Consider the following 144,179-nt stretch of genomic DNA (forward strand, 5'->3'; position numbering starts at 1 on the left):
GGCTGCAGACAATTCCCTCTTTGGAATTTTCTAGTCCCATATTTTGCTGACAAACCCTAAGTGGAATCAGCACCAGGTCAGCACTGTTCCAACTTAGCCTGAATCCTAACACACCTCCAGCAACACATTAAAAAATGAAGTTTAAAGCCAGTGCTAGCATAAATACCTGTTGCTCACGGTGCCCGATGCGATCTTCCTGTTCTTCCCTTCTCCTGGAGCTCCACATAAGACAGTGGTCCCTCAGTTTACCCCACCATTTTCAGGTCCATGTTCATGGTGCCAATCTGTAACTGTAAGCTGCCCACAGCTTATATGAACCAGGTACTCCTGAAAGGCAGGCTGGGGCTGAAAGAGACTAGACGGTGAGAAAAGAATGAGGCCAAGACAAATTTTTTCTCTGATCAAGGCCTGCGAGTTTACTAAAAGACTGTGCTTATAAAGGGGGGAAGCCCATCCCTCGCCAATCCATTCTTGGTGCCTGGAGCCAGCCTGTAGGCAGCAAGCAGGATAGGACTTGTCTCCGGAATGCCTCAAGGGTCTCTCAGCAGGTATCAGAGTCTCGGAAAAGAGTAGTGGTAGTTGACATAACAATATACCCATCTAATTCGGAAGGCTACACCCCAGGTGATCTCATATTCGGTGGCAGCAGAGTCCGAATCAGCCTGCTTCGAGGCTGGGGGAGGCTACATTAGTAATTGTAACTACACTGAAAAAACAGAAAATAACTCAGGTGATAAGTTGTGTCATAGCAACATGGTGACAAGGTACTGTTTAAGTTTCAAATGTTAAAGCACGTAGTATAATCTGATCCTAAATTAATTACAGTCAATATAAAATGAATTAGTATTGATGGTATACATAAGTATACTTCTTATTGTTTAAAAGCACATTCTGGTTACCCTAGTTTATTTTCTGTTAGAAGTTTTAGAGTCAAAGCCTGGGTTCACACAATCATAAGAACATTGCATGGGACAAACTTATAATAAGGAAGGATATGAATTGTTTATCTGAAAGTACATTCAAATTGGTATCATCAGTTTTGTTGCTGTTACTTTTTATTCCCTTTTTCTAAGCCTAATAATACTGTTTAATGGAGAGAGATATTTCTTGAACTGGCTGAAGCTTAACCTCTGGGGATAGACACTGTAAGATAGACCCTTTTAAGTAAAGGATTCAGCACCCATAGGAATGAAAAATGATTTGCTCCAACAAGGTACAAGTGTCAGAATCTCATCATTCTGGCTTCAGTGATACACAGGTTTTTAATTACAAGGGAGAATGGAATATTGGAGATTGAGTGGACGATTCTAAAATTAATCTGACTACTCTAAATCTGACTTTCATTGGAAAGACAAAAAAGATGAGTGGGGAATGACTAACAGTTTGAACAAGAATGAGCAAGGTACATTTGACAGAGACAAATATCCTTTACACATATTTCTAGTGTAGTCCAAAAGAAAAAGAAGATAATGGATCAGTAGAATAAGGAATAATTACAGCTATATATGAACTACTATTATAAGGCTATGTGTACTCAGCCACTGGTATTTGTTCAAGATCTTCCTTGTTTGTTCCTCATGTTCCCTCTCTTACCTTCCTGAGGCTTATCATGTCCTCAGGTTGTCCTGGATTCTAGACTCTTCACTCTGTAGCTTTATCTACCTTACCAAGCTATTGCTTTATGCCTCTGAAGTGATATTCCTTCTTCTTTTAAATATCAGATAGGTTGAAATTCAGTATTACCTGACATGAACTTTGCTATTGAGGATGAGATGCAATGATAACGAAGCTATTATATTAAAATGTGGTACCCTCTCAATTGCCACTTAGAATAAATAACCTAGTAAATATGCAGGAGGTTCCTGTTTATGACACAGATGAAGAATGAGCATATCCATTATATAAATTATCATTTTTAAGTATTCTAAATTTGGGGGACTAATGACTAACAGATTAGTTTGCTGGTTAAGATCATAATAAAGATTCTGGCTGCTGATAACATTTAACAGGTTTTATCTTTCAGAATCCTCTGCATTATGAATTCATTAACATGAATGAGTGAATTTGTTTAATTCAGGTGAATAAAATACATAATTAAAGCAGACCCAGTTTCAAGACAATATGGAGAATTTCAAGAGGAATATGCATGTTGCCTCAGCACTCATCACACAGCCAGATGAAAACTGCATTCCATGAAATAGGGGCAGGGAGAAGAATGGACACAATGCCATGTTCCTCTGGCTCACAAGAGGAGTTTCCATAACCACAGAGTTAGATGACAATTCCAGAAATCATAGAAAAGAATGGGTAATGTTCTCTACCCTTTTTGGTATTAGGACCCAGAAATTTAATGAGACTCTTCAAAGCTTCTGCTTTGAACATATTAGGGGTCCTGGACCACATGTTAGACCCACTAACTCACAGAAATTAAAAAAAAATGCCTGTATTTACTGAAGAAAAAAAGCAGTGTGAAAAAACAATCCTGACAAAAATTTTCCTGTTCAATCTCTGACTGCAATCTCACACCCTGAGGTTCACTTTTATTTCCTCAAATGAAGTGATGAGATGATAGCCAAACCCAGAGAGCTGTACTCATTCCTTGTTCTTTGGTTCTTGGGCTTTGTGCAAACCCAGAGCACTTCGATATCCATTTAAACTATCTCGAGGCCTAGGCCTGAACACTTCTCACCTCCATACAATCTAATATTCCAAGGTGAATGATTCAACCTGGCTTTTCTTGGCTTCTGACTGAATTGTTCTGCCTCATACTAACTTAGGGAATATGTTCTAATCTTCTAGAGTCTTCTCATTCTCTCTCTATTTCTGTCTTCACCTTCACCTAGCTTGTTTTCTCTGTAACCTGGCTCTGTCAAACTGACCCAGTAAAACTGCCATCTGCACCCACCACCCACTTCCCACCATGCCCCACATACCAACTACCACCTACTACATACTTTTTAAATTCTCTCTCACTAGTCTTAAGCAGCCTCTCTTCCTCTGCATATTCCACTGAGTTGTGTGTTTCCTATCTCTGACTCTCTGTCAAATCTTTCTCTGAATCATCGCTTTGTCTGCCCCTCAATTAAACATTATTTTTAATCATGATTCTATCCTTCTATAACCTAAGCTTACCTTTAATGTTAAGGATTAAAGGTGTGAACTAAGGGCATGTCTGTATTCCAGCCAGATCATAGTATAATTGGAAATGTGTCTGCATTCTAGCTAGAAAATATCTTTACATATAACTCCTTATGAGAACAGCCATGTTGTTGAACTAAAATTCCTCTATACCCTGATTTTTCTACAACTTTCAAACTCACCCGAGGCTTGTTTGGTCAGTTTTTGTGACTACCCCAAAAATTCTTCAGATCAACAATGTTGTCTGTATATTTTGCTCAAGATGTTGCTTAGACCTGCTCCATGACATTCTGTAAAAGTTCTGAAACCCAATTCAAGTCAAAAATCCAAGCTCCTACTCCTTAGACCAGCCTAGGGAATTGAAACATGTTTATCATAATGAGGATCTCTGGAACTTAGAGAGATGGTCAGTGAAGCATTCTACCCTAAAATTTATAAAGCAAAACAATTCTGCTTTTGCACATACCTAACTCTGCATCCAAGGCAATTCTATTTGAAAAGTAAGTTTTTACATATGTCATATGCTACAAAGCATGTGCTTTTTTGTTGTTGTTGTTCTAAATAAAAGATACCTTGTGACAAACAGAATGTCATTTTCTAATTAACCCAGATCATCTTTCTTATGATTGTACATGAACAATAAACTAGTGACTAACAGTGCTTTGTAATTCTGAATAAGGCATCTTTCCTTGAACTTGGAGTCCTGAGACTGACTTGGAATCTCAAAGGTTCCAATGCAATGACCTGATATGGAAAAATTATTGCTGTGGAGGCTAATTTTGATTAGCTTGCAAGTATTAAGAAAGAAGATGCTATGCTTAATCAGAAGTATTTCTGCTCTGTGGGATCACTGTCATAATTTTAGCTAATCATAACAGGTAGTTATTACATTTAAGATTAAATTTTTATTAATTTCTATTTTTAAATCAAACCATAATGAAGTCTCTGAAAATTGACAGATGAGAATGGAAAGGGTATCCAACAGTATTTCTTTGGTTTCTTTTCTTTTCTTTTCTTTTCTTTTCTTTTGTTCTCTCTCTCTCTCTCTCTTTCCTTTGTTTTTGTTTGTTTTTGGTTTTTTGGTTTTTTGGTGTTTTTTTTTTTTTTTTTTTTTTTTTGAGACAGGGTTTCTCTGTGTAGCCCTGGCTGTCCTGGAACTCACTCTGTAGACCAGGCTGGCCTCAAACTCAGAAATCTACCTGCCTCTGCCTCCCAAGTGCTGGGATTAAAGATGTGCACCCCACTGCCTGGCTTCAACAGTATTTCTAAAAGAGGGGCCAAAAAGCCTTTAGTTTTACCTCTACACTAAAATTTCCAAAACAACAAGAATAGTCACAAAAGACTCTTGTCTCACCTACTTTTTTGAAGAATTTCTAAAACAGGAAGGAAAACATGAATATAATTGCTGGGTAGCTTAGGGGCACCTGAAGTTTCCTAAGAACATGGTCTTAATTATAGAATCAGCACAACTTTCATTACACCAGGGACAAGCATCTAGAAATGGGCACACCATGATTAATCTCAATTATCAACTTGACTAGATTAAAAAGTACACAAGTCATTAAAACATACCTCTAATTTGCCAGAGTTACCTTTTTAAAGAGAATTACATCATGATCACTCTTACCCAAGGAATGTCAGGGGTAGTATAACAGGAGACTTATAGCCAAGCACTACTAATAACAGCCTAGGGACTTGCCTTCCTCATTTAGATACCCAATCAGAAAAAGCTAAATCTTTGACTTTTCTCCAAAATGAAATTTCAAGATGAACTAATATAATATATATATGGAAGTTAACAGAAATGGAGTTGCTCAGAGAAAGAAGACATACCAAATATCTTACGTCTAAATAGAGTTGGACTGTTTTTTATAATACTCACATATGGAATATTTGCTAACATCACAGGCCAAATGGTGGCTAAGGAATTTGAATGAGATTTTAGGAGATCTCCTGGTGTGCATTAGATGAGATTTCTGTTGAAAGAGTAAAATCCTAGGTCACAAGGGAAGGTAGAATAAATATAGTGGCTAGACACATGGCTTGGTAATTAGAACTGGGGTTCATCCAAAGGATCTAATATGATTCCCAGCACCCACATGGTGGACTAAAACTTTCTGCAACTCCAGTCTCAGTAAATCTGATGTCCTCTCCCAGTCTCTTGGGTATGAGGCATACACATGATGTACAGACATGCAGACAGGCAAAAATACCCAAACACGTAAAACAAAACTAGAAAGTAAAAATAACACATTTTAAAATTATAAATGGAGGTTTTATGTTGTTCGTAAGATCCCCTGAAAATATCCAGAAGATTCACAAAGTCATGCTTAAAGGTCATATGCATTTAGTCCTTAACCATATTACACTGGTATTTTAACACCCTGGCTTGAAAATATTTTTATAAAATTATCTCTGGGATAATTAATTGCTCTCATTTGCCCATGTCATAGGAGTTCTCAGTTTTAAAGCTGAAAAATTAGGGGAAGTTAAGAAGAAATGATTATCTACTTATTCTACTAGAATAAAGTGGGAGCACTGCTTGCTATATACTATGTGTAAGGCAAATACATGACAATGAAAACAACAAATAGCTGAGTGCTATAGAGGAAGAAGTGACAGGTCACATCAGACTCTTATTCCTGGGACAAGTATTATTTTATAGACTGAACAGGTTATGTATAAGTATAAATAATATCCATATATTTATATAATGTTATATGTGTATGCACATACACATATAACAGCAGCTAATAAATAAAGAGGACATAAATTTGAATAAAAGCAAGGAGGGTATATGATGTTATTATCTCAATAAAATAAAATATCTTATTATCTCAAAAAGAAAATTTTTTTTAAATCTTAAAGAACTAATTTTTGTAGTGCTTTCTAGATAGTGAATGGGTTGTGTGGTAGGTTGAAGCTAAATATCTTTTTAGCCACCTCCTATCAGAAACCTATTGAAATAGAAAACAAACACAAGCTTCATACTTTCTTTGAGAAGCCCATGGTCACAGAAGTAACTGTTGATGCTCTGGGTGGGGCATGGAAGTTTTATATGTTACAGATTTGTGGTGGGAATGCAAAATATGCTTTTTTTTTTCAAGAATCAAGGTATGGTGATTGACCTGTGGCAGAGTACACCTAATTTTGAGTATGGGGTGTTCTTAATACAGATCAAGAACAGTAGAAAGGACATGCAATTCTAATTGTGGATGTACTGTGGATGCCAACTTGAGTGTTCTTAACTTGGTTTGTGGATTGATAGATTAGGTAGGTAGGTAGATAGATAGGTAGGTAGATAGATAGATGATAGATAGATAGATAGATAGATAGATAGATAGATAGATAGATAGATGGATGGATGGATGGATGGATGGATGGATAGATAGATAGATAGATAGATAGATAGATAGATAGATAGATAGATAGATAGATAGATAGATACATAGATAGATAGATAGATAGATAGATAGATAGATAGATAGATAGATAGATAGATAGATAGATAGATAGATTTTAAAAAAGGATATTCCTACATTTGGGGCCCAAAAGAGTCTTCAGAATCTAAAAGTTTTCAATTTCTCTAAAGAAAATGACGTCATAAAATTTTTTCAGGAAACTCCTAAACAAAGAAAAGAGTCCAGGACCAAAGCATCCAAGATTTGGGTTCTTGTTATTGGACATGTCCAACAACACAAATGCTGATGTATTATTACACTGAAGTATCAATGCACTGAGAAAATATAAACTTTGGCCATGAGAATGAAATAAACCAAAGAAATATGGCAGGAGCGGGTTGCCAAAAAGTGATGGCTCTACTCACTGACAGGTCCGGAAAGTCTAGTAAATAAATAGATAGATAGATAGATAGATAGATAGATAAATAAGGCTATCAAATAAGTAATCAGATCTCGAAAAAAACCTGAAAGAAAAATTGTGATTAAATGCTTACAACTATAGTCATGTTTTTGCTGTTTTATTTATTTACCTGTTTTACAACCCAATGTGAGTCCTTCCACTTCTTCCAGGACCCTAATCACATAAGTCTTCACCCTTTTTCCTTTAGAAGGGGAAGCCCTTGTCTGTGTGTCAACACCCCACCCCTCACACACACACACACACACACACACACACACACACACACACACACACTCACTTCTAGTCCTACCTCTCCACCCCCTAACTCTATCCCTGTCACCCCACACATCCAGTTGCTGCAGTACTAGGCACATCCTTTCCCATGGAGACTAGTCAAGGGGGTTTAGGATCCATAGGCAGTTCCTGCTGAGATAGTACAAAGGCTATTTACTTAATCCTTTGCTGTTTTAGGAAGAGGTACTAAGTGCCAAAAACTGCAGTTTCTGGCCTCAGAGGATCACAGCAGGCAGGTCAGCTACAGAAGCAAAAGTAACTTAGCCTTTGTTAAGTAAATATTTTATTATTATACAGCAATCTGAAATATATCGTTAAGACAAAGTGTTACCATCCACTGACACTCTTCCCCTCCTCTGCCTGAAGAAGAACTGACAGGGAAGAAGACCCCACTGGGGCAAATTAGCCTATTTATTCTCCCCTACTTAAGAATTTTGCCTTTACCTTCTGGTAGAGGAGCACTGACCTCTCTGTGTACTGGATGTTTAATTGCTGGAAAAGACTAAAAATCAGAAAAAAAAAAGAATATGGAAGCAATATTGGCAATTTTTCTTAGTATGTTATACTTATTATGCTTGTTATACATATCCAATCCAATTTCTTCTTCAATTTCCAACTCAGAAGGGAGCTTTCCAGTCAAAACACTAGGATGACCCTGTATTTGCTTTGCATGAAATAGAAGATTATAAAACCGCCTGTTTGAAAAGGATTACGTCTGTTTTCAGCTTGTTTTTCCATCTTTATTTGAGTAATCTGCTGCAATGATGTTCACGATGTCACAGTTGTGGCACCATCCACATAGTCTGCACAGGAGTAAATCATATGGGGTCTCAGCTATGACAGGGGAAGTAAACAAAAGTGTTCATTCCTAACTCAGAAGTTGTCTCCAACTGATAACCACCCACAAAAGAAAAATTAGTTTTCTCCAATGAAATCTCACCAGGTGTAATAACCACACTGAAGGGCAAACCCATGCCAATCATTAGATGACAACACAAAACAAACTCAATGGCAATTTTAGAGCTTATTTGGCTCATACTGGGCTTTTTTTTTCTTACAGGTTTTTCTGCTTACATATTATGAATTATGGTTGTTACAAAATTTTGTATATGCAAATATGTTTATCTCTATTTCAATATGTATTTCTTGTGGGTTTTTTGTCATTTCTTTTTTCTGTTTACTGTTTTGTCCCACTCTGGTTTTGTTTTATTTTATGTTATTTTTATTGTTGTTGTTGTTATTGTTTATTATTATTTTAAATATATGTTTTCTAATGAAAGAGTGAGGCAGGGAGGATCTGAGAGCAGTTGGGAGAATGGGAAGTGTAATCAGTGTATACACTGTATAGAAAAAATATTTTCAAAGTATTTTCTTTAGTACAAGAAAAAGAAGTCACGGTTGTGAACATTGAAGATAAGTATAAGGAACATTCTTCCTAACAACCAGAAAACACTACAAAAAAAAACACAACCAATCTTATTGCACAATTGTAGAGGCCTGTCCCAATGAATATATCCTCAAAACACTCTTTTACCTAAAGCTCAAGGAACATTTCAGAAAAATTATAGATTATTTCAGAACATTTCAGAAAGTTTTAAAAAGGGGCAAAAAGTATAACAGCCAGATGATCAGGGAATTAGTTGTCAGATTGTATCTCCTAGTAATGTCAGAAGCCATACACATAAAGGATCATCAACATGAATAACCAAACAAGTTCTGAGTGTGAATGGCATCAATGGACATGCCAAAGTGGATGGAAAATATTCATGAGACCTCAACTCAATAGGCAACTAAGGAATTTTTGGAGTGGGAGAGATGATTTTCCCTAGGAAAAAAATACATGCAATTGGCTGTCCAGTGTAAAATGATCAATTCTGAAAACATGCATAGAAGTAACATTTTACAGACTGAGCAGGTTATATTTAGAAATATATGTGTATACATATGTACAATAACAATTAATGAATGAAGAGGTTCCAAATTTTAAGGAGAGTGGGGCAGAGAATATGGGAGGATTTGGAGAGAAGAAAGCCAAGGAAGAAATATAATTATATTATAATCTCAAAAAGAAAAATAAATAAAAAGAAAAAACAATAGAAAATAAACATTAGAGAAAAAAGTCACTGTCTATCCCCAGACATTGGTCTGCCAAAGTATGAGGCCTCCTATCCAATGTTTTCAACTCATATGTGCACATTTGAAATAATCAAGTTCTTCACAACTCAATGTGATTTATTCCTGGTTTTCCATTTCCTTTATCTTTAGCACTTGGGATAGTCTTAACATACTGACTCCCATCCTCAGCTCTTGTTCAACTGGGGCCAGTTCATTGTATATGAATAGTCACATGAGATAGAAAGATAAACTATGGACAATTAAGTAATCTAAAATTTTGTTTTTGCAGTTGCTTTCTATTGTGTAGAAAGGACTCCTTATAAAAATCCTTTTTAAAAAAATGTATTGTTTCTTTGATTTATTATTATTATTTATTATTATTATTTTGCAACAGGTTTCTTTTTGTATCTCTGGAACTCACTTGGAAGAACAGGCTGGGCTCAGACTCACAAATGATGACCTAACTCTGCCACCTAAGTACTGGGATTAGAGGTGTGCACAACCACTGCCAAACAAAATCCTTTTCCAAGTCAGTCTAGCTATATTTATGCATCCTTTAAACCTTTCCATCAAATAAAAGATAGACATATAGTTACTTAAGATTTTATTTTATGTGGGGCATTGAGAAACTTATCAAGACAGATAAACTTTGTCTTCAAGGGATAGAAATTAATCATAAAAAGAAAAATTTAAGAGTCTATGGAATTTAAAGAACAAAAAATCGTTTCTATAAGTATAGAATAGGGTTTGGGAACTGCATATGAGATGGACCCCCAGGTGTGACAGTCACTGGATGGTCTTTCCTTTAGTTTCTGTTCCACATTTTGTTTCTGTATCTCCTCCTATTGGTATTTTGATCCCCCTTCGAAGAAGGACCAACAACACTGTGGTCTTCCATCTTCTTGAGTTTCATGTGGTCTGTGAACTATATAGTGGGTATTCTGAAACTCTGGGCTAATGTCCACTTATCAGTGAGTGCATACCATGTGTGTTCTTTTGTGATTGGGTTACCTCACTCAGGATGATGTTTTCTAGTTCCATCCATTTGCCAAAGAGCCTGAAATAGCTCTTTCCTGAGAGTCTCTGCCAGTGCCTGACAATTACAGAAGTGGATGTTCACAGCCATCCATTGTACTGAGCACAGGGTCCCCAATGGAGGATTTAGAAAAAAAGACCCAAGGAGCTGAAGGGGTTTGCAGCCTCATAGGAGGAACAACACTACGAACCAACCAATACCCTCAGAGCTCCCAGGGACTAAACCACCAACCAAAGAGTACACATGGAGGAACTCAAAGCTCCAGTTGCATATGCAGCAGAGGATGGCCTTGTGAGACATCAATGAGACAAAAGACCCTTGGTCTTGTGAAGGCTTGATGACCCAGTGTAGAGAAATGCCAGGACAGGAAAATGAGAGTGGGTGGGTTAGTGAGCAGGGTGAGGGGGGATACGATGGGGGGATTTGGAGGGGAAATGAGGAAAGGGGACAAAATTTGAAGTGAAAATAAAGAAACTAATAAAAAATAAAGTAAAACAAAAATAAGTAGAGAATTAAATCATGGTTGCACATGTTCCAAATGCTAGTGCTTTTGTAAAAGAAACATGATAGCATTAAAAATTCTGCCTTGGCAGATGATAAACTGGATTGTTTTTTGGTAGGAAACATCCTTTCATAATCCTTAAATCAAATGATCAAAAAATAATCGGAAACATTTTTTTAAAAGACCAAATGATAAGGATTTTAATTAATTAAGAATACACATTTGGTTTGTAAATGAAGATAATAGATAAGTAAAAATAACATGTAGGATGTGGGTGTGGGTGAGTGTGTGTGTGTGTGTGGGGAGAGAGAGAGAGAGAGAGAGAGAGAGAGAGAGAGAGAGAGAGAGAGAGAGAGATTTGCTTCATGGAATACGAATGGCGTCTTAATGTGCTTAGACAAACAGAACTAGGAAATATGTATTGCATGTATTTTCTGTCTTCTAAAATTGCAACTGTAGTCCCTTACACTAGAAAAACATCTTTAAATTAATTATTAAACTGTAATTATATATTCATCTCTCACAAATGTAATATACCCCAGTAAAATAAATTTTTAGTAATATTATTATAAAATATTCTAGATAATTGTTTTATGCTTTATACTAGATCATTTGATACAGAGAAATCATAATTTTTAAATTCACTTATGTTTTTCTCTGGAAATCATTTATTTTAATGAAAACTTACAAAGCTTATTTCTCTTGATAGAATAAAACACCATAAAAATATCTCCTGTCATTTGTATAATGCAATTCAAGAAAGGAAACATTGGAATAATCACAATATAGGTTCTCAAAATTACAGGGGAAAAGCAACTAACAAAATACCTTGAGAGAAATGGTCATTTTATGTCCAATTACCAGTGTTTAGTACGGTTGATTTAAAGGATTCTAAAGGAAAAAATAGATTCAAATGATATTCATTGCATTTCTTACTGAATTCACAAATAACATCTCTTATCCTTATAAAACTTATTACCCCATACGTTTTGTTATAATGACTAGAATTATAATATTATTTTAATGATTTTTAAATATACACAGGTTGATTTGAATGAGTAAAGTTCTTGCCATGGTAAAAGATTTAAATAACCCTCTATTTTAGTGTTTAAACCGTTGTACTTTACATGATTTATCTCAAGGAATCATTACAATATCCCCAAGAGTGACAACACATCAGCATTAATACAGAAGAAGAAATTGGTCATTTTAGCCAATACCACACTACTGATAAACAAATAAACGGCAGCTCAGACCATCAGACCTCCTTGGCTCTGAGTACCTTAAATCCATTCAATTCTCCAAGAACCCTCTACAAATCATAATTTTATGTTTTGTTATCATTATTGGTTCATCCAGGAAAAAGGAAAGTGAGTAGAGCAAAATAGTAGACAGGAAATATACATGGCTGTCTAACCAAACCATCATCTTACCTAGAATTTCTGCATCCCTTTTCCTTTAATCTCTTTGATTTGAATATCAAACATCCTCTTAAACAAAATGCTCATGCTATCAATTGTGTTCCTAAAATATAGTACGCTGAAAACTATACCACAGTGCCTACATATATACCAAATACAACCTTATTTAGAGATCTGCAACCCTGTAGGTGCAACAACATTATGAACTAACCAGTACCCCGGAGCTCTTGTCTCTAGCTGCATATGTATCAAAAGATGACCTAGTCGGCCATCACTGGAAAGAGAGGCCCACTGGACACGCAAACTTTGTATGCCCCAGTACAGGGGAACGCCAGGGCCAAAAAGTGGGAATGGGTGGGTAAAGGAATGGGGGGGAGGGTATGGGGGACATTTGGGATAGCATTGGAAATGTAATTGAGGAAAATACGTAATAAAAAATATTTAAATTAAAAAAAAAAGAAATAAGATCTTTGCAGATAGGTTCAGGTACACCCAAGATCTTAGAGCAGTGACTAACTGCTCTAGCAAGACTGGTGGCATTATTATTATTATTTTTATTATTATTATTATTGTTGTTGTTGTTGTTGTTGTTGTTGTTGTTGTTGTTGTTGTTATATTTTGCATGACAAGTTTTCTCTGTGTAGCCTGCACTATGCTGAAACTCAGTTTGTAGACTAGGTTGGCCTTGAACTCATAGACATTTGCCTGACTCTATCGCACAAGTTGCTGGTATTAAAGATGTGAACCACCACCACCCAATGATTGGTGGTTTTCTAAGAAGAGGGAAATTTACACGAAGACACACCAAATCCTGGATGAAAACCTAGAGAAACTATTATATGAAGATGAAGACAGGGATTATTTCATTCTAAGGAATGTGTGAGACCCTTGACAATAGCATAAGCAAAAATTAAAGAAACTTCCCTAAAGAATTTAGATATTTGTTCTTTTGCTTTGGGAAATTTAGCAGCCAGAACTGTGAGAAATTTTCTGTTTTATTAAACTACTAAGCACATAATCAGTTGCAACTGTAGGAAACTTAGATAATTTCTGAGAAATGCTGTAGCATCTTTCTTTATCTTGTTCCACTTGAGTGTGATTTTCTACTGGTCATTTCCTTCAGCTCTCACGGACCAAGCAAAATCTTCTTTTTATTAAGGCCCTTACCAATGGTTATCTTGTAAAGCACCTTATATAACTATGCCATATATTGCCGGGCAGTGGTGACACATGCCTTTAATCCCAGCACTTGGGAGGCAGAGGCAGGCAGATTTCTGAGTTTGAGGCCAGCCTGGTCTACAAAGTGAGTTCCAGGACAGCCAAGGCTATACAGAGAAACCCTGTCTCGAAAAACAAAAAAACAAAACAAATGTTGAATTGTATCTTACTTAAAAAAAAAAGACATGGTTATCTTGCCACTAGACATCTAACATTATCAAAACACAGTTAATCAAAACATAAAGGTCTCCAAAAATTCCGTTGTTGGGATGAACCTAGTAGAAGCAAACCTAAAGTTAGAATTAACCTTGCAGATATTCACTACATTGTATTATGCCACTGGTACAAATTCTCCAAGCTCTTGGAAGTAGTCAGAGACAATGATAAAGTGTAAGTTCAGTAACTGAGAGAATTCGTGTGGAATGATTTATTTCCATGATAACTTGCGCTTTCTACTTTTTATATTTATACATATTACTTTACTTAGATCCATTGGATAATATTATTTTTCAATTTTATAAGTCGAGAAACTGAGCTACAAAAAGTGGCTTGCTTGGGATAGACACAATGGTTAATTCAACATTTAGTTGAAATTTTTAATACTTCTGAGGCCCAGTGGCACTTGGTTTTTTGATACTGAATATTATGTCCATATCTTTCCTATTTCTTTAATTTGTTAGGGGTTTATTGTTTTATTTTGGTTTTTGTTCTTTTGGTTTTTTGTGGTTAACATACATTCTAACATACTATTTTAGTGAGAAACAAGGAAAGCTGCTTCCTTTGTTTTTCTATCTTTAGGTGTTTTAAACTCACTCTTTCCTTTATCATATTGGCATCATAATGTGGTGATAAGTGAGCTCATTTGTTAAGTTTATGCCCCTTTACTCACCCAGAAAATTGTCTGAGACTAAGGTAGATTACGAGCCTCTTGAAGCCCAGGACTTCTGAGAATGAATGTGCTGGTGTGTAAGTTACAATCAGATCAAGCTTTGCCATATCATGAGTGCTAAAGGTAAGTGAGGGCTTTGTGTCTTTCCTTCTGCATCCCAGCTTCTCATGTCTATTTCCAGCCACATAGGCAAAGAGACTAAAAAGCCAGGTAAGGTGGCACCGTATGTAACCAAGAATGTAGAAATCTGTAAGAGACCCTTTCAAGACACCAAATTAAAAGTTTCTTGAAAATAGCCAACCATCAAATATATATGCTCTGTATTTTTCAATGATATTTCATAACTTCAGTGTAATATGAAATCACCTTAAATCATCTCTTCTCTGCCTACCAAGGCTGAGAAAACCTGAGTTTTTCTCACAAATAATATTTACTTTAAAGTAATTTTGCTTTTTTTATTCCATGAATAATGAATAATTTTTGAAACTAAATCATAAAGCCATTTTATTGAGTTTAGACTTTTCTTTGATGAATATTCATTAGCTTTATAAGAAGTGTCTCTTGACGTGGTAAGGAAGGTCAGAGAAGTCAAAGCAACCATTATGTAGCATAAAATAATCTATAACATCAGTATGTTCCTGTAAACATCTATGAGATCCTTGAATGTAAGAGATGAATAGAAGGAATGGCCTTTAAATTCTGAGCTAAATACACACATATTTATTGATTTTTGAAGTTACTCATGCCAGGATTCATTTTAAATTTTAGCAATATGATCACTAAGATTTGTAGGAAATGTCCAGAAATGAGGATAACTTCTTTTGGTAAAATTTCAGTGTGCTTCTGGAGCACTGAACTGACACATGAGTTCAGTAAGTAGCAAATCTGAAAGCTATGCTCAGATATAAAAAGCTCTTCTAAGCTAGTATTAAACTGTCTCCTCCAGTGGCTGTGAAGAGAATAATAGCACCTCGTTCTAAGGCAAGTGACACATTTAATCCCCCAAATTTGTGCATACCAGTAAACACACTCAAGAATGCTGGGAACTAATTTCTTCCATGACCTGCAGGTAATGCAATAAGAACAAATGTGTAGTATCTAAGGAAGAACCTTCCAAACAGTCCCATAACCCCTAAAGAAGTAGAAGCAGTCATTAAAAGTCTCTCAAGCAAAAAAAGCCCAGGGCCAGATGGTTTTAGTTCTAAGAGTTTTTAATAAAACAAAACAAAACAAGACAAGACAAGACAAAACAAATTAAAAAAAAAACCCAAAAACCAAAACAAAAACAAAAAACCAGTCCTATATGGTTCTACCAGACTTTTGAAGAAAAGTTAATACCAATACTCTATTCAAATTATTTCACAAAATAGAAACAGAACAGTGCCAAACTCATTCAACAAGGCCACAGTCACATAGACTATGTTATGCTACAAGGACTCAACAAAGAAAGAGAACTTCAGACCAATTTTCCTTATCAACATGGATGCAAAAATGCTCAATAAAATATTCCCAAACCAAATCAAAACACATAGAAAAGGTCATACGGGCTTTATCCCAGGGATGCATGGATGGTAAAACTTGAAAATCTATCAATGCAATTCACCATATAAAAAAAACGAAAGAAAATGTAAATACATGGTCATTTCATTAGCTCTGATAAAGGCTTTTGACAAAATCCACACTCCATTATGACAAAAAATATTGGAGACTTCAGAGATACTATCACAAACTTACTGAAAATATTTCTATGCAAAAAGACATGGCCTCAATAATAGTATCCCTTAAATCAAATACTGTTAATTGTATTGCTTTCTTTATTTGCAGGTGACAAGAAGACTCAATGTTAGTAGGTGTCTAGGATTGTAGCTTGGTCTTCTGAAAGAGATATAACTTTCCAGTGAGAATAAAGGATTATTCTTGAAACAGGATTATAAGTATGAACCTGAAACCTTACAGTATTACAATGTGGAGTTACTGCAGTAGGGGGTAATGTCCACATACTTGCTGGGTTTACTAAAAAGGCCCCAAAACCCCCTTATGGCTATCAGTAATGTTAGCATTAGATGGAGAAAATTGCACTGAGGTATACTTACTAATTGAGACTTTGAAGTTATAGAAGACCCAATGACCCAACTGGAGCTTCAAGGCAAGAAATTACTAGGCCAGTAAGCCTAATAACAGTGGGCCTTTCTTATTCTTTTCCCAGTCTCATATACTCAAGAATTTTTGAGTGAATTGGTGGTATTGGCAATATAAAAATTATGTTGTTGTCTAAAGAATACAATCCCTTATTCTTCCATTTCTAGAGGTAGGTGATTATCCTTCAAAGGAACTACAGCAGAGGGCCATTAAATGGAGAAGTTGTAAAAGTTGGGTTTTAGAAATATAGTGAAGAATGCAAGAGAATATATCTGTCATGTGTAAACCTAGAACAGATCTTTTCCATGTGATGAATTAAGAATTTCCGGTTTTACAACTGAAATGAACAATGAGATAGTATGACAACTCTATAGCATTGCAGTCCTACAAGCTTGGATCAAAGAAATCAAAATGCCAAGTTGGACACTGAGGCATAGAAAACTGGGTATCAGTAGTCAACAAAAGAATTACAAAAATATAAGTCTGAGTGATGTAAAAACTCTCTCTGATCTCCAGTAAAGTGGGAGCACAGGACAAATTGAAGTACTCAGGGCAGGAGAAGAGAGATGCAAACAAGAGCAATACCCAGGGGTGCCTTATGGTCTAGCACTGAACATTTGTTCCAAGGGAGACTGCCATCTGAGTTCTTCAAGAGCCTCCTATAAGAAGTCGTATTTGTGGGTTGAATGAGGCAGAAGTTTTAACTAACACCAAGTTTCCTGGAAGAAGAGAACGGGGTCTCTTGTTCACCTCCAGTAACCTAGGCCTTGCATTTTATTATAGCTGTTACAACTCAGATGAGTGGCATGGACTGTCAGTCTAGCTGTTTATGGGACTAATACTAGATCATTTGTAGGAAAGATCCTCCCACACAGAATTTCAAAAGGAGTTAGGCCTTGGTTTTTAGGATTATTTTTAAGTTTAATGAGAACTGAAGTTGTAGCTTAGTCTAAGGGGCTAAATCTCCCAAATAAGCTTTTTGTAGTTGTCTCTTTAGAATTTCTTTAACCTTTCTTTTTTCTACTTAGACTGAGGGTTCCAGGAACAAGGTGAATGAACCTGAATTCTTAATGCCTTAATCATACACTGGCTCATCTCAGTGTGGACTCTAGGCTGATAACTATTGTAAAGACTCCTCGGGCACCAAATACAGTGCAGGTTTCTCCAAGTTCAGCTTAACTAACTCAGAAGCCTTTAATGGAAGTTTCTCTATCTAGCCCTTAAAAGTATCTAACAGGACAAGGACATGTTTATAATAGGTCTCCTGGAAGAGCAATAACCAGTTCTCCCCAAGAGAGGACCCATATCTTTGAATACCTGGGACTGAAGGCACTTGTTTCATGGATGGATATGATAAATCTCATAGCTCTGGACTACCATTGGATGAATGAATACTTTAAGACCTAGGCCTGAGAACAGTCTCTTTTCCAGCGCCATAGTGTTCTCCATTTCCAGAGGATACATCAAATGCTGGCACATTAGAATCTTCCATTGAAGAGGTTTAGGTAACAAGAGTTGACTGTCAGAAGAAAATCCACATCTGAGTATTGCTTCTTTGAGACTAAAGCCAGTTCAAAAAAATGCTATGGTCTCTGAGGAGGAGACCTTCCAAAGAACAATACATGCCTATGTTCTTTATCATTAAGTGTCATCATCTTAGCTTCTGAGTCAACCATTCTTTCTCTTGGCTACAGGGTCATCTGTCTTGCTGTGCCCTGAGCAATGAATTACAGCAGCATAGGTGAGAAGGAGGGCATCATCTAAGAGTTTGAGGTTTTGGCTCTTTTATTATTATTATTATTATTTGATTTGTCAGTTCTGGGTTGTTTTTATTTTATCTTATTTTTCTTTAGATGCTTAATTATATTCTAATGAGAGCAGAAAAAAGGTGTGGGTTGCGGTGGATGGAGAGTTAGGGAGGATCTGAGAGGAACTGGAGGAAGGAGAAACTATCATCAAAACATATGTATGAAAAACTGCGTTCAATTAGATAAAAAAGGAAATGAGGCACACATATGCAGGGTAATTGTATTTGTTTATAAAGAAATTTAATTTTCAGGAAATTGAACACAACTGAAAAACATTATATTAAATGAGGTAACCCAGCCTTAGAAGGACAACATTCTTCACAATATGCAAATTCTAGACTCTATAACTTATGCATGTATATCCAGGTGTGAATGAATATATAAAGGTCTGGATACTAACATCCATAAGATTTCATAGTAAATAAATAAATAAATAAATAAATAAATAAATAAATAGGCTTTAAGCAAAGGAGATTGGGAAAACAGTTGAACACTATGGAAGAAGTACTGGGCCAAGTGTGCAGAGAAAAAAAGGAAGCAAAAAGATGAGTCAGGGGCAAACCTACCGAAAGGAATTATATATGAAAACCCTATGTGGAAACTTACTGTATTTTAAACAAATTTTAAAAAATAGCTTTTAGAGTCGATAAATAAAAAATTATTCTATCCTGAATAACCAAAGTCTTTATCCTTTTATCTATTGATGATTTCATTTGGAGTAGGTACTAACTCATTCAAATACACTTACTGAAAGCCTAGTGTGTCCACAGCACAGGGTTATGTGTCAGAGACCATCCCGTGAGAAAGTGAGCCCTTCACAATCTCCATAACAGGCCAAATGGCCTGGTGCTAAGAGCTGGCTATCACCCCACTTCCTCCCTATTCCCTTCCTGGCACCTAAGGCTGTAAAAGCTGAATTATAGTCCCCTCTTCCCTATCTCTTCCTGAGTTCCCATGACATCCAAGGATATGAGTTATGCCTGAGCCCAGCCTGACACCCAAGGCTGTCAAGGAGGATCGATGTTCCAGAGATATGCAAAGGGCCCGCTGCCTGGCGCCTGACTTCGGCCCCCATGTCAGCAGATGCCCACTTGTTTGTTCTTTGTATAATTCTCTCTCGACCCCTCCCATATTCCCCACGATGTATGCTTTAAAAAGAAGGCACCTCAGCATAATAAACAAGACCTCGATAGGTACCCTTTCCTGGTCTCCTATTTCTCTTTTTCTTCCTCCCATCTCCTTCTAGGTTTGTGGTCTCCCTTGCATCCATGAATAACTGAATCCCGCGGGACGGGATAGTTATGTACTATATATTTTAAATCAAAGTGGTCATTCTCTCAGTGAGCTTACAGACTGGAGTACACAAAATGTCTCAAAATAACATACATTTGAAATAATGTTGAAAAGTTCAGAAGAGATGATCACTGAAGTAAGAGAAGAAAGAAAGTAGTGTTGATTTAGCTACATTTCTGAAGGGCATTAGGAGGAAATGGACTTGAAAGAAGTTGGGACAGACCAGAGAAAATCTTAATATCTGGTTGATTTTATTTAGAAGATAGTCACAAGGCTCTGTAGTTTTATTCAAGGGAATAATGCAATCAAAGATTTGTACTGCATAATGTTCTTAAGATGTTTATGATAATAACAAATACATGGGAGTAGTTAATAGAAACTACTAAGTTCACTGGCCTAATTCAATGAAGTTAAAAATCAAAATCAGAGGAAGACCTGAAGTGTGTTATGACTCCATAAAGCTATATCATCTATAGGCTATATCTATAGAGATAGAAGTAGTCACTGTAGGCAAAGATAGAAGGAAGAAGAATCATGAAGTGCAATGATATTAAAAATAAAAAAGATAATTTACAAATTGAAATCTTAGGATTGGTAAGATGAGTCAGAGAGTAAATACATAGTCTAGAATGTTCATGGTAGAATAAGGACTAAGTCCTGCAAATTGTTCTCTGACATATCCACACATAACTAACAGTAAATAAAATTAATATATGCTTAAAAGTATATTTCAATAATGTTTTCAAGATGAGGTTTTGTTGTGCATCTCTGACAGAGGTAGGATTCAATATGTATTTCAGGTTCTCCTCAAACATGAGGTAATCTTTTAGCCTTGGCTTCCCAAATTCTAGGAAAACAAGCATATATCAACATGCCCAACCTTAAATAATTTTGCATGAGGGAATATAGAATGCAAATCAAACTTATGAAGTTAGAGACAAAATATATAACATTAAATTTTGGAGAATGTGCTAGAAATCAACTTAAATATTAGTATAATGATGAATGGAAATTAATTGCTTAAGTAACACTATAAATATTTTTTTTAAATAGAAGGCAGAAAATAATAAAAAAGACATTCCATCACTTCTACCTACCTTCCTCCTATGCTTAGGAATAACAGTATAAGTCTGGCAGCGGTGGCACATGCCTTTAATCCCAGCACTTGGGAGGCAGAAGCAGGCAGATTTCTGAGTTCGAGGCCAGTCTGGTCTACAAAGTGAGTTCCAGGACAGCCATGGCTACACAGAGAAACCCTGTCTCAAAAAACCCATAAAACAACAAACAACAGAAAAAAAAAGAGAGAGAGAGAGAGAGAGAAGAAGAAGAAAAGAAGAAAAGAGAAGAGAAAGAAGAGAGGAGAGGAGAGGAGAGGAGAGGAGAGGAGAGGAGAGGAGAGGAGAGGAGAGGAGAGGAGAGGAGAGGAGAAGGGGAAGGGGAAGGGGAAGGGGAAGGGGAAGGGGAAGGGGAAGGGGAAGGGGAAGGGGAAGGGAAAGGGAAAGGGAAAGGGAAAGGGAAAGGGAAAGGGAAAGGGAAAGGGAAAGGGAAAGGGAAAGGGAAAGGGAAAGGGAAAGGGAAAGGGAAAGGGAAAGGGAAAGGGAAAGGGAAAGGGAAAGGGAAAGGGAAAGGGAAAGGGAAAGGGAAAGGGAAAGGGAAAGGGAAAGGGAAAGGGATAGGAAAGAAAAGAAAAGAAAAGAAAAGAAAAGAAAAGAAAAGAAAAGAAGTAATAGTTCAGCAATAAATCTCTGGGGTTTCTTGGTAGGAGCATGGGATTTTTTAAAGATATCAATTTCAGTAGGATTTGTGGAGATCAAAGGCATTTGAACTGAACTGCATAATTAAATGTTTTCCTAGCAAGATGGTATTTCGTATGCTTTTTCTTACAACATTAAATTATAACTATACTTTAGAAATGTAGAATACCCACAGAAATAAAAATTTAAAAACTTTAAGACAGTATCAAAATATAAAATGAAATGAAATGAAATTTATATTAGAGTTTTACATATTTTAGGACTTGTAGAAAATATCAAGATTCTCAATTACACTATTTTCTATTTCCTAGATAAGTATGTGCGGGGGTGGGGGGGGGTTGGGAGAAAACAGAGAAAGACTTTCTATCATTAAAATAGACCACTCCATAAGGTATGTGCACTTGAGAATGAAGATGAAGATCATGATTCCAGGAAGCACTGGGAAGGAAAAATAAGGAGTTGCTTAAAACCTCCATTGTAAACAAAACCTACAAAACAGAATGAGCCAAGTTTACTCTGAAAATAAGCAATCAATCAATCAATCAATGAATAAATAGTTAATACAACAATCTAATCACACCAACTAATCCTAAATTTAATATATTTTATTCTAGTTCTTTATTTAAACCTCTCTGTTCCAAGTTCTTTCACTGATTTCTTTATTATTTGCTATGAACATCTAAAATTATATGAATTCTGATATTGAATTTTTTCCAATTCTGCTCCTCTGATTGACTGACATGAGAATCAGCTAACATCATTTCTTCTCCAAGAGTTAATTTTCATACAGATTAAGGGAACACATAGGGAACACTCTAAGACATTATGTCACCCACCCCTGTGCATAGCCAATGACCATTATAGACACTCACTTTTGCTGAGAGAGAGGGAGAGGGAGAAAGAGAGGGAGAGGAAGAGGGACAGGGACAGGGACAGGGACAGGGACAGGGACAGGGACAGGGACAGGGACAGGGACAGGGACAGGGAGTGGATGAGGGAGAGGGACAGGGACAGGGATAGGGACAGGGAGAATGGAGACAAAAAGGAGAGAAAACAATGTAGCAATTTAGAAAAAGAAGAGAGTTAAGAATACCACCAAACATTAGAAAAGCACAAAAAGATAATTTCCACACTTACATTAAGATAGCTCCAAGAAAGTTGTGACGAAAGGATGGGCCATCTAGAGACTGCCATATCCATCCCATAATCAGCTTCCAAACGCTGACACCATTGCACACACTAGCAAGATTTTGCTGAAAGAACCCAGATATAGCTCTCTCTTGTGAGACTATGCTGGGGCCTAGCAAACACAGAAGTGGATGCTCACAGTCAGCTATTGGATGGATCACAGGGCCCCCAAAGGAGGAGCTAGAGAAAGTACCCAAGGAGTTAAAGGGATCTGCAACCCTATAGGTGGAAAAACAATATGAACTAACCAGTACTCCGGAGCTCTTGTCTCTAGCTGCATATGTATCAGAAGATGGCCTAGTCGGCCATCACTGGAAAGAGAGGCCCATTGGACTTGCAAACTTTATATGCCCCAGTAGAGGGGAATGCCAGGGCCAAAAAGTGGGAGTGGATGGGTAGGGGAGTTGGGGGGAGGGTATGGGGGACTTTTGGGGTATCATTGGAAATGTAAATGAAGAAAATACCTAATAAAAATATTTAAAAAAAACAAAAAAACAAAACAACAAAAAAAGAAGCCTCTCTGTCATTTAAAAAAAAAAAAAAGATAGCTCCAAGGAGAAAAAAGTATAAATAGGAAAAGAATAGTTCTATAATCACAGAATGTGAGTTGTTTGATATCTATCTGGTTATTTTAGTGAGGAGGAATCAGATGAGCACACTACAACTGTCCATACCAAAACCCGTGCTTAGAACATGGAGGATTCCTCGGGTACTAATTATAAATGGTAAATCATTTCTACTTCTGCAAATTGTCCTCCAAAGAGCTCCACTTCAGATCAGAGCAAACCAACCAGTTTATTTGCTGATGCCTCCAGGTAGCTAGAATAAAGAAGCAGAAAAGAATATCCTGAAAGTTAAAAATGCAGTCTTCTGAAAATCAAGGGGTCCATAGAAGAAAGAAGAAACAAGAAAAGGAGCTGTATCATAAAGATATACCATGGTCTCTATATATTTATTTCTCTATCTATGTACCTATCTGCCTCTCTATCTAACACCTATCTATCTATTTCACATGTTTGTTTGTTTTTTTGTTTATTTTACATACATGCACACGCACACACATACACACACACACACACACACAAGCCATGATGTGCCAAACTTGAGTCATTAGATCTGGCCATCTTTCCACCCTTGCTGTTTTATTTTCTTTCAATTAGAAAAAGACAAATCTGTTGGGTAGAGAGAATATATTCTGCAATCTTAAAAAATGGCTTAAAGGTCATTGGATGGTTCACCAGGTAAAGACATGTAACCCTAAACCCAACAATGTAAGTTCAGTGCCTAGAACCCAATAGGGATGAAGAAAACAAATGTTCATTATCTTCCGACCTCTACACATGCATATATGCAAACAAACACACACATTTCCACAAGCATTTTGTAATGTAGTAAAAATGACTTAAAATTACAACTGAGTTCAGGTAAATGACATTCTACTCAACAGCATTTTATAATGAATTTTGGATACTTATGAATGGATGGATATGCTGAATCAAACAGCACTCTATTCTGAATACTTGGTGCTAAATCATAAGCTTCAGGTTATAGGGAGTAGAGGAAGCCCTGTGTGAGTGAAATATATGCATATATGCTGTTGGCACAGCATTGTATGGGATTTCAAGGCCCCGAGAGCCTCAGACAGATCTAGCAATGGCAACTCCCTACCCCATGCCAAGCTTCACCCCATGGTGAGGCTCAGAAGAAAATGAGAAAGCCTTCCACTGGTCCATTGACCATCTTTGTAGGAAGTATCTACTACAGCTTTACCATCTGTTTCTAGGTATTTGCAGACTGAACACTGGCCCCCTATAGAGGCTGTTCCTACAAAGTTTATATAAACAGGTCTCTTTGATCCAACTATATACCACAAAATATGCCTTCTTATTTATCTGTATGCCTTATTCAGCTGTATGCAACAATACCACCTCTATTCATTCAGCTGTATATAATAACACACTAAGCTTCCAGGGTGCTTCATCATTTTTTCCATTAGTCAAGCCTGTTCCTCAATTTCTTTCTCCCTCTCTCTCTCTCTCTCTCTCTGTCTCTGTCTCTCTCTCTCTCTCTCTCTCTCTCTCTCTCTCTCTCTCTCTCTCTCTCTCCCTCTCTCTCTCTCCTCTCCTCTCCTTCCCTCCCTCTCTGTCACACATTTCTTCATTCCCCCAGCATCCCTAGTCAACTCTGTCCCTAGAGCCCTGTAGGATGCCATATCAGCTCAGCCAACTTTTGTGTTCTAAAGATAGCTGGTAGCTCTCTGGAATAGTGAGCTTCATGAAGAATTACTAAAGCAAAATGACCAGTGTTATGTCACCAGATTGTGTGTTGTTTTCATATCCACATTATCATCTTAAGAATTTTTAGAATATTCCACTTTTGCATTTGGTGGGAACTGATATTTATAGCATAAAATACATTATCTTCCTGTCACTTGACAAAAAGAATGTAGAAATTAGATTTGTACAACAGCAAAGAAACATTTATAAGAATAAAATCTGCCAACCGAAAAGTACAAGAAAGTAAAACTTGCTTTAGATGGTGTCCTTTTCACTTGTGGCTGAGCTGGATCCTTGGTCTGGATCCTGTTCAAAAGTTATATGGCCTTGCTAAAAATGCCATAGATTGCAAATGCCGTAGACCAAAACTCAAAGTGTGCCTAATAATAAGTACATTTGTTTAATTTGTGCCCCAGAAACTATTTATAAAAGTTTTAGTTCTTCAGTTTATCATTATACAAACCTGAACCTTGGCCAAATCATCAGTATGTTGTTATTTATTAACAACTCATGCATTTTATTTGATAAGCATTTGTGCTACTCCACCTCCAGTAAGGATCTGTGTGACAAAATGGGGAGGCCTCCGGGAACGGGTTGTGGAACTGTTCACCGGAAAAAAAAAAATGTATTGAGCTGTAGTTCTCTTGGTTACTTATGTGTTTTATGTTTTCTATTCCTCTTCCTATGTGTGAGACATTCCTGATAGCCTAAATCAGGATCTTAAGCAAGAATAATGGGTACGAAAACATCCCTTGAGATGGAGTCATTAAACATAACCTTATCTCCGGGAAAACCAGAACTTTATTTTATAAATCACGTATAAGATAGTATTGATAAATATACCTTTCCCAACGATAATATTTTATATGGCTGCATGTGTGTCATCAGAAGTAGGTTTTGGTATCTTGCTTTAGAAAACCTTAAATAGGAAGAATTAAAACAGTTTAAATTTATGCTTTGAAGAGTTACAAAAGAATAGGAACTAGAGGTTAAATAGCAACTGGTTATAAAAAAATTCATTAGCTTGTTTTTAGAAATTTGCCACAAGCCTCACATGATTGTTGTATTTTGATGTATTAAATTATCATAATATTTGTTCTACCTGGCTGCTTTATTGAATATATCTCTTTTTTTACTGTAAAACATTGATCCTTTAATTTTTTAAACAATTTTTATTAGATATTTTCTTCATTTACAATTCAAATGCTATCCCAAAAGTCCCTTATACCCTCCCCCGACTCTGCTCTCCAACCCACCCACTCACACTCCCTGGCCCTGGTATTGCCCTGTATTGAGGCATATAATCTTTGCAAGACCAAGGGCCTCTCCTACCAATGATGACCGATTAGGCCATCTTCTGCTACATATGCAGCTAGAGACACAAGCTCAGGGGTTACTGGTTAGTTCATATTGGTGTTCATCCTATAGGGTTACAGAGCTCTATAGCTCCTTGGGTACTTTCTCTGGCTCCTCCATTGGGAGCCATGTGTTCCACCCAATAGATGACTCTGAGCCTCCACTTCTGTATTTGCCAGACACTGGCAGAGCCGCACTAGAGTCAGCTATATCAGGGTCCTGTCAGCAAAAACTTCCTGGCATATGCAATTGTGTCTGTGTTTGGTGGTTGATTATGGTATGAATCCCCGATGGGACAGTCCTTTCCTTCTGTCTCATCTCACAACTTTGTCTCTGTAAATCCGTACATGGGTATTTTGTTCTAAGGAGGGACGAAGTATCCTCACTTTGGTATTCCTTCTCTTTGAGTTTCATGTACTTTGCAAATTGTATCTTGGGTCTTCTAAGTTTCTGGGCTAATATCCATTTATCATTGAGTGCATATCATGTGAGTTCTTTTGTGATTGGGTTACCTCACTCAGGATGATAGCCTCCAGATCCATCCATTTGCCTAAGAATTTCATAAATTCATTGTTTCTAATAGCTGAGTAGTACTCCATTGTGTAAATGTACCACATTTTCCTTATCCATTCTTCTGTTGAGGGTCAGCTGGGTTCTTTCCAGCTTCTGGCTATTATAAATAAGGCTGCTATGAACATAGTGGAGCATGTTCTTATTATCAGTTGGAACATCTTCTGGATATATGCCCAGGAGAGGTATTGCTGGATCCTCCAGTAGTACTATGTCCAATTTTCTGTGGAACCACCAGACTGATTTCCAGAGTGGTTGTACAAGCTTGCAATCTCACCAGCAATGGAGGAGTGTCCCTCTTTCTCCACATGCTCACCAACATCTACTGTCACCTGAATTTTTGATCTTAGCCATTCTGACTGGTGTGAGGTGGAATCTCAAGGTTGTTTTGATTTGCATTTCCCTGATGATTAAGGATGTTGAACATTTTTTCAGGTGCTCCTCGGTGATTTGGCATTCCTCAGTTGAGAATTCTTTGTTTAGCTCTGTAGCCCATTTTTAATAGGGATATTTGATTTTCTTGAGTTCTTTGTATATATTTGTATATATTAGATACTAGTCCCTATCAGTTTTAGGATTGGTAAAAAATATTTACCCAAACTGTTGGGGTCCTCTTTGTATTATTGACAGTGTCTTTTGCCTTACAGAAGCTTTGGAATTTTATGAGGTCCCATTTGTTGATTCTCAGTCTTACACCACAAGCCATTGGTGTTCTGTTCAGGAATTTTCCCCCGTGCCCATATCTTAGAAGTTTTGCCCCTCTTTCTCCTCTATAAGTTTTAGTGTCTCTGGGTTTATGTGGAATTCCTTGATGCACTTAGACTTGAGCTTAGTACAAGGAGAAAAGAATGTATAAATATGCATTCTTCTACATGATACCTGCCAGTTAAGCCGGCACTTTTTGTTGAAAATGCTGTCTTTTTTTCCACTGGATGGTTTTAGGTCCTTTGTCAAAGATCAAGTGACCATAGGTGTGTGGGTTCATTTCTGGGTCTTCAATTCTATTCCATTGATCTACCTGTCTGTTGCTGTACCAGTACCTTGCAGTTTTTATCGCAATTGCTCTGTAGTACAGCTTGAGGTCTTGCATGGTTATTCCCCCAGAGGTTCTTTTATTGTTGAGAATAGTTTTTGCTACCCTAGGTTTTTTGTTATTCCAGATGAATTTGCAGATTGCTCTTTCTAAATCAGTGAAGAATTGAGATGGAATTTTGATGAGGATTGCATTGAATAAATAGATTGCTTTTGGCAGGATAGCCATTTTAACTATATTAATTCTGCGAATCCATGAGCATGGTAGATCTTTCCATCTTCTGAGATCTTCTTTAATTTCTTTCTTCAGAGACTTGAAGTCCTTGTCATAAAGATCTTTCACTTCCTTAGTTAGAGTCACACCACTGTATTTTATATTATTTGTGACTATTATGAAGGGTGTTGTTTCACTAGTTTCTTTCTCAGCCTGTTTATCCTTTGTGTAGAGAAAGGCCTCTGATTTGTTTGAGTTAATTTTATATCAAGATACTGCATTGAAGCTTTTTATCAGGTTTAGGAGTTCTCTAGATGTGAGGAGCCGCCCTCACAGTCGCCGTTACAAGATGGCGCTGACATCCGTTGCTCGTAGTAAAATGTGCGCAGGCGTCAGGGTATCGTTCCATTACCTGAGCCCTGCCTTTCTCGTGGCGTTAACTGACTGATAGTGGGCAGCCAATCCCAGTGGTGCACATCTCCAACCGTTTTTTCGCAGCCTATAAAAGGGAAGGGTTTTCTGCTCTCTGGGTCTCCTCTCCTGAAGCTGATCATCTATCTCTCGAGATGTATTAAAGCTGTACTGCAGAAGGATCCGAGTGGCCTGCGTGCGTTTTGCTGGCGAGACGGTAGCGTGGGTCATCTGGTTGCCGGAATCCCGGGAATTAACATCGCCGGCGTTGGGGAGAACCCCCGGAGACGGGGCGGATTCAGAACTGCAGGGAAAAGGTGAGTTCGGAGAGATATATCTGATCGTGAACCTCTTATCCCTTTTGATTTCGGTTTTCACCCTAAGAAGGGGCGGTAGAAGCGTTAGTCTTGGTTGCTGTCCATTGAGGCTGGTGCTGAAATTTGTTATCCATCGAGACTGGTGCTGAAAATTGCTATCCATCAAGGCTGGTGCTAAAATTTTCTGTCCATTGAGGCTGGTGCTAAAATTTTCTGTCCATTGAGGCTGGTGCTAAAATTTTCTGTCCATCGAGGCTGGTGCTGAAATTCTTATTTTGTCCATCGAGGCTGGTGTTGAAATTTGAGGTGTGATCAGTCCGACGTAGATAAGCGGCAGCACCGAGGTATCTTGTAAGCTTCCCATAAATAAGGGAGCGGAGCACCGTGTTTACTTTCAGCTTTGCTTAAGGAGTACCATAAGTCGGGCGTAGATCAGCCGCAGGTACTCATTCTATCATGGGCTCTTCACAGTCAGTGATCACTGCATTACAGGCAGTGCTAAAGCAACGCGATCTGCAGGTCACCTCCCGTACGTTGCAGAATTTTGTTAAGGAGGTGGATTGCGTTGCTCCCTGGTATGCCTGTTCGGGGTCTCTAACTGTAGCCTCATGGAATAAGCTAGGAAGGGACCTTGACCGTAAACATGAAGAGGGAGACTTACGCCTAGGCACCAAGGCAATTTGGAAGCTGATAAAAAACTGTTTAGAGGATGAAACCTGCTGACCCGCCATTGTGGAGGGACAGGGAACACTAGAAGAGGTTCAGGACAGTATGTCAGAAACCGAACGAAGCGAGAGAATAAGAGCTCAAAAAAAGACATGTCTAAGAAAAAAAGGACCTCCCCAGGATTCAGAAGGAAGGGGAGAGAAAAAGAAGGGCAGTGAAACTGAGCCCTCTACTAAGAAAAAGCCTTATACTAATTTTTATCCTATCTATGACTTGGAGGCCTTAGAGATTGATAGTTCAGGGTCCGAAGATCTAGACCCCAGTGAGGAGGCTAAATTAGAGGAGGAGGCAGCAAAATATAAAGAACAAAGATATAACCCTGACCGATGGTCGCGATCAAGAAGTAACAAAAAGGGTAGCATATCAGCTACTGTGCCCAAAGCGCCACCACTTTATGAATTGCAGGATAGTGCTAACTCTTTTTTTCCTCAGGAAGAGTTAAAAAAGATACAGATGGCATTTCCAGTCTTTGATACTGGGAAGGCGGGGCGTATGCATGCCCCAGTGGACTATAAACAACTTAAAGAACTTGCTGAATCTGTCCGTAACTATGAGGTCAGTGCCAATTTTACTCTGGTTCAGGTCGAGAGATTCGCTAATATGGCCATGACCCCGTCAGATTGGCAAATGATAGCAAAGGCTACACTCCCTAATATGGGACAATATATGGAATGGAAAGCTCTATGATATGATGTGGCCCAAAATCAGGCCAGGGTCAATACCACAGCAGTTGATGACAACCAAAAACAATGGACCTTTGAATTGTTGACTGGCCAAGGGCAGTATGCCACCAATCAAATTAACTATCCTTGGGGGGCATACGCCCAGATAGGGGCAGCTGCGGTCAAGGCTTGGAAGGCACTAACAAGAAAAGGGGAGGCTGGGGGTCACCTTACAAAGATCGTTCAGGGCCCCCAGGAAGCATTTTCTGATTTTGTGGCAAGAATGACTGAGGCTGCAGCCCGGGTCTTTGGCGACCCCGAGCAAGCCATGCCTCTAATTGAACAGCTCATTTATGAGCAAGCCACCCAAGAGTGCAGGGTGGCCATCACGCCAAGAAAGAAAAAGGGGGTACAAGACTGGCTTAAGATATGTAGGGAGCTAGGAGGCCCTCTCACCAACGCGGGACTAGCCGCGGCTATATTGCAATCTCAGAGGCGCCCTAATTTCAACAAACAAAAGGTGTGTTTCAATTGTGGGAAAGCTAGACATTTGAAAAGAGATTGCCCTGTACTTGAACGTGCAAGAGGAGCTGTTCTCTGCTCCCGCTGCAGAAAGGGCTATCACAAGGCTAGTGAATGCTGCTCTGTCAGAGATATAAAAGGCAGACTCCTGCCCCCGAAAGGTGAAGTTAATCAGTCAAAAAACGGGGTGCTAGGCCCCCGATCCCAGGGCCCTCACAAATATGGGAGCCGTTTTGTCAGAAGCCAGAGCAGGACAGAGGAGATAACACCCGACGAGTTACAGGAGTGGACTTGCACGCCACCTCCAGTTTTTTACTCATGCCCCAAATGAATGTGCAACCAATCCCTGTTAAGTCTCCTGGACCCTTACCCCCTCGGACTATGGGTCTCATTGTTGGGCGAGGATCTCTCACTTTGCAAGGCCTTGTGGTTCATCCTGGAGTAGTGGACCACCAACACCTGCAAGACATTCAAGTCCTTTGCTCCTGCCCCCAAGGTATTTTTTCCATTAGCCCAGGAGATAGAATTGCACAATTAATATTCTTGCCCAGCCTTGATAAGGATGAAGATAACATAAAAGAATTGAGAGGTATGGGTTCTTCTGGCCCCGATTCAGCCTATCTAGTTATGCCTTTGAATGCCAGGCCTACTCTACATCTTTTTATTAATGACAAAGATTTTGAGGGGATTATGGACACTGGGGCAGATAAGAGTATCATTTCATCTTACTGGTGGCCCAAGAGCTGGCCTGTTACAAAATCTTCTCATTCTTTACAAGGCCTGCGTTATCAATCTTGCCCAGCGATTAGTTCATCCACCCTGACATGGCAAACCTCAGAAGGACAGAGGGGCCTATTTACTCCATATGTGCTCCCGCTGCCGATAAACCTATGGGGCAGAGATGTGCTTTCTGAGATGGGAATCACATTAACCAATGAATACTCAGTTCAGACCACTAATATTATGAAGAAGATGGGGTACACAAAGGGAAAGGGAATGGGAAGCAAAGAACAAGGTAGACTTGAGCCTGTCTCCCACAACGGTAACCCAGGTAGACGGGGCTTGGGTTTTTCCTAGGGGCCGTTGGGGTTACAAGACCCATCCCCTGGGTAACAGAGAAACCCGTGTGGGTCTCCCAATGGCCGCTATCCTCTGAAAAATTGGAGGCAGTCAACAAGCTAGTTACAGAACAGGTGCAGCTCGGACATTTGGAACCTTCCACATCCCCGTGGAATACTTCAATTTTTGCCACAAAAAAGAAATCAGGCAAATGGAGGTTACTTCATGACCTTCGAGCAATTAATGCACAAATGAACCTTTTCGGCTCAATCCAGCGGGGTTTACCTCTGTTATCTGCCCTGCCTAAGCAATGGAAAATTGTCATTTTAGACATTAAAGACTGTTTCTTTTCCATCCCTTTGTGTCACCAAGATCGACCAAGATTTGCTTTTACAATTCCAGCCCTTAATCATATGGAGCCTGATAAGAGGTTCCAGTGGAAAGTCCTCCCTCAGGGCATGGCAAATAACCCCACTATGTGCCAACTTTTTGTACAGGCAGCATTAGAACCTGTGAGACAATATTTTCCCTCCTTACTGTTATTACATTATATGGATGATATTCTTCTGTGCCATAAAGATATGATGCTTTTACAAAAATCCTATTCATTTTTGATAAAAATGTTAAACCAATGGGGACTGCAGATAGCTGCAGAAAAGGTTCAGATTTCAGAAGTGGGTTCCTTTCTGGGAACCATTATTTTCCCAGATAAGATACTTCCTCAAAAATTGGAAATTCGCAGAGATCATTTACATACTCTTAATGATTTTCAAAAGTTATTGGGGAGTATAAATTGGCTTAGGCCTTTTTTAAAGATTTCCTCTGCCGAGCTTAAACCTTTATTTGATATTTTAAAGGGGGATTCACATATCTCCTCCCCCAGAGCCCTTACTTCAAGGAATGGGTGGGGGTGGATTTGTTTGGAGTGGCTGTGTGCGGTGGAGTACTGCTCCTACTACGGATGATCTGCAAACTTAAAGCCCAAACAAGGAGGGACAGGATGGTAGTAACCCAGGCGCTTGTTCCTTTGGAGCATGGTGCCTCCCCCAATGTATGATTATTGATACTTAAGCAATAGGTCACTGGCCGCTCAGCTCTTGCACCCCACGAGGCTAGTCTCATTGCACGGGATAGAGTGAGTGTGCTTCAGCAGCCCGGGAGAGTTGTACGGCTAAGCACTGCAGTAGAAAGTCTCTGCGGTATAAAATGAGCCTATTCTAGGGAGACATGTCATCTTGTATGAAGGTTGAGTGTCCAAGTGTCCTTCCCCCAGGAAAAACGACACAGGAGCGGACCAAAACCCCTCCAGGTGACGAGCCTGGGAGGAGGTTTTGTGTAAGGCCCCTATGCTTGCACACTGGGGATTTGACCTCTATCTCCACTCTCAGTACTGGGTGGCCTGTTGCTTCTAAATAAAAGAAAAGGGGGAGATATGAGGAGCCGCCCTCACAGTCGCCGTTACAAGATGGCGCTGACATCCGTTGCTCGTAGTAAAATGTGTGCAGGTGTCAGGGTATCGTTCCATTACCTGAGCCCTGCCTTTCTCGTGGTGTTAACTGACTGATAGTGGGCAGCCAATCCCAGTGGTGCACATCTCCAACCGTTTTTTCGCAGCCTATAAAAGGGAAGGGTTTTCTGCTCTCTGGGTCTCCTCTCCTGAAGCTGATCATCTATCTCTCGAGATGTATTAAAGCTGTACTGCAGAAGGATCCGAGTGGCCTGCGTGCGTTTTGCTGGCGAGACGGTAGCGTGGGTCATCTAGTGAAAATTTTAGGGTCACTTATATATACTATCATATCATCTGCAAATAGTGATATTTTGACTTCCTCCTTTCCAATTTGTATCCCCCTGATCTCCTTTTGTTGTCTGATTGCTCTATCTAGGACTTCAAGTACTATAGTGAATACGTAGGGAGAAAGTAGGCAGCCTTGTCTAGTCCCTGATCTTAGTGGGGTTGCTTCAAGTTTCTCTCCATTTAGTTTGAGATTGGCTACTCGTTTGCTGTAGATTTCTTTAATTATATTTAGGTATGGGCCTTGAATTTCTGATCTTTCCAAGACTTTTATCATGAATGGGTGTTGGATTTTTTCAAATGCTTTCTCAGCATCTAAAAAGATGACCATGTGGTTTTTGTCTTTGAGTTTGTTTATATAGGGGATTACATTGATGGATTACCGTATATTGAACCATCCCTGCATCCCTGGGATAAAGCCTATTGATCATGATGGATGATCTTTTTGATGTGTTATTGGATTCAGTTTGTGAGGATTTTATTGAGTATTTTTGCATCGATATTCGTAAGGGAAATTGGTCTGAAGTTCTCTTTCTTTGTTGGGTCTTTATGTGGTTTAGGTAGAAGAGTAATTGTGCCTTCATAGAATGAATTGGGTAGAGTACCTTCTGTTTCTATTTTGTGGAATAGTTTGAGGAAAATTGGAATTAGGTCTTCTTTGAAGGTCTGATAGAACTCTGCACTAAACCCATCTTGTCCTGGACTTTTTTTGTTTGGGAAAGTACTAATGACTGCTTCTATCTCTTTAGGGGATATGGGACTGTTTAAGTCATTTATCTGATCCTGATTTAGATTTGGTACCTGGTATCTGTCTAGAAAATTGTCCATTTCATCCAGGTTTTCCAGTTTTGTTGAGTATAGCTTTTTGTAGTAGGTTCTGATGATGTTTTCTATTTCCTCAGGTTCTGTTCTTATGTCTCCATTTTGATTTCTGATTTTGTTAATTAGGATACTGTCCCTGTGCCCCCTAGTTAGTCTGACTAAGGGTTTATCTATCTTATTGATTTTCTCAAGAACCAGTTCCTGGTTTGTTTTTTTCTTTGTATAATTCTTTTTGTTTCTACTTGGTTGATTTCAGCCCTGAGTTTGATTATTTCCTGTTGTCTACTCCTCTTCCTTTGCTTCCTTTTGTTTTAGAGCTTTTAGGTGTGCTGTCAAGCTGCTTGTGTATGCTCTCACTAGTTTCTTTTTGGAGGCACTCAGAGCTATGAGTTTTCCTCTTAGGACTGCTTTCATTGTATCCCATAAATTTGTGTATGTTGTGCCTCCATTTTCATTAAACTCTAAAAAGTCTTTAATTTCTTTCTTTATTTCATCCTTGACCAAGTTATTGTTGAGTAGAGTGTTGTTCAGTTTCCAAGTGAATGTTGGCTTTCTATTATTTATGCTGTTATTGAACATCAGCCTTAGTCTGTGGTGATCTGATAGGATGCATGGGATAATTTCAATTTTTTTGTATCTGTTGAAGCCTGTTTTGTGACCAATTATATGGTCAGTTCTCAAGAAGGTACCATGTGGTGCTGAGAAGAAGGAATATCCTTTTGTTTTAGGATAAAATGTTCTGTAGATATCTTTAAATCCTTTTGTTTCATAACTTCTGTTAGTGTCCATGTGTCTTTTTTTAGTTTCTGTTTCCAGGATCTGTCCATTGGTAAGAGTGGGATGTGGAAGTCTCCCAGTATTATTGTGTGAGGTGCAATGTGTGCTTTGAGGTTTATTAAAGTTTCTTTAATGAATGTTGCTGCCCTTGCATTTGGAGCATAAATATTCAGAAGTGAGAGTTCATCTTGGTAGATTTTACTTTTGATGCACATAAAGTGCCCCTCCTTGTCTTTTTTGATAACTTTTGATTGGAATTTGATTGTATTTGATATTAGAATGGCTAGTTCAGCTTCTTTCTTCGGAAAATTTCCTTGGAATATTGTTTTCCAGCCTTTTACTATGAGGTAGTATCTGTCCTTGTCCCTGAGGTGTGTTTCCTGTATGCAGGAAAATATTGCGTCCTGTTTATGTAGCCAGTCTGTTACTCTATGTCTTTTTATTGGGAATTGAGCCCATTGATATTAAGAGATATTAACGAAAAGTAATTATTGCTTCCTGTTATTTTTGTTGTTAGAGTTGGGTTTTTTTCTTGCAGCTGTCTTCTTTTAGGTTTGCTGAAGGATTACTTTCTTGCTTTTTCTAGGGCACGATTTCCATCAATGTGTTGGAGTTTTTCCTTTATTATCCTTCAAAGGGCTGAATCCGCGGAAAGATATTGTGTGAATTTGGTTTTGTCATGGAATACATTGGTTTCTCCATCTATGTTAATTGAGAGTTTTCCTGGGTATAGTAGCCTGGGCTGCCATTTGTGTTCTCTTAGGGTCTGTATAACATCTGTCCAGGATCTTCTGGCTTTCATAATCTCTGGTGAGAAGTCTCGTGTAATTCTAATAGGTCTGCCTTTATATGTTACTTGACTTTTTCCCTTACTGCTTTTAATATTCTATCTTCATTTAGTGCATTTGTTGTTCTGATTATTATGTCTCAGGAGGGATTTCTTTTCTGGTCAAGTCTATTTGGAGTTCTGTAGGCTTCTTGTATGTTCATAGGCATCTCTTTCTTTAGGTTTGGGAAGTTTTCTTCTATATTTTTTTCAAGATATTTACTGTCCCTTTTAGTTGAAAGTCTTCATTCCCATCTATACCCATTATCCTTAGTTTTGGTCTTCTCATTGTGTCCTTGATTTCCTGGATGTTTTGGGTTAGGATATTTTTGAATTTTGCATTTTCTTTGATTGTTGTGTCTATGTTTTCTATAGAATCTTCTGCACCTGAGATTCTTTCTTCCATCTCTTGTATTCTGTTGCTGATGTTCACATCTATGGTTCCTGATGTCTTTCTTAGGATTTCTATCTCCAGAGTTGTCTCCCTTTGGGTTTTCTGTATTGTTTCTACTTCCATTTTTTAGATCTTGGATGGTTTTGTTCAATTCCATTACCTGCTTGGTTGTCTTTTCCTGTAATTCTTTAAGGGATTTTTGTGTTTCTTCTTTAAGGTATTCTACCTGTTTAGCAGTGGTTTCCTGTAATTCTTTAAGGACTTCTATCTGTTTAGCAATGTTCTCCTGTATTTCTTTAAGTGAGTTATCAATGTCCTTCTTAAAATCTTCTACCACCATGAGATATGATTTTAAATCAGAATTTTGCTTTTGGGTGTATTGGGGTATCCAGGACCCTCTGTGTGGGCGTACTTGTTTCTGATGATGCCCAGTGTTCTTGGTTTCTGTTAGTAAATTTCTTATGTTTGCCTTTCACCATCTGGTAATCTCTGGTGTTAATGTTCTAGCTGTCTCTGGCTGGAGCTTGTTCCTCCTGTGATTCTGTTAGCTTCTTTCAGCTCTCCTGGGAGTCCAACTCTCACCTGAGTCCTAGTGGTCAGAGCGCTCTCTGCAGGCAAGCTCTCCTCTTGTAGTGCAGGTGTCCAGGGGTCTGGAACTCTGATCTACTTCCTGAGTCCTGAGTCAGAGCCCTCCCTGTAGGCCGACTCTCCTCTGGCAAGGAAGGTGCTCAAGGGTGTGGGTCTCAGCTCCACCTCCTGGCTGAGGATGAAGACCTGAAGGTACCCTGTCCAAGAAGCTCTGTTTCTTCTATCGCCCACATGCTCTCCAGTGATCACAAGGTCCTGGGTGTGCTAGGGTTCCTGCAGTGTGGAGAGTCCTCTGGGGACCTTGGTGTCCTCTGCTGGGTTCAGGTGGAAAATGTCAGGGCTGGTCCCAAAGGTAAAGAATACCAGCCTCTCATCAGACGGGGTTCCTTTGTCCCTTTTCCTTGCTGGCACAAGATCCTCCGGGATTCTTTGGAGCTGAAGTTGTGTTCCACTCACCCGTGATCCTGAGGACCTGGGTGTGCTACGGGTCCTGCAGCGTGGAGAGTCCTCTGGGGACCTTGATGACTTCTGCCATGTTCAGGCTGCAGATCTGAATATATCTTTTTAAAGCTGTAATACTTAAATGGTTTTATATTTTTCTGTGCCAAATAATTATTACAATGTCTGTTCTATTGTACTGCTTCACTAAACACAGCTTTTCAGTGTTGTAATACCTGTTTTTCTATGCATAAAAACCCTTTCTTGAGAGCTACAAAACACACTCAAATTCAAACTGCCTCTGTGTTTGTTTCTGTTTGTCACCACCAAATCCTCACCACTTGACCTCAAGAACCCACATCACAGGGACCCCCATTCCTAGCTGGGGTGGTCTGTGACACATTTGATGAGTTCATAATGCATGTCATTTATATAATATTAGTCAATATGGACACTGAGATTCTTAGAAGTCTTGGAAATGGAGTTCCTATTTTCCATTTTTTATTGTTTACCTTCTTAGCAGTATGTTGCTTTATTGTATCCAACCAAAAGTAAAACAGTTATGAGCATCTATCTGTCATAGACTATTTTCATAGGCAAAACAACATTATGTGTTTCTGAAGTCTGAATAACATCAAGCCTCATAATCAGTGACAGTATAATGAGACTGCATAAAAGTGGTATCACTCAGCTTTACAATATATAATATGGAATTGAATACATAATCTGCATACAAATGGCACATCCATTCTTACTATATTTAAAATCAAATTCAATTTGGATTGTGATTACACATAAATGGAAGGAAGAGTAATGACACCTCCTGAAACAGTTACATCCCTGTGTGCAACTTCACTTTGGAGAGGCTGTTAGCTGATTTCCTCTGAATGTCTCTCCTCTTAGAAAGTTAATAAATAAAGTAAATCTAAGAAGCAGAAAAACAGTCACCATGAAAAATTGTATTAAGCAGAACTGGCTTATTTTTTGCGTGTTTGATCAGTTTGCACAAGGCAGAAGTTTTAAGAAGTGCTTTTTGTCTTTTTGTTCATTTGCTTTTTATTCTCTAGGAAGTCTTGCTGCATAGCCTAGGATGATGTTAAATGCATAAGTTTTCCATCTTTTCTGTTCACGTCCTTGGATTATAGGCAATCTTTCATGGTTACCAAGGTCAGTGATCTGTGAATAATGAAGGTAAGAAAAGAAAAGGGTAAGAAAAGTGATTGAAAAATTTTTAACACTGACAAACCAGCATTTGTGAACTTGAAGCAGAAAGACACAGCCTGAGATATATGACAACACCCTACCTCAAAAACAGAAATGAAAGAAGGAAAGAAAGACAGTGGGAAGCAAGGGGTTGAAGGAAACACAGGAACAATAGAACCTACAAAACACACAAGAAAGAACAAATACAGGGCTCGAGAGATGGTTCAGTGGTTAAGAGTGCTGGCTTTTCTTTCAGAGGCCTGAGTCCCGTTCCCAGTGCCCACACCTGTCTGACACTCCCTTCAGGCCCCTAAAGGTTCTATATTATATAATTTCTGTGTTTGTGGTGTAGGCAAAACACAAACATTATGTAATATAAAGAAGTGTCTATAAACTTTGGGAGATAAACCAGTCTGTAAGGCAGTTATTGAGAAGGACTGAAAGCCTGAATTTGATCTCCATAACCCACATGAAGTGTAGAAGAGGTAGCCATGCTTTTGAGTCCCTTCCTCAAAAAATAAGGTGAATAGCTCCTAAGTAACAGGACTTAAGTTTGGCTTCTAGTTTCCAGTTGCACATGCAGCTGCACACGTACATACACACACACACACACACACACACACACACACACACACACACACACACACATATACACAAACACACACACCTACACTATAAATTAAAATTAATTAAGTCAATAATACCTTAGGAGGCTATTGAAAGAAAGGGTTATTCAAACTATAGGAAAATTCTGTAGAATAAAAGAAGTTGAGTGAATTGACAAGAAAAATAGTAATTTTCAATTGGAAGGAAAAGAACATCAATGACAACACCTTGGAAAAGTGCCCCCTCTCCCGACACTGGAACTGCCTGGTATGACTCCATTCAATTTCTCTCTCTTCCTCTCTCTCTCCCTCTCTCTCTCTCTCTCTCTCCCTCTCCCTCTCCGTCTCTGTCTCTCTCTCTCTGTCTCTCTCTGTCTCTCTCTCTCTCTCTCTCTCTCTCTCTCTCTCTCTCTCTCTCTCTCTCTCTGTGTGTGTGTGTGAAACTACCATTTTGTTTAAAATTTTTTAATTATACCAATGAATATTAAAAGTTGGTATAACAAATAAATAGGTTTTTTTTAAACTAATCTCAAAGTATTGTGATTGCAATGTTCAGTTTAATCATCATCTTGACACACTCTGGAATCACCAGAAAAGAAAATTTCAATGAGTAATTAATTGTTCATATCGGGTTGGCCTATACTCATGTCTTGATCATATTCACCCATTTTCTGTGGCAGCATCAATCCCTCCTCAGACAAGAGATTCTAGGATGTCTAAGTTTATAGAAAGAATGTGCTGATCTCAAGTAGACATACATACATTTATTTTCTCTCTGCTCTTGGATTTTATGTGATTGGTTGCTTGAGGGACTGACTGCTTTGCAGTGCTGAGTGCAACCTGTATCTGTAGCTTAATTAACCCTCATTAAAGGTGCTATGTCAGAGTCTTATTACAAAAACCAGAAAAGGAACTAGGATATGTTCACTGTGTACAAGCAACTCAAGATTCAGACCCCTTACAAAAAGACTTTGCTGCCTCCTCATTTCTTTTTTTTTATTACGTATTTTCCTCAATGACATTTCCAATGCTATTCCAAAAGTCCCCCATACCCTCCCCCCCACCTCCCTACCCACCCATTCTCATTTTTTTGGCCCTGGCATTCCCCTGTACTGGAGCATATAAAGTTTGTGTGTCCGATGGGCCTCTCTTTCCAGTAATGGCCAACTAGGCCAAATTTTGATACATATGTAGCTAGAGTCAAGAGCTCCGGGGTACTAGTTAGTTCATAATGTTGTTGCACCTACAGGGTTGCAGATCTCTTTCGATCCTTGGATACTTACTCTAGCTACTCCATTGGGGGCCTTGTGAGCCATCCAATAGCTGACTGTGAGCATCCACTTATGTGTTTGCTAGGCCCCTGCCTAGTCTCACAAGAGACAGCTATATCTGGGTCCTTTCAGCAAAATCTTGCTAGTGTATGCAGTGGTGTCAGTGTTTGGAAGCTGATTATGGGGTGGATCCCTAGATAAGGCAGTCTCTAGATGGTCCATCCTTTTGTCACAGCTCTAAACTTTGTCTCTGTAACTCCTTCCATGGGTGTTTTGTTCCCAATTCTAAGAAGGGGCACAGTGTCCACACTTTGGTCTTCATTCTTCTAGAGTTTCATGCATTTGGCAAATTGTATCTTATATCTTGGGTATACTAAGTTTTGAGCTAGTATCCACTTATCAGTGAGTACATATTGTGTGAGTTCCTTTGTGATTGGGTTACCTCACTCAGGATGATGCCCTCCAGTTCCATCCATTTGCCTAGGAATTTCATAAATTCATTCTTTTTAATAGCTAAGTAGTCCTCCATTGAGAAAATGTACCACATTTTCTGTATCCATTCCTCTGTAGAGGGGCATCTGGGTTCTTTCCAGCTTCTGGCTATTATAAATAAGGCTGCTATGAACATAGTGGAGCATGTGTCCTTCTTACCAGTTGGGACATCTTCTGGATATATGCCCAGAAGAGGTATTGCTGGATCCTCCGGTAGTACTATGTCCAATTTTCTAAGGAACTGCCAGACTGATTTCCAGAGTGGTTGTACAAGCTTGCAATCCCACCAACAGTGGAGGAGTGTTCCTCTTTCTCCACATCCTCCCCAGCATCTGCTGTCACCTGAATTTTTGATCTTAGCCATTCTGACTGGTGTGAGGTGGAATCTCAGGGTTGTTTTGATTTGCATTTCCCTGATGATTAAGGATGTTGAACACTTTTCAGGTGCTTCTCTGCCATTTGGTATTCCTCAGGTGAGAATTCTTTGTTCAGCTCTGAGCCTCATTTTTTAAATGGGGTTATTTGGTTTTCTGGAGCCCACCTTCTTCAGTTCTTTATATATATTGCATAATAGTGCCCTATCTGATTTAGGATAGGTAAAGATCCTTTCCCAATCTGTTGGTGGCCTTTTTTTCTTATTGACAGTATCTTTTGCCTTGCAGAAGCTTTGCAGTTTCATGAGGTCCCATTTATCGATTCTTGATCTTACAGCACAAGCCATTGCTGTTCTATTCAGGAATTTTTCCCCTACGCCCATATCTTCGAGGCTTTTCTCTACTTTCTCCTCTATAAGTTTCAGTGTCTCTGGTTTTATGTGAAGTTCCTTGATCCACTTAGATTTGACCTTAGTACAAGGAGATAGGAATGGATCGATTCGCATTCTTCTACATGATAACAACCAGTTGTGCCAGCACCATTTGTTGAACATGCTGTCTTTTTTCCACCGGATGGTTTTAGCTCCCTTGTCGAAGATCAAGTGACCATAGGTGTGTGGGTTCATTTCTGGGTCTACAATTCTATTCCATTGGTCTACTTGTCTGTCACTATACCAGTACCATGCAGTTTTTATCACAATTGCTCTGTAATACAGTTTTAGGTCCGGCATGGTGATTCCACCAGAGGTTCTTTTATCCTTGAGAAAAGTGTTTGCTATCCTAGGTTTTTTTGTTATTCCAGAAGAATTTGTAGATTACTCTTTCTAATTCGTTGAAGAATTGAGTTGGAATTTTGATGGGGATTGCATTGAATCTGTAGATTGCTTTTGGCAAGATAGCCATTTTTACAATGTTGATCCTGCCAATCCATGAGCATGGGAGATCTTTCCATCTTCTGAGATCTTCTTTAATTTCTTTCTTCAGAGACTTTCATACAGATCTTTCACTTCCTTAGTTAGAGTCACGCCAAGGTATTTTATATTATTTGTGACTATTAAGAAGGATGTTGTTTCCCTAATTTCTTTCTTAGCCTGTTTATTCTTTGTGTAGAGAAAGGCCATTGACTTGTTTGAGTTAATTTTATATCCTGCTACTTCACAGAAGCTGTTTATCAGTTTTAGGAGTTCTCTGGTGGAATTTTTAGGGTCACTGATATATACTATCATATCATCTGCAAAAAGTGATATTTTGACTTCCTCTTTTCCAATTTGTTTCCCCTTGATCTCTTTTTGTTGTCGAATTGCTCTGGCTAGGACTACAAGAACAATGTTGAATAAGTATGGAGAGAGTGGACAGCCTTGTCTAGTCCCTGATTTAGTGGGATTGCTTCAAGCTTCTCACCATTTACTTTGATTTTGGCTACTGGTTTTCTGTAGATTGCTTTTATCATGTTTAGGTATGGGCCTTGAATTCCTGATCTTTCCAAGACTTTTATCATGAATGGGTGTTGGATCTTGTCGAATGCTTTTTCCGCATCTAACAAGATGATCATGTGGGTTTTGTCTTTGAGTTTGTTTATATAATGGATTACATTGATGGATTTCCATATATTAAACCATCCCTGCATCCCTGGAATAAAACCTACTTGGTCATGATGGATGATTGCTTTAATGTGTTCCTGAATTCGGTTATTGAGAATTTTATTGAGGATTATTGCATCTATATTCATAAGGGAAATTGGTCTGAAGTTCTCTATATTTGTTGGATCTTTCTGTGGTTTAGGGATCATAGTAATTGTGGCTTCATAGAATGAGTTGGGTAGAGTTCCATCTTCTTCTATTTTGTGGAATAGTTTATGCAGAACTGGAATTAAATCTTCTTTGAAGGTCTGGTAGAACTCTGCACTAAACCCATCTGGTCCTGGGCTTTTTTTGGTTGGGAGACTATTAATGACTGCTTCTATTTCTTTAGGGGATATGGGACTGTTTAGATCGTTAATTTGATCCTGATTTAACTTTGGTACCTGGTATCTGTCTAGAAATTTGTCCATTTCGTCCAGGTTTTCCAGTTTTGTTGAGTATAGCCTTTTTAGAAGGATCTGATGGTGTTTTGGATTTCTCCAGGATCTGTTGTTATGTCTCCCTTTTCATTTCTGATTTTGTTAATTAGGATTTTGTCCCTGTGCCCTCTAGTGAGTCTAGCTAAGGGTTTATCTATCTTGTTGATTTTCTCAAAGAACCAACTCCTCGTTTGGTTAATTCTTTGAATAGTTCTTCTTGTTTCCATTTGGTTGATTTCACCCTGGAGTTTGATTATTTCCTGCCGTCTACTCCTCTTGGGTGAATTTTCTTCCTTTTTTTCTAGAGCTTTTAGATGTGTTGTCAAGCTGCTAGTGTGTGTTCTTTCTAGTTTCTTTTTGGAGGCACTCAGAGCTATGAGTTTCCCTCTTAGAAATGCTTTCATTGTGTCCCATAGGTTTGGGTATGTTGTATCTTCATTTTCATTAAACTCTAAAAAGTCTTTAATTTCTTTCTTTATTCCTTCCTTGACCAAGGTGTCATTGAGAAGAGAGTTGTTCAGTTTCCACGTGAATGTTGGCTTTCCAATATTTACGTTGTTATTGAAGATCAGCCTTAGTCCATGGTGGTCTGATAGGATGCATGGGACGATTTCAATATTTTTGTATCTGTTGAGGCCTGTTTTGTGACCAATTATATGGTCAATTTTGGAGAAAGTCCCGTGAGGTGCTGAGAAGAAGGTAAATCCTTTTGTTTTAGGATAAAATGCTCTGTAAATATCTGTTAAGTCCATTTGTTTCATAACTTCTGTTAGGTTCACTGTGTCCCTGTTTAGTTTCTGTTTCCGTGATCTGTCCATTGATGAAAATGGTGTGTTGAAGTCTCCCACTATTATTGTGTGAGGTGCAATGTGTGTTTTGAGCTTTACTAATGTGTCTTTAATGAATGTGGCTGCCCTTGCATTTGGAGCATAGATATTCAGGATTGAGAGTTCCTCTTGGAGGATTTTACCTTTGATGAATATGAAGTGTCCCTCCTTGTCTTTTTTGATGACTTTGGGTTGGAAGTCGATTTTATTTGATATTAGAATGGCTACTCCAGCTTGTTTCTTCAGACCATTTGCTTGGAAAATTGTTTTCCAGCCTTTCACTCTGAGGTAGTGTCTGTCTTTTTCCCTGAGATGGGTTTCCTGTAAGCAGCAGAATTTTGGGTCCTTTTTGTGTAGCCAGTCTGTTAGTCTATGTCTTTTTATTGGGGAATTGAGTCCATTGATATTAAGATATATTAAGGAAAAGTAAATGTTGCTTCCTTTTATTTTTGTCGTTAGATTTGGCATTCTGTTCTTGTGGCTGTCTTCTTTTTGGTTTGTTGAGGGATCACTTTCTTGCTTTTTCTAGGGCGTGATTTCTGTCCTTTTATTGTTTTTTTTTCTGTTATTATCCTTTGAAGGGCTGGATTCGTGGAAAGATAATGTGTAAATTTTGTTTTGTCGTGGAATACTTTGGTTTCTCCATCTATGATAATTGAGAGTTTGGCCGGGTATAGTAGCCTGGGCTGGCATTTGTGTTCTCTTAGTGTCTGTATAACATCTGTCCAGGCTCTTCTGGCTTTCATAGTCTCTGGTGAAAAGTCTGGTGTAATTCTGATAGGCTTGCCTTTATATGTTACTTGATCTTTCTCCCTTACAGCTTTTAATATTCTATCTTTATTTAGTGCATTTGTTGTTCTGATTATTATGTGTCGGGAGGAATTTCTTTTCTGGTCCAGTCTATTTGGAGTTCTGTAGGCTTCCTGTATGTTCATGGGCATTTCTTTCTTTAGGTTTGGGAAGTTTTCTTCTATAATTTTGTAGAATATATTTGCTGGTCCTTTAAGTTGAAAATCTTCATTCACATCAACTCCTATTATCCGTAGGTTTGGTCTTCTCATTGTGTCCTGTATTTCCTGGATGTTTTTAGTTAGGATCCTTCTGCATTTTGTATTTTCTTTGATTGTTGTGCCAATGTTCTCTATGGAATCTTCTGCACCTGAGATTCTCTCTTCTATCTCTTGTATTCTGTTGCGGATGCTCGCATCTCTGATTCCAGCTTTCTTTCCTAGGGTTTCTATCTCCAGCGTTGCCTCACTTTGGGTTTTCTTTATTGTGCCTACTTCCCTTTTTATGTCTAGTATGGTTTTGTTCATTTCCATCACCTGTTTGGATGTGTTTTCCTGTTTTTCTATAAGGACTTCTACCTGTTTGGTTGTGTTTTCCTGTTTTTCTTTAAGGACTTCTAACTCTTTAGCAGTGTTCTCCTGTATATTTTTAAGTGAGTTATTAAAGTCCTTCTTGATGTCCTCTACCGTCATCATGAGATATGCTTTTAAATCCGGGTCTAGCTTTTCGGTTCTGTTGGGGTGCCCAGGACTAGGTTGGGTGGGAGTGCTGCGTTCTGATGATGGTGAGTGGTCTTGATTTCTGTTAGTAGGATTCTTACGTTTGCCTTTTGCCATCTGGTATTTTCTGGAGCTGTGCAGGATACACTCGGCGGGGTCCTGGAACCAAGATGTCTGTGCAGGGTACACTCGGCAGGGTCCCGGAACTAAGATGTCTGCTGCCAATGCTCAGGCAAAGCGCTCCCGCACAGGGCAGGTCCCTATCCTCTGGCCAGGAAAATGGTCACCTGCCTGTGCAGGATACACTAGGCGGGATCCTGGAACCAAGATGTCTGCTGCAGATGCTCAGGCAAAGCGCTCCCGCTCAGGGCAGGTCCCTATCCTCAGAATTCTTAAGATCACGTGGCTGGTGTTGTGGATATCTGGAGGTAGTCAGCCAACTCTGCGCCCTAGCTACCCTGGTGCTGCTCGGATCGGAAGGGGCTTGTGCCCCTACTCCAACCGGATTTTCTGCTTCCCTGACCAATGCAGTCTCAAGTCCCGCACAATTGGATTGGAGCAGATGCTGTGTTCCACTCACCAGAAGTCTTAAGATTGCTTGGCAAGTGTTGTGGGTAGCTGGAGGTAGTCAGCTGACTCTGCGCCCTAGCTACCCCGGTGCTGCTCGGACTGGAGGGGGTTGTGCCCCTACTCAGACCGGGTTTTCTGCTTTCCTAACTAATGTAATCTTAGGTGCCTCGTGATTGGATTGGAGCAGATGCTGTGTTCCACTCACCAGAAGTCTTAAGATCGCTTGGCAGGTGTTGTGGGTAGCTGGCAGCCGATTCTGAGCCCTAGCTACCCTGATGCTGCTCGGACCGGAAGGGGCTTGTCACTTCCTCATTTCTTAAGCATAATTTTTGAGATTCTTTTTAAAAAATGATACATTTTGGTCAACAGTTATGAAATAGTGGAGTTATAAATCTAGATTTCAAAAAATAATCTTTATCACACAAGACTTGGTGACCTTGACTAATCCCCTTAATATTAACAAATTCTAATTGGGCATAAAAAGGGAATATAACTAGTGACCTCAATCCCATTACTGTTTGAGCATAAAAGATTTTACCAGTTTTTCATGTCTTTTAAAATCTAAACTAGTGATGTATTAGGCATCATTCCAGTTTCACAATATGTGAGATAAACAATTAGCAAAGAGGAAAGTTTAGTTTTGACTGTTTTAGAGCATGCAGCCCTCAGTGAATGGACCCCATAGCTTTCAGGCATTCAGTAAGTCAGTACATCATGGCAGAGAGTATGTACAAGTACAAACTTCCCAACTTCCGGCAGCTAGGAAACAGAGATAGGAAGTCACCAGAATTCTGCAATCTCTTTCAATTTCATGCCCCTGATGAACCTGCCTCTGAAGTGTCTAGCAAGTAAAGTGGTACCAAGGGTACCATAGAGCATGTGAAGTAAATATTTAATGTAGGAACTTCAGCTTCATACTGTAGAATTGGGTGTGTCTCAGATATGATCAAGATTAAATTTGTTTGCTACAGTGTACTAAATGGTACTCTGATCTACCTGCCTCCTTTCCTTTAATGCCCATCTTCTTTGGAATATATAATGAAATACTTTCCAAATAATGTTCCTCTCCATGTTTCAGAACTCCAGCTCTCAAACTAGTAGGAAATCAGTTCCTAGAATCAGAGTGCCTAAGTACAAAGGCCTTAAGGCATTTTAAATGAGCTTTAGAAGAATGAGTTTAGCTCATTCTAGCTTCTATAACAAAACACCATATGCTAAATAGTTCATAAACACTCAGCTTGATCCTCATAGTCTTAGAAGTTGGAATATTTAAGAGCAAATCACTGGCAGGCACAGAATCTGAGGAGGGCCTGTTTCCCCCTTCATATTCCCACCCCCTTCCTACTCCATCATATGGTGAAAGAGCTATCTCGTAAAAGACCATTTCTAAAAGACACCAATTCCATCCACATGGATGCTTTTTATCCACATCCCAATTCTACCATGTAATACAGTCACGTTGGCATCAAGGCTTTTGAGTAAAAAAAAAACAAAAATAAAAACAAAAACAAAAACTTGGAAGATACATATTCAGACCACATGATATTCATTTCTTCTGCATGACCATTCAACACAGCATGCAGATGTCTCTCCTGGAGCTAGTTTAGGCATTCCTCCAACTCTTTACCATCATGTCTTTGACCTTGAACTGTACATAGTGCCATAATTCTCTATTTAACTTAATCATAGCATATTCTCTTTACTATATCTATTTAAACTTATCAAGAAGTAGGAAGCAAACATTTTTGTGTTTCCCTCTCATCCTCCAAATTTCTTTGAACACAGTAGTTTTAGAAGAAACAAGGAAAGGTTCTGGTGTTCAGTTCAGATTATCGTAATGTAATTGGTATTGCTCAGGCTGCTTAGATCAGTACAATGTAGTCTGTTTTCACTGCTCTTTATATAAATCTCTGAGCAATCTTTTGGTTGTTAGCCGGTTCTGAAAAACCCCAGGCTCAAAGGAGTCAATATTTTTTTTCTGTTTCTTCCCACAGTGTATCCACCCCGTCTCCCTCTAAGATGATCTAATTTCACCTCCTGAAATGGCCAAGACCAGGAGACTTATAAAATAGTTAAATGTGTATATTCTATGTGGCCAACAAATTTTAACTTCTAACAGTATTTTTAGAAAAAAGATTTTACAGATAAATTCCTTATGATTTCAAGACAGAAATATAGCTCCATGGCAAAGGGTCATAGACTCAATGTCAGCACTGAAAAAGTAAATCAAAGGGTCTGAAGAGTTATACCCATGACTTTGAATATCATTTTAGCTAGCATATACATCCTCAGTTTTACACAGGTCTCCTCCTCTCCATCAAATGCAGCTTTTTTGTTCATTTATGTCACTGGCATTCACAGCCCCTAACCTATATATTTATATATTCCCAACAGGAATGTCTTCGATGTCGCTGCAGATTCTAGTTCTGAAAAATAAAAACAATTAGAATTCTTACTATTTTCTACATATAGTGTGCTTCCAAAATTCATACATTGACAACAATCCCCAGTGATATGGGGATAGGAGCCTGTGTATGAATGAGATTTCTGACTATTTAGAAGGTATCCCAAAGAACTATCTTGCTCCTGTGATATGAGGACATAGCAGAAAGTAGAATGAGAAAGTTAGCCTCACAACACTGGATGTTTTTGAGCCTTGATCTAAATGTTCCCGCTCCAAGCCTGTGAAAAATAATGTTGATCTATTTATGATAAGCAGCTTACCATTGTTTTATGGCAGCACAAACAGCATAAGAGCATAAGACAATCTTTCTCTGGGACAGAACACTCAGAAACTTGAAATATCGGCTTGTAATATTCCATTATTCTGGATATGGAGATCAGAATGACCTTTCCACTCATTGGCTGATAAATCCTAAGTACCAAATATGTATAATAAAATCCTCAAACTGACTACTGTTTCTGAGCCCCTTGAGGCTCCCTTAACATACACATACATTTTCATGTCCTTCCCTAGTATCAATGTAGTCCCTCCTTTAACAGGCATCGTTATCTGCATGTTGGCTGTCACATTCACAAAGCAACTTTGCCATCCACACAAATGTAAACTTGAGCCTACCTATAACAGTCAGATCCTAGCAGCTGCTACCCAGTTCTAGCAATCACAAAGAGGCCCACTTCTCAAAAACACTGGGGATAAAATTGAACCATTTGTTTAGGCTCTGCCTTTGCCCTTAATTAACATCACCATTGTCTATCCTCATTTCAGTTGTGATAGTCCTTCTGTTCAGATTTTTCAAAATATAATAAATTTTCTGAGAATCCCAGATGGAAGATTGATGCCGAAGAAAAAAATTGTGGAACTTAGACAACTTTTGGGCATAACCCTAAACTCTATCCTTAGAAAGCTGGAAAAGGAAGGTCTGTATTTATCAACTGTGAGTTACTGTTTTAAAAACCTGAAAGGGGTGGGGGTGGGGGATATTGAACTCAAAGTCCTGGGTTGTAAGGGCAAAAGAATAGAACAGAGCTCAAGGAGGTTTATAAGAGATTTTAATCTCTGCTGACTGACATCCACAAAGATAGAAGCCACCACTTCAGATTGTGTTACAATTAAAAAAAAATCAAGTGGGAGTTGTCAAAGCAAGAGCACTTTTCTTATATTATAGAAGAAATTAGTCAATGTCTGTGTATCTCAGAAAAAGAGGGGAGCCCACATCTAACTTGCCTAGAACATCCTCTAAAAGCTAATGACTAAAACATATAGTTATGGAACACACTGTGTAGTAAACATTCATTCCCCTGACTCCCTACTCTGAATGTTCACGATAATCAGATTTTAATTTTAAAAACTATTTCATAAATTTAGACAGAAAGTAGTGTATACTTAAAATCTATAAAAATTTTAGAATTAGGCTTTTAATCACTTTGAGTTTGAATTCCTCTTAAGTTTATATGACTTCTATATTCATGTGAAAAATGCATAAAGATATTGTTGATTTGAGATTTTATTTTCAAATTTTGGAATATTTGCCTCATACATAATGGTACAGTTTTGAGGCTATAACCAAGATTCAACATAAGGCTCATTTATATTTTATACACACCTTCTACATAAAGACTGAATATAATATTTGACAACACATTTTAGTGTCCCACAAGCTTAAATATTGTGTTTTCTGTACAGCCTCATGTGAGTGATCAAAAGGTTTCATAGTTCTGTAAGGATCACATTTAAGGTATTCAGCTGTTTTTCTCTGGAATTTCTTCAGGCTCTTCAAAGGTTTTCTTTTCTTTCTTTCTTTCTTTCTTTCTTTCTTTCTTTCTTTCTTTCTTTCTTCCTTCCTTTCTTTCTTTTTTCCCATAGATTTAATTTCCAACACCCAACAGTGTCTCTTTCTCCAGTAGTTAACATTTCATGACATATTTTTCTACTCAGGAAAAAAAAAATATATATATATATATATATATATATATATATATATGCCTTTAAAAAACTAATTTCTCAAGGATAGAGGTTAAGCTCAAGTTGGAAGGGTGGTTGCCTAGCATTCAGGAATTCCTAGGTTTGATCTCTAACACCAACTAATTTAGGTGAAATGACATAGTCACCCTCGTAGTTCAAGTCCAGTCTCAATCTACTTATAAATCTAGCAAGAAGGGGCTCAACTTACTCTTTCCAACAGCAAGTTCAAGGATGGCCTGAGATACATGAAACCCTTTTACAGCACCCTCTTAAAAAAAAAAAAAAAAAAGCAACAACAACAAAACCAACCATCTTTCCTTTTTATTTTCCCTGAGCATAAGTTTTCATGGAACCAGGCATCTGACCTACCACATATGAGCCAGTCAGAAGAATATACCTGCCTCACTAGTACAATTTGTTCAAATAATACACACACAACATGGACCATTGTTTCAAAGAATGAGTATCCACTTGGTCCTTGACATATGAACAAGAAAGAATATTATCGTAATTCTGTTAGCTGCCATCTTTTAACCATCAAGGGGGAGCATAAGTGAGAAATAAGAGCCCAAAACAAAGACAACCAATCAGCATCAAACCCTAAGTAAACCTCTGCACTTTGTAACAATGTAAAGAAAATCCCTGCATGGTGTAAGATGAACTTATGCAACCTTGAGGGGAGGTGGGGGTACCTGCGAGAAAGTACCAGAGAACTGGGATGTGAGAAACTCTCAGGACTCAAAAGGGTGTACTTAGTTGAAATGCCCAAGAGTGGGGAGAGGGAACTTCTAGTAGAAAGACAAGGCATCAATTGGAGGAATGGATTGGTGGGATTTGCCATCCTACAGTCAAAAATTCTGATCCAAATAGTTCCTATCTAAAAGAACTCCAGGGACAAATCATGGAGAAAAGACTGAGGGAAAGGCAGTCCAGTGACTGGCCAAACTTAGGATCCATCTCAAGGAGAGGTTCTAAGGCCTGACACTATTGCTAAAGCTATGGTGTGCTTACAGACAGGAGCCCAGCATGGCTGTTCTCTGAGAGGCCCAAAAAGCAGCTGACTGAGACAGAAGCATATACTTACACCCAACCATCATACTGAAGTTGGAGTTCCCGGTGGTTGAATTAGGGACAAACTGGAAGAATCTGAGGAGGATGGGGGTATTTAGGAAGACCAGCAGCTTCAACTAACCCGGCCCCTGAGATCACTCAGACACTGAGCCACCAACCCAGGCAGCATACACAGACTCATCTGAGGTCCCTCTCAGACGAGGGACTGCCTCTCCTGGCCTCAGTGGATAAAGATGCACCTAACCCTCAAGAGACTTGAGGCCTCGTGGAATGATGATGCTTGGAGAGATGACAGGATATCCTCTTGAAGACGGGGGCGGGGGTTGGGGGGAGGAGGCAGGGGAAGGAATTGAACTATAGGATGGCTAACTTGAAGGGGGGCAATGACTGGACTGTAAAAGATAAAAGTAATAATAAAAAATAAAGAGAAAGGAAAAGAAACTATAATCAAGAACCAGACCACAAATGATGCCTTAACTGTGTAAATCCAGTGATTTTTAAACTGAAAGATAGGAGAAGTATTGGCTTTAATAAGGTTTAACCCTCATCAAAAGTAGCATGAATAAGGTCATGTCTCCATAAAGAACACTGCCAGTGAGTTTCTGAAGTGTTTTCTCATGCATCAATGACAAGAAGACTTTGCTAATAACTAATTTCTATACAGCATTTGTACATATCAGCATAAAGCTCATTTCTAATTTTTTCTCTTATTATACATCAATACCACCAAGTCAGAAGCTAATTAGCAATTCCCAGTTCTTGAAAAAATTCTCTTAGTTAGCCTATAATTTAGTCAAGAGCTCTACATGGAAAAGAATGACTTTGATTTGATTATGAAGATTGTAGTGAACTCACTCTTGAAATAGAAGCTCCTCAACACCTTATTTGCTCCACTTCCAATTGATGTTTTAAATCTATGCACTTAACATGTTTCCTTGTTATTTCCTTAAGAGTCATAACCATTAATCACACATATTGAATATGCCCTGTCTGTTGCTTCTATTCTTACATACATGAGCAGCCAGAATGAGCACTATACCCTGTATACTATTAGAATCTACTTTCTTATCAATAACGCTGAATTATTGCTTACTACTTCTATGCTTCCTCTGGGCTGATCTTAACTTCAATTGCCCAGCCCTCACAGCCATGTTTTTATGACTCCTAACCATAGCAGCTTTTCTTCCTCTTCTTGCATCATCTTCTCCTCATGGTTCTCCTCTGAATCCAAGCCTGGAAACCTAAACCCTACTGCCCAGCTGTTGGCTGTTGGCATCTTTATTTACCAATCAGAAGTAACTTTGGGGCAGGGTCCATGTAGTCTATGTGCAGACTCCAAGTCTTGGGGGATAACAGCATTACAATAGACAGCAAGACCAAACATCAACATTATATAACCTGAATAGTAGTGAGTGTTCCATCAAATGAATGAATCCTGAGACTTTTAACTTTTAATACTTATTTCATTTTTTAAAAATTTAGGTATTTTGCTTCCATGTATATCTGTGTACTGGGTTCATGCAGTGCCCATAGAGGCCAATAGAGTACATCAAATTCCCATGGAATTATAGTTATAAATAGCCTGTTAGCCACCATATGTGTGCTGGGAATTGAATTCCAGGTCCACTGAAAAAGTAGTCAGTACTAGTAGTCTCTGAGCTATCTTCCAAAAACATACACGTTTTTATAATAGATATTTAGTCATGCTTTCTTGAGTGCTATTTCTATGCTACACTCAAGGTCATATGCTAAGGAAAAATGTACCTCTTAGCTTTCAGTCCAGCAGTATTCACCTCTCTCTGCTTCCTGGTAGCAAATACAAATGTGACCAGCAGCCTTATGCTCCGATCACTATGACACATTATCATAGACCATGTCCTAGAATTGTAATCCTGAAGCGACTTTTATAAGATACTATTGCAAAAATAATGAAAATAGCATACCCCATTAACACTCTGTTCAGAAGTGTGCAGGTTTCATGAACAGCTGCTGAACTCCTGATAAAAGTAAAATGATCATTGTTGACCTATGTAGATCTGACTGTGAGACCTGCGATTTGAAGACCTTAAAGAATAAGGTGGACTACAGACAACTTTACTATAGTTCCAGTATACTTTTATAAATAGATGAATCAAAGAAAGCAATGATCCAAGGGAGTTGTTTGAGTTCAGAAAAACATGATAAAAATAAACACAAATAAGCACATACTAAATATTATCAGAACAGCTCTTTTCTAGAACTTTCTGGGGAAGGAACTGTTTAAACACAATTGACTGGCTTGCACTATAAGACTCTATCTGAGAAAGCCCAAAAGCACAATAGAACAGATTTGGGTACACTGAGGAGAGCATTCAGCATATTCTTCTACTAGATTGGGTTCTATAGCTATGTTCTGACATCTAATAAGAATAAAAAAGTCTTATATGTTGAATGAAAATATTTGTCACAGGAGCACTAAATCATGTCTATGACCAATCCAGAAAACAAAATATTCTTGAGATATAATGCTTTTTGACTTTTATCCTGGATCCTCTTTCACAGTTTCACAAGGCATTTTTCACCATGCACAATTATTTTGGTCATGTTCCAGCAGTCTCTCTCACCCTAATTTAAACAAGAGGATAGATAGGTAGATAGATGGATAGAGAGAGAGAGAGAGAGAGAGAGAGAGAGAGAGAGACTGGGTTTTAATGATTTAAAATGATGTGTTGAAAATTATGTTGAACTTAGTTCATAACTTAATGATTAAACCATGTGTTCAAGGTGTGACTTTATGACACAGGGACAGCAAGAAAATAAAAAGTGCTAAAGCACAGGACAGGAGTGCAGGCACAAAATGCTGTGCAAGTGTAATAGTCTATTGGGATCTCAAGTAAATCTAGGAAGTTCTTTCTAGTACATTCTCATTGCTATGGCAAAAGTCTCTTGGTAACAGAAACTTTAGGGAGAAGGAGTTTATTTTTGCTCATAGTTCAAGGAAGTAAAGCAACAAGAGCTTGAAGGAGTTGCTCAAATTACATCACAGTCAGAAAGCAGGAAGGAATGAATGCATGCAAATGCTAAGCTTGCTTTCTTCATTTTGTACACTCCAAGATTCTAAACCCAGGAAATGTCCTGCATACTGTAGAAATGGTTTCTTCATGTTAATAATTTTAACTGAGATAATTCATCATAAGTCTCCTCAAAGACTAACTTTAATTAGGTGATTTCTGAAGGTCAAATTCATGAGTTCTAGATTCTGTTAAGTTGACAACAATAACAATGAAACACGAGATTTGTTCATAAAATAAGGAATGGTACAAGAATAGCCAAAGCTTTCTTCACCCAGCTTAACCAGAGCATTGAACAACTTATAATCAGATTTGGAGCAATCTCTGGAAAATCCCACCTTCTCCCCACCCTTTAATGTGATTGACTTGTTATTCCCTATTTAAAAAAAAGAATTTGGTGGGGAAAGAAACAATAGGATAATTTAAGTGGTATGTGAGGAGAAGAGTTTAAAGTGTTAAATAATGTGGCCATGTTTTTAACACTATTATTGTTGTTGCTGTTGCTGCTGCTGCTGCTCTTGTTGTTGTTGTTGTTGTTGTTGTTGTTGTTGTTGTTGTTGTTGTTGTTGTTAAATATCTAGCCAGCACTTGGGAGAAGCTTGTAGACAAAGGAACCCATCTTGCTACTAGATGAGTAAATGTTCCTCCTTGATGACACCTTGTGTCATAGAACACAAAGGAAAAGATACTGGTGAGGAAAGAAAGGACTGTTGCTGAAGAATCCTGTTCCCCAGTGAGGCAGTTAACCCTTTGATAGAGTAATGCTGATGTAGGAGACATAGCCACGGGAGAAAGATAGGATTGAAGTCATAGTTTAAAGACCATCTTGATTTTATAACTACAATTAAACTAGTAAAGGCAGACCACTGAAAACAAAAAGAAACAGTGAAGATGCAATTGGGCTCGAGGGGTTGGGGGTGGGGGTGGCCCTAACTTCAGGGCCCTGACTCTGAAATCTCTGCTTGCATCAATATGGTTATATATTTGATATAACAGTACTCATATCTTAATATATTACTGCAATCACATGATAATAACAACATTATCAAAACATAAAGCAACTGGGAAGTTATCAAATGGAATAGTCAAGGATGGGTTTTCTTGAAATCAAAGGTTGACAGTAGATCTGGAGTCAAGCAAGTAAGCCCACATTCAGCCCAGTACATAGAATAAAAGCATTAGTCTTGATTAAGTTGGACAGTATATGATAAATTATACCACAGATGTCTCAATCTTTAATCTACAAACTTTCTACATATGTATGTATGTGTATACGCATACACACACGCGCACGCTTTAATTTTGGAATGAAAAGTACTCGGTGCGGTCTTCTCCTGTTCAGTTTAATTGTTGTTTATAATTATATACATGTATCCTCCCTGTCACACTATTCTATTTGATTAGTATAACAAATGAATTTTTCTTTATGTATTTTTTTAATTTTCTTTCTTTTGCTCACAATTTTTTTATTTATTTATTACGTATTTTCCTCAATTGCATTTCCAATGCTATCCCAAAGTCCCCCGTACCCTCCCGCCCACTTCCCTACCCACCCATTCCCGCTTTTTTGGCCCTGGCATTCCCCTGTACTGGGGCATGTAAAGTTTGCAAGTCCAATGGGCCTCTCTTTCCAGTGATGGCCGACTAGGCCATCTTTAGATACATATGCAGCTAGAGTCAAGAGCTCCGGGGTACTGGTTAGTTCATATTGCTGTTCCACATATAGGGTTGCAGTTCCCTATAGCTCCTTGGGAACTTTCTCTAGCTCCTCCATTGGGGGTCGTGTGACCCAACCAATAGCTGACTGTGAGCATCCACTTCTGTGTTTGCTAGGCCCCGGCATAGTCTCACAAGAGACAGCTATAAATCTTGCTAGTGTATGCAGTGGTGTCAGCGTTTGGAAGCTGATTATGGGATGGATCCCTGGATATGGCAATCACTAGATGGTCCATCCTTTCCTCGCAGCTCCAAATTTTGTCTCTGTAACTCCTTACATGGGTGTTTTGTTCCCATTTCTAGGAAGGGGCAAAGTGTCCACACTTTGGTCTTCATTCTTCTTGAGTTTCATGCGTTTAGCAAATTGTATCTTATATCTTGTGTATCCTAAGTTTCTGGGCTAATATCCACTTATCAATGAGTACATATTATGCGAGTTCCTTTGTGATTGGGTTACCTCACTCAGGATGATGCCCTCCAGGTCCATCCATTTGGCTAGGAACTTCATAAATTCATTCTTTTTAATAGCTGAGTAGTACTCCATTGTGTAGATGTACCACATTTTCTGTATCCATTCCTCTGTTGAAGGGCATCTGGGTTCTTTCCAGCTTCTTGCTATTATAAATAAGGCTGCTATGAACATAGAGGAGCATGTGTCCTTCTTACCAGTTGGGACATTTTCTGGATATATTCCCAGAAGAGGTATTGCAGGATCCTCCGGTAGTACTATGTCCAATTTTCTAAGGAACCGCCAGACTGATTTCCAGAGTGGTTGTACAAGCTTGCAATCCCACAACAATGGAGGAGTGTTCCTCTTTTTCCACATCCTCTCCAGCATCTGCTGTCACCTGAATTTTTCATCTTAGCCATTCTGAATGGTGTGAGGTGGAATCTCAGGGTTGTTTTGATTTGCATTTCCCTGATGATTAAGGATGTTGAACATTTTTTCAGGTGCTTCTCTGCCATTCGGTATTCCTCAGGTGAGAATTCTTTGTTCAGCTCTGAGCCTCATTTTTTAAATGGGGTTATTTGGTTTTCTGGAGGCCACTTTCTTGAGTTCCTTATATATATTGGATATTAGTCCAGTATCTGATTTAGGATAGGTAAAGATCCTTTCCCAATCTGTTGGTGGTCTTTTTGTATTATTGACGGTATCTTTTGCCTTGCAGAAGTTTTGCCACTTTATGAGGTCCCATTTATCGATTCTCAATCTTACAGCACAAGCCATTGTTGTTCTATTCAGGAATTTGACCCCTGTACCCATATCTTCGAGGCTTTTCCCTACTTTCTCCGATATAAGTTTCACTGTCTCTGGTTTTACGTGGAGTTCCTTAATCCACTTAGATTTGACCTTAGTAAAAGGAGATAGGAATGGATAAATTCTCATTCTTCTACATGATAAACGCCAGTTGTGTCAGCACCATTTGTTGAAAATGCTGTCTTTTTTCCACTGGATGGTTTTAGCTCCCTTGTCAAAGATCAAATGACCATAGGTGTGTGGGCTCATCTCTGGGTCTTCAATTCTGTTCCATTGGTCTACTTGTCTGTCACTATACCACTACCATGCAGTTTTTATCACAATTGCTCTGTAGTACAGCTTTAGGTCAGGCATGGTGATTCCACCAGAGATTCTTTTATCCTTGAGACCAGTTTTTGCTATCCTAAGTTTTTTGTTATTCCAGATGAATCTGCCGATTGCCCTTTCTAATTCTTTGAAGAATTGAGTTGGAATTTTGATGGGGATTGCATTGAATCTGTAGATTGCTTTTGGCAAGATAGCCATTTTTACTTTATTGATGCTGCCAATCCATGAGCATGGGAGATCTTTTCATCTTCTGAGATCTTTAATTTCTTTCTTCAGAGACTTGAAGTTCTTATCATACAGATCTTTCACTTCCTTAGTTAGAGTCACACCAAGGTATTTTATACTATTTGTGACTATTGAGAAGGGTGTTGTTTCCCTAATTTCTTTCTCAGCCTGTTTATCCTTTGTGTACAGAAAGGCCATTGACTTGTTTGAGTTAATTTTATATCCAGCTACTTCATTGAAGCTGTTTATCAGGCTTAGGAGTTCTCTGGTGTAATTTTTAGCGTCACTTATGTATACTATCATATCATCTGCAAAAAGTGATATTTTGACTTCTTCCTTTCCAATTTGTATCCCCTTGATCTCCTTTTGTTGTCTAATTGCTCTGGCTAGGACTTCAAGTACAATGTTGAATAGGTATGGAGAGAGTGGACAGCCTTGTCTAGTCCCTGATTTTAGTGGGATTGCTTCCAGCTTCTCTCCATTTACTTTGATGTTGGCTACTGGTTTGCTGTAGATTGCTTTTATCATGTTTAGGTATGGGCCTTGAATTCCTGATCTTTCCAAGACTTTTATCATGAATGGGTGTTGTATTTTGTCAAATTTTTTTTCTGCATCTAACGAGATGATCATGTTGTTTTTGTCTTTGAGTTTGTTTATATACTGGATTACGTTGATGGATTTCCATATATTGAACCATCCCTGCATCCCTGGGATGAAACCTACATGGTCAGGATGGATGATTGTTTTGATGTGTTCTTGGATTCGGTTAGCAAGGATTTTATTGAGGATTTTTGCATCGATATTCATAAGGGAAATTGGTCTGAAGTTCTCTCTCTTTGTTGGATCTTTTTGTGGTTTAGGTATCAGAGTAATTGTGGCTTCATAGAATGAGTTGGGTAGAGTACCTTCTGTTTCTATTTTGTGGAATAGTTTGTGAAGAACTGGGATTAAGTCTTTTTGAAGGTCTGATAGAACTTTGCACTAAACCCATCTGGTCGTGGGCTTTTTTTGTTGGGAGACTATTAATGACTGCTTCTATTACTTTAGGGGATATAGGACTGTTTAGATTATTAACCTGATCTTGATTTTTGTATTGTTTTCTTTGTTTCTATTTGGTTGATTTCAGACCTGAGTTTGACAATTTTCTGCCTTCTACTCTTCTTGGGTGAGTTTGCTTCTTTTTATTCTAGAGGTCTAGGATGTGATGTTAAGTTGTTAGTGTAAGATCTCTCTAGTTTCTTTACCAAGGTGTTACAGTAATTTTCCAATCCAAATATGCCCCGGCAATGAAAACCCAACTCCATTAATATCAATACTATCTGTGTGCCTAGATTGGGCAGATCTACCACTACACTACCATCTTCCCCATCTATGAGACCCCTTATAACTTGCATGTTCTCCAGGCCATGTGCTTTTGTTCTGCTTTCCTTCCACACCTCCTACATAATCCCCTCTCTCTTTTCCACTTCTCCTTCTCCTCCTCCTCCTCCCCCCCCCCCCGTCTCCCTGTCTCTCTGTCTGTCTCTGTCTCTGTCTCTCTCTCCCTCCCTCCCTCTCCCCCTCTCTCTCTACTTTCAACTCCACCTTCCCTTTATCTGCCCAATCACTTGGTCTAGCCTTTATTTTACAAAATAAGGTAGGAAGAAAGTTTACAAGAAATCACCTTAGTGCTGACTCGTTCCTTGTTCACAACCTCTAACAGGATAATGAAATTAGCATCAAATTATAAATAGCCCCAAAGCTATCCACAACACCAGGGCACTTAGTGCTTTGAACTTTCTTCTTAGCACTGCTTTCATTGTGATCCATAAGTTTGGGTAAAATGTGTCAACATTTTCATTAAATTCCAGGAAGTCTTTAATTTCTTTCTTTATTTCTTCCCTGACTCAGTTATCATTGAGTAAAGAGTTGATCAGTTTCCACGTATATGTGGGTTTTCTAATTTTTGCTGTTATTGAAGTCTAGCCTTAGGTGATCTGATAAGATGCATGGTATTATTTAAATGCTCTTGTATTAGTTAAAGGTTATTTTGTGATCAATTATGTGGTTGATTTTGGAGATGGTACCATGAGGTGCTGAAAAGAAGGTGTATTCTTTTGTTTTAGAGTGAAATGTTCTGTAGATATCTGTTAAATCCATTTGGTTCATAACTTCTCTTAGTTTCACTGTGTCTCTGTTTATTTCCTGTTTAAATGACCTGTCCATTGGTGAGAGAGAGGTGTTGAAGTATACCAGTACTGTTGTGTGGGGTTCAATGTGTGTTTTGACCTTTAGTAACATTTCTTTTATGAATATGGGTGCTCTTGAATTTGGGACATAGATGTTCAGAATTGAGACTTTCTCTTGGTCGATATTCCCCCTGATGAATATGAAGAGTCCTTCTTCATCACACTTGATAACTATGGGCTAAATGCTTATTTTATTGGATATTAGGATGGCAACTTCTGCTTTTTTCCTGGAACCATTTGCTTAGAAGACATTTTTCCATCCTTTTACTCTGAGATAGTGCCTGTTTTTGTTATTGAGGTGTGTTTCTTGTATGCAACAAAATGCTAGATATTGTTTGCATATCCAGTCTGTTGGCTTATGTCCTTTAATATTAATGACTTGAGTCCATTAATATTGAGAGATATTGAAAAGAAATGACTGTTGGTTTGTGATATGTTTGTTTTTGTAGGTGGCTTTATGTGCTTATGGTTCTCTCCTTTTGACTTTTTTGTGAGATGCTTAAGGTCTTGTTCTCTTTTTTTGCAGGTATCCTTATTGTGTTGGAGTTTTTCTTCTAGGATCCTCTGTAGGGCTAGATTGGTAGGCAGATACTGTTTGAATTTGGATTTTTCCTGGAATATTTTGATTTCTCCATCTATATTGATTGAGAGTTTTGCTGGATATAGTAGCCTGGACTGTCATTTGTGTTTTCTTAGAGACATCACAACCTCTGACCAGTCTCTCTGGCTTTCATAGTCTCTGTAAGAAATCTGGTGTAATTCTGATAGGTCTACCTTTGTATGTTACTTGGCCCTTTTCTCCTGCAGCTTTTAATATTCTTTCTCCTGTGCGTTTAGTGTTTTGATTATTATGTGACAAGAGGATTTTCTTTTCTTGTCCCATTTATTTGGTGTTCTATAGGGTTTTTTTTTCTTTTTTTACCTTTATGTCCATCTCTTATTTTAGGTTGGGGAAGTTTTTGTCTATGATTTTGTTAAAGACATTTTGAGGTCCTTTGAGCTGGGAATCTTAGTTCTCTATTTCAATTATTCTTGATTCTGTCTTTTCATTGTGTACTGAATTTCCTGGATGTTTTGGATTAGGATTATTTTATGTTTTGAATTTTCTTTAAGAGCTGTGTCCAGATCTTTTATGGTATCTTCTGCATCTGAGATTCTCTCTTCTATCTTTGTATTATGTTGGTGATACTTAAATCTGTAATTCCTGACCTCTTTCCTAGGTTTTCCATTTCCACATCTGCCTCCATTTATGTTTTCTGTATTGTTTCTACTTCCACCTTCAGTTCTTGGATCATTTTATTCAATTCCTTCACCTGTTTATATTTTCCTGTATTTCTTTCAGTGAAGTATTGATATCTTCCTTAAATGACTCTATTATCTTCATGATTAGGACTTTAGGACAGATTCCTGATTTTCAGGCTTGCTGTGGTGGAAGAACTGGGTTCTGATGATGCCCATGTATATTGGCTTCTGTTGCTTATGGTCTTGCACTTGCCTTTCACCGTCTGGATATCCCTGGTGTTTGTTGGTCTGGATGACTATCTGAAGTCTGCCTCTTTTGTTCCTGGGTTGCTTCAGGTCTCCTGTTAGGCTTGCAGCCCTTGCTCTAGCAGACCACCTGTGGGGCCTTCCAACTGGGGCTCTGAACCAGGGCATAAAACCTGCTGATCTGTTGTTGCTCTGGCTGTAGTTGATCTCCTGGGAGGCCTTCAGACAGTTGGGTCTTCAGTAGAGCAATCAAGCTATTGTCCAACTGCTCGAGTACAGATGATCCTCAAGTGCTCTGAGTGTATCAGGTTCTTTAGGATAGGTCAGGATATGGTGTCTTCACTGGAGCATACCAGCAAAGAGTCTGCCCTAGCAGAAAGGACAAGGCAGAAGGGCTGTTCACAATTTTTTTAAGAACATACATTTATGTTTTTTCAACAAAAGTTAAGATACTTGCTTTCCAAACACATACAAGAATTATTCAGTTGTAATTAGTGAGCTTTGTCTGCTTTTATTTACTGTAATTAGTGATATATTCGGACACATTTCTCCTGTCTTAGGTAGTACTTTCTATTCTCAACATAGTTTATGTTTCCTTTTTTGTTTGTTTTTTTGGAATAATAAAAATATTTGATTTTGAAAAAATAAGGTATTTCTGAGTAAAAAGTTTGAGCTGTAGATCAACAAAAATGCAGGACTACTCTCTACGCTTCTCTATTTGGTGACAGCAGGACAGACAGTCACAGACACAGATCTTTTTGCCTAAAAAAAAAAATGGGAAATGAATATGCTCTTAATATGCTCAGCCCTGACCCAAAATCTGAGAACTGACTTATCTCCTGCCTATAGTTTGTTCATGTTTAGAATCCTGGAATACCTTTCTTCTTTGTCCTGTCATTTCTCTAAATTTCTCTTTGTTGACATTATTAGATTTAGTTACCACATTGATTTTTATACCTGTTTCCATCTTCCTTAACTTCAAAATATATTTGGTTTTCATAATTTCCTTCAGTTGGTTTCCCGGTAATAAATATTCTTAGGTTTGTTTGCTTAATTCACTTAGTTGGCATTCAATTAGTGGCAACCCTGTTATCTACTGTTTATCAGCAGTCTTGGTCCTACTATGATCCATTGTTTCATGACCCAGATTCTCTATATTCTTTAAAGAAAACATTAACAGGACAATTATGTGAACAAGAAACATAAGTTCTATATGATGCACTAATTTCACATTGTTTTAAGAGTTAAAAATCTATCAAATGTGAAGTTTAGAATTCTTGCTCCAAAACATGGTCAGACATATAGGGAGTATCCTATTTTTTTCCTTTCTAACAGCCACCGGAATGATATGTTTTTGAAATTAGGTGGAATTTTGGATTTGCAATCACTTAAGTAAAATACAAGTGTAGTTCACAGCCCTGTTGCATTTCTCTGAAAAGTGAGACACTTATAAAAGTTTGGTAGTTCATGATTTTGGACAATATTGATGATTGTCCCTAAACTTCTTGAAACTGATGTATCTCCCATTACAGCATAAAGAACTGCTCCCTTTTGTGAATATAGGGGATAGTTTTGAATAAAAACTCTGTAAAGTTGTAAACTATGTAAGCCTGACATAATGGCCATTCATGCCCAAGGATAATGGTTATTCTTATGCCTAAAACCTACTACACTTCATTTCTCCATTGCATCTAGAGTTAAACCCAAATATACCCCAGAAGGTCAAATACAAAGGAAAGGAATGAAGACACAACTTTGTATTGTGAAGGCTCCACCCAATGACGCATGGACTACATGGCTGGCATCCTCCTAATCCACTACTTGCCCACTATTGAATTTCCCACTATCTCTGTTACTACTGTCTGCCAATCTACTCTCTGGCCACTGTCTCCCACCCACTCTCTACCCACTGTCTGCCTGCTGAGTATCTCTCTGCACTCCACTTCCTTTATTCCATAAATATCTCATCACACCCTAAAACACTTGAGATGCAAGTTTAAGATAGACTATGTGCTCAGTCTGCTTCAATTCCAGCTTTACCTTAAGCTGTTTCCTTGCTCCAGCACCAGAGATGTCACTATAATTGTGAGCATCAAAGACCTCATCTTTCAGAAATAAAACTATATTGATCCATTGATAACAGATCAAAATATTTAACAAAATAATCTCAAGATTATAGTGCTGAGGAAAAATCAAACTGGCTCACATTAGATTTTAAAGACAAGTTTAGTAAAAGAAAGATAAAACTGAACACAGAAACAAAGGTGAATGTGAGGAGCTGCCCTTGCAATCGCCATTACAAGATGGCGCTGATATCCGGTCTTCTAACTGGTAAACAAATAGTCTGCGCATGTGCTAGGGTATTTTTCCATTCCTTGTGCCCTGCCTGTCCCGTGGCGTCATCTGGGCTGATAGTGAGCAGCCAGTCAGGGTGAAATACGTCTCCAACCCCTCTTGTGGTCTATTTAAGGACCGAGTTTCCTGTGTTCTGGGCCTCCTCCCCCAGAAGCTAATCATCTTTCTCTCGAGATGGATTAAAGCTATGCTGCAGAAGAACCCGTGTGTTTCCTGTGTGTGTGTCCTTGCTGGCGAGACTCCATATCACAGACACAGGTGAAAAGATGTTTAAGAAATGGAATAAGTTAATGAAAAAAATGCTGAAGACCAGAGTAATTAATGGGAGACTGATCAAGATGATCAGGATACCTGAGTTGTGAAATGTTACTTTAATCATATGTAGGATATCACCCTTCCACAGAGGAATGATACTTGGGATATCTCTCACAGTGACTGCATTTCTAGGGCACGAGTTCCTGATCTTTAAAAATACATTACTGGATTATAAGGATGGCAGGTGCCTGGAAGAGATTAATACCTCTAAGGAACAGAGCAAGCTTTTGTAATTATATTCTCTTTTTAAGAAAAAAGCATGTGGAACACTCCTCCATTGCTGGTGTGATTGCAAATTGGTACAACCACTATGGAAATCAGTCTGGTGTTTCCTCGGAAAAAAATGGAAATAGTTCTACCTGAGGACATAGCTATATCACTCCTGGGTATATATCCAAAACATATAACAAGGACACATGCTCCACTATGTTCATAGCAGCCTTATATATAATAGCCAGAAACTGGAAATATCCCAGATGTCCCTCAATGGAGGAATAGATACAGAAAATGTGGTACATTTACACAATGGAATACTGCTCAGCTATTTAAAAAATGACTTTATGTAATTTGCAGACAAATGGATGGAACTTGAAAATATCATCCTGAGTGAGGTAACCCAGTCACAAAAGAACACACATATTACATATTCACTGATAAGTGGATATTAACTTAAAAGGTCAGAATAACCATGACACAAGTCCCAGACCATATGAAACCAAAGAAGGAAGACTACACCTAAGTGTGGATGCTGCACTCCTCTTCATAAGGTGGAAAAACTAATCTCAGGAAGTAGAGGGAAAGAGGGATGTCGGGGGGTGGGGGGGAGGAGAGGGAGGGAAAAGGGGGGCAGATCATATAAAGGAGGAGAGGGGGAAGATGTACAGACGGTCAGGAATTTGAAAGGAGGTATATAGCAGTGGGGGATGAGGAACTGGGGGTAGACAATAGAAAGTTCCAGATGCCAGGGACAAAAGAGTTTTCCAGAACCCAACAGGAAGGACTGAGCATGGAGATCCCAATGGAGAAGTTAGGGGAAGAACTGAAGGAGCTGAAGGTGTTTGCAACTCCATAAGAAGAACAATATCAACCAACCAGACCCCTCAAAGCTCCCAGGGACTAAACCATGAACCAAAGAGTACATACAGGGGCACTCATGGCTCCAGCTGTATTTGTAGCAGATGAATACCTTATCTGGCATCAATGGGAGGGGAGCCCCTTGGTCCTGTGGAGGCTCAAAGACCCAGCATAGGGGAATCCTAGAGCGGTAAGATGGGAGTGGATGGGTGGTTGGGGCAGCACCCTCATAGAGGCAGGGGGATTGATGATGGGATATGGGGAGTTGTGGAGGCAAAACTGGAAAGGGGGATAACATTTGAAATATAAATAAATAAAATAATCAATAATAAAAAGATACAAAGAAGATGCATGCTCTAATTTTAGATGAGATGGGTTTGTGAACCCTAAGTCAGAGGAGACTTCTGACAATGGCAGGTAGTAGGGGGAACATCCTCATATTGACGACTCAGGACCTGCTACACCTGACTGAGCTGGAAGCATCTAGAGCAAAGTGGATGGAAGAGGTCACTATAGCTTTTCTATGTTTTTGTAGCAAAACTATGCCCTCACTGGAGTATAATGGTGTTTGTTTGTTTGTTTGTTTGTTTGTTTATTGTCTTGTTTTGTTTTAGAGAAATAACTGCTGACTTAGAACAGATTTTAGTGGAGACAGAATATTTTATTCTAGACTTGAAAGTAAAGAAAAATTCTCAGTTCTTCCTCTTGAGTTCTACACCTATTGACCACAAAGCCCTAAAGCCAGAATTGCACAGAGGCCTGCCACCAGGGAACCAAGCTTAGATAGGACCACTGGCTTTGTTTAATTAAAAATTTAGGGCATATGTGACTTTAGTAGCACATAATTTATTTGTGTTTGACTGTAATGAAATTCTAACCACAGTAATGTCCTTGTGAATAAATTAATTCATTGTGACCACTGAATTGTGAAGAACAAATTAATTATAATAATGAAGTACTTAATAAATGAGTCAAGTTTTCAAAGTTTAATACCTTTAAATAAAACTATCTCAAAAGCTCTACATTAAAAATCATTGTGGGGTGGTGTAATTTTTGATGTTCACACCCAGTTCAGGTCTACCAGACATCCTCAAGTTTTATAAATGGCTTGTCTTCAAAGATTGTCCCACTTGCAATCTCCTTATAGTCTCCTTATAGCTTTGCTTTGTGAAGTCTACATGAATTCATGTGGTGATTTTCTAAAGGAAAACTCTGAAAATATCATTCTTAATATTCTATGTTTCGGGCCTAGCAAACACAGAAGTGGATGCTCACAGTCAGCTAATGGATGGATCACAGGGCTCCCAATGGAGGAGCTAGAGAAAGTACCCAAGGAGCTAAAGGGATCTTCAACCCTATAGGTGGAACAACACTATGAACTAACCAGTACCCCTGAGCTCTTGACTCTAGCTGCATATGTATCAAAAGATGGCCTAGTCGGCCATCACTGGAAAGAGAGGCCCATTGGACATGCAGACTTTGTGTGCCCCGGTACAGGGGAACGCCAGGGCCAAAGGGGGGGAGTGGGTGGGTAGGGGAGTGGGGGTGGGTGGGTAAGGGGGACTTTTGGTATAGCATTGGAAATGTAAATGAGCTAAATACCTAATAAAAAATGGAAAAAAAAAAAAAAAAAAAAAGAAAAAAAAATATTCTATGTTTCTTCTAATAACTGTCTCTAGATGGGTGCTCAATATCTATTGTAAGAATATGTACATACATTGTGACATAGTCTTGATTCATGTTTGGTAATTCATGATTTATGTTTGCCAAATAAAAGCTTAAGATGCCCATATCGTGTTTTTTCATTGACAAGAGATTGAGACATGAAAGCTATGGTCCTTGGCAATGTTTAATCACAGCTTGACAGGGATATAGACAGGTAAACAAACCTATCTACATTTACCACAAAAGGTGGCTAAGAGGATTATAGACATGTACCACATGCACCACATGCAGTTTTAATTCAATTTTGCTCATACTTCAAAAATAAGATGTAAAAAAAAAAAAAAAAAAAAAAAAAAAGATGTCAGAGAAGTGGATCTCAACCAGCATTGTTAATTAAAAAAAAAAAAAAAAAAACCAAAAAAAAAACTCAAAAAAACTGTCAATCAATTCTATCTAGCATATCTGCAAATGTGTGTTTGTATGAACTCCCACAATACACACCAGGAATGTACACTGAACTAATTGAAAGGAAAGAGAAATATGTGCTCCAAAATGTTCCAGATCTTGTGATAATGACCCAATAATACACCCCTATAAAATAAACAAGAATAGAGTTATGTCATTTCAAAAAGTATATGCAATGGTAGATCATATTTTTTAAGTAAATAAGTGGGATTTAAAAAAAAACACATACTATTTTTCTCAAATATAGGACCTAGAAAGTAAAGAAGTAAAGAGACTCTAGGAAGAGGAAGGAGACCAGGGGACAAAGGGTGGGGTGACAAAAAAAAAAAAAAGCCTTCAATAGTGGAGTTGAAAATAAGCAAACTATGAACATGTTATAAGGGTTGGCTGGGTTAAAAGGGTTGAGAGATGGCTCTGTGGTTAATAGAACATGACCTGGATTCAGATTCTAACACATGGTGATTCACAACTGTTTATACTTCTAGTTTTAAAAAAATTTACCTCTTCTGACATCTATGGCCAACAGCAAAACTTATAGGCAAAACAAGCATTCATATCAAGAAATAAATAATAAAACAATTAAAAAGAAATTTTCCTAAAGATACCCATTACCTGATATAATCATATAATTATCTGATATCATATAATGGTTATGAGCATATAGTGCAATAATAATTATATAGTGCATAATAATAATAACAAGCTCAGTTTTCTATCAGTTTCTATCAGTTTGTTCTCTTGCTCTCTCTCATATTTTCTTATTTTTCTGCTTTCCAACATATATCAACACAGCAGAAACACCTGGATTAATTTGTTTGTAAATGTCATCTTCCTGACTCTTGTTCTAACACTTTTCCTGGGGAAGCAAAATATTTATTTGTACTTACTCCAGACATTGAACAGACAAACATGATTTTATTAAAGTACAACTTGCTGAACCAATAGAATTTCATTGGAATTACTAACAGGAATTTATGCGGAGTTACTTTCAAGAGCAAGGATATCTCCAATGCATCCACACAACCTTTCAAAGGTCCAGTCCATCATGGCTGATGTTCACAAAAGCTACAACCATAACACTATATCTACATGACTTGGAGATAGCTCAGCAACTGTGAGAATCTCCTCTCAGCAGCTTATCTTGTCAGTCTTACTTTAGCACCAAATGCTTCCTATCTTTGGGAACCTATCTTAGTGAGTCTTTAAGTTTCAGCTCCCAGATATGTGACTCTTGTTGACTTCCTGACTCCCAAGAGCCAGCTTCATCCATTTTGGAAGGAAAATTTCAATTCATCAGAAATTGATACTCTCAGTTGATTACCTCACTAGAATTTCAGACCCATGTAGGAAGGTATCATGTGTGCTTTATGAATGGTTTCATCTTCAAACAATGTTGGAACAGTGTAAACTGCCGATTATAGTTGAATGAGTGAACACTTTCACAGAAGTGATACTCACAGGTACATCAGGAAAGAATATAATTTGAATAGGAAAAGACTGTGCTATCCCTCCAAAGCCGACTCCTTTCACCTGACCACCTAACTCTTCTTGTTCTAGAAACACAATTCTCATGCACAATTCTCACTAACACACACATACACACCAAAGAGAATCCCTACACCATTACTTCACTGATATTATTCAATCAAGGTGATCCTGAAACAGCATATTTGGTTTATTTGCATTATGGCATTGTACTCCTTGCAAACTACATCATGGATTTTCAAAGTGCTAACACCTTATTGCTAAACATGACTTCAGCGGTGTGTCCTGTGGATCTTCATGACATGAAACTTTGTGTGTGTGTGTGTGTGTGTGTGTGTGTCTGTGTGTGTCTGTGTGTGTCTGTGTGTGCGTGGGTGTGTGTGTTTGTCACACTCATATGTGAGAGTATGAGTGCAACAAACCCTGGTATTTATGGTGATGTCAAATGACAAAATCAGGCATCAGTTCTGAGCTTTCCCTTTATTTTGAGGTGTGGTCTCCCTTTTGTTGATCACTGTTTCATATGTCATGCAGCAAAAAATTAAAGAGAAATGTCATCACAGTGCAGGACTTCAAAACTTAAAAATTAAATTCTTTTGCAGAATTTACTAGTATATGAAGGGTACTCTCATTAGTGATTTTTTTTTTTTTTTTGGAAAAGGTTAAAAAGACACCAAGATCCTTTTAAATCAACCATGTAACACAACAAATGCCCTTTTATGTAGGAGTATCAATTTTTCAGAAGTCATGGGTCACACAAGGTGAAGTGTATATTAGTTGTGATATGAAATGTATGCCAAAGCATATACATGAAAGCTGATCTCAAGTGTGTCATCATGAGAGTGGAGTCTTCAGGTAGGGCTTACTGGAGGGCATTTGCATGGTTGGATTGTGTCCTTCTCCTTGATCCTTTCCTGTCTTGTTTTGCTTTGGGCTACCATGTAGTCTCACCACAGTGTCCTTCCACAGATCAAACAGGCTTTGATCTGTTGGAAATCTACTTGAAAGGATCCCAAGCATCCAAGAGAAGATGATGGCAGAAATAACCTGGCAGTATGGGTAACTTTTGCACAGTATTATCTGAATAACTTGCTTCTACAGTATTAGCAAAAAACAGTTGAAGCTATATTATAAAAAAGACTTCTTTAGCTGCTGGGAAATACCTTTAATATTGAATCTAGTCTCTTGTTTAGGTGGTTTTGACTTGAATAAAGTTTCACATAACTGAACAGTGCTTTGACTAATCTACGAATAATCTAAAACAAATCAAAACAAACAAAAATCTGCCTGTACCTTATTTTGCTTCTTAAATATTTGTTTAGAAGAGTAAAAAGAAATCTAAGAGTTCTCTAAATATAGTCTAAGCTTGCTAAGTTCTGTTAATATTATTTCTTTCCTATGGGTTTACAAAGAACACATAAATTTTTCAAAACTATTTCCAAACATTGCTGAGGTTTCTAGATTATTCAAACAGTTTACCTTCTTAGTCATATGAAAGTATCTGAAAATCGGGGTCTCAGTATGCAAAGTCTGGCAGTTTGACAAGGAGGTAAAATAAATCTGAAACCAACAACATCTAACTTCAAACTACATTAACAATAGAATTCAATTTTACAGTTTTTTATTAGAACACTTTTATTAGATGACAATGTCCATGAAACATTTGCAAGGCTCCTTGACTTTAGCTATAGTCTTCCTAGTAAAATGAAGGCAAATAGAAGTAAAAATACTATTAAATTCTATTGTTTTTAAGGCCTATAGAAAGTTCTAGTCTCTGTTATTAGGGTTTAATATCTTTTCTCCCTGACAAATGTGTTTCCATCATAAGTCTAAAAAGAGTTCTGCCTTTGGGAATTAAATATACCTGAACTTGAGTTCTATTTTTATTCCTTAATTATGTATCAAATATGAACAAGCACTCCCTCAAATGAGTGTCAGAGACTTTATGAAATTAGCCATTATATGCTCCTCTTCTGAGATATCACTTGAGCTATTCACATGGCCAAGTTTGAAAGGCTCACCATACTACACCCAACATTGTAAGCAGAAAAGAAAATATGAGAAGAAATGGTTCTTCTACAGCACAATTTTCATTTTTAGATGAAAAATGTTCAGGCTGCTGGAAGATTATTAAGGGTTGAGGTACACTCAGACAGGGTTCTCTGATAGATTGTTCTGTGGTGATGTACCAGCCCATAGCCAGAAAGCATCGACTCAGAGGGGTAGATGCTGACTATAAAAAGGTGTCATTGACAAGACCTCTGAAGGCCCAGTCATTAAAGCTTAATAATGCTACTTAATATACCAAGAATGCCTAAACTTGTTTAATTTAGAACATCAATTGCTTTAATTTTAATTTTGGTGTCAATTTTTGTTTTGGTTTGCTTTGCTTTAGAGAGGGGGCCATAGCTGTGTTACTCAAGCTAGTGTGGAATTGGAATGCCTGGGCTCAAGCACTCCTCTTGAGTCCCTGGGGAAATACAGGTATGCACCATTGCACCTGCCTTTTTAGTACTCCTTTAATGTCCTTTCCTTATTTGTTAATAGATGCAGATAGAATTTAAAGTTTCACTTTAGTGATTAAATTAGATTTACCATAGATTATACTTTCCCATAAGAAAGGTTTCTTAGTAATATCCATGAATGAATCTTTAAGGGATCCATAAAAATCTCTATCAAGCTGTTATTTCGTTGAATCTCTGTTTATGTCTTATTTTGTGGGGGACTCATAGATTCCCCTTCTTGTAAGTACACAAAAGAATATTAAGCAGAGAATGTTCAAAGTCTTTATCTCCCAATTCTAATATTATTTAATATCATTGCTCCAAATTGTAAAATATGTCTTAGTAATATGTAGAACATGATTAATAATCAAATAATTAATTAGTAAAGCATGTACATGCTAGCTTCATTCTTTTTCTTTCAGTTTCCCTTTTCTGATACAAAGATCAAGTCAACAAGAATCATTCTCAGGCGGCCACCTTCCGGACCGGAGGACAGGTGCCCGCCCGGCTGCGGAGGCGACCTAAGCCACAGCAGCAGCGGTCGCCATCTTGGTCCGGGACCCGCCGAACTTAGGAAATTAGTCTGAACAGGTGAGAGGGTGCGCCAGAGAACCTGACAGCTTCTGGAACGGGCAGAAGCACAGAGGCGCTGAGGCAGCACCCTGTGTGGGCCGGGGACAGCCGGCCACCTTCCGGACCAGAGGACAGGTGCCCGCCCGGCTGGAGAGGCGACCTAAGCCACAGCAGCAGCGGTCGCCATCTTGGTCCGGGACCCGCCGAACTTAGGGAATTAGTCTGAACAGGTGAGAGGGTGCGCCAGAGAACCTGACAGCTTCTGGAACAGGCGGAAGCACAGAGGCGCTGAGGCAGCACCCTTTGTGGGCCGGGGACAGCCAGCCACCGTCCGGACCGGAGGACAGGTGCCCACCCGGCAGGGGAGGCGGCCTAAGCCACAGCAGCAGCGGTCGCCATCTTGGTCCCGGGACTCCAAGGAACTTAGGAATTTAGTCTGCTTAGGTGAGAGTCTGTACCACCTGGGAACTGCCAAAGCAACACAGTGTCTGAGAAAGGTCCTGTTTTGGGCCTTCTTCTTCGGCCAGGAGGAGGTCCAAATACAAGATATCTGCGCACCTTCCCTGTAAGAGAGCTTGCCAGCAGAGAGTGCTCTGAGCACTGAAACTCAGAGGAGAGAATCTGTCTCCCAGGTCTGCTGATAGACGGTAACAGAATCACCAGAAGAACAATCTCTAAACAGAGTCAACTATAACTACTAACTCCAGAGATTACCAGATGGCGAAAGGTAAACGGAGGAATCTTACTAACAAGAACCAAGACCACTCACCATCACCAGAACCCAGCACACCCACTTCGCCCAGTCCAGGGAACCCCAACACACCTGAGAACCTAGACCTAGATTTAAAAGCATATCTCATGATGATGGTAGAGGACATCAAGAAGGACTTTAATAAATCACTTAAAGAAATACAGGAGAACACTGCTAAAGAGTTACAAGTCCTTAAAGAAAAACAGGAAAACACAATCAAACAGGTAGAAGTCCTTACAGAAAAAGAGGAAAAAACATACAAACAGGTGATGGAAATGAACAAAACCATACTAGACCTAAAAAGGGAAGTAGACACAATAAAGAAAACTCAAAGCGAGGCAACACTAGAGATAGAAACCCTAGGAAAGAAATCTGGAACCATAGATTTGAGCATCAGCAACAGAATACAAGAGATGGAAGAGAGAATCTCAGGTGCAGAAGATTCCATAGAGAACATCGGCACAACAATCAAAGAAAATGGAAAATGCAAAAAGATCCTAACTCAAAATATACAGGAAATCCAGGACACAATAAGAAGACCAAACGTACGGATAATAGGAGTGGATGAGAATGAAGATTTTCAACTCAAAGGTCCAGCAAACATCTTCAACAAAATTATTGAAGAAAACTTCCCAAATCTAAAGAATGAGATGCATATGAACATACAAGAAGCCTACAGAACTCCAAATAGACTGGACCAGAAAAGAAATTCCTCCCGACACATAATAATCAGAACATCAAATGCACTAAATAAAGATAGAATACTAAAAGCAGTAAGGGAAAAAGGTCAAGTAACATATAAAGGCAAGCCTATCAGAATTACACCAGATTTTTCACCAGAGACTATGAAAGCCAGAAGAGCCTGGACAGATGTTATACAGACACTAAGAGAACACAAACTGCAGCCCAGGCTACTATACCCAGCCAAACTCTCAATTATCATAGAGGGAGAAACCAAAGTATTCCACGACAAAACCAAATTCACGCATTATCTCTCCACGAATCCAGCCCTTCAAAGGATAATAACAGAAAAAAACCAATACAAGAACGGGAACAACGCCCTAGAAAAAACAAGAAGGTAATCCCTCAACAAACCTAAAAGAAGACAGCCACAAGAACAGAATGCCACCTTTAACAACTAAAATAACAGGAAGCAACAATTACTTTTCCTTAATATCTCTTAACATCAATGGTCTCAACTCGCCAATAAAAAGACATAGACTAACAAACTGGCTACACAAACAAGACCCAACATTTTGCTGCTTACAGGAAACTCATCTCAGAGAAAAAGATAGACACTACCTCAGAATGAAAGGCTGGAAAACAATTTTCCAAGCAAATGGTATGAAGAAACAAGCAGGAGTAGCCATCCTAATATCTGATAAGATTGACTTCCAACCCAAAGTCATCAAAAAAGACAAGGAGGGACACTTCATTCTCATCAAAGGTAAAATCCTCCAAGAGGAACTCTCAATTCTGAATATCTATGCTCCAAATACAAGAGCAGCCACATTCACTAAAGAAACTTTAGTAAAGCTCAAAGCACACATTGCGCCTCACACAATAATAGTGGGAGACTTCAACACACCACTTTCACCAATGGACAGATCATGGAAACAGAAACTAAACAGGGACACACTGAAACTAACAGAAGTGATGAAACAAATGGATCTGACAGATATCTACAGAACATTTTACCCTAAAACAAAAGGATATACCTTCTTCTCAGCACCTCATGGTACCTTCTCCAAAATTGACCACATAATAGGTCACAAATCAGGCCTCAACAGATTCAAAAATATTGAAATTGTCCCATGTATCCTATCAGATCACCATGCACTAAGGCTGATCTTCAATAACAAAATAAATAACAGAAAGCCAACATTCACATGGAAACTGAACAACACTCTTCTCAATGATACCTTGGTCAAGGAAGGAATAAAGAAAGAAATTAAAGACTTTTTAGAGTTTAATGAAAATGAAGCTACAACGTACCCAAACCTTTGGGACACAATGAAAGCATTTCTAAGAGGGAAACTCATAGCTATGAGTGCCTTCAAGAAAAAACGGGAGAGAGCACATACTAGCAGCTTGACAACACATCTAAAAGCTCTAGAAAAAAAGGAAGCAAATTCACCCAAGAGGAGTAGACGGCAGGAAATAATCAAACTCAGGGGTGAAATCAACCAAGTGGAAACAAGAAGAACTATTCAAAGAATTAACCAAACGAGGAGTTGGTTCTTTGAGAAAATCAACAAGATAGATAAACCCTTAGCTAGACTCACTAAAGGGCACAGGGACAAAATCCTAATTAACAAAATCAGAAATGAAAAGGGAGACATAACAACAGATCCTGAAGAAATCCAAAACACCATCAGATCCTTCTACAAAAGGCTATACTCAACAAAACTGGAAAACCTGGACGAAATGGACAAATTTCTGGACAGATACCAGGTACCAAAGTTGAATCAGGATCAAGTTGACCTTCTAAACAGTCCCATATCCCCTAAAGAAATAGAAGCAGTTATTAATAGTCTCCCAGCGAAAAAAAGCCCAGGACCAGACGGGTTTAGTGCAGAGTTCTATCAGACCTTCAAAGAAGATCTAACTCCAGTTCTGCACAAACTTTTTCACAAGATAGAAGTAGAAGGTATTCTACCCAACTCATTTTATGAAGCCACTATTACTCTGATACCTAAACCACAGAAAGATCCAACAAAGATAGAGAACTTCAGACCAATTTCTCTTATGAACATCGATGCAAAAATCCTTAATAAAATCCTCGCTAACCGAATCCAAGAACACATTAAAGCAATCATCCATCCTGACCAAGTAGGTTTTATTCCAGGGATGCAGGGATGGTTTAATATACGAAAATCCATCAATGTAATCCATTATATAAACAAACTCAAAGACAAAAACCACATGATCATCTCGTTAGATGCAGAAAAAGCATTTGACAAGATCCAACACCCATTCATGATAAAAGTTCTGGAAAGATCAGGAATTCAAGGCCAATACCTAAACATGATAAAAGCAATCTACAGCAAACCAGTAGCCAACATCAAAGTAAATGGAGAGAAGCTGGAAGCAATCCCACTAAAATCAGGGACTAGACAAGGCTGCCCACTTTCTCCCTACCTTTTCAACATAGTACTTGAAGTATTAGCCAGAGCAATTCGACAACAAAAGGAGATCAAGGGGATACAAATTGGAAAAGAGGAAGTCAAAATATCACTTTTTGCAGATGATATGATAGTATATATAAGTGACCCTAAAAATTCCAACAGAGAACTCCTAAACCTGATAAACAGCTTCGGTGAAGTAGCTGGATATAAAATTAACTCAAACAAGTCAATGGCCTTTCTCTACACAAAGAATAAACAGGCTGAGAAAGAAATTAGGGAAACAACACCCTTCTCAATAGCCACAAATAATATAAAATATCTCGGCGTGACTCTAACGAAGGAAGTGAAAGATCTGTATGATAAAAACTTCAAGTCCCTGAAGAAAGAAATTAAAGAAGATCTCAGAAGATGGAAAGATCTCCCATGCTCATGGATTGGCAGGACCAACATTGTAAAAATGGCTATCTTGCCAAAAGCAATCTACAGATTCAATGCAATCCCCATTAAAATTCCAACTCAATTCTTCAACGAATTAGAAGGAGCAATTTGCAAATTCATCTGGAATAACAAAAAACCGAGGATAGCAAAAACTCTTCTCAAGGATAAAAGAACCTCTGGTGGAATCACCATGCCTGACCTAAAGCTTTACTACAGAGCAATTGTGATAAAAACTGCATGGTACTGGTATAGAGACAGACAAGTGGACCAATGGAATAGAATTGAAGACCCAGAAATGAACCCACACACCTATGGTCACTTGATCTTCGACAAGGGAGCCAAAACCATCCAGTGGAAGAAAGACAGCATTTTCAACAATTGGTGCTGGCACAACTGGTTGTTATCATGTAGAAGAATGCGAATCGATCCATACTTATCTCCTTGTACTAAGGTCAAATCTAAGTGGATCAAGGAACTTCACATAAAACCAGAGACACTGAAACTTATAGAGGAGAAAGTGGGGAAAAGCCTTGAAGATATGGGCACAGGGGAAAAATTCCTGAACAGAACAGCAATGGCTTGTGCTGTAAGATCGAGAATTGACAAATGGGACCTAATGAAACTCCAAAGTTTCTGCAAGGCAAAAGACACTGTCTATAAGACAAAAAGACCACCAACAGACTGGGAAAGGATCTTTACCTATCCTAAATCAGATAGGGGACTAATATCCAACATATATAAAGAACTCAAGAAGGTGGACCTCAGAAAATCAAATAACCCCCTTAAAAAATGGGGCTCAGAACTGAACAAAGAATTCTCACCTGAGGAATACCGAATGGCAGAGAAGCACCTGAAAAAATGTTCAACATCCTTAATCATCAGGGAAATGCAAATCAAAACAACCCTGAGATTCCACCTCACACCAGTGAGAATGGCTAAGATCAAAAATTCAGGTGACAGCAGATGCTGGCGAGGATGTGGAGAAAGAGGAACACTCCTCCATTGTTGGTGGGATTGCAGGCTTGTACAACCACTCTGGAAATCAGTCTGGCGGTTCCTCAGAAAATTGGACATAGTACTACCGGAGGATCCAGCAATACCTCTCCTGGGCATATATCCAGAAGAAGCCCCAACTGGTAAGAAGGACACATGCTCCACTATGTTCATAGCAGCCTTATTTATAATAGCCAGAAACTGGAAAGAACCCAGATGCCCCTCAACAGAGGAATGGATACAGAAAATGTGGTACATCTACACAATGGAGTACTACTCAGCTATTAAAAAGAATGAATTTATGAAATTCCTAGCCAAATGGATGGACCTGGAGAGCATCATCCTGAGTGAGGTAACACAATCACAAAGGAACTCACACAATATGTACTCACTGATAAGTGGATACTAGCCCAAAACCTAGGATACCCACGATATAAGATACAATTTCCTAAACACATGAAACTCAAGAAAAATGAAGACTGAAGTGTGGACACTATGCCCCTCCTTAGAAGTGGGAACAAAACACCCATGGAAGGAGTTACAGAAACAAAGTTTGGAGCTGAGATGAAAGGATGGACCATGTAGAGACTGCCATATCCAGGGATCCACCCCATAATCAGCATCCAAACGCTGACACCATTGCATATACTAGCAAGATTTTATCGAAAGGACCCAGATGTAGCTGTCTCTTGTGAGACTATCCCGGGGCCTAGCAAACACAGAAGTGGATGCTCACAGTCAGCTAATGGATGGATCACAGGGCTCCCAATGGAGGAGCTAGAGAAAGTATCCAAGGAGCTAAAGGGATCTTCAACCCTATAGGTGGAAAAACATTATGAACTAACCAGTACCCCTGAGCTCTTGACTCTAGCTGCATATGTATCAAAAGATGGCCTAGTCGGCCATCACTGGAAAGAGAGGCCCATTGGACACGCAGACTTTGTGTGCCCCGGTACAGGGGAACGCCAGGGCCAAAGGGGGGGAGTGGGTGGGTAGGGGAGTGGGGGTGGGTGGGTAAGGGGGACTTTTGGTATAGCATTGGAAATGTAAATGAGCTAAATACCTAATAAAAAATGGAAAAAAAAATAAAAAAATAAAAAAAAAAAAAAAAAAAAAAAAAAAAAAAAAAAAAAAAAAAAGAATCATTCTCAGGATAAGTTTATGTGGCAATTACTTCAAGAAAAATATTTATGCTTTTTCTAAAGCCATGATGTTGCAAATATAAGTGCAATGAATTCATTTTGGTATCCTTTTCCACAAATTTAATACAGAAACACATATATTTATTTGAATGAAATGGCTGTGTGATTATTATTACAATTCAAACAGTAATTATGATGCAAACACTTAAATTAAAATCTTCAACAAAAATAAAAGCAAGTAACATTTTGTCAGGAGCCATATGGGACAAGCTAATAACTAGCAGGTGATCATCCTGAAGTGGCCTGCCTCAGATTACTATATAATCTGCGACAGGTGAGCCCTCATTAAGTAGGGCTGTGAGGGACTCAATTTAGGAAAGATTCCTGCTATTAATATGCCTTTCCTGTTATTATTAAACATATATAACAACCACTAAGTAGGAGCACACCCCTCTGGAGCAGATCTCTGCAGATCCACAAAGATGTACTATCTTGTAGTGATGACTGAAATCTTAATGATGATGCTATAAGAATTCCTAAAATTATATCTGTGAATATTAAGTTCTTTTATTAACAGGACTGCTATTAGGTCCTTTTCTGATAGTCAAAGCTTCAATGAGAACTCGGACAGTCTCTCAAGTGTCACCAGTTAATTTCTCTTAGATGATAACCTACCAAGAGCACATTCCAAACAGTTGTAAAAAAAATAACCAAAGGTCATTAAAAGGGAACTAATGATTTATTGTAGGTGTTAGGACAGAAGATAAAATAATGACTGGGTTTATCTATACAAAACTTCACTAATAACTTAGTTATGGTGTTAAAGCGTCAGTGAACCTGTGGGTCTCAGACAGGTGATGGATGTTTAGCAAGATAATTACTCCTAATGGATACGCATGTAAACATTCGCTGTTGTAAACTTCTATTTCAAGCTATGATTTAATTTTTTGTTTGAACTTTGTAACATGTGATCATGTATTCTGAAAGATGTATAAGTACTGAGGACAAAAAGATAAAGAGATAGCAAAGAGAATCAATAGAGGAGACTTTTTTGCCTTTCCCCACTTAGACTAGAATCTTTTCCCTTTCCCCACTTAGAGAATTTTTCCCTTTACCCACTTAGGATCTTTCTGCTCTCCCCCTTAGATTTCATAGGAAACTTTTTACAACTTAGTAATAAACTTCTCTAAGTGTCTTTTCTTCTTGAGACTTCCAACTAGCAGGCTGAAAGTTAGAGCCCAGCAGTTCCTGCTGAGATAGAACAAAGGCTGCATTGCTTAATCCTCCTCTGTTAGGCTACAGGTGTTAATGGCCTAAACCTTTTACTCTCAGAAAGAGCAAGACAGTTTTTAGGACTTTTTAGAAGTCATCATCAGCATTTCAATTAATTAGAGAGCCAGAAAGCCCTCAGACTTTAAAGCCATCACCAAAGTGTGATGTGACTCCACTGCTACCCTGGCACAGCCAGGAGACTCCCAGCAACATTTGATTTGCTTTACAAAGTGCAGACTTTTTTTAGAGAAAATGTCTTTCGTTTCACTAATTCATCAGTTAATATATTCAATTAATATTAAAGGTTAAGAGTTTACCATATCTAGTGTCTAGGCATGGCCCCCAGCCGAGGGATGGGGCTACCACCCATTTCAAAAATAATAACCCAGAATTGCTCCTGTCTAAAGGAAATGCAGGAACAGAGTGGAGCAGAGACTGAAGGAAAGGCCATCCAGAGACTGCCCCATCTGCAGGTACCAGATCCAAACACTACTGCTGATGCCAAGAAGCACTTGCTGACAACCTGGTATAGCTGTTCCCTGAGAGGCTTTGCCAGAGCCCGACCAATACAGATACAGAGATGCTCACAGCCAACCATTGGGCTGAGCACAGGGACCCCAATGAAGGAGTTAGGGGAAAGACTGAAGGATTTGGAGGTGTTTGCAACCCCATAGGAAGAACAATAGCAACCAACCAGACCCCCCAAAGCTCCCAGGGACTAAAACACAAACCAAAGAGTACACATGTATGTGTACATGTACATGTACGTGTACGTGTTTTGTGTGTGTGTGTCTCTGTGTGTGTGTGTGTGTGTGTGTGTGTGTGTGTATTTGTTTCAGGCAGTTGTCAGTAAGTTAGCACATACTGAGTCTGGGTTGAAGGGCAGTCCAGTGAGTGCACTTCAGATGAGTTCAGTTTAATGCAGCTGAGTTCAATTAAGAGAATTCCATTCAGTTAGGAGGATACAGTTCAATTCAGGTCACGTAATTGGAGCAGTTCAGTTCATAGAATTCAGAGGCAATTCAGTCAAAAGTTGAGAGAAGCCATATTGAATCAGTTGGCTTGGAAAACAGTTTGAGTCAGAACAGTTGAGTTGAACCAGCCACAGAGAGTTGAAAATGAGCTAGAAGGAGTGACTTTATTCAGCCGTAAATGTGGGAGGCTGAAACATTCTAGACCTAGGTTAGCAAATGTTGGCTGAAAACTGAAGCCTTAAAGATCTTTTTGTAGAAGATTATATTGTATGGAGGATGGAAGATTCAAAGCCTAGGCCTAGGGGTGTTAGATAGAAATGCTCTGAGCTCATCCCAAGCCATATATTCACACAGAATAAGTATAGCAAGCATTTCAACACTTCATCTGAAAAATAAAAGTGATATTTACATTTACAAGTATGCATTGCTGTTGCAGTATCTCAGGCTTTGTGTGGGAGGAAGTTAGGAGAGGAGAGTTATTTAAGACATTGAAAATTCCTTTGCAGCAAAGTGTGAAAAATCAGAACAACAAAGAAATTATTGCATTTGATCTAGAGAGCCCACATTGTCATTCAGAGTATAGGAGACTTGCTGCTCAAAATAAAATGGAGGGTGGACATATTTTTGAAATTGTTATCATACTTTTGAATCTGTTTCATACAGAGACCAGAGCAAAAGAATGGGATCCTTGTGAAGAATGGACTCACCAAAAACAAATCTTTTACCTTTTTCCAAAAGATCAAAATACCTTAAGATTCAACATAGAATCACTTACACCAGTGGTAGGCATATAGTGACATATTTCTTTTTCATATCTCATTTAAGACACAGAATAAGTCCATGCCCTGTTTCTGTGGTTTTAAAGTAGAACTTTCACGAGAAATCTTAGGACTCTACCCACACCCAGAGATAGCTTGACTCCCAGGAGTTTTGACACACTTAGGCTCACAGGTGAGTGTCCCACGCCCACCTTAAAACTTGGCCTAACTCAGACCCCTGTGGCCCAGAGGATGCAGGACCTTCTGCGTCCTTAGTTCAGCCTGTTGATTAGTGGTGTGAGTAGGAAGGGTATGTGCCTCCACCACCTCGGTATCTGACACTGTGGCATAGTCAGCTTCTCTGATCCTTCATATAGAAAGGAGCTTGAGGCAATATGTTTTCCTGTATGTGTGGTGGAAGAGGTAATAGTTCTCCTTAAGTTTCAGTGCAGGAGTGAGATAGGGAGCGGTGCCACGAGCTCTGGTCGAATTAGCTTGACAAGCCGAGAGGTTTGGAAGCTACTCATGAGGCAGAAGAGTTTCACGGAAACTCACTCCTGGAGTCTGGCATGCTTTCTAACCCATACATTAATTTTCCATTCCCGCGTTAGTCTAGTGTATGGATCCACGTGCTCTCTTTTAGTATTATCCTATTATAAGTGCCTTTTAAGATTGAATTCTGACATAGCTAAAGCCTTAATGTTCCAATAGTCCTAGAACGTCCTTGAGCAAGACCATGGGCTTGAAATTCAGTAAGAATGTAAAAGCTAAGTCACTCCCTTACACAGGAATTTACCATCACTAAGGAAGAAGGAAGTTTCAGTCAGAACGAAGGAGAAAACAGAATAGATACTTAGAACTATAGGGGAGTTACACCCATACACACACGTATTTACAATGGCCTAAGGGGAAGGTGGACTATACAATAGACTAAAATAGGAACTATGGCAAGGGCACGAAGCCCTTGACCCTATCTTCTAAGATTAAGTGAATCTTAGGTGGAGCCCTTGTTGATCCCAGTTGTTAACAATGAATTCTATCCCAGGTGGTTCCTGTTAGACCTTCTGTGTTTGCATTCCTCTGTTTTATGTAAGAATCCACTAACCTCTTTGTACTTTGTGAGTGTGTCACCCAACTTCCTTATGTCTTCTGTATAAAAGGTCTGATGCTCAATTTGACAAAACATTCAGATCCTACACAACCTCTCCTGTGTGCATCTATCTGTCAATTCATCCGACGCTTTGCCCACCCACAACTAGAGACCCGTTCCACGCATACAAAGGGGCCCAGAGGGTCTGCAGCAGAGTGGATGGTATCAGGTTGAGGAAGAAGATTGGAAATATTAAGAGGTGGGCATGATTGGAAGGTGAGTCTGGAGTCATCTATTAGTGCTACCTGAGGAGAAAGAAGGCTGCAGGGAGGTAGAGTCTGTAAGCCTTTGTAAGTTAGGAGCTGTGACAGGTTATGTGAAGAGAAGACAGTTATAGGAGACCCCAAGTTTAGTTGTTTTCTTTGTTGTTGTTGTTGTTTTTTTTTGTTTGTTTTTTGTTTTTTACTCTCGAATAAGGAGATCAGTGGCTGCTAAGGTACAAACATAAGGTGTCCATCCATGGATGGTTAGATTTAGTTTTTTTGACAAGTATTCTACAGGTACAACAGAAGGTCCCAGTTGGTGACCTAAGACTCCAAGGGCAAAACCCACCTTTTCAGTTACATAGAGGGAAAAAGGATGAGTGAGGTCAGGAAGATGTAAGGCCTTAAGGAGAGCCTGTTGGAGCTTCTCAAAGGTCTTGGTAACAGGTTTGAGAAGAGGTTTGTGGGTGGGGCCTAACAATGCTTCATATAAGGAGTGAGAAAGGAGGGAAAAGGAAGGAACCCAGGAACATAAAAAGCTAGCTATTCCTAGGAATGATAAAATCTCTTCCTTTGTAGAAGGAACAGTAAGAGACTGAATCAGATTCTTTCCTCTCCTCTCCTCTCACTCTCTAACTCTCTCTTTTTCTCTAGCCTTTCTTCTCTCTCTCTCTTTTACCTTCTCTCTTTCCCCCTATGTTTCTGTAATAAAGCTCTAAAAACATAAACAGCCTCTACTCATTAAGGCTGCACTCACTCTCACATGCGTTTAAACCTCTCTTCCCTCAGCCCTCTCTCCCATAACCCCGGGCTACAGGTTTTGGGGGCTGCTTCTTGTCCACCCCCACCCCCCCATCAAGTGGGCTTGGATGCCCACCCAGGACTGAGTGGAAAGCATCTGGAATCCCTCCCACATCTGCCTGTCCAGAGCATAGGTTGAACTCTGGTGGGACATGGCTATTCTCCCTTCTCCCTCCTTCCCCAGGCCCCCTTTTTAGTTCCCACAAAAGAGTTCACCAGTTTAAGAACCAAGCACGGAAGCTAAAATCCTGTAGAATAAGTTGTATATTTGAGGATCAACTTGCAGTTGTTCGTGTTCTTACCCAGTTTTCAGGGGTAGCATTAAGGGACAGTCCATAGACTAAAGACTAAAGAGGGTACAATCTTCACTAATAGATCAAACTTCTACATTTTTTTCATAGATAATTTATTCCATTGTATGTATTTTTTCATAAAAAAGGTTTCAAAGCATATAAGAAGAAAGCAATTAAAAAAAACTGCTGTCTTAAAAAAAAAACAAGGGCAAGTGAGGTGGCTCAGTATATAACGGTATTTACTACTATGCCTGACCCTGACCTCAATGTGATTCCTAGGACCCATATAATAGGAAAGAATAGATTCCTGCAAGTTTTCCTCTGACCTTCATGTGTGTGCCATGGTATTCATACATACACAAACATACAGAATTATATATGTGTGTGTATGTGTGTGTCATATATGTTATGTTAAATACATATATAATTATATATAACTTAATTTTATAAATTAAAAATAAGATAAAACAAAATTTGGGTACCCATACACCCCTTCATTCTTGGGAAGCTAAGTAATAACTCTTAATGGCTGTATGGGGATGTGTTATTTTCTCTAAGGTAGACAACTATGGGACTAGGTGGGAACAAGAAGGGTTCAGAATTTGTGGAAGAGGATGCCAGAGATAAAAAGAATTAATGTAATTTCAATATATTGTATGTATGCATGAAACTGTCAATTATAAGTGGGAAATATCTTATAATACATTTTGATAAATGTCTTTAAAAAATGTAAAAGCTAAAGGAGAGAATTTTGTTTAGTGAGCATTCATAAGCCATGCAGTGGTGACACATGTCTTTTATCACAGCACTTGGGAAGCAGAGGCAGGAATATCTTTTAGGTTAAGGTCAGCCTGATCTACAGAGTGAGTTCCAAGACAGCCAGGATTACAAAGAGGAACTTTGTCCCCAACCGCACCCATGCCCTGCACACACACACATACTAAGCAAGACAGCTGGTCTGGTAAATAGCTTCACAGAAGAGAAGAAATGGCTCAGAAGCTCATCTAAACTGTGTAAACACAGTGCATTGTAGAGGCAGTATTTGAAAGCTTAGTAATCAGCCCATCAGTGTGACTGGTAGAGTCAGGGAGTTAGAGAAGCAATGGATTATTCCATCTCACATATGCTACATCACCTCTCTCTCCCTCAATTTCTCTCTCTCTCTCTCTCTCTCTCTCTCTCTCACACACACACACACACACACACACACACACACACACACGGAGGGGGGAGGATAGAGGTAGGAAGTAGAAATAGATTGGGGCAAAATCTGGGATATATAGTAAGTTACAGACTACCCTTAGTTCCTAATAAAGCCATGTGGTATAAATATAAAACAGTTATAATATTTCATCATTCTGATACAGAAAGAACTCTTTCAGTAAAAAAAAAAAAAACTAGCAATTTTCTATTGAGAAAATGGATATAGATAATGATTTGCAATTTACTTAGCAGTTATTTGTTATGATTTAAAAAAAATTTAGATATTTTCTTCATTTACATTTCAAATGCTATCCCAAAGGTCCCCTATACCCTCCCCCTGCCCTGCTCCACTACACACCCACTCCCACTTCTTGGCGCTGGCGTTCCCCAAAATATAAAGTTTGCAAGACCAAGAGGCCTCTCTTCCCAATGATGACCAACTAAGCCGTCTTCTGCTACATATGCAGCTAGAGACACGAGCTCTGGGGGTACTGATTAGTTCATATTGTTGTTCCACCTATATGGTTTCAGACCCCTTCGGCTCCTTGGGTACGTTCTCTAGCTCCTCCTTTGGGGGGACCTGAGTTCCAACCTATATATGACTGTGAGCATTCACTTCTTTATTTGCCAGGCACAGGAATAGCCCCACAAGAGACAGCTATATCAGGGTCCTCTCAGCAAAATGTTGCTGGCAAATGCAATAGTGTTTGCGTTTGGTGGCTGATTATGAGATGGACCCCCAGGTGGGACAGTCTCTGGATGGTCCTTCCTTTCATCTTAGCGCCAAACATTGTCTCTGTAACTCCTTCCATGGGTATTTTGTTCCTTATTCTAGGGAGGAATGAAATATCCAGGCATTGGACTTCCTTCTTCTTGATTTTCTAGTGTTTTGCAAATTGTATCTTGGGTATACTAGGTTTCTGGGCTAATATCCACTTATCAGTGAGTGCATATCAAGTGACTTTTTTGTGATTGGGTTACCTCACTCAGCATGTTATCCCCCAGATGCATCCATTTGCCTAAGAATTTCATGAATCCATTGTTTTTAATAGCTAAGTAGTACTCCATTGTGTAAATGTACCACATTTTCTCTATCCATTAATCTGTTGAGGAACATCTGGGTTCTTTCCAGCTTCTGGATATTATAAATAAGGCTGCTATGGACATAGTGGAGCATGTGTCCTTATTACCAGTTGGAACACCTTCTGGGTATATGCCAGGGAGAGGAATTGCTGGATATTCCAGTAGTACTATGTCCAATTTTTTGAGGAACCACCAGACTGATTTCCAGAGTGGTAGTACAAGCTTGCAATCCCACCAGCAATGGAGAAGTGTTCCTCTTTCTCCACATCTTTGCCAGCATCTGCTGTCACATGAATCTTTGATCCTAGCCATTCTGACTGATGTGAGGTGGAATATCAGGGTTGTTTTGATTTGCATGTCCCTGATGATTAAGAATGTTGAACATTTTTTAAGTGCTCCTCCGCCCTTCAGTATTCCTTAGTTGAGAATTCTCTTTTTTTTTTTCAGCTCTGTACCCCATTTTTTATGGGGTTATTTGATTTTCTGCAGTTCAGCTTTTTGAGCTCTTTGTATATATTGGATTTTTGTCCCCTATCAGATCTAGGATTGGTTAAAAATCCTTTCCAAATCTGTTGGTGGCCTTTTTGTCTTTATTGATAATATATTTTGCCTTACAGAAGCTTTATAATTTTATGAGGTCCCGTTTGTCTATTCTTGATCTTGCAGCACAAACCATTGCTGTTCTGTTTAGGAATTTTTCCCCTATGCCCATATCTTCGAGGCTTTTCCCTACTTTCTCCTATATAAGTTTTAGTGTCTCTGGTTTTATGTGGAGTTTCATGATCCATTTAGACTTGAGCTTTGTACAAGGAGATAAGAATGGATCAAGTCTAATTCTTCTACAAGATAACTGCCAGATGTGCCAACACCATTTGTTGAAAATAAATGCTGTCTATTTCCACACGATGGTTTTAGCTCCCTTGTCAAAAATCAAGTAACCATAGGTGTGTGGGTTCACTTCTGAGTCTTCAATTCTATTCCAATTTTCTACCTGTCTGTCACTGTACCAGTACCATGTAATTTTTATCACAATTGCTCTGTAGTACAGTTTGAGGTTAGGCATGGTGATTCAAACAGAAGTTCTTTTATTGTTGAGAATCGTTTTTGCTTTCCTAGGTTTTTTGTTATTCAAGACAGATTTGCAAATTTCCTTTCTAACTCAGTGAAGAATTGAGTTGGAATTTTGATAGAGACTGCATTGAATCTGTTGATTGCTCACAGCAGGATAGCCATTTTGACTATAATAATCCTGCCAATCCATGAGCATGGGAGATATTTCCATCTTCTGAGATCTTCAATTTCCTTTTTCAGAGACTTAAAGTTCTTGTCATAAAGATCTTTCACTTCCTTATTTAGTCACACCAAGGTATTCCTCAGTTGAGAATTCTTTGTATAGCTCTGGGCTCCATTTTTTTTTAAATTTTTTTATTAGGTATTTTCCTCGTTTACATTTTCAATGCTATCCCAAAGGTCCCCCATATCCACACCCCCAATCCCCTATGCACCCACTCCCCCTTTTTGGCCCTGGCATTCCCCTGTACTGGGGCATCTAAAGTTGGCAAGTCCAATGGGCCTCTCTTTCCAGTGATGGCCGACTAGGCCATCTTTTGATGCATATGCAGCTAGAGACAAGAGCTCCAGGGTACTGGTTAGTTCATATTGTTGTTCCACCTATAGGGTTGCAGTTCCCTTTAGCTCCTTGGGTATTATCTCTAGCTCCTGCATTGGGGGCCATGTGACCCATCCAATAGCTGACTGTGATCATCCACTTCTCTATTTGCTAGGCCCCGGCATAGTCTCACAAGAGAGAGCTATATCTGGGTCCTTTCAGCAAAATTTTGCTAGTGTGTGCAATGGTGTCAGCTTTTGGAAGCTGATTATTGGATGGATCCCTGCATATGGCAATCACTAGATGGTCCACCTTTTTGTCACAGCTCCAAATTTTGTCTCTGTAACTCCTTCCATGGGTGTTTTGTTCCCATTTCTAGGAAGGGGTAAAGTGTCCACACTTTGGTCTTCCTTCTTCTTGAATTTCATGCGTTTAGCAAGTTGTATCTTGTATCTTAACTTATCCTAAGTTTCTGGGCTAATATCCACTTATCAGTGAGTACATATTGTGTGAGTTCCTTTGTGATTGGGTTACCTCACTCAGGATGATGACCTCCAGGTCCATCCATTTGCCTAGGAATTTCATAAATTCATTTTTTAATAGCTGAGTAGTATTCCATGGTGTAAATGTATCACATTTTCTGTATCCATTCCTCTGTTGAGGGGCATCTGGGTTCTTTCCAGCTTCTGGCTATTATAAATAAGGCTGCTATGAACACAGTGGAGCATGTGTCCTTCTTACCGGTTGTCATCTCGCTAGATGCTGAGAAAGCATTTGACAAAATCCAACACCCATTCATGATAAAAGTCTGGAAAGATCAGGAATTCAAGGCCCATACCTGAACATGATAAAAACAATCTACAGCAAACCAGTAGCCAACATCAATGTAAATGGTGAGAAGCTGGAAGCAATCCCACTAAAATCAGGGACTAGACAAGGCTGTCCACTCTCGCCCTACCTATTCAACATTGTACTTTAAGTCCTAGCCAGAGCAATTCGACAACAAAAGGAGATCAAGGGGATACAAATTGGAAAGGAAGAAGTCAAAATATCACTTTTTGCAGATGATATGATAGTATATATAAGTGAACCTAAAAATTCCACCAGAGAACTCCTAAGCCTGATAAACAGCTTCAGTGAAGTAGCCAGATATAAAATTAACTCAAACAAGTCAATGGCCTTTCTGTACACAAAGGATAGACAGGCTGAGAAAGAAATTAGGCAAACAACACCCTTCTCAATTGTCACAAATAATATAAAATACCTTGGCGTGACTCTAAATAAGGAAGTGAAAGATCTGTATGATAAGAACTTCAAGTCTCTGAAGAAAGAAATTAAAGAAAATCTCAGAAGAGGGAAAGACCTCCCATGCTCATGGATTGGCAGGATCAACATTGTAAAAATGGCTATCTTGCCAAAAGCAATCTACAGATTCAATGCAATCCCCATCAAAATTCCAACTCAATTCTTCAACGAATTAGAAGGGCAATCGGCAGATTCATCTGAAATAACAAAAAAACTAGGTTAGCAAAAACTCTTCTCAAGGATAAAAGAACCTCTGGTGGAATCACCATGCCGGACCTAAAACTGTACTACAGAGCAATTGTGATAAAAACTGCATGGTACTGGTATAGTGACAGACAAGTAGACCAATGGAACAGAATTGAAGACCCAGAGATGAACCCACACACCTATGGTCACTTGATCTTTGACAAGGGAGCTAAAACCATCCAGTGGAAAAAAGACAGCATTTTCAACAAATGGTGCTGGCACAACTGGCGATTATCACATAGAAGAATGCGAATTGATCCATTTCTATGTCCTTGTACTAAGGTCAAATCTAAGTGGATTAAGGAACTCCACATAAAACCAGAGGAGAAACTTATAGAGGAGAAAGTAGGGAAAAGCCTCGAAGACATGGGTACAGGGGAAAAATTCCTGAATAGAACAGCAATGGCTTGTGCTGTAAGATGGAGAATCGATAAATGGGACCTCATAAAATTGCAAAGCTTCTGCAAAGCAAAAGACACCGTCAATAAGACAAAAAGGCCACCAACAGATTGGGAAAGGATCTTTACCTATTCCAAATCGGATAGGGGACTAATATCCAATATATATAAAGAACTCAAGAAGGTGGACTCCAGAAAATCAAATAACCCCATTAAAAAATGGGGCTCAGAGCTGAACAAAGAATTCTCACCTGAGGAATACCGAATGGCTGAGAAGCACCTGAAAAAATGTTCAACATCCTTAATCATCAGGGAAATGCAAATCAAAACAACCCTGCGATTCCACTTCACTCCAGTCAGAATGGCTAAGATCAAAAACTCAGGTGACAGCAGATGCTGACGAGGATGTGGAGAAAGGGGAACACTCCTCCATTGTTGGTGGGATTGCAAGCTTGTACAACCACTCTGGAAATCAGTCTGGCGGTTCCTCAGAAAATTGGACATAGTACTACGGGAGGATCCAGCAATACCTCTCCTGGGCTCCATTTTAATAGGGTTATTTAGTTTTCTGGAGTCCAACTTCTTAACTTCTTTGTATATATTAGATATTAGCCCCCTATCAGATTTAGCCTTGGTAAAGACCTTTTCTCAAACTGTTGGTGGCCTTTTTGTCTTATTGACAGTATCCTTTGCCTTTCAGAAGCTTTGCAATTTTATGACGTCTCATTTCTTGATTCTCGGTTTTACAGCACAAGCCATTACTGTTCTGTTCAGGAATCTTTCCCTGTTCCCATATCTTCAAGGTTCTTCATAACTTTCTCCTCTATGAGTTCTAGTCTCTGGTTTTATGTGGAGTTCCTTGATCCACTTAGACTTGATCTTTGTACAGGAGATAAGCATGGTTCCATTTGAATTCTTCTACAAGATAACTGCAAGTTGTGCCAGCACCATTTGTTAAAGATGCTATCTTCTTACCCCTGAATGGTTTTAGCAACTTTGTCAAAGTCAAGTGACCATACCTGTGCGTATTCATTTCTGGGTCTTCAATTCTGTTCCATTGATCGACCTGTCTATCACTGTACCAGTACCATGCAGTTTTTGTCACAATTGCTCTGTAGTACAGCTTGACATCAGGGATGGTGTTTCCACCAGAAGTTCTTTTATTGTTGAGAATAGTTTTTGCTATCGTAGGATTTTTGTTATTCCAGATGAATTTACAAATTGTCCTTTATAAACCTGTGAAGAATTGAATTAGAGTTTTGATGGTGATTGCATTGAATCTGTACATTGTTTTGGGCAAGATAGTCATTTTTACTATATTAATTCTGCCAATCCGTGAGCATGGGAGATCTTTCCATCTTCTGACATCTTATTTGATTTCTTTCTTCAGAGACTTGAAAATCTTGTCATACACATCTTTCACTTCCTTAGTTAGAGTCACAGGTATTTTATATTATTTGTGACTATTTTGACGTGTTTTCTTTCCTTAATTTCTTTCTCAACCTTTTTATCCTTTGTGCAGAGAAAGGCCACTGATGTGTTTGAGTTGATTTTATATCCAGCTATTTCATTGAAGTTGTTTATCAGGTTTAGGAGTTCTCTGGTGGAATTTTTGGGGTCACTTATATATACTATAAGATCATCTGCTAATAGTGATATTTTGACTAATTTTCCAATTTGTATTCTTTGATCTCCTTTTGTTGTCTAATTGCTCTGACTAGGAGTTCATGTACTATGTTGAATAAGTAGGGAGAGAGTGGGCAGCCCTGTCAACTCCCTGATTTGGTCAGATTGCTTCCAGTTTCTTACCATTTAGTTTGATGTTGCCTACTGGTTTGCTGTATACTGCTTTTATTATGTTTAGGTATGGGCCTTGTATTCCTAATCTTTCCAACACTTTTATCACGAAGGGGTGTTGGACTTTGTCAAATGCTTTTCAGCATCTAATGAGGTGATCATGTGATTTTTGTCTTTGAGTTTGTCTATATAGTAGATTTCGAAGATGGATTTCCATATATTGATCTATCCTTGCATGTGTGGGATAAAGCCTACTTGATCATGATGGATGATCATTTTGATGTGTTCTTGGATTCAGTTTTCGAGAATTTTGTTCTGTTTTGTTTTGTTTTGTTTTTCTTTTGAGACAGGGTTTCTTTGTGTAGCCTTGGCTGTCCTTGAACTCACTTTGTAGGCCAGGCTGACCTTGAACTCAGAAATCTGCCTGCCTCTGCCTCCCAAGTGCTGGGATTAAGGGTGTGCGCCACCACGCCAGGCTGAGAATTTTATTGAGTACTTTTGCATTGATACTTATAAGGGAAATCTGTTTGAAGGTCTCTTTGTTCATTGGGTCTTTGTGTGGTTTAGGTATCAGAGTAATTGTAGTTTGAGTAGAGTACCTTTTGTTTCTATTTTGTAGAATAGTTTGAGGAGTATTGGAATTATATATTCTTTGAAGGTGTGATAGAACTCTGCAACGAACCCATCTGGTCCTGAGCTTTTTTTAGTTGTGGGACTATTAATGACTGTTTCTATTTCTTGAGGGGATATGGGACTCTTTAAATTATTAATCTGATCCTGATTTAATGTTTGTACTTGTAATCTGTCTAGAAAATTGTCCATTTCATCCAGGTTTTCAAATTTTATTGAGTATAGGCTTTTGTGGTAGGATCTAATGATTTTTTTGGATGTCCTAAGATTCTGTTGTTATATCTCACTTTTCATTTCTGATTTTGTTAATTAGGATATTGTGCCAGTGTTCTCTAGTTAGTCTGGCTAAGGGTTTATCTACTTTTTGATTTTCTCCCAGAACCAGCTCCTGGTTTGGTTGATATTTTATATAGTTCTTTTTGTTTCCACTTGGTTGATTTCAGCCCTAAATTTGATTACTTCCTGCCTTCTATTCCTCTTGGGTGAATTTGTTTCCTTTTGTCCTAGAGAGTTTAGGTGTGCTGTCAAGCTGCTAGTGTATGCTCACTCCAGCTTCTTTTTGGAGGCACTCACAGCTATGAGTTTCCCTCTTAGGCCTGCTTTCATTGTGTCCCATAAGTTTGAGTGTGTTGTGGCTTTGTTTTCATTAAACTCTAAAAGTCTTTAATTTCTTTCTTCATTTCTTCCTTGACCAAGTTATCATTGTGTTGTTTAGCTTCTAACGCTATGTGGGTTTTCTATTATTTATGTTGTTATTGAAGATCAGCCTTAGCCCGTTGTGATCTGATAGGGTGCATGGGATTATTTCAATATTTTTGTATCTTCTAAGGCCTATTTAGTGATCAATTATATGGTCAATTTTGGAGAAGGTATCATGAGGTGCTGTGAAGTTGGTATATCCTTTTGTCCTCTGGGGATCGTGGGACCATCTGCCAAGTTCATGCCTAAGGTGGTCAGGAGCTGGTGCAGACCGGAAGAGTACCAACTTCTTTAAGTCTTATCTGTACTTCTTTCATCAGAGTTAAAGTCCTCAGACTCATACAAGAATGTGACTTTACCAAATTCTTTACCACCAAGCTAATATTTTCTGAAAAGCACAAAATTTCCTTAATTTTTTAGAAACAAGTAGGGGGATATTCCCTACTATGAGAATTTTTTCAGCATCTCCTCTGTGGTGTAGCAATAACCTCTAGTTTAAGTCTTCCACCTTGGAGAGAACCTGAAATAACAGGGTTTTAGGACAGCACATTTACAAGGAGATAAAATGTACTATGGGGGACAAAATACTGCATCCTGCAAGGAAGCACCACTAAGACAGGAAATCAACAACTCAATATAGCTTTAGGAAATTCATCAAGTTGTAAGACCCGGATGCTGGGCCTCCGCTCAAGTCCCGGGATGAACTGGCCAACACCCCACCGTCCCCAGAGAAAACTACACCTCATGCAAGCTGCAAGAGGTTTTATTATCAGCTAGCTGTGGACGAACCTCTCGAGCCTCGCAGGGCAGGGGAGTTTGACCCTGAGTGTTGACAGTAGGGGGCTTTTAATAGCTAGCTGAGGAATTGGGAGGAGTTGGGAGGAGAGTTGGGAGGAGAGTTGGGAGGAGAGTTGGGAGGAGTTCTTCTCTTCCAGGTGTCCTTGGTGTCATTTACAAGGCAGGAGTGAGGAGTAAGTTCTTTTTGAATTTTTATCTCTGTGTCCTCGGCACAGGAAGGTCAGCATCTCTGGTTGTACAGTATAGAAACAAAATAAGCCTTTTGCTGGCTATAGAGAACAAAGAACTTCTTTTTAGCTGTATTTTTAAAAAAACAAGCTTGGGGAAATGATTTAGGGGCTCTAACTTTCAGGGATAAATGCTTTAAGCCAGGGTCTTACATTCCCCACTCTTTCTAGTACATAGTTCTAATCTTAGAACTAGGAAAATTAAACCTCTGGCCCAGCATAGTCTATGTCAGCCTGCTTTACTTTTTTATATTGCTGACGTAACATAAGAACCTGTATGGTGCTGACCCTCTGTCTAATGAGAGCCATTGTTTTATTAATTATGCATGGGCCTATAGTGAGTATTAGGAGCAGGATTAAAAACGGCCCTGTCAATGCAGACAATAAAGTAGTCTTCCATGAGGATTTTGTGAACCATCCTTCGAACCATCTTTAATTAGCCTCTCATTCTCGTTTTTGTTTCTCTAGTCTTTCTCTGAGTTTGGCCATGGAGTCCCTTATTGCCCCTGAATGATCTATATAGAAACAGCATTCTTCTTTAAGGGTTGCACAAAGTCCTCCCTCTTTGAGAAATAATAAATCTAAGCCTCTCCTATTCTGTAAGACTACTTCAGAGAGTGAAGTCAAAGACTCTTCTAAATTAACTGATTGACATTTTTAGAGCATTAATGTCTGCTGTCATTGCAGTCTGCAGTCCTTCTAGACCTTGTTTCAGTTCTTGGGGTCCAGTTACTAGGGCAGCAGTCCCTGTACCAACCCTAGCTGTCAGTCCTATCCCCATAACCATCTCAAGGGTGAGAGAAATAGCTTCTCTCTTTTTTCTGGTACTTTTGAGGTCATAAGCATCTCTAGGACTTTACTATCAGAGTGGTAGTAAATCCTAGGGACTAACTGTGTTAATACACAAAAATCCTTTGACTGATAAAAGACATCTGTGGCAACACATGGGGTCAATCTAAAGCTACAAGCCCACCAATAACGGTTACCAGGCCATAGGTACTGGTTTTTATCAGTAACAGGAACAGTCCAGGTATGATTGCAGAGGTGTCTATGAGAAGGAGGTACAACCCCTAGACATTTTCCTGATCCTGAAATTTTGGCTAAGGTGAGCCTATTTTTAGACTGCCCCCAGGGGCAGAGGCTTGCAACTGAAGTCACAGTAATTGATTTATCTACTGCTGCTCCTTCATAGTAAGGGGGCCCATCCGCCAAACAAAGCCAACATGAAGTCGCAGCTTTAGGATTTGTAACATTGATAGCCTCAGAAGCCCCTTGAATGAGACTAAAAAGTCTCTCACCAGTGGTAGGAGGGAGGGAGGAGCTCCCCGCACTGTGCCCAGTGAGTATAAGCAGGGCCGGGTCAGTGGGCTGCGGTAGAGATGTGAGAGGGAGTCAGGTGTGTACTGGAGGAGCAGGAGGAGTGGCAGGGCTGCACAGGCAGCAGGTAGAGCTGGTTCTTTTACCAGAAATGTGCATCCTCTGGGGTTGGGGCCTAGGGATCGTGGGAGGAGGGGGTGGTGATATTTGTTGGGAATGTCTCCTGTACTATGCCCGGCCTAATAAGAATGGGAGGGCTCTTTACCCTGAGACGAATGTGGAAAGTGAAACCATTGTCTCCCCCTTGCATGTAAAATCTGAGCCCCCAGGTGTGTCCCTTAGGCCAGTCTGTATACTGCTTCCCTGAATTTGTAAAAGTGATGTTGAGAGAATCTAAGCCCTTATTTCTCCTAGAGACAGCAATCAAATCTCATGAGGACGTGGGCCTCTAATGGGCATCTCTGGAGGACTCACATCTCCATTTTTTACAAAAAAAAAAAATGTTCTAATCCTCCACACCTATGTACCTCTGACCTAGATCTGCTGTCTCGGGGGCAAACATAAAAGGGAGTCTGCCGTAGTTTTTCCTTTGTAGGCCTATCTTTACACCCCGGGGGTCAGCTATGTATTGGCCCTAGGGAGCCATCTGATTTTTCTTTGCTATGGGATCATGGCCTTTCTGGTGACCAGGGCAATGTATGATGGCCAGTTTTTTTGGCAAGTGTATGGCTTCTAATAGGCTCAATATTTTCTCTTTATTTTTAATATCTTTCCCAGCAGATGTGAGTAACCGCCTTTGCCTATAGATTGCCCCATGTACGTGAGCGGTGGCAAAAGAATACCTGCTGTCTGTGTAGATATTGATGTTCTTCCCTTCTGCCAGCCCCAAGGCTTGGGTGAGTGCGATTGGCTCTGTTCTCTGGGCTGTCGTTCCTTCAGGCAAGCTGCTGGCCCAGATAGTTTGTTTTCTATTGACCACTGCTGCCCCTGCTTTTTGCTTTTCTTTGACCAAAAAGCTGCTACCATCTGTGTACCAGTTGGGGCAACCTGGCCATGGCTGGTCAGTGAGGTCTTTCTTAGTTCCGGTTTCTTCTATCAGGATGTCCATATACTGGTGTACTGGTAGAGAGTTGTCGGCTTCTGGCAGCAAGGTGGCAGGATTTAGGACAGCAGGGGGTGCAAACTGCACTCTCTCAGTCAGTAAGAGGCTCTGATAATGGGTCATGCGAGTATTAGTCATCCCGTGATCAGGCGGTTGTCTAACGATGCTTTCTAAGGCATGGGGGGGCTACCACTATAGTTTGTTGACCTAGAGTCAGTTTGTCAGCATCTTTGAGAAGTAATGCCACAGCAGCGATAGATTTTAAGCAAGATGGCCACCCACTGGCCACTGGGTCTAAAATTTTTTGACAAGTAGGCCACAGGTCGTTTCTATGGCCCTAGAGCTTGGGTCAGGACCCTTCTCAGTATTTCGTCTACATAGAGAGTGAACTTAGTCGGGTCCAGCAGGGCAGGGGCTGGTGCACTAAGCAAGGCCTTTTTAATCTCTTTAAAGGCCTCCTGGTGTATAGGGGTCCATGAGAAAGTCCCAGTCTCTTTAGTAAGGGGGTAGAGTGGGGCTGCCAGAGTGGCAAAGCTTGGGATCCAGAGCCTACAAAACCCAGCCGTGCCCAGAAATTCCCTCACTTGCTTCGAGGTTGTTGGGATGGGGATTTGAGTCAGTCTTTTTCCAAGCTTCTGTCAGCCACCATTTCCCTCCCTTGAGAGTATAACTCAAATAAGTTACTTCTGTCTGGCAAATATGGGCTTTCTTAGCAGATGCCTTGTATCCCAACTCACTCCGCCAGTAATTTCTCAGTTCCCAGTCTGCACTCTTGCTCGGTGGTGGCAGCAAGAAGCAGATCATCAACACACTGAAGGAGAGAAATTTGGGGGTTTTCTGACCTGAATGGTGCCAAGTCCTGGTGGAGGGCCTCATCAAAGAGAGTAGGAGAGTTCTTGAATCTTTGAGGCAAACGTGTCTAAGTTAGTTGTCCAGCTGGTCCCAAATCTGGGTCTCTCCACTCAAAAGCAAAGATTACCTGACTCATGGGATGTAGTTTTAGGCAGAAGAATGCGTCCTTCAGGTCCAGTACCGTATACCATTGTCTGTCAGGGGGAGAGAACTGAGTAGATTGTAAGGGTTAGGGACAGTAGGATGAATATCCTGTACTCTTTTGTTTACTTCTCTTAAGTCTTGTACTGGCCGATAATCATTAGTGCCTGGCTTTTTAACTGGTAGCAATGGGGTATTCCAGGGAGACTGACAAGGGACCAAAACACCTAGTTCTATGAGCCTTTGACTGTGAGGTCTGATGCCCTCTCGGGCCTCTTTGCTCATGGGGTATTGTCGTACCCCAATAGGAGTCACACCAGTTTTCAGCATCACAACAATGGGGGACACCCTCTTTGCCTCTCCCATACCTCTAATCTCTGCCCAGGCTTGAGGATATCTCACTAACCAAGTCCCTTCTAGTACTTTTCTCGATTGGGCTTGAGGCTCATGTAATCTATGTTCTTCTTCTAATTTTAAAGCTAAAATTATAGAGATAGGGGCTTGCCAAGAGACTGAAGTTTTTTCCAAAGAGAAGCTTATTTGGGCTTTTAATTTTTATAGTAAGTCTCTCCCCAAAAATGGGGTGGAACATTCAGGAAGGAATGAGTTACTTGGCTTCTTTCCAAATCAACTTTCCTATCAGTGGTCCAAGAGTATGGTTTCTGACCAGGAGCCCCTATTACTATGGTTTTCTTGTTCCTCAATTTCCCCAGTGGCTCTTTCAGGACTGAAAACTCTGCTCCAGTATCAACAAGGAAATCCGTGGGGGTCCCCTCCACAATTAGGGTTGCCCTAGGCTCGGGGAGGGAGTCTGAGCCCCGTCTCCCCTAGTCATTATTTTTTGGGGTAAGGACCTTGGATGGTCTGATGTCTGTCTTTTTCTTGGGGCAGTTTCTTGCCCAGTGTCCCTTTTCTTTACAGTATGCACATTTGTCCTTATCTAGAGGTGGTCATGAAGGTCCTCTGGAGTTTTGAAGTCTCTTTGGCCCTGTGTTGCCCAGGTACCCTGTCTGTCTACTCCCTCCCCCTTTTTTATAAACCTCTTTATCACTTGCAAATGCAACCAAAACCCTAGTTAAATTTCTTTCCAGCCTTTTATCTTGTCTACTTTCTCTTTCCTCAGCCTCTCTCTTTTCTCTTTCTCTTTTTTCTTCTTTAGTCTCTCTCTTATGGTACACTTTCTCTGCCTCCTTAACCAGTACTTGCAAAGATAATGTTTGCAGACTCTCTAGACGCTGTAACCTTCTCTTAAAGTCAGAAGCAGACTGCCCGATGAAAGCCATGGCCACCGCCACCTGCTGGCCCTCTGACGTAGGGTCAAAGGGAGTGTAACTCCTGTATGCTTCTAAGAAGGCGCTCCAAAAACACTGCTGGGGGCTCCTTTTCTTCTTGTAGGATATCTCTTACCTTGGCCAAATTGGTGGGGTGCCTGCCAGCTCCCCTCAGTCCTGCTACCAGAGCCCAGCGGAAAACTGTCAACCGCTCCCTACCTTTAGGCCTGTTAGGGTCCCAGTCAGGACGTGTCAGAGGGAAGCCTGCATCTATTTCATTCGGAAGTTGTGTTGGCCGTCCATTGGCCCCCAGCACGTTCTTTCTTGCCTCCAGCATAATCTTTTCCTTCTCCTCTGTGGTGAAAAGAACCTGTAAAAGCTGCTGACAATCATACCAAGTGGGCTGATGAGAGAACATGAGAGATTCCACTAGATTAGTAAGGCTAGAGGGGTTTTCAGAGAAGGGGACATGATATGCCTTCCAATTATAGAGATCAGAGGAGGAAAAGGGCCAGTACTGAAGGGGCTGCAGTTGTCTGGGGTCCACTGGAGGAGGGCCATAAGTACGTAAAGGCAGCGCAGTGGTTGAGTCTGCTCACTCTGGGATCCGTGCCCGCCAGCTTCAGGTTCCAACAGCTGATCCCTCCCCTGTGTCTCTAGCAGCACCCTGTTGAGAGATCTGGGAGGGGGATATGGGGGTGGGGTGTTACACCATTCTGGAGGTTTTTCTGTCTCTGGATAGATCCTGGGATGAGACAAGGGCTGGAGTTTAGCCCCCGCTGTTTTTTATCTTAGGGGTTTTTTGTTTTGTTTTGGTTTGGTTTGGTTTTTGTTTTTTTGTTTGTTTGTTTGTTTGTTTTGTTTTGTTTGTTTGTTTGTTTGTTTGTTTTTTTGAGTGGCAGAGAGCCCGGACTCGGGAGCCCGGCTTGTTCCTCTGAACCCAAGGCTTCAACCAGGATGGGGGGGGTCTTGTGCTAAATTTTCCCAGATGTGAATGTAGGGCACCTGATCTGGTTGAGACCCCAACCCCCTCTGCATAACAACATGTTTAAGGGGAGATTTCACAATCAAATCAAGAGTGCCCTCTGGTGGCCAACCAACACCAAAAGCTGGCCATTTTGGAACAGAAAGTTTTCCAAAATCTCTTTCTGACATCCACAGACAGATTGTGAGCCCTAGTCTTAATTTCAGTCCAATGCTCCAGAGTCTGTCCAAGGGGAGTGCTAATAGCCTGTCCCATCGTCAAAGTCATGTACAGGGAAAAGAACAATATACACACACAAAGACTTCGATAACCGAGACCAGGATCCAAACAGACGGCCGAGTGAGCACACTCTCACTTGGCACCCCGATCGGAAATCTCTAGGCGTCCCTGGAGCTCCCTCAGACCTCCTGGGACGTCTCCCAGGGTGGCAGCCAGTTACTCCTGACATGTCTGTCAGTAATTCTCCCCTCCATCCCGGACAGGTAGTTCATTGCTCTCACGAGCGCTGACGACTGCAAACCGAGAATACCGATTTAAACACAGCCAGCAGACAAAGATAGACAAAGATAGACAAAGATATAGACAAAGATAGGATCCTACCTCCAAGCAGGGTCTCTGAGAACTAGGGTAGGCCACAAATCCCGGTGTACAAGCCCCCACATGTAAGACCCCGGATGCTGAGCCTCCGCTCAAGTCCCGGGATGAACTGGCCAACACCCCACCATCCCCAGAGAAAGCCACACCTCATGCAAGCTGCAAGAGGTTTTATTATCAGCTAGCTGAGGATGAACCCCTCGAGCCTCGCAGGGCAGGGGAGTTCAACCCCAAGAGGTGACAGTAGGGGGCTTTTAATAGCTAGCTGAGGAATTGGGAGGAGTTGGGAGGAGAGTTGGGAGGAGTTGGGAGGAGAGTTGGGAGGAGTTGGGAGGAGTTCTTCTCTTCCAGGTGTCCTTGGTGACATTTACAAGGCAGGAGTGAGGAGTAAGTTCTTTTTGAATTTTTATCTCTGTGTCCTCGGCACAGGAAGGTCGGCATCTCTGGTTGTACAGTATAGAAACAAAAAAGCCTTTTGCTGGCTATAGAGAACAAAGATCTTCTTTTTAGCTGTATTTTTAAAGTTCAAGGAAAACAAGCTTGGGGAAATGTTTTAGGGGCTCTACCTTTCAGGAAGAAATGCTTTAAGCCAGGGTCTCACAAAGTCTCTCACTTTCTATGAATATATAAATAGTAAAGACTTCTGAAAGTTACTCCTGTTCCATTCCTCTGGCCCTGTAGACCAGAGTGGTTTCAAACTCAGTGATCCCCTGCCAGTTCCTCCTCCAGCCTGAATGTCCCTTTTAGAAAGCCTAGAAGCTGAGAAGAAAACAGCTAAATATCCTCATAGAATCAGAGAGCAACCAAGTTATCTAGAAAAAAAAATGACCCCAGCTACATACAAGGGGCTCAGAACAACTGAGTCACCTGGAAAGGACACTTTAGAATCCCCTGCAGGTTGCACAGTATGATCCAGATTTCGAGCTATTGTTATCTATCATCCATGCTGGGAATGCAGCTGTAGTTATGTAACTTCTGTTTCTATATGTAAACTTTCATTAATATTCCTGAAAGTTACCCCAATAATACCCACTGGCTCACCAAGTTAGACTTTTTTTGTATTTGTACTTTGGTCTGTTATAGGCTCACTTTCTAGAGTTAATACATCCCTCAGAAAAAGAATATCATCAAATGCCTTCTCACTTTCAACAAAAATAAGGACCCTCTTCTGTGCTTTGGTATATAGTCACATATAGCAAAGTTACAAAAGAACTTAAGATGAGTAAAACGTGTTTGGAAGACTGACACAACAGAAAATTACTTTAAATATAATCCCTCTAATGCAATGTTTCTCAACCTGTGGGTCATGACACTTTGGGGGGTCAAATAACCCTTTTATAAGGGTCCCTGAGATCATGCTGCATGTCAGATATTATCATTCATAACAGAAGAAAATTACAATTACAAAGTACTAACAGAAGTAGTTTTGTGGTCAAAGGCTTGCAGCATTAGGAAGGTTGAGAAACACTGTTTTAGTGCAAGTTAAACAAATATCCAGATAGTAGTTGTACTGCTTCAGTACATTTCAGAATCAGTAGAAAAAACAAAAACAAAAAACAAACAAACAAACAAACAAACAAACAAAAAAACTAATCCTTGTACATTTTTTGCTAAGAACTTCTTAGGAAGCACATACTTTCTGGATGATTTTTGTCAACTGGTTGATCTGGCTTTTATAATATAATGAAGCACATTTCTAGGATTTTCAATTAACATAAAAGAAATTGAAGGGAACTCACCAATAAGAGATGCACTGCAGTTGTCAACAGAAAAAAAAAAGAAAATTAAATTAAAGGCAGACTCACTTTCATTAGTCATTAAACCACATTTCTTCTCATGGTATCATACTATCCAATTATATTTCATTAACAGAGCATTATCCATGGTGTTTAAAAATATGAATTTAAAGTCTGATCCATTTGATTATACATTTAAAAGTAGCAAACATCATGACCACTATACAGAGTTAAAATAGCAATGTGACTAAATAAGCTAAATTTACTAGGACATTCTGTGTGGACAAATGTAGAAATCCACCATGTCAGAGTCAAACATATATAAAATTTGCAGGGAGTAGAGGAAAGGTCAGTTCTGCTCTTCAGGCACTGGCTGTGCATGTGTGATGCTCCAACCACTTTGTTAAGAGTAACGTGTAAGACAAAGAGATGCTTCCTATTCTCAGAGGGTTTACATGTGTTGAAGAGAGACAGACCTGTGAAAGTTAGGACAGATTCAAAGAGGAAGGAAAAAAACACTGAATAGGATTTTAAAAATGAATTGTAATCATGTGAAAACAAAAGCAGAGAAATTGAAGGTGGGACAAAAAAGAGGTCTATGCTGCTCTTGTTCTCAGAGAAGACTGAACACAGTAAAGTGGAGATAAGAAGACAGGGCAATTCCATGGTAACAAAGCATGAATTTATTTGCAGGAGATGTCTTGAAGAGAATTTAGAGGAAGAGACAGAGAATACTCTCACAGGCAGCTATAGAAACCATTGAAGATTCAGGACATTGTCAAAGGACAGGGCAATAATACTTACAGGCATAATGAACTAAAATATAATGACACACACTACCCTATATGTACATTAAGGCTGAGAATGGAAGGTACTGAGATGCCAGAGCATGATTACTACACAGCTAATATATGAGCAACCAAAGGTCATCAGAAAGGAGCTCCAAAGTGAGACAGATAAGCAGAAACCACAGTCTGTCTTTCCATACTGGAAGACACAACATGTGATTAAGTGCTGAGAGGAACTATGGAGGAATATTCTGGCAATTGCACAGGAAACTTTACTAATATTTCACCAAAATGGCAGGACCATTTGCCTACTCTTTGGGTTAATCATGTCAAATATCCCTGTGTGGCTTTATAGTGCTGTGACACCTCAGTTCTTACTAGAAATATGAAAGAGATCATATTAGAAAAATATAGATTTGAGGTGATTTATTCTTTGTCCTTAACATGAGTGGATTGTTATTCTTACTCTTTGTTTGCTTTATTTGATTAATAGGAAGGAAAAAAAAACAATTTATTCCTAATAAACAGAAGGAATGAGACTGCAAGAAGACTCCTGCATAAAAACTAGGTGAACAAAAATTTTCGACATTTGCCTATCTAGGTGTGCAACATGCAGTGATCATAGCAAGACATCTGGAACTCAACAATGGCACCAAAATGCCCACCCTGGGCCTGGGCACTGGATATCTCCTCCTGGCTAAGTGACTGAGGTTGTGAAGGTTGCTATTGACATGGGATATCGCCACATTGACTGCACCCAGGTGTACTAGAATGAGAAGGATGTGGGGGTGGCCCTCCAGGAGAAGTTCAAGGAGCAGGTGGTGAAGCACCAGGATCTCTTCATCATCAACAAGCTGTGGTGCATGTTCCATGACAAAAACATGGTTAAAGAAGCCTGCCAGAAGACACAGAGTGAATTGCAGCTGGACTACCTGGATCTCTACCTTATTTTTGGCCAACAGGTTTTGCTACGTCAACTTCAGTGAAGTCTGCTTGACAGACCGAGAGGCCTGGAAGTACTCATGAGGCAAAGAGTTTCAAGGAAACTCAGCCACCTGGAACCTTGGCATTCTCATAACCCATATACTCAGACCCTATCCCTGCGTTAGTCTGGTGTATAGATCCATGTGCTCTCTTTGAGTACTGTTTTATTATAAGTGTCTTTAAAGATTGAATTCTGACATAGGTAAGCCTCCACCAGTGTTCCAACATCCTAGAAAATCTTTGAAGCCAACGAACGAGCTTGGAATTCAGTAGGAATTCAGTGAGAAGGTTACCTATTCAGTAACATTCAGATTTTCTTCTAGTAGAGATGGTGAAAGTAATTAGGCATTACAAAGAACGGAGCTAGAATAGCTCAGGGCTAGTCTGCAGAGTGATTACTTAGGACAGTAGCCAATTTTACCCAAAGAAGGGAATACACAATGGCCTAGGCAATAGATGGGTTTATCATGAAAGAGGGAATCCCACTGAGACAGGAATGCTCACTACAGCAAGGTATAGCAGGCTACATTGCATTATAGACACAAGTTGGTGAATTCTTCTGACAAATGGATATTCCCCAAAGATACTTTAAAGAACAGCCAAGTTACACTCATGCAAGAATGTATCAAGGCCTAGGAAATAGGGGGTTGTGGTATTGCATTATTCATGAGAAGGTCTGCTAGAGCAGAACCTCCTGTTGCTAGCTTTCACAAGACTCAAATGAGTAGCACAAATTGTGACTAGGTTGTGAAATCCTTACCTGTCATTAGCTGACCCTAGGCATGGCTGGTTTATCTTTACTGTAAATATTACCTGGTTCCTGTAAGTCCTTTTGAAGTCATTCCTTTATTTTGTGTCAGGTAACTTCAATGTACTTTGCCTGCCATGACATCCTACCCATTTGTTTTCTGTATTATATAAAACTGGTGTGCACTTTGTGAAAATACAGTCAGATTCTACACACTCTCTCATGTCACTTCTGTTTGTCATTCGCCGACTCCTTGCCCACCTGCAACTAGAGTCCCGTTCTACACAGACAAGGACCAAAAAGGGTCTGCAGCAGGGCTTCAAGCGTGGGCCTGATTATTTCCCACTGGATGCACCAAGAAACATGATTCCTAGTGATACCGATTTTGTGGACAGCTATGGAACAACTAGTGGATGAAGGTTTGGTAAAAGCATTTGGTGTTTCCAACTTCAACCCTCTTCAGACTAAGAGGATATTGAACAAACCTGGCTTAAAATATAAGCTTGAAATTAACCAGATCGAGTATTACCCATACCTAACTCAGGAGAAGCTGATTGAGTACTGCCACTGCAAAGGCATTGTGGTGACAGCATACAGTCCCCTTGGTTCTCCTGACAAGCCCTGGGATAAGCCTGAAGATCCTTCTCTCCTCGAGGTTCCCAGGATCAAAACAACTGCAGCCAAGTACAATAAAACAACAGCCCAGGTGCTGATCCGGTTCCCTATTCAGAGGATCTTGGTACTGATCCCCAAGTCTGTGACACCTGCAAGCATTGCTGAGAACTTTAAGGTCTTTGACTCTGAGCTGAGCAGTGAGGAGATGACCACTCTACTCAGCTACAACAGGAACTGAAGGGTGTGCACCTTGATGAGCTGTGTCAAACAGAAGGATTATCCCTTCCACACAGAAGTCTGAAGCTGCACCGGACAGATCCCTGCTCCTCCTCAAGCAGCTTGTACCTGTTCTTTCTGCCTCATCTGCCCTTGCAAGTATCCTGTGTCCTGGGTTCCTCTGCACAAGTTGGCACCTTGCAAACCAGATGGTGAGAGTTAGTTAGTTTGATGTAGAATCTGGAGGGCAGTACCAGTAGTTGAGATGTTTCTTCCAGCCTTTCTTGGTCTTTCTTGTTGGCCACCTGGAGGACTTTAACACAAGTACCCTTTCCAACCAAAGAGAAGCAAGATTTATAGCCCAAGTCATGCCACTAACACTTAAATTTGAGTGCTTACAACTGTAATCCTATGGGTCAGACTTCTCCTTGCCTCAAATAAAAACTGCTTTTGTGAAACACCAACAACACCAACAACAAAACTTTTCACTGTCAAGAAAGAAAACCTCCCATATGAAGACTAAGAAAAAGGAAGACCAAATGTGGAAACTTCAGTGCTTCTTAGAAGAGTGAACAAAATACTCACAGGAGGAAGTACAGAGCCAGACGTGGTGGCACATACCTTTAATCCCAGCACTCAGGAGGCACAGGCAGGTGGATTTCTGAGTTTGAGGCCAGCCTGGTCTGCAAAGTGAGTTCCAGGACAGCCAGGACTATACAGAGAAACCCTGTCTCAAAAAACAAAACAACAACAACAACAACAACAACAACAACAGCAAAACCAAAACAACAACAACAACAACAAAAAGTGTGGAGCAAGAACTAAAGGAAAGGCCATCCAGAGACTGCCTCACCTGGGGATCCATCCCATATACATCAACTAAACTTGGACAATGTTGTGGGTGCTGGGAAGTGTTTTTTGATGGAAGCCTGACATGGCTGTCTCCTGAGAGGCTCTGCCAGACCCTGACAAATACAGAGGCAGATGCTCAAAGTGAGCTATTGGAATGAGGTGGGGGTCCCCAATGGAGGAGTTGAAGAAGGGACTGAGGGGGTTGAGGGGGCTTGCAGTAACAACATTGTTAATAGGCTGGACCCTCCCAGAGCTCCCAGAGAATGGACCACCAACCAAAAAATACACATGGTGGGACCCATGGCGCTAGCCGCATATGTGGCAGAGAATGGCCTCGTTGGACATCTATGGGAGAAGAGGCCCTTGGTCTTGAGGGTGTTTTATGCCCCAGTGTAGGTGAATGCCAGGGTGGGAAGAGAGAAGGGGGTGCACCCTCATAGAGGCAAGGGATGGGATAGAGGATTTATGAAGGAGAAATCTGGAAAGGGCAAAACATTTGAAGTGTAAATAAAGAAAATATCCAATTTTTTTTTAAGCAAGAAAGAAAATGTCCTAGACCTTAAACATTGCCCAGGGACAAGTGAAGGATAATTAAATTCATAGAGAATCATTTAAACTAACTTGGAGCTTATCCCTGTGTTATGAACTTCCAAGCAAAATTCAACAACTCACTTTTAAAGGCTCATTGAGAGTGTGGCTATATTGTGTTGAGTAAATTCAGCAGTCTTTTGACCTCTCTTTATCCATCCACTTACCTTTAACATCAAACCACTCACAGAAACCACAATTCCTCAAGGCACATCATAGAAATTAGAATTCCTCCTCCCAAAGCAGACATAAAATTATGCTCCCTTCCCTAATTCTGGTGCAGATCTGCCCCTTACCTGAGAGAAAGGAATGAAACACAGACTGGCTAAAAAAAATATGTCTGGTCTTGACGGGTCCCCATATCAGTCTGTTTCCTGAGGTCTATTTGCATGCTATACTCAACCACATTTCCACATTTTACATGGAACCTAACCATGAAAAAAGATGGCTTTTCCCTGTGGGACATTGGGCTATACAGTCTGGTCTCCAGTCGAGCTGAGGTGTAGAACCCCAGGACCTGGAGGTGGTAATTCACCTACATGGGACGGTAGGAGTTCCCTCATGTCTCCTGGAACTCTGACTCCTGTCAAAGTTACTGCCCTTGCAGCCCCTACAGCCCCTACAACCCCCACAGCCCCCACAAGAGAAGCATGGTTAGCAGTCACATAGAAAATGTCCCAAGCTTCTGACCTTCAGGTTACCCTCCTTCCCAGTTACCTAGCAACAGTAAAAATAACAGCACAACATAAGAGAGACTGCTTGGTCCCACCTCTCTCTCTTACTCCTCTTACTCTTCTCTCTTTACTCTTTCCTCTCACTCTCTTACTCTCTCTTTCATACTCTCTAGCCTTTCTTCTCTCTTTCCCCCTTCTCTCCTCTTGGCCATGGCCAGTCTCTCTCTCTCTCTCTCTTTTACCTTCTCTCTTTCCCCCTGTCTTTCTACAATAAAGCTCTAAAACCATAGACTGTCTCTGTTCATCAAGGCCCATTGCACTTGGATGATGTGATAGGCTTTCTCCTAATAAAGTTTTTCTAATCTCCCAATGGAAGGCCTTCTTGTGCTCCAGTCAAGGCCCAGACTAAGGTCTCTCGCCTGCATGGGAACCCTCAGCCCTCTCTCCCATAACCCTAGGGCCGAGGGTTTTGCCCCAGGGCCCCTGATTTTGTGAGCTGCCCCTTGTCTACCCCCTCTTGAGTGGGGTCAGTGGCTTAGATGTCCATCTGAGGCCAAGTGGAAATCATCTGGCAGCCCTCCCACATCTGCCTGCCCAGAGCATAGGAGGAACTCTTGCTGGACGTGGGCTTGAGTTTTTTAGGGTCAGTTATATATACTATCATATCATCTGCAAAAAGTCATATTTTGACTTCTTCTTTTCCAATTCGTATCCCCTTGTTCTCCTTTTGTTTTCGAATTGTTCTGGCTAAGACTTCAAGTACAATGTTGAATAAGTAGGGAGAAACTGGTCAGCCTTTCTAGTCCCTGATTTTAGTGGGATTGCTTCTAGCTTCTCACCATTTACTTTGGTGTTAGCTACTGGTTTGCTGTAGATTGCTTTTATCATGTTTAGGTACAGGCCATGAATTTCTGATCTTTCCAAGACTCTTATCATGAATGGGTGTTGGATTTGTCCAATGCTTTCTCTGTGTCTAAGGAGATGATCATGTGGTTTTTATCTTTGAGTTTGTTTATATAATGGATTATTTTGATGGATTTCCGTATATTAAACCATCCCTGCATCCCTGGAATAAAACCTACTTGATCAGGATGGGTGATTGTTTTAATATGTTCTTGGATTCGGTTAGCAAGAATTTTATTGAGTTTTTTTGCATCGATATTCATAAAGGAAATTGGTCTGAAGTTCTCTATCTTTGTTGGATCTTTCTGTGGTTTAGGTGTCAGAGTAATTGTGGCTTCATAGAATGAGTTGGGTAGAGTACCTTCTACTTCTATTTTGTGGAATAGTTTGTGCAGAACTGGAATTAGATCTTCTTTGATGATCTGAAAGAATTCTGCACTAAACCCATCTGGTCCTGGATTTTTTTTTTTTTTTTTTTTTTTTGGTTTGGAGACTATTAATGACTGCTTCTATTTCTTTAGGGGATATAGGACTGTTTATATCGTTAACTTGATCCTGATTTAACTTTGGTATCTGTTATCTGTCTAGAAATTTGTCCATTCTGTCCAGGTTTTCCAGTTTTGTTGAGTATAGCCTTTTGTAGAAGGGTCTGATGGTGTTTTGGATTTCTTCAAGATCTGATGTTATGTCTCCCTTTTCATTTCTGATTTTGTTAATTAGGATGGTTTCCCTGTGCCCTCTAGTGAGTCTGGCTAAGGGTTTATCTATCTTGTTGATTTTCTCAAAGAACCAGCTCCTCCTTTGGTTGATTCTTTGAATAGTTCTTGTTTACACTTGGTTGATTTCTCCTCTGAGTTTGATTATTTCCTGCCATTTACTCCTCTTGGGTGAATTTGCTTCCTTTTTTTCTAGAGCTTTTAGGATTGTTGTCAATCTTCTAGTGTGTGCTCTCTCTAGTTTCTTTTTTGAAGGCACTCAGAGCTGTGAGTTTTCCTCTTAGAAATGCTTTCATTGTATCACATAAGTTTGGGTATGTTGTGTCTTCATTTTTATTAAACTCCAAAAAGTCCTTAATTTCTTTCTTTATTCCTTCCTTGACCAAGGTATCATTGAGAAGAGTGTTGTTCATTTTTCAAGTGAATGTTGGTTTTCCATTATATATGTTGTTATTGAAAAACAGCCTTAGTCCATGGTGGTTTGATAGAATGCATGGAACAATTTCAATATTTTTGTATCTGTTGAGGCCTGTTTTGTGACCAATTATGTGGTCAGTTTTGGAGAAGGTACCATGAGGTGCTGAGAAGAAGGTATATCCTTTTGTTTTAGGATAAAATGTTCTGTAGATATCTGTTAAGTCCATTTGTTTCATAACTTCTGTTAGTTTCACTGTGTCCCTGTTTAGTTTCTGTTTCCACGATCTGTCCCTTGATCAAAGTAGTTTGTTGAAATCTCCCACTATTATTGTGTGAGGTGCAATGTGTGCTTTGAGCTTTACTAAAGTGTCTTTAATGAATGTGGCTGCCCTTGCATTTGGAGCATAGATATTCAGAATTGATAGTTCCTCTTGGGGGATTTTACCTTTGATGAGTATGAAGTGCCCCTCCTTGTCTTTTTTGATGACTTTTGGTTGGAAGTCAATTTTATTAGATATTAGAATGGCTACTCCAGCTTGTTTCTTCAGACCATTTGCTTGGAAAATTATTTTCCTGCCATTTACTCTGAGGTGTTGTCTTTCTTTTTCTCTTAGGTGGTTTTCTTGTATGCAGCAATATGCTGGGTCCTGTTTATGCAGCCAATCTGTTAGTCTATGTATTTTTATTGGGGGATTGAGTCCATTGATATTAAGAGATATTAAGGAAAAGTAATTGTTGCTTCCTATTATTTTTGTTGTTAAAGTTGGCATTCTGTTCTTGTGGCTGTCTTCTTTTTGGTTTGTTGAAGGATTACTTTCTTGCTATTTCTACGGCATGGTTTCCATCCTTGGATTGTTTTTTTTTTTTTTTTCCTGTTATTATCCTTTGAAGAGCTGGATTCGTGGAAAGATAATGTGTGAATTTGATTTTGTCCTGGAATACTTTGGTTTCTCCGTTATGGTAATTGAAAGTTTGGCTGGGTATAGTAGCCTGGGCTGTTGTTTGTGTTCTTTTAGTGTCTGTATAACATCTCTCCAGGATCTTCTGGCTTTCATAGTCTCTAGTGAAAAGTCTGGTGTAATGCTGATAGGCCTGCCTTATATGTTACCTGACCTTTTTCCCTCACTGCTTTTAAAATTCTATCTTTATTTAGCGCATTTGTTGTTCTGATTATTATGTGTTGGGAGGAATTTCTTTTCTGGTCCAGTGTATTCGGAGTTCTGTAGGCTTCTTGTATGTTCATGGGCATCTCTTTCTTTAGGTTTGGGAAGTTTTTTTCTATAATTTTGTTGAAGATATTTTCTGGCCCCTTAAGTTGAAAATCTTCATTCTCATCTACTCCTATTATCCGTACGTTTGGTCTTCTCATTGTGTCCTGGATTTCCTGGATTTTTTGAGTTAGGATCTTTTGCATTTTGTATTTTCTTTCATTGTTGCGATGGTGTTCTCTATGGAATCTTCTGCCCCTGAGATTCTCTCTTCTATCTCTTGTATTCTGTTGCTGATGCTTGCATCTATGTTTCCAGATTTTTTTCTTAGGGTTTCTATCTCCAGGGTTGCCTCACTTTGGGTTTTCTTTATTGTGTCTACTTCCCTTTTATGTCTTGGATGGTTTTATTCAATTCCATCACCTGTTTGTTCTTGTTTTCCTGCAATTCTTTAAGGGATTTTTGTGCTTTCTCTTTAAGGTCTTCTACCTGTTTAGCAGTGTTCTCCTGTATTTCTTTAAGTGAGTTATTAAAGTCCTTCTTGATGTCCTCTACCATCATTATGAGATATGCTTTTAAATCCGGGACTATCTATTTGGGTGTGTTGGGGTACCCAGGACTGGGTGTGGTGGGAGTGCTTCATTCTGATGACGGTGAGTGGTCTGGGTTTCTGTTAGTAAGATTCTTACAACTGCCTTTCACCAGCTGGTAATCGCTGGAGTTAGTTGTTATAGTTGTCTCTGGTTAGAATTTGTTCCTCAGGTGATTATGTTAGCCTGTATCAGCAGATCTGGGAGACTAGCTCTCTCCTGAGTTTCAGTATTCAGAGTACTCTCTGCAGGCAAGCTCTCCTCTTGCAGGGAAGGTGCCCAGATATCTGGTGTTTGAACCTGCCTCCTGGCAGAATTTGTGATCCACTCACCAGAGGACCTAAGATCCCTTGGAAAGTCCTGTCAGGACCTTGGGGGTGTCCACAGACTCTGCACCCAAGGCGCCACGGTGCTGACGTGGACTGGAAGGAACTTGTGACCCTGTTCATGCCTGGTTTTCTGCTTCCCTAATTAATGCAGTCTCAGGTCCATCACGATTGGATTGGAGCAGAAGCTGTGTTCCACTCACCAGAGGTCTTAAGATCCCGTGGAGGGTCCTGTGCGGACCTTGTGGTTGTCTGCAGACTCCACGCCCGAGGTACCACGGTGCTGGTGTCACTATTCAGGTATTAAAGAGAATTAATTTATGAAATTTCTAGGCAATTGGATGGACCTGGAGGGCATCATCCTGAGTGGGGTAACCCAATCACAAAAGAACTCATGCAATATGTACTCACTGATAAGTGGATATTAGCCCAGAAACTTAGAATACCCAAGATATAAGATACAATTTGCAAAACACATGAAACTCAAGAACAACGATGACCAAAGTGTGGACACTTTGCCCCTTCATAGAATTGTGAACAAAACACCCATAGGAGTTACAGAGACAAAGTTTGGAGCTGAGACAAAAGGATGGACCATCTAGAGACTGCCATATCTGGGGATCCATCCCATAATCAGCTTCCAAACGCTGACACCATTGCATACACTAGCAAGATTTTGCTGAAAGGACCCAGATATAGCTGTCTCCTGTGAGACTGTGCCGGGGCCTAGCAAACACAGAACTAGATGCACACAGACAGCTATTGGATGGATCACAGGGCCCCCAATGGAGGAGCTAGAGAAAATACCCAAGGAGCTGGGGGCATCTGCAACCCTATAGGTGGAACAACAATATGAACTAACCAGTACCCCCCGGAGCTCGTGTGTCTAGCTGCATATATATCTGAAGATGGCCTAGTTGGCCATCAGTGGAAATAGAGGCCCATTGGTCGTTCAAACTTTATATGCCTCAGTACAGGGGAACGCCAGGGCCAAGAAGTGGGAGTGGGTGGGTGGGGGAGTAGGTGTGGGAGCATGTGGGGGACTTTTTGGATAGCATTGGAAATGTAAATGAAATAAATACCTAATTAAAAAAAAGAACATTTATGAAAAATATTCAACAAAATACTCACATACCAAATCCTGGAACACATCAAAAACATCACTCACCATCTTCAAGTAGGTTTCATCCCACGGATGCATGAATGGTTCAATATACAAATACCCATCGACATAATCCACCATATAATCAAACTGAAGGAAAAAAATTACATGAACATTTCACTAGATACTGAAAAATCTTTGACAAAATTCATCATGCCTTCATGTTAACAGAATTGAAGACATCAGGGATAGAAGGTGCATACCTAAATATAATAAATCCAATATACAGTTAGCCAAGAGCCAACATTAAGTTAAATGGAGAGAAATTTAAATAAAGTCTACCAAAATCAGGGACAAGACAAGGTTGGCCAATCTCTCCCTATCTGCTATGCATTGTACTTGAAGTTCTAGCTAGAGCAATAAGACAACTAAAAGAGCTCAATGTGATATAAATTGGAAAGAAAGAATTCAATGTATCACTATTGGCAGATGATATGATAGTATACATAAATGACCCCAAAATTCTACCAGAGAATTCCTACACCTGATAGTCACATAAAACAAAGTGACTAGATACAAAATCAAGTAAAAACAAAAATTACTAGCTCTCCTGTACACAAATGATATATATAATGAAAATAAATTAGGAAAAACTACAACCATTATAATAGCCACAAATAAGGTAAAATATTTTGTTGTGGCTCTAACCAAGCAAGTCAAAGACCTGTATGACAAGGCCTTCAATTCTATGAAGAAAGAAATTGAGGAATATATCAGAAGATGAAAAGATCTCCCGATGTCCCCTACTTAAGGATTGGTAGAATGGACATTGTAAAAATGGCCATCTTACCAAAAGCAATTTAAAGATTCAATGCAATTCCCATCAAAACTCCAGCATAGTTTTTTTTTTTTTTTTTTATAGATCTTGAAATGGCAACCTTCAATTTCATATGGAAAAACAAAAATCCCAGAATACCTAAAACAATCAATCCTGTACAATAAAAGAACTTCTGGAGGTTTTGTTATCCCTGAAATACACAGCAATACCTCCAGCTAGACTACACAGAGTAAATGTTTCCAAATCTAGCTCAAAGCATGACACTATTCCTTTTTGTAGGCTATAAAGCATTTACAGAGATTTGGAAAAGCTCATACATCAACCATTCACCCTATAGAAATCACTTTCTACTCTTCAATGCTTTCCTTCCTTGCTTACTGAAATTTCTGACAGCAATCAAAGCCTAGTTGTCCCTGAGCTGATCCTGTAGCCCACAGTGGTTGAAAAATCAGAGGTAGCAAGGAAAGTTTTCTTCCTTTTAGAGCTAGTAGAACCACTTCTTTTTCTTCAAACATATAAACAAATTCATTACTATACACAGAGACATTTTACCTGAAGAATGTTATTGATAATAATAATTGACATAATGCTTGCTCATTTCTATGCATGGCAGCTCAACAGAACACACCAGAAAACAAGAAAAAAATAATAATTAAACATCCTTAATGCTACTTTAACAAAATGCTGTAAATGTCATTTCTTCTAGTTAATGGTTAAGAAAGAAAAATGAGGAAAAGTGCATGCATTTTACTGGAATCAGCCATCAGAGATCTGAATAATTGGACCAAATGAGTTTGTCAAAATGTTTTCATTCATGGGTGATTACATATTCAAATGAAACTGTACATTAACTTAAATATGTAATCAAGACACTGTACAAAAGTAGTACTTGCTTCCAATTATAGTTTCCCTGGTATATATGTGTGAGTACTTTGTTGTGTTGCTGTAAAAGCAGAAACTCGTGCTTTCTAAATGGACTTTATGCAAATTTCAAAGCTACTGCTATTGTACATCCGTCTCTTTCCTTCTCAGGTATATGATCACCTGTACATGTTATCAATATTGCTGTTGCCAAGTAGAAGTCTATCTTTTAACTATTTTTGTTGTCTGAGTCTAGAAGTCTGAGCCCATCTATTCTTTCACTTTTAATATTTATTTTTATGATATTTAATTGTGTTCATGTCAGGGTGGCTATGGATCTTCAAACTGCAGGATCTTGCCTAGGCATATTTTACATATCAGAAATTCTTTTTTTATTCATTTAAAGCAAGTTTTAAACTTAAATATACTTTAACCAAATTCTTCCCCTCTTCCAGGTCCTTCTGGATTCTCTTTTCCTCACTACTTTCCCAACTTTAAGTTCTTTCTAAAAACCAAGAAAGTCACAATGCAACAAGAAAACCTTTCTAAACTAACAAAACAACAGTCCAGAAAAAAACAAATCACCAAATTGTAATTAAGTAAAACAACACATACAAAATTGTGGAGTCTGTTATATACTGGTCAACTTATCATGAACATGAGGCCTTTCCTGAAGTGGTTGATATATCCAACATCACTCCATTGGATAGATCTGATTTTCCTTCTCTCATAAGGTATAAAAAAGTTGATATCCTGTATCCTAGTTGTTATATTTTCATTCATTCATTCATTTACTCTTAAAAATATAGCAAAATAAATTATGAGATAAAACAATAACTATCACATTGAGTTTGAACAAGACAAACCAACAGAAGGAAAAGAGCCCAAGAAAAGGCACAGAATCAGAAAGCCACTCATTTGAACACTAGAGAATCCCATAAAATCATCAAACTGAAATCCATCATATAAGTGTTGTAGACTTGGTGCAGACTTGTGCAGGCCCTGTGCCACTACTTCAGTTTCTATGAGTTCATGTTTATTTAGAAGGCTGTGTTTTCTTGGTGTGTTCCATCCCCTCTGGCTCTTACATTCTTTTGGCTTCCTCTTCCACAGGATTCTCTGAGTTCTGAGGGGAGGAATAAAATAGAGACCTTTCATTTAGACACTTTCTCCACATATTGTCTAGAGGCAACCAAAAGCAATATAAAAGAGAAAAACTCTGATTTCCCCCTTTCCTGCTAATTGACACCCACCACCCTGACATTCATGTAGCATGAGGGAATAGAGTTGGAAAGGAGGAATCAGGTTAGCATGAGTGCTGTCAAGGTACTGTGGCCCAGAACATTCTCTATTAGGAAACAGCTGTTTGGAACACTCAGGGACTACTGCCTAATCTCTTCAATTAATCTTGAAAATGTGTGGGATGTGTGGTGCTTTGAATGAGAGTATCTCCCATATGACTATATATTTGAATACTTGGTGGAGCTGTTTGGGAAGAATTAAGAGTTGTGGCCTTGTGGGAAGAGGTGTGTCATTGAGAATGAATGTGAGATTTGAGGTTTTAAAAGCCCATACCATGCCTAGTTATCTCATCCACATACCACCATCATCACCCCTCCTTGTGGATCAGATATCAGATGTAACCTCTCAGCTACTGCTCCAGTGCCCTACCTGCTTGCCTGCTATCATTCTTATCATGATGATCATCTACTAACCTTTCAAAACTAAAAGCAAGCCCCATTATATGCTTTCTTCTCTAAGTTGCCTTGGTCATGGTGTATCTTCACAGCAATAGAAAGCTAAGACGAAGGGAATTGCAAGGATAGAGGTGCAGCAGTTGAAAGATGATACTAGAGATGCTCCAAAGTATGAGAAGGGAATTATTTCACCTAAATACAGTTTTAAAATTAATGTGAGCTGCCAAGAATAGTGATAGACTTGTCTCATGTATTAATCTTAAATTAATGATAACAAGAAAGAAAGATATCAAACTATAAAACATCTGTTGGTAAACCTTACTATTAAGGTTACAGTCCCCCATGAATGGATGGATAACTTTCTGAGCTTCGTGCAAATGGAGAACTCTCTTTCTCAGCCAGGATTCCCTGTCTCTGCCTTTGTCTGGAGAGTGTTTTTGTCTGGAGAGTGTCCTTGAACACAGGTGGCTGGCCTTGCCAGGCCTTGTCTGAAAAGTGATCTTGTACTGTAAAACTGCTAACACGTCTGGCTCTGGCTGGCTTACCACCCGCATGATAATTAGGTGCTGTACTATAACTAATCATCTCTTTCTGCTCATTTGATGCTATGCCCAATTAGCCCTTTCCAACCATACCCTATCTCTGAAACAATAAATTAAACTTGTCTCACTGCAACATTCTCTGGAGGTCATTATGCCATACTCACAGCTGGCTGAACCCTGTTCTCCACCTCTACTCCCTTTGTCCTCCCAGACTGGTGGCCAACAGCCTTTGTAGGGAGGAGGGTGGAACACCCATACATCAACAGAACAAAAATGTGTGTGAATAAGTCAAATGAATTGGAAAAATAAAGATGATGGTACTTGATATTTATTTGCTTTGTTCCAAGTATGTGCACACACACTATGCACACAGATGGAAGTATGCTTACAGTCAAATTAGGCTGCAATATCTTTTGTTTTGTGATGGTCTATTTTTATTTTTCTTGTTGTATAATCTAAGAAATGATGACATGTTTACTAAAAATTGATTGATTTCCTTGTGTCATTGATCTTAAAAGGTAATTTACTTTTTCCTTGGGAAGGTTGGTAGGATGGTGCTACTGGCTCCTACTGGATGCCCTGGGAGTCTCCATTTTACCCTTGGCTTTTGTTAGATTTTGTTTCAGAGGAGGTTATAAATCTCTCAATGCTTCTGATGGTTAAAGTGTATGAACAAGAAATGTCGACTTGAGGAAAGAGTGGAGCACAGTATTGAAATAGTGACACAAAGGCAAGAAAGCAGAGTAGCCAGGGAAAGAACCTGATGTTGCATGTTTATGCAACACAGAAAGTTATTTAGTGACAAATATAACTCTGAGTTTTTTTCTTCTGTACTTCAGAGCAGATGTCTGTAATTTAGAATTCTAATTTTTCTTCTACTCCAGATTAGTATCCATGAAATGAGTATCTGCTGTGTCGTTATCTTGTTCAAGGTAAGTCAATAGTTCTTGTTGCTTATAGGCTCTTTTTCAATTATTTGCTGCACTCCAAAGAGTCTTCTTTAAACTTGTCATGGAAAGGTTTTTATACCCTACCTCATTTCTCTTTCTTTCTCTTTCTCTCTCTCTCTCTCTTTCTCTCTCTCTCTCTCTCTCTCTCTCTCTCTCTCTCTCTCTCTCTCTCTCTCTCTCTCTTTCTTCTTTCTTTCTCTTCCTCCTCCTCCTTCTTTGATTTTATTATATAAATATATGAGTACACTGTAGCTGTCTTCAGACACACCAGAAGAGGGCATCAGATCCTATAACAGATGGCTGTGAGCCACCATGTGGTTGCTGGGAATTGAACTCAGGAATTGACTTCAGGAAGAAGAGTCAATTCTCTTAAACACTGAGCCATTTCTCCAGCTCCCACCTCATTTCTTTTTTATTTTAGTCAGATACAACTCTTTTCTTATTATATTGTGTTGCTTGCTATTCTTCACCCAAAATACCTCTCTCAATCCCACTCTTGTTTTTACAGGTTTAAATCTTAAATTTAAATACTGTCATTTCGATGATAATATTTCCATTTTCTCAGGAAGAAACAATGTTTCATTTCTTTGAATTCTTAAGCTTGTGTTCATGCCTGCTATAAATGCCTTTTTTCCCCCTATCAATGGCCCTTTATTCAGTCATTCTTTACAACTGAAACTCTGGGAATTAAAAATTAACATCTTTGCCTGTGCGCTTCTTGTACACGCCAGAAAACGTTTTGACCTCGTGTTCTATGTTGTTCTGCTGTGCTTTGTGTGAATGAACTATCATAAGCCAGCTGCTATACAGTTTCACACGGATCCTCTTACCCACAATTTCACTTGGGAAGACCAAGTCCTCAAGGATGGCATCATGCACTGCTGTCAGGGTGCGGCTTCTAGGGCGCCTTTGCTTATTTTTCGTACGCTTTTCCGGGTTGGCGTGGGCGTGCTTCCCGCTGAACTTTTTCTCCAGTTCATGAACTAGGCAGATTTGGATTTTCTGAATTAACTGGTAAGGAAGAAGCCATGTTCAGCTTGAGCGCCAAATTTTGAAGCCCAATGGTGAAAAGCTGCGAGCTCGAGTCTGGCTACTTTCAGGTGCTGCTCGAGCTGGAGATGAACGCTGATCTCAAGGCTCAGCTGTGGGAACTTAACAGCACCGCAGCCAAGAAAATTAAAGCTGGTGGTGGTCGGAAAGCTATAATAAATGCCATTTTCTACATAACACAAATGTCTCCAACTTGTCTTTTGAGAACTAAGACTGTAAAGCAGTTTTATATTTCCCATGGTGCTTTATGAAACATTGGCTATATTAGAGAGTTAAATATGTGTCATAGTGAAGTGAGAGAACGACTAGAACATATGTTCTTAGATTGTATTTGAAATACATTGAAGTCCCTTTGGGTGTTGGTGAACATTGCAATGGAGGCTTTGTCACCACCCAACAACTCCTGCAGAACCAAGGCACTATTTTCTCCATTTGAGTGTATTAGTTCTCAGTGGTAGATGCTACCTTATTCAAGGTATATATAACTTGCTACTGGGCTCATTCGGCATCTAGTAACAGGCTCAGGTGGTGCTCAAGGCTTGCCCTCCATAGGAAGATTGAGACACCTGTGAATTAGTTTACATTGCAACTGAATCATATTTCAGCTTCTGCCTCTGTCCAGTACTGACAAGCTTTGTAAGAGAATTCCATTACAGATTTTTATCAGCACTCTAAAATCCCAAGAAACTCTTCAGTAACATAGTTTAGAAAATTTTTAAGTGCTGAACACAGTATGATTATTTTAATTACCAAGAAAATATGAAACAGAAGAAGTGAAATTATAAATCAAAAACAAAAATAAGAATTAAACGAATGCTTTAGAGTACTAAAATGGAATATTCAAAAGGAAACAAGAGTGAAAATTCAATATTTTTGCATTAATGATAATAAAATCATTACCGTTTCAGTGGTGTTGGAAGCCAGTATGTTCTCTTATGGTTACAATTAGATTTGTTTGTTCACCAAAATTCCAATGTTGGGCAGATTGTGTATATTTTTTTCTATTGTTTATTTTTATATGTATGTTTTTTTGCCTGCATATATGTCTGTATATTATATGTGTGCAGTGCTCATGGATTTCAAAAGTGGGCAGATGGTAGGAATTCTCTGGAAAAGCAACCTGTGCTCCTAACTGCTGAGCCATTGTTCCAGCTCCTAAACTATATTTTAAAAATATGATTCTTTCTCATACATGAGAAATCTAGGTATATGCTGATAAAATCTTCATGTATCTCAAGCTGGTTTTCAATTTATGATCCTTCAGCCTTAGACTTCTACATGTTGAAATTACTGGTGAATAGCACTATGCTCTGTCGATCTAGTTATTTATTTAAATTTGATGGCTCATGTCTTCAGTGTCATTTCTATAAAACAAGATACATTAAAATAAGGTTAGCTCTTTCCTTGCTCTTGCTTACTTATTTAATTTCATTCTTTATAGGTATTCTCAAAATTGTTCTTGTTTTATTGTAAAATTAAAAATGCACACAAGCTAGTCTCTTGCTCTGGTGATTGCAGCCCTGTTGTGGTGTCTAAATCATTTAGCATCATCCCATGATTCCTGTGATTTAAGAAATAGACCCAGAGTATATGTTTTCTACAGAGGTTATTTCACTCCCAAGAGGGTAAAAAATTGGCTCTTATTGGGTAGGAACACGAGTTTTACTGTCTTTAACTAGATCCATCAAATTAAATTTTAGCATATTGCTTTTATAATTATTAATATTGAATTTGTGCTGTGATTTCCTTTTAATTATGCCATTTTAGTACCCTAACATATTCATTTAAGTTTTATTTTTGTTTCTGTTTTATATTTTTACTCTTTTATACTTGATATATAATTTGCATAACTTTAACATCTTGCCTCTTATTGATTCTTTTTTGGGGAAGGGGTAAATATGAGGTCAACTTTGGCAGATATTACTCAAGTGTCTTCCCGTGTTGAGTATAGATTTTTTTCTGTACTTACTGTATTATGTATTTGTACAATTTGTTCTGGAGTTGTGTTTCTTATTATACAACAGAATGATGTTAATGAGTGTATACTATCTTCTTTTTAAAAATCACGTATGGTTTTACTTTGTGCCATTTTGGGGGACACACACACACACACACTTGACACAGGGTCACACCATATATTCCTGGTTGGCCTGGAACTTTCTACATAGACTAGGTTGGCTTCACGCTCACAGTGATCTGCCATTATTTGGCTCCTAAGTGGTAGGAATAAAGGCATGCAGCATCACATCCACTGTTTTTTTAAAAAGATTTATTTACTTTTTATGCATATGAGTGTTTTCCCTGCATGCTTATATGTACACTAAATACATGTTTGGTGCCTGAGGAGGCCAAAAAAGGGGTCAGATCCCATTCAACATGAGTTACAGGTGGTTGCAAGACTCCATGTAAGTGCTGAAAATCAAGCCTGGGTCCTCTGCGAGAGCAGCTAGTTCTCTTAATGACGGAGCTATCTATTTATCTCAAACCCTCTTATATCTTGTTATTAATCTTGTTTTTTTATTCTGTTTCATATTTCCTCAGTAATTAATCATTTTGCATTCAGCATTTACATTTTTCTAAATGACCTTATTAAGAGTTTCTTGTAAATACAGTGTATGAACAGTTTGCCAATCTGACTCTATTAATTGATTAATCCAATTCTTTTACATTATCATCATTGCTAACAGAGTAAGACTTATTTTATTTTCTTTGTTAATGCTTTATACTTATTGTGCTTCTGTTATTTCCTTATTTACTAACGATATCTCTCACTGTTATAGAATGTACTGTCTTCTTAGTCGATGTTAACCCCGGGCAGTTTATTCTCAGTTGTACAGCACACAACTCTTTTTAGAGCTTAAGATAAGGAAAGTTTCCTTCTCTTAAAGCCAAATTACCTTGAATTTTCTCAGGCAACTCTCTTTTTTTTGGATTCACCTTCAGCCTTGTTGGAACAATTAAAACCAGTGCTTCCATTTTGACAATCTGATTTCCAGAGCCACGTATTTTGATTTCATCTAAAATGATAGTTTTCAACTTAAAATGTATGAAGTCAGTTTAACAGGAACCTAAGCTAAATTAATTGTATGTGAGCTGCAGAGTGTTAACATAATGAGACAGTGGCTCACTTTAAAATAAAATTGTTGCATTTCTCTAAGACTTCTAAGACCTCAGCCTGTGTAGAGATTAGGCTCCCGAAATTGATACATTTGTGCTTTAGTGGAAATGTAAATTAGAAAGGAATCATTCCTTATAATATTTATTGCCTTGCAGGTTCCAATTTTATTTTATTGAAATTACATAAATTTCCCTGAAGGGCAAAGTTAACGATGAAATTTTATTTTTTTCTCAGATGATCACAATTTTGAGCACATGATAGGTAGATCTTGCAACAAATATTTGTAAAGGTCATTATTGTGACAATTAAGAGTTATTAGGCTTATAATAGCTTGTTCTGGTTCTACAAATCTCCCAAATGAAATGCCAAAATAAATGAGGATCAGTTAGGGCATGTATTCAAATAACTTTACTATAAACAAAATAAGTATGTGTGGTTTAAAACATCTGAATATATTGGATTTTCTCTGCTGGGAACTGAAAGTAAATATACTTTTGCTTTTCCAAGAAGATAACAGACCTTTCACATTACTCAATGGGTGCCACCTGTATGTATTTGCTTGTGTTTAGAAATTCTTTCCATTGTGGAAACATGTTGGCCTAAAGAACTAACTAATGGCATGGTGTGGTAATATGTGGAGCGAAAGAGAAACAAGTACAGAGACTTCAGAGTATCACAAGCTATGTTGTTTGTCCCCATGTTTAAAGAATCAGGAGTCATAGGTGCACTGACACCGAGTAGTTTCCCACATGTGTTCATATAATGAGGAGTAGAGATACATCGAAGTCCTTAATAATTGCAACAGAAATAGGTGAACAGGTATTAAGAAATGCTTGTTGCCTATGAAACAGCTGGTCATGACATGAGAAATGCATGATATGAGAGGAGTAGCATGGTATCTCCAAGCAGTTTTAATTTATATCGCCCAAATTGCTAAAGCAACTGAATCTTCTTTAAGGATTTCTACTTCTCCTTTTGAGAACTCTCTACTAAGACCTATAAACCATTTTTAACTGTGTCATTTGTTTTGTTTTTGTCTTTTTGTATAGTCTAGATATTAATTTTCTATCAAATGTATAACTGGTTAAACTATATAGGCTATTGATGTCACCCTTGGCTGCCTCTCAGCACCTGAAAGTTGATGGAGACAGCAAACACTAAGACAATAGAATTGGAAAGATCAAACTGAGACTGACCTGGCAACATCCTAGGTGACCAGTTCTCATAGTAGGTTAAGGTGTCATACAAGCTGCCAAGGAAGAATAAAATCTGGAGTTTAAAATAAATAAATAAGTAAAGTCCCATCCACTTTTAAAACTGGCAAATCACAGCAAGTTATCCCCAAGGGTGAAATAGTGGTATTTATATCTTTCAGGTAATCAATAACTACTGATCAAAATGCAGAGAACAACTGCCCGTGGATATCCACAACAACACCTACACACAAGGATCAGGGGACATCATACACAAGGGTGGAGAAGTACAGAAGTGTTTTTCATAGTGGGTTTCTGCCCCACTCTAGCTCTCTAATAAAAGATACAGAAACCTGGTGTTTTTATTAACAATATGTAAGCCTAAACTATGCAAGTTCTGAGTAATTGTAACCTACACCCAAGCCCCATGTTATTTGCCAACTGAACCATGCTCTTTTTGCTCTGCTTAATGTGAGTCCTCAGGGTGGTTTTCTCTTGACCACATGCTCATGGTCCATCTTCATGGTCAATTTTCCCTCATTGGGTCCTTCTTCTTCTCCTAACTATTTTCTTCTCCTCGTGTTCCCTACTTGAGATGCCAGCTCATTTTCACGTCTTCCCTTTCTCTTTCTCCTGTGCAGTCACAGGATCTAGCTTTTTATTTTTCAATCAGAGATTATCAGGGATCATTCTTTATAGCACATTGGCCAATACAATGCCATGTCCAGATGGCAACTTGATCTTGGGGCACAGGACTCAGCATCTGAATAAATGGCACACAAGACCAACCATAACACAGAAGGTTTGTAAGAGCAATAGGACATCTGTTATAGTGTCTTCTGTACATGACATGGACCTTTAGACATGGAATCTCTACAGTCACCTATATGAGACCCAAACAGTGACAACACCAATGAAAAGTAAATTTAAAATGATAGTTTCTTTCAGTGTAAATATAAAGTATAAATAAAATTTAAAGACTTAAAATATAAATGAAATATATTTAGATAAATATAATGAAAACTAAATGCATATGAATTTAATATAATCAAAATGTAAGAGTACAAAAATATTAATATTAGGGACCTTGAATTGATAAAATATAAAGTTGTAATATTTTCAAAGTGAAAAAAATGTGATTTAGTGGACTAGAAATCAATCTTTAATATTTCAATTCAATATTTTCATGTGTTATCTCCTGAGTGAGAACTTGTCCCTTTGTATTTTAAGTGTGGGTTAAAATCCTATCCATAGTACTTTCTAGATGTATATTTGGTGAGTTAAGTGTAAAAAAAAAAATCTCTGTATTGCTAATACTTGATACATATAACTTCTTTCTCCTTCCCTATGTAAAATGTAAAGTCTTACGTGATATTAAATTGGATTATATAGTAAAGATAAAGGTAGAATGTAACCTCCTTCAGCCTAAGGCAGGCTGGTTCAGACCTTACACCACAGAGGCGGGGCCACCTGCGGTGCAGCTCCTCTGACTCAGCTAGTTTCTTTTGATGTGACACTGCCCACTACCTGCCTAGAGGCCTAACCCATTCTCCTGTGAATTTGGCAACTTACTGCTAAAAGGCTGCGCTAACAACTTGGCATCAGACATCAAGAAACTTGGTGGCAGGGGATGGGATTCCCCCTTTATAAGCACAGACTTTTATTAAACATTTGAGCTTTGATCAGGAATCTCGACCGCCTAGTGCCCCTTTCTTTTCAGCCCCGGCTTGCCTCCCAGGTGTACCCCATTTCTTGTGAGCCACAGGGCAGCTTCCAACAGTCTGGTGCCTAACATGGGGCCTGAGGAATGGCAGAAAAATGCTGGAGGAACACTGCTTGGTATGGAGCTCCACGGGGAAGAAAAAGAAAAGAATCGTATCGCATGCACGGTTAGCAACAGGTAAAGTGTTGCTGGAGGTGCAGAAAGATATGGGCTAACTTTGGAATCAGTGCTAACCCAACGCTGGTTTCCACTTAGGTTAGCAGCGAATTATTGGAACTAGGAACTGAGCAGGCACTTGTCCGGAGCTTTTAAAAGCTGCTTCAGGAAAGAGGAAAAGGGTTTAAAAAAATAATGAAACAGGTGGTTGTCCACAGTCAAGAACTGCATCAGACTAAAAGAATAGGGCTTAAAATGATGGAGTAAAATATATAGAGGAAAATGGATTTTGAAACTCTCCCAGAGGCAGAGAAAAATTTGGGGGGCGCCCTGCCTTTTGCTCTCTGGCCCCTACAGGAGAAGTTTTCTGCCCTCTTTGTGTTGTTTAATGTCTGGTGCACTGGTCCGTTGACATGTCAATCCATTTGTGTTCATGTCTAGTTGTATGAATGACTGAATGTTCTGTGTATCATGTTGGAAAATAAAGATGGCTAAAACTTTATCTGCTGGTTCAACAAGAGAGTAGCCACACGCTTTAGCCAGGATCAGGCACAACAGGTGAGCCACTTCTGGAAAAGCTGCTCTGAAAGAAAAGGGAGTCTGCAGCCTCATAGTTTTGGGGCAAAAAAGATGTTAGATGTTTTTATTTTTTTTATTTTTTTTGAAATATTTTTATTAGGTATTTTCCTCATTTACATTTCCAATGCTATCCAAAAAGTCCCCGATACCCTCCTCCTACTCCCCTAAACACCCATTCCCACTTTTTGGCCCTGGCATTCCCCTGTACTGGGGCATGTAAAGTTTGCAAGTCCAATGGGCCTCTCTTTCCAGTGATGGCCGACTAGGCCATCTTTAGATACATATGCAGCTAGAGTCAAGAGCTCCAGGGTACTGGGTAGTTCATAATGTTGTTCCACCTATAGGGTTGCAGATCCCTTTAGCTCCTTGGGTACTTTCTCTAGCTCCTCTATTGGGGGCCCTGTGATCCATCCAATAGCTGACTGTGAGCATCCACCTCTGTGTTTGCTAGGCCCCGGCATAGTCTCACAAGAGACAGCTCTATCTGGGTCCTTTCAGCAAAATCTTGCTAGTGTATGCAATGGTGTCAGCGTTTGGAAGCTGATTGTGGGATGGATCCCCAGATATGGCAGTCTCTAGATGGTCCATCCTTTTGTCACAGCTCCAATCTTTGTTGCCGTAACTCATTCCATGGGTGTTCCCAATTCTAAGAAGGGGCAAAGTGTCCATACTTTGGTCTTCATTCTTCTTGAGTTTCATGCGTTTAGCAAATTGTACATTATATCTTGGGTATCCTACGTTTCTGGGCTAATATCCACTTATCAGTGAGTACATATTGTGTGAGTCCTTTCTGATTGGGTTACCTCACTCAGGATGATGCCCTCCAGGTCCATCCATTTGCCTAGGAATTTAATAAATTCAATCTTTTTAATAGCTGAGTAGTACTCCATTGTGTAAATGTACCACATTTTCTGTATCCATTCCTCGTTGAGGGGCATCTGGGTTCTTTCCAGCTTCTGGCTATTATAAAAAAGGCTGCTATGAACATAGTGGAGCATGTGTCCTTCTTACCGGTTGGAACATCTTCTGGATATATGCCCAGGAGAGGTATTGTGGGATCCAATGGTAGTACTATGTCCAATTTTCTGAGGAACCGCCAGACTTATTTCCAGAGTGGTTTTAAAGCTTGCAATCCCACTAACAATGGAGGAGTGTTCCTCTTTCTCCACATCCTCACCAGCATCTGCTGTCACCTGAATTTTTGATCTTAGCCATTCTGAATGGTGTGAGGTGGAATCTCAGGATTGTTTTGATTTGCATTTCCCTGATGATTAAGGATGTTGAACATTTTTTCAGGTGTTTCTCAGCCATTTGATAATTCTCAGGTGAGAATTCTTTGTTCAGCTCTGAGCCCCATTTTTTAATGGGGTTATTTGATTTTCTGGAGTCCACCTTCTTGAGTTCTTTATATATATTGGATATTAGTCCTCTATCTGATTTAGGATATGTAAAGATACTTTCCCAGTCTGTTGGTGGCCTTTTTGTCTTATTGACGGTGTCTTTTGCCTTGCAGAAGCTTCGCAACTTTATGAGGTCCCATTTATCGATTCTCAATTTTACAGCACAAGCCATTGCTGTTCTATTCAGGAATATTTCCCCAGTACCCATATCTTTGAGGATTTTCCCTACTTTATCCTCTATAAGTTTCAGTGTCTCTGGTTTTATGTGGAGTTCCTTAATCCACTTAGATTTGACTTTATTACAAGGAGATAGGAATGGATCAATTCGCATTCTTCTACATGATAACCACCAGTTGTGTCAGCACCATTTGTTGAAAATGCTGTCTTTTTTCCACTGGATGGTTTTAGCTCCCTTGTCAAAGATCAAGTGACCATAGGTGTGTGGGTTCATCTCTGGGTCTTAAATTCTATTCCATTGGTCTACTTGTCTGTCACTATACCACTACCATGCAGTTTTTATCACAATTGCTCTGTAGTACAGCTTTAGGTCAGGCATGGTGATTCCACCAGAGGTTCTTTTATCCTTGAGAAGAGTTTTTGCTATCCTAGGTTTTTTGTTATTCCAGATGAATCTACCGATTGCCCTTTCTAAATCGTTGAAGAATTGAGTTGGAATTTTGATGGGGATTGCATTGAATCTGTGGATTGCTTTTGGCAAGATAGCCATTTTTATAATATTGATCCTGCCAATCCATGAGCATGGGAGGTCTTTCCATCTTCTGAGATCTTCTTTAATTTCTTTCTTCAGAGACTTGAAGTTATTATCATACAGATCTTTCACTTCCTTAGTTAGAGTCACACCAAGGTATTTTATATTATTTGTGACTATTGAGAAAGGTGTTGTGTGGGGAGCGGGTGTGGCGGCAGTCCCAAAGGCGCCAGGGACTGCAGCTAAGTCGTATGACTTGCACCTGACTTCCTCATATAAGACACAAACATCTTGAGTGCTGCGCAGGTGTACCAGGATACAGGTGAATCCAATTTGGTGGAGATTTGCCCCTGCTGCCCTGATTAGCTGAAGCCTCGTGACTGGCGAGGGGGCGTGGCCTGCTGAGCGTGGATGGGAACTGAGAGTATAAAAGAGTGAGAGGCCCAGGGTTCGGGGGAGATATATAAACAGGGGAGATATAAACAAGGGAGATATATGGAGAAAAAAGAAACAGGACTGAATAAACGTGTGCAGAAGGATCCTGTAGCAGCGTCGTTCTTCCTGGCCAGTTGGGCGTGTGCAAGAGTTGGTGTCGGAAACCCGGGAAGAAAGAACCCGAGACGAGAAGACCTAGGACGAGAAGACCCGGGACGAGAAAACCCAGGACGAGAAGACCTGGGACGAGAAAATCCGGGAAGAAAAAACCCGGGAAAAGAAACATCTTCAGGCACGAGCGAAGACCCCCTGCTACAGGGAGGATTCAGAACTGCATCACGGGGAAGGAGTGGTTAATAAAAGTTCCCGTAAAACAGACTGTTGAGAAGGATCTGGCGTGGATTCAGAACTCTTCAGCTGGGGAACGGTACTGATGAAGAGAAAGAAGAAAGATGAGGACGGAGTAAACTGCTGTTAGAAGGACTGGTGGTCGCGTCGTTCTTGCTGGTCGAGAGCGGGCGTGACAATTGGTGGCCCGTACGGGGAACCGACTCCCCCACCGAGTTCAGAACTTTCAGCAGTCAGTGGTTGCCGGCAGGGTAAGTTCACGGTGAGTGAAACTTGCGACCCCAGGAGTTTAGGAAGGACCTCGGATAAAATAGAGGTGAGCATAAAGTTGCCAGGAAGTAGGCACAAAGTAACCCAGGAGTTTGGGAAGGACCTCGGATAAAATAGAGGCGAGCATAAAGTTGCCAGGAAGCAGGCACAAGGTAACGAAAGGTTCCCGGCTTTGGGACAAGTTAAGGAACTATGATAAGCTCAGTGTAGTGATCAATAGATCCTCGCTGTGTAGTTATGCTTTTTTCTCCCATTGACCCTTTGTGGGTAGGTCTGATAGTTTTGGTCTTGTTTGTTCTGATATATGGACTCTGTTACTGTGTGAATCAAGAGGCAGTCAAGACAGGTCAGAAAATCCTTATAGAGCAACAAGAAAGTATGTCGGAAGAGGAGAAGGGCTTAAAAAGAAAAAGGAAAAAGAAAGGAGACACAGTGTTATCAGGTGGTCAGAAAGGACGAAACAAAAAAGCCGAGGTGGAAGAGGAAGGCGAATTAGCTTCTGCGCCTCCTCCCTATGCCTCCTCAGCAGCCGCATATAGACGGACCTTCTGTCCGGAGATTTGGAGAGAGGTTAGACAATCTTGCTGGGATGTCCTATTTTCACCGACCAAGCAGGGCAGAGAGGATAGGGATATGCTGCTTGGTCAAGGTCGATTTGCACAACAACAAACAGGATATCCACTGCAGGTGTTTGAGCAGGTGAATCAGATTGCTATAAGGGCATGGAAATCATTGCCCAACAGAGGGGAAGCTAGTGAAAACTTGACTCTCGTATTGACTCCCCAGATGGACACACAGGTGATTGAGGTTATGGTCTCATCACCACGAGGTATTGTGTCCATCCCCCTGGGGATCGAGTAGATCAGGTGTTGATGTGGGTGAGAGGGTCTGTTTGTGTGTTTCCACAGGACCAGATGGAACCTCTTTGGGTGCCGGAGAGATTGGTGAGACGCTGCAAGAATGAGGCTCCTGATCCAGTTGCCCCTGTGGATGTGGTGGATGATCCCACAAGCACAAAGGATGGAGCCGAGATGAGAGATCCTTTCGGTGTTCCAGAAGCCGATACCAGCTCGACATGACATTCAAATTTTTCCACGCTTTTTGATCCCTGAATTCCCCTTAAAGAGATAGCCCCGCTGGCCATCTATCCCTTGCTTCAGGGAAGATGAGCGGGGATGAGAGCCCTGGGATGTATGCTTGTTATAGTGTGTGTGTTTTGTGTTTGGCACATGTGTTAGGTGCAGAGTGTGCGGCCCACACTTTTGCCATGGTAGCGTAGGCTTTTGCTGCAGTGGAGGCGGGACAATCTCCTCAGATTCGGTTTGCCGCTCTAAAAGAAATAATGCTGCTTTATGCCGTGGGGTGCGAGGCTAAGCACTGCACAGAGGATAGCTTGCTGTTGGCATCCTGTGGAAGGCACGTCTGATTGCATGAAGGTTCAGTGTCCTAGTTCCCTTCCCCCAGGAAAAACGACACAGGAGCTGGCCAAGACCTCTCTGGGTGATGAGCCTAAGAGATGGTTTTGTGTAGGGCCCCTATGCTTGCACACTGGGGATCAGACCTCTACCTTCACCCATGAGGCTTGCTTGCAGCAATTAAGATCTGGCCATAGATTAATCAACATCCTGGCCTTTTGATGCACCTGCCATAAGCAAAACACAATCTCCCCAGGAGTGGCTTGGCATGATTGAGAGGTAGTCAGTGATAAGACTCCCTGGGCATGTCACCAACCTAAGACAGGGATCAAACCAATGCTGTTTGTCACCCAAGTGTGAGGAGCCGCCCTCACATTTGCCATTATAAGATGGCACTGACAGCTGTGTTCTAAGTGGTAAACATAGTCTGCACACATGCAGGGGCAGTTTTCCCACCATGTGTTCTGCCTTTCCCGTGATGACAACTGGGCCGATGGGCTGCAGCCAATCAGGGAGTAATACATCCTAGGTGGAGGATAATTCTCCTTAAAAAGGGATGGGGTTTCGCCATTTGCTTGCTTGCTCTCTTGCCATTTGCTTGCTTGCTCTCTTGCACTCTGGCTCCTGAAGATGTAAGCAATAAAGCTTTGCCGCAGAAGATTCTGGTTTGTTGCGTCTTTCCTGGCCGGTCGTGAGAACGTGTCTAATAACAATTGGTGCCGAAACCCGGGACGAGAAAAAACTCGGGACTGGCGCAAGGAAGATCCCTCATTCCAGAACCAGAACTGCGGGTCGCGGTAATAAAGGTTCCCGTAAAGCAGACTGTTAAGAAGGATTCAACTGTATGAATTCAGAACTTTTCAGCTGGGGAACGAGAGTACCAGTGAGTACAGCTTTACGAGGTAAGTCTGATCTTGAACTTTCTAAGGAAATTCAAGACAGTCTATCAGAAGTAAAGTGGAAAATGTTTGGCCTTGAATTTTTTCTAGTGTTAAAAGCCCTTTTGTTCCTTTTCACATGTTATCAAGTGGTTAAGGCAGGGCGGATTCTAGACGAAATTCAAGACAATCTATCAGAAGTAAAGCGGGGAGAGAGAGTAGGAGCAAAGAGGAAACATGGTGCACAAAATAAGTATACAGGCCTTTCCAAGGGTCTTGAACCTGAGGAAAAGTTAAGGTCAGGGAAGAATATCTGGGGAGAGATTGGAAGGAAAGAGGAGAAAAAACAAAAGAAAAAAGATCAATCAGCGGAGGTTTCTAGGAGAAGGAGCCTATACCCATCACTAGATGAGTTTAAGGAGCTAGTTCTTAGTAGCTCTGAATCAGATAAAAAATTTAGCTTCTCTGAAGAAACAGACTGGGAGGAAGAAGCAGCTCATTATGAGAAAAAAGGGTACCAGCCAGGTAAAGTGCTAGCTAATCAGTTAAGGAAGCCAAAAGCGGCTGGCAAAGGCCAGCTTGCTGCTTGGCCTCTTGGCAGTCGGCTTCAAGGTCATAGTGCACCTCCACCCTATGCTGAGCCCCCGCCCTGCGTAGTGCATCAGCCCTGCGCAGAGAGGCAATGGACAGAGAGGCAATGCACAGACTCGTTCATTCCAAAGGAGGAACAAAGGAAAATACAACAGGCATTTCCGGTCTTTGAAGGAGCCGAGGGTGGGCGTGTCCACGCTCCGGTAGCGTATATACAGATTAAAGAGCTTGCCGAGTCGGTCCGTAACTATGGAGTCAGTGCTAATTTCACTATAGCACAAGTGGAAAGGCTTGCGAATCACGCTATGACTCCTGGTGATTGGCAAACGGTTGTAAAAGCCGCTCTCCCTAGTATGGGCAAATATATGGAATGGAGAGCGCTTTGGCACGAAGCTGCACAAGCGCAGGCCCGAGCAAACGCAGCTGCTTTGACTCCAGAGCAGAGAGATTGGACTTTTGACTTGTTAACGGGTCAGGGAGCTTATTCTGCTGATCAAACAAACTACCATTGGGGAGCTTATGCCCAGATTTCTTCCACGGCTATTAGGGCCTGGAAGGCGCTCTCTCGAGCAGGTGAAACCACTGGTCAGTTAACAAAGATAATCCAGGGACCTCAGGAATCCTTCTCAGATTTTGTGGCCAGAATGACAGAGGCAGCAGAGCGTATTTTTGGAGAGTCAGAGCAAGCTGCGCCTCTGATAGAACAGCTAATCTATGAGCAAGCCACAAAGGAGTGCCGAGCGGCCATAGCCCCAAGAAAGAACAAAGGCTTACAAGACTGGCTCAGGGTCTGTCGGGAGCTTGGGGGACCTCTCACCAATGCAGGCTTAGCGGCTGCCATCCTTCAATCCCAAAAATGCTCCATGGGCAGAAATAATCAGAGGACATGTTTTAACTGCAGGAAGCCTGGGCATTTTAAGAAAGATTGCAGAGCTCCAGATAAACAGGGGGGGACTCTCACTCTTTGCTCTAAGTGTGGCAAGGGTTATCATAGAGCTGACCAGTGTCGCTCTGTGAGGGATATAAAGGGCAGAATTCTTCCCCCACCTGATAGTCAATCAACTGATGTGCCAAAAAACGGGTCATCGGGCCCTCGGTCCCAGGGCCCTCAAAGATATGGGAACCGGTTTGTCAGGACCCAGGAAGCAGTCAGAGAGGCGACTCAGGAAGACCCACAAGGGTGGACCTGCGTGCCGCCTCCGACTTCCTATTAATGCCTCAAATGAGTATTCAGCCGGTGCCAGTGGAGCCTATACCATCCTTGCCCCCGGGAACCATGGGCCTTATTCTCGGCCGGGGTTCACTCACCTTGCAGGGCTTAGTAGTCCACCCTGGAGTTATGGATTGTCAACATTCCCCTGAAATACAGGTCCTGTGCTCAAGCCCTAAAGGCGTTTTTTCTATTAGTAAAGGAGATAGGATAGCTCAGCTGCTGCTCCTCCCTGATAATACCAGGGAGAAATCTGCAGGACCTGAGATAAAGAAGATGGGCTCCTCAGGAAATGATTCTGCCTATTTGGTTGTATCTTTGAATAATAGACCTAAGCTCTGCCTTAAGATCAACGGAAAAGAGTTTGAAGGCATCCTTGATACCGGAGCAGATAAAAGTATAATTTCTACACATTGGTGGCCCAAAGCATGGCCCACCACAGAGTCATCTCATTCATTACAGGGCCTAGGATATCAATCATGTCCCACTATAAGCTCCATTGCCTTGACGTGGGAATCCTCTGAAGGACAGTAAGGGAAATTCATACCTTATGTGCTCCCACTCCCGGTTAACCTCTGGGGAAGGGATATTATGCAGCATTTGGGCCTTATTTTGTCCAATGAGAGAGCAGCGTTGGGGGATAATGTCGATATTTCCACTCCCAATGACGGTGATGTATAATGCTCAAGTATTCTCCTGCTTTTTTACCACTAACTAGGAACTGGGTTTAGCCTTGATTCAGACAGCCTTGGCTCTGTCTGGACAGGTCCAGACGACTGACACCATTAACACTTTGTCAGCCTCAGTGACTACAGTCATAGATAAACAGGCCTCAGCTAATGTCAAGATACAGAGAGGTCTCATGCTGGTTAATCAACTCATAGATCTTGTCCAGATACAACTAGATGTATTATGACAAATAACTCAGCAGGGATGTGAACAAAAGTTTCCGGGATTGTGTGTTATTTCCATTCAGTATGAGAAATTTACTAGGGCAGCTAATTTGTTAAAAGGTCTTTCTCAGTATATGTTACAGAATTGGACGGCTGAATTTGAACAGACCCTTCGGGAATTGAGACTTGCCATCATTCAGGTCAACTCCAAGCGCTTGGACCTGTCCCTGATCAAAGGATTACCCAATTGGATCTCCTCAGCATTTTCCTTCTTTAAAGAATGGATGGGGGTGGGATTATGTGGAGATACACTTTGCTGTGGATTAGTGTTGCTTCTTTGGTTGGTCTGTAAGCTTAAGGCCCAAACTAGGAGAGACAAGGTGGTTATTGCCCAGGCGCTTGCAGCTCTAGAACATGGTGCTCCCCCTGATATATGGTTATCTATGCTTAGGCAATAGGTCGCTGGCCACTCAGCTCTTATATTCCCATGAGGCTAGTCTCATTGCACGGGATAGAGTGAGTGTGCTTCAGCAGCCCGAGAGAGTTGCAAGGCTAAGCACTGCAGTAGAAAGGCTCTGCGGCACATATGAGCCTATTCTAGGGAGACATGTCATCTTTCAAGAAGGTTGAGTGTTCAAGTGTCCTTCCCCCAGGAAAAACAACACGGGACCAGACCAGGACCCCTCTGGGTGATGAGCCTGGGAGGAGGTTATGTGTACGGCTCCTTTACCTGCACACTGGGGATTTGACCTCTATCTCCACTCTCATTAATATGGGTGGCCTATTGCTCTTATTAAAAGAAAAGGGGGATCTGTGAGGAGCCGCCCTCACATTTGCCATTATAAGATGGCACTGACAGCTGTGTTCTAAGTGGTAAACATAGTCTGCACACATGCAGGGGCAGTTTTCCCACCATGTGTTCTGCCTTTCCCGTGATGACAACTGGGCCGATGGGCTGCAGCCAATCAGGGAGTAATACATCCTAGGTGGAGGATAATTCTCCTTAAAAAGGGATGGGGTTTCGCCATTTGCTTGCTTGCTCTCTTGCCATTTGCTTGCTTGCTCTCTTGCACTCTGGCTCCTGAAGATGTAAGCAATAAAGCTTTGCCGCAGAAGATTCTGGTTTGTTGCGTCTTTCCTGGCCGGTCGTGAGAACGTGTCTAATAACACCCAAGGACGGGTAAGGGGCATGGCTGCTGGGGGCTATCTACAGACATTCTCTCTGCCAAAAAAGAAAAAAGGGGGAATTGTGGGGAGCGGGTGTGGCGGCAGTCCCAAAGGCGCCAGGGACTGCAGCTAAGTCGTATGACTTGCACCTGACTTCCTCATATAAGACACAAACATCTTGAGTGCTGCGCAGGTGTACCAGGATACAGGTGAATCCAATTTGGTGGAGATTTGCCCCTGCTGCCCTGATTAGCTGAAGCCTCGTGACTGGCGAGGGGGCGTGGCCTGCTGAGCGTGGATGGGAACTGAGAGTATAAAAGAGTGAGAGGCCCAGGGTTCGGGGGAGATATATAAACAGGGGAGATATAAACAAGGGAGATATATGGAGAAAAAAGAAACAGGACTGAATAAACGTGTGCAGAAGGATCCTGTAGCAGCGTCGTTCTTCCTGGCCAGTTGGGCGTGTGCAAGAGTGTTGTTTCCCTAATTTCTTTCTCAGCCTGTTTATCCTTTGTGTACAGAAAGGCCATTGACTTGTTTGAGTTAATTTTATATTCAGCTACTTGATTGAAGCTGTTTATCAGGCTTAGGGGTTCTCTGGTGGAATTTTTAGGTTCACTTATATATACTATCATATCATCTGCAAAAAAATGATATTTTGACTTCTTCCTTTCCAATTTGTATCCCCTTGATCTCCTTTTGTTGTCTAATTACTCTGGCTAGTACTTCAAATACAATGTTAAATAGGTAGGGAGAGAGTGGACAGCCTTGTCTAATCCCTGATTTTAGTGGGATTGCTTCCAGCTTCTCACTATTTATTTTGAAGTTGGCTACTTGTTTGCTGTAGATTGCTTTTATCATGCTTAGTTATGGGCCTTGAATTCCTGATCTTTCCAAAACTTTTATCATGAATGGGTGTTGGATTTTGTCAAATGCTTTCTTTGCATCTAAAGAGATGATCATGTGGTTTTTTTCTTTTTGTCTTTTTGTGGAGTTTGTTTATATACTGGATTACTTTGATGGATTTCCATATATTAAACCATCCCTGCATCCCTGGAATGAAACCTACTTGGTCAGGATGGATGATTGTTTTGATGTGTTCTTGGATTCGGTTAGCGAGAACTTTATTGAGGACTTTTTGCATCGACATTCATAAGGGAAATTGGTCTGAAGTTCTCTATCTTTGTTGGGTCTTTTTCTGGTTTAGGTAACAGAGTAATTGTGGCTTCATAGAATGAGTTGGGTACAGTACCTTCTGTTTCTATTTTGTGGAATAATTTGTGAAGAACTTGGAATAGATCTTTGAATGTCTGATAGAACTCTGCACTAAACCTTGGGCTTTTTTTGGTTGGAAGACTATTAATGATTGCTTCTATTTCTTTAGGGGATATAGGACTGTTTAGATCATTAACCTAATCTTGATTTAACTTTGGTAACTTGTATCTGTCTAGAAACTTGTCCATTTCATTCAGGTTCTCCAGTTTTGTTGAGTATAGCCATTTGTAGAAGGATCTGATGGTGTTTTGGATTTCTTCAGGATCTGTTGTTTTGTCTCCATTTTCATTTATGATTTTGTTATTGGGATACTTTCCCTGTGCCCTCTAGTGAGTCTGGCTAAGGGTTTATCTATCTTGTTGACTTTCTCAAAGAACCAGCTCCTCGTTTGGTTGATTCTTTGAATAGTTCTTATTGTTTGCATTTGGTTGATTTCGCCCCTGAGTTTGATTATTTCCTGCCCCCTACTCCTCTTGGGTGAATTTGCTTCCTTTTGTTCTAGAGCTTTTAGGTGAGTTGTCAAGCTGCTAATGTGTGCTCTCTCTAGTTTCTTTTTGGAGGCACTCAGAGCTGTGAGTTTTCCCCTTAGAAATGCTTTCATTGTATTGCATACGTTTGTGTATGTTGTGGCTTCATTTCATTAAACTCCAAAAGTCCTTAATTTCTTTCTTTATTCCTTCCTTGACCAAGGTATCATTGAGAAGAGTGTTGTTCAGTTTCCACGTGAATGTTCGATTTCTATTATTTATGTTGTTATTGAAGATCAGCCTTAGTCCATGGTCGTCTGATAGGATGCATGGGACAATTTCAATATTTTTGTATCTGTTGAGGCTTGTTTTCTGACCAATTATGTGGTCAGTTTTGGAGAATGTACCATGAGGTGCTGAGAAGAAGGTATATCCTTTTGTTTTAGGATAAAATGTTCTGTAGATATCCGTTAGATCCATTTGTTTCATAACTTCTGTTAGTTTCACTGTGTCCCTGTTTAGTCTGTTTCCATGATCTGTCCATTGGTGAAAGTGGTAGGTTGGAGTCTCCCACTATTATTGTGTGAGGTGCAATGTGTGCTTTGAGATTTACTAAAGTTTCTTTAATGAATGTGGCTGCCCTTGCATTTGGAGCATAGATATTCAGAATTGAGAGTTCCTCTTGGAGGATTTTATCTTTGATGAGTATGAAGTGCCACTCCTTGTTTTTTTGGTGACTTTGGGTTGGAAGTCGATTTTATTAGATATTAGAATGGCTATTCCAGCTTGTTTCTTCACACCATTTGCTTGGAAAATTATTTTCCAGCCTTTCATTCTGAGGTAGTGTCTATCTTTTTCTTTGAGATAAGTTTCCTGTAAGCAGCAAAATGTTGGGTCCTGTTTGTGTAGCAAGTCTGTTAGTCTATGTCTTTTTATTGGGGAGTTGAGTCCATTGATATTAAGAGATATTAAGGAAAAGTAATTGTTGCTTCCTATTATTTTTTTGTTGAAGTTGGCATTCTGTTCTTGTGGCTGTCTTCTTTTAGGTTGTTGAGGGATTACCTTCTTGTTTTTTCTAGGACGTGGTTTCTGTCCTTGTATTTTTTTTTTCCCTGTTATTATCCTTTGAAGGGCTGGATTCGTGGAAAGATAATGTGTGAATTTGGTTTTGTCGTGGAATACTTTGGTGTCTCCATCTATGGTAATTGAGAGTTTGGCTGGGTATAGTAGCCTGGGCTGGCATTTGCGTTCTCTTAGTGTCGGTATAACATTTATCCAGGCTCTTCTGGCTTTCATAGTCTCTGTTGAAAAATCTGGTGTATTTCTGATAGGCCTACCTTTATATGTCACTTGACCTTTTTCCCTTACTGCTTTTAATATTCTATTTTTATTTAGTGCATTTTTTGTTCTGATTATTATGTGTTGGGAGGAATTGCTTCTCGGTCCAGCCTATTTGGAGTTCTGTAGGCTTCTTGTATGTTCATGGGCATCTCTTTCTTTATGTTTGGGAAGTTTTCTTCTATAATCTTGTTGAATATTTTTGCCAGTCCTTTGAGTTGAAAAATCTTCATTCTCATCTACTCCTAATATCTGTAGGTTTGGTCTTCTCATTGTGTCCTGGATTTCCTGGATGTTTTGAGTTAGGATCTTTTTCCATTTTGCATTTTCTTTGATTTTTGTGCTGATATTCTCTATGGAGTCTTCTGCACCTGAGATTCTCTCTTCCTTTTCTTGTAATCTGTTGCTCTGTTGCTGATGCTCGCATCTATGTTTCCAGATTTCTTTCTAGGGTTTCTATCTCCAGCGTTGCCTCACTTTCGGTTTTTTTTTATTATGTCTACTTCCCTTTTTAGGTCTTGGATGGTTTTATTCAATTCCATCACCTGTTTGGTAGTGTTTTCCTACAATTCTTTAAGGGATTTTTGTGCTTTCTCTTTAAGGTCTTCTACCTGTTTAGCAGTGTTCTCCTGTATTTGTTTAAGTGAGTTATTAAAGTCCTTCTTGATGTCCTCTACTATCATCATGAGATATGCTTTTAAATCTGGGTTTAGCTTTTCGGGTGTGTTGGAGTGCCCTGGACTGGGCGAAGTGGGAGTGCTGGGTTCTGATGATTGTGAGTGGTCTTGGTTTCTCTTAGTAAGATTCTTACATTTACATTTTGCCATCTGGTAATCTCTGGAGTTAGTTGTTATAGTTGTCTCTGTTTCGAGATTGTTCCTCTAGTGATTCTATTCGCCTCTATCAGAAGACCTGGGAGACTAGCTCTCTCCTCTGAGTTTCAGTGGTCAGAGCACTCTCTGCAGGCAAGCTCTCCTCTTACAGGGAAGGTACACAGATATCTGGCATTCGAACCTCCCTTCTGGCCTAAGATGAAGGCCCAAAACAGGACCTTTCCCAGAAGCTGTGTTGCTTTGTTCTGTCCCAGAAGCTGTTAGCTTCTGTAGTGCATACTCTCACCTGTGCAGACTACTTTCGGCTGAGTCTCAGAACCAAGACGTCTTCCACCGATGCTGAGGCAAAGCCCTCCAGGGCTGGGTGGACAACTATCCTCTGGCCAGGAAGGTGGCTGGATGTCTGGAGCCTGAAAAGTGGGCAGCCTCAGAAACTCTGTGGCTCCTAGCTGCTCCAGAAGCTGTTAGCTTCTGTAGTGCACACTCTCACCTGTGCAGACTACTTTCGGCGGAGTCCCGGAAACATGATGGCTCCCACTGATGCTGAGGCAAAGTCCTCCCCGGACTGGCAGACACCTGTCCTCTGGCCTGGAAGATGGCCGGATGTCTGGAGCCCAAAATGGAGGTTGTCTCAGAAGCTCTGTGGCTCCTGCCTTTCCCAGAAGCTGTTAGCTTCTGTGGTGCACACTCTCACCTGTGCAAACTATTTTTGGCGTAGTCCCAGAACCAAGATGGCTCCCGCTGAAGCTGTGGCAAAGCCCTCCCGGGTCGGGAGGACACCTGTCCTTGGCCAGGATGTTGGCCGGATGTCTGGAGCCTGAAAAGGGGGATTTCTCAGAAGCTCTGTGGCTCCCGCATGTCCCAGAAGCTGTTAGCTTCTGTGGTGCACACTCTAACCTGTGCAGACTACTTTCACAGGAGTCTCAGAACCAAGATGGCTCCCGCCGATGTTGAGGCAAAACACTCCCAGGCCGAGCAGAGAGGTGTCCCTTTCAGGGAAGGTTGCTGGATGTCTGGAGCTCAAAAAGGGGGCTGTCCCAGAAGCTCTGTGGCTCCCGCCTGTCCAGAAGCTGTTAGCTTCTGTAATGCACACTCTCACCTGTGCAGACTACTTTCAGTGGAGTCCCGAAAGCAAGATGGCTTCCACCAATCCTGAGGCAAAGCCATCCATGTCCGGGCAGACACCTGTCCTCTGGCTCAGAAGATGGCCAGATGTCTGGAGCCCGAAAAGGAGGTTGTCTCAGAAGCTCTGTGGCTCCTGCCTGTCCTAGAAGCTTTTAGCTTCTATGGTGCACACTCTCACCTGTGCAGACTATTTTTGGCAGAGTCCCGGAACCAAGATGGCTCCTGGCAATGCTGAGGCAATGCCCCCCCTGGCTGGATGGACACCTGGCGCTGGCCGGGAAGGTGGCCAGATGTCTGGAGTCTGAAAAGGGGGCCATCTCAGAAGCTCTGTGGCTCCCGCCTGTCCCAGAATCTGTTAGCTTCTGTGGTGCACACTCTCACCTGTGCAGACTACTCTAGGGGTAGTCCTGAAACCAAGATGGCTCCAACTGATGCTGAGGCAAAGCCCTGCCGTGCCTGGGTACCCCTGTCCGCTAGCCAGGAAGGTGGCCGGATGTCTGGAGTAGAAAAGGGGGCCGTCTCAGAAGCTCTGTGGCTCCCGCCTGTCTGAGAAGCTGTTAGCTTCTGTAGTGCACACTCTCACCTGTGCAGACTACATTCGGCAGAGTCCCTGAACCAAGATGGCTCCCAACGATGCTGTTGCAAAGCCCTCCTGGGCTGAGTGGAAACCTGTCCGCTAGCTGGGAAGGTGGCCAGATGTCTGGAGTTGAAAAGGGGGCCATCTCAGAAGCTCTGTGGCTCCTGCCTGTCCCTGAAGCTGTTAGCTTCTGTGGTGCACACTCTCACCCATCCAGACTACTTCCGTGTAGTCCAGGACCCAAGATGGCTCCCGCCGATCCTGAGGCAATGCCCTCCTGGGCTGGGTGGACACCTGTCCGCTGGCTGGGAAGGTGGCCAGATATCTGGAGTCCGAAAAGGGGGCAGTCTCAGAAGATCTGTAGGTCCTGCCTGTCCATAAGCTGTTAGCTTCTGTAGTGCACTCTCTTACCTGTGCAGACTACTTTCAGCGGAGTCCCGGAACCAAGATGGCTCCTGCCGATGCTGAGGCAAAGCCCTCCCGGGCTGGGCAGACACCTGTCCTCTGGTCCGGAAGATGGCCAGATGTCTGGAGCCCGAAAAGAAGGTTGTCTCAGAAGCTCTGTGGCTCCTGCCTGTCCCAGAAGCTGTTAGCTTCTGTGGTGTACACTGTCACTGTGCAGACTACGTTAGGTGGAGTCCTGGAACCAAGATGGCTCCAGCTTATGCTGAGGCAAAGCCCTCCTGCTTAGATGGTTTTATCCTGGAGGGTTCTCTGCAATCGTGATTATTGCATTTTGCTAATGACAAGATGCTTTTTGTCTCATAATTATAGGTAGAAAATTTGAAACTCTTTGATTTGTCAAAATTTATTTGACTTGTGTAGCCACTTCATTTGGAAACACCCTTCTCAACAGTCACAAATAATATAAGATACCTTGGTGTGACTCTAACTAAGGAAGTCAAAGATCTGTATGATGAGAACTTCAAGTCTCTGAAGAAAGAAATTAAAGAAGATCTCAGAAGATGTAAAGATCTCCCATGCTCATGGATTGGCAGGATCAATATAGTAAAAATGGCTATCTTGTCAAAATCAATCCACAGATTCAATGCAATCCCCATCAAAATTCCAACTCAATTCTTCAACGAATTAAAAAGGGCAATCTGCAAATTCATGTGGAGTAACAAAAAACCTAGGATAGCAAAAACTCTTCTCAAGGATAAAAAAAACCTCTTGGTGGAATCACCATGCCTGACCTAAAGCTGTAGTACAGAACAATTGTGATAAAAACTGCATGGTACTGGTATAGAGACAGAGAAGTAGACCAATGGAATAGAATTGAAGAGGCAGAAATGAACCCACATACCTATGGTCACTTGAATTTTGACAAGGGAGCTAAAACCATCCAGTGGAGAAAAGACAGCATTTTCAACAAATGGTGCTGACACAACTGGTGGTTATCATGTAGAAGAATGCCAATTAATCCATTCCTATCTCCTTGTACTAAGATCAAATCTAAGTGGATCAAGGAACTCCACATAAAACCAGAGACACTGTAACTTATAGAGGAGAAAGTAGGGAAAAGTCTCGAAGATATGGGTACGGGGGAAAATTCCTGAATAGAAGAGCAATGGTTTGTGCTGTAAGATCGAGAAACGACAAATGGAACCTCATAAAATTGCAAAGCTTCTGTAGGGCAAAATACACCGTCAATAAGACAAAAAGGCCACCAAAAGATTGAGAAAGGATCTTTACCTATCCTAAATCAGATAGGGGACTAGTATCCAATATATATAAAGAACTCAAGAAGGTGGACTTCAGAAAATAAAATAACCCCATTAAAAAATGTTTAGCTCAGAGCTAAACAAAGAATTCTCACCTGAGAATTCCCGAATGGCTGAGAAGCACCTGAAAAAATGTTTAGCATCCTTAATCATAAGGGAAATGCAAATCAAAACAACCCTGAGATTCCATCTCACACAAGTCAGAATGGCTAAGATCAAAAATTCAGGTGACAGCAGATGCTGGTGAGGATGTGGAGAAAGAGGAACATTCACTCCTTCATTGTTGGTGGGATTGCAAGCTTGTACAACCACTCTAGAAATCAGTCTGGCGCTTCCTCAGAAAATTGGACACAGTACTACCGGAGGATCCCGCAATATCTCTCATGGGCATATATCCAGAAGATGTTCCAACCAGTAAGAAGGACACATGCTCCACTATGTTCATGGCAGCCTTATTTTTTATAGCCAGAATCTGGAAAGAACCTAGATGCCCCTCAACAGAGGAATAGATACAGAAAATGTGATACATTTACACAATGGAGTACTACTCAGCTGTTTTTTAAAATTAGGTATTTTCCTAATTTACATTTCCAATGCTATCCCAAAAGTTTCCCATACCCTCTCACCCCCCCCCCCCCCGCTCCCCTTCCACCCACTCCCACTTTTTGGCCCTGGCATTCCCCTGTTCTGGGGCATATAAAGTTTGCATGTCCAATGGGCCTCTCTTTCCAGTGATGGCCGACTGGGCCATCTTGTGATACATATGCAGCTAGAGTCAAGAGCTCCAGGGTACTGGTTAGTTCATAATGTTGTTCCACCTATAAGTTTGCAGAGCCCTTTAGCTCCTTGGGTAATTTCACTAGCTCCTCCATTGGGGGCCATGTGATCATCCTATGTGACTGTGAGCATCCACTCTGTGTTTGTTAAGCCTCTGCATAGTCTCACAAGAGACAGCTATATCAGGGTCCTTTCAGCAAAATCTTGCTAGTGTATGCAACGGTGTCAGTGTTTGGAGGCTGATTATGGGATGGATCCCTGGATATGGCAGTCTCTACATGGTCCATCCTTTTGTCTCAGCTCCAAACTTTGTCTCTGTAACTCCTTCCATGAGTGTTTTGTTCCCAGTTCTATGAAGGGGAAAAGTATCCAAACTTTGGTCTTCGTTCTTCTTGAGTTTCATGTGTTTTGCCAATATTATCTTATATCTTGGGTATTCTAAGTTTTGGGGATAAGATCCACATATCAGTGAGTACATATCATTTGCGTTCTTTTGTGATTGGGTTACCTCACTCAGGATGATGCCCTCCAGGTCCAACCATTAGCTTAGGAATTTCCTAAATTCATTCTTTTTAATAGCTGAGTAGTACTCCATTGTGTAAATGTACCACATTTTTAAAATCCATTCCTCTGTTGAGGGGCATCTGGGTTCTTTCCAGCTTCTGGTATTATAAAAAAGGCTGCTATGAACATAATGGAGCCTGTGTCTTTCTTACTAGGTGGAACATCTTCTGGATATATGCCCAGGAGAGGTATAACGGAATCCTCCGTTAGTACTTTGTCCAATTTTCTGAGGAAGCACCAGACTGATTTCCAGAGTGGTTGTACAAGCTTGCAATCCCGCC

The 144,179-nt window shown here is 40.0% G+C and overlaps 1 long non-coding RNA gene and 1 pseudogene across 1 annotated transcript; both read left to right on the forward strand.

The window, feature by feature from the left end:
- The first annotated feature begins 28,704 nt into the window (after positions 1–28,704).
- Positions 28,705–72,470, forward strand: Gm45957. The gene is made up of 3 exons (XR_001779086.1): positions 28,705–28,832; positions 71,891–71,979; positions 72,422–72,470. It is a non-coding gene; the product is annotated as a predicted gene, 45957 (long non-coding RNA).
- A 30,862-nt stretch (positions 72,471–103,332) lies between these two features.
- Positions 103,333–105,922, forward strand: Gm5363 (annotated as a pseudogene).
- Positions 105,923–144,179: the final 38,257 nt, after the last annotated feature.

This window comes from Mus musculus, chromosome 9, assembly GCF_000001635.26.
Source record: "Mus musculus strain C57BL/6J chromosome 9, GRCm38.p6 C57BL/6J".
Classification (NCBI taxonomy): Eukaryota; Metazoa; Chordata; class Mammalia; order Rodentia; family Muridae; genus Mus; species Mus musculus.